The sequence below is a fragment of the Patagioenas fasciata genome, chromosome 4, assembly GCF_037038585.1.
Source record: "Patagioenas fasciata isolate bPatFas1 chromosome 4, bPatFas1.hap1, whole genome shotgun sequence".
In the NCBI taxonomy this organism is placed as follows: domain Eukaryota; kingdom Metazoa; phylum Chordata; class Aves; order Columbiformes; family Columbidae; genus Patagioenas; species Patagioenas fasciata.
The window spans coordinates 78,488,055-78,612,082 of NC_092523.1; the positions used below are offsets into that span (position 1 = coordinate 78,488,055).

The 124,028-nt window shown below is 40.6% G+C and overlaps 1 protein-coding gene across 15 annotated transcripts; it reads right to left on the bottom strand.

Moving 5' to 3' along the window:
• Positions 1-296: 296 nt before the first annotated feature.
• PDLIM5 (PDZ and LIM domain 5) lies at positions 297-102,120 on the bottom strand. 15 transcript variants are annotated; one of them, XM_065836738.2, is made up of 20 exons: positions 101,979-102,120; positions 99,142-99,277; positions 67,363-67,514; positions 44,423-44,465; positions 42,659-42,759; positions 39,028-39,045; positions 38,569-38,741; positions 37,854-37,890; positions 35,601-35,630; positions 34,253-34,387; positions 33,414-33,548; positions 30,553-30,639; positions 29,702-29,845; positions 28,655-28,786; positions 23,178-23,353; positions 12,408-12,582; positions 8,090-8,270; positions 6,962-7,082; positions 3,588-3,703; positions 297-3,274 (listed from the first exon to the last, which is right to left on the bottom strand). In XM_065836738.2, the coding sequence occupies exons 2-20, from the start codon at positions 99,235-99,237 to the stop codon at positions 3,185-3,187; spliced, it is 2,142 nt and encodes a 713-aa protein (XP_065692810.2). In that variant the 5' UTR covers positions 99,238-99,277; positions 101,979-102,120; the 3' UTR covers positions 297-3,184. The 15 variants fall into 15 exon arrangements, with proteins under 15 accessions (XP_065692810.2, XP_065692803.2, XP_065692804.2 ...); XM_065836731.2 differs by having other exon boundaries at positions 42,659-43,062; XM_065836732.2 differs by having other exon boundaries at positions 42,659-43,062; positions 101,926-102,085.
• Between the last annotated feature and the right edge of the window lie 21,908 nt (positions 102,121-124,028).

Sequence of the window (124,028 nt, forward strand, 5' to 3'; positions counted from 1 at the left end):
AGCGTGGGGGTTTGCGTGGGGTTTATTTTTGGTTTTTAATGACAATTAATTTTGCAAATGTGAACAGCCAAAATTTGATGCCAAAGACTATTAAACAGAAGGAAGGAAATCATCAAGACTTAACAGCTGGTTGCTGAGTGTAAAACAATAGCGGGGGGGAAGGAAAGTCAAACAAGTAACCTGTGAATTGATGTAGTTCCCCTTACTCTTGTTTGCCAAACCACTTATAGGGCTGGATGATGTGAGAAGCTCCATGAAGAAACAGCTGAACAGACCAACACACACGGGACCACAACTCAACTTTTGCTTTTAAGTTTATTGCATTGTTATATTAAGCATTTGTATTTACAGATAACTCTGAATTACTTAGTTACAATATACTGAAACTGTCATCATGATTCAACTATTCACTTATAAAGACCTTCTACCTTCAGAGTTCAACCCAATTCTTTTACAGGCAGTTTTGGAAGAAAAATAATTACGGACTGAAAATGTATGTGAAAAACTACAGTAGTCAGGTTACTAACCTGTCTCTCCTGATTTTCTAACATTCCCTCAAAACATGAATGCTATACATATACGGTATGAAAAATACTTGGGAATCTCATGAAATCCGGAACGGTGCTGATTTTTGCTATGTCAAGCCGGCAGTCAAATATACGTATGCATATGTGCATATACATATACATATATATATATGTCTCTCAACATACATGCTCATGTGTGCATGTACAGAGAAGTACGTATGAATACATACACATATGCACACTCACACCCCAAAAGATTCTAGAGGTAAATATGCAGACTTACAAATAAAACAAAATATAAAGATACCAGTATGAAATAGTCCTAAACAAACAAACAAAAAGATAATAAATATTCAGTGAGATATATGGCGTTATTATAAAGTGCTCTACTAAAATCTCACTTATTAAAATAGTGATAAAAATTATGTTCCTTTCAGTTGATTTATATAATTTGATAGAGCCATTAAATATTCATTCTATATCAGTGACTCTATGCTTCCTTTTAAATTTTAGACAAATAGATAAAAGCAATTAAAAGGCAAAGCAGCTAAATGAAGCAATACTACTGGAACCATCCAGGCTTTTGTCCTCAAATATATTAATGACTGCAAAATGTCAAACCATAGAGCAAATGGATTAAGAAATACAATTCAGATTAAAATCATGAAGCTAAACAAAATTCAACTTGATTTTAATGACAAAGACAAACCGAAAACTTTCTATCCTACTTTAAAACAGTGAGGTTTGAATTGTAGAAATTACTGAACGCCTTATTTTGTGCATCCCATCCTCTTTCCTCACTCATGTGCAATATAGACCCAATGAAACCTGGACTCCAGGTCCCATTTCTCCACATTCCACCCAATTTCAAAAGCAGCCTGGTTCAGATATTGCCGTATCTTGTCCAGTCTGCTTCTGCCCATTCAATTTCCAGCCAAACTCACCAAAGGGTGTATCTACAAGAGTGTAAACATTTTAAACAGCTTTATGCCATTTCTTCTGTACCACCAGAAGTTAAAAAAAACCCCAAACATGGCAGTATTGAAGAAAAACAACTTCAGGAAATAAAGTGAAACAGCCCACAACGTGAACCTGTCTCACTGGATTAATAAGAAAGCCGATTATCTTTTCATATTTCAGTACAGCAATTTTGTTTTTGTTTCCCCCTCTATTGCTGACATCCCTTGTTACAATTGCTTTATTCAACCATGGCAATTCTTTTGTGATTATCCCCATGGTTTTATTAATAAACCTGTCCTTTTAATAGTAAAAAAACCCCACAACAACAAAATCAGTAAATGGTTTATTTTAGTGTCTACTGGAAAGAGCATCTGCCTGCACTTTCTCCATAGCACTTAAGCCCTAATTTGCAGTTAAGTGGGACTTAGCTGGTGCACAGGTCTTGGGCTGACTCTCTGTATGGAGGCAAAATTCATATCAAGCCACTAAACCGGCTATGTCATTAAGATAATGACACTGTTGTCTCTGCTCCCCTGCAAGAACTGAGAGATAACTCAATGCATTCCCTACATCTGGAGAAAGAGAGAGAAATAAAACCTAAGCTAATAAAAGTCATAACAGCTGAACAAGAAAGTACGTTTGCGGTCCGCTACCTGGCACATCACCAATATACATATTCATGAACTACACGGTAAAGAATGTACTGAGAGAAAAACAATGTCCTCAGCTGCGCTTCAGCAGTTTCCCTCATTCAACACCAGAGTCTCACATTCTGCGTATAAAACACCACTACCTGCAGATTCAGTGCAATTTCCCCTTTCCAAAGCACTTAAAACTACCTAAAATCTGAACTGTGAATGTAAGAGTCTAAGTCTGTGTTCCCTTATTCTTAAGATGTGATCTGACATTTCTGTCCTGTCAAACACACCTTCACTAGAAAGATTTTTGGCTACTGTTCTGGTAGTACATGAATTAAATACATGAGTATCCCATTTATGTTTTCTTAGAAGTAGCATCTTCTACATTATTCCTGTTCATCAGCATAGTCACTGCCTCACTAAACTGCTTTCTGAAAAATCTCGGTCCTTTGCAGAACCACCAGAGATTTAACAGCCAAAAGCACAGGTATATGTAATTGTGCAGGAGGCTTAATGTATATGAGTATCAGATAAAAATATCAGTTGTCGAGTTAAATATTCCATGCAACCTTATCTTTACTTTGAGTTCCTTTTAATGGACTTCAGTTGCAATACTTCTAGACATACTTTAAAAAAACATCAGCACAATAAAGTGATCTGGATCACTGAAGTCAATCTCCTTCTGCTTATTGAACAGCAGCAAAACCAAGACTTCTAATATCAGGTATTTATTTTTATAGACATTTCACTTCTCATACTGAAACAGATATAAATGTGGTAATAAAATCATGAAACCAATACAGTAATGTGCCAAGTGTAAAGGTAAAGGCACTCTAATTGTTTGGCATGGGTGCACTTTCAGATTCCTATCTTTTTATGAAGTGAAAACCTAACTGATAAACACTCTAAAAATTAATGTACAAGCCCCTTCACAAGTTTCCACATTTCACTTTTATCCTAGAAAATCATATATAAATAATTTTAACCAATTATTGAACATGGACATTTGAACCTTTCTTTCTGCTCAGCACATTTGTTACACAAGATGAGCTCCAAGCCTCAGATGTTGATAGAGTGAGCATGTTTCTTGCACAGTGGCTTGTCCTTCTTGGAGAAGAAAGTCTGACCCTCCAAACTGTCACTACATACCTGAAATGGGATAAAAAAAGAAAACATCCCTCAATTCAGATGGGTGAATTACACCAAATGTTATTCAGAATGTCAAATTAATGCAAACATCAAGGGTTAAATGCTGGGATATGTGGCCGCAACCCAGAGCAGCGCCTCTGGACTGGTGTCAGAGGCTCACAATAGCAACACACCTTCCAAATAACTGGGAAGGTGCTTTTTGTTTGGGCTGGGAGGACTGGAAGAGGTTGCAGCTGTTAAGTCCCGTACCGGTTGGATTAGCACAAGCGCTGCTGCTATGGGTTTGTTTAAAATGAAGAGCAGCTTTACTTACTGAGCATACAAAGCAAGTGTCATGCCAAGTGTGACCCAGAGCTTCAAGAAACCTGTCTCCAGCTTCGATGGGGAATTCACAGCCATGGCACAGAGTACCGAAGAGGGCATAGTAATCTGCAAACAAACACAAACAGATTTGAAAGATGAAGCACATGCAGAAAAGTGAGACCGTTCACACAACAAACCTCCTCAGCAAGTAACTAACTCCTGCCTACATTCCAGCACAGTATTTGGCCCACACTGCACTACACAAAATCATGCAACCATTAGGCTTCTTTCCTAAACAGACTCCAGCCATTTGGATCAAGTCACTGGAGTTCATTACATGCCTCCTTAAAAAACAAAAACCACATAAGCAAAAACCAGAGATTTCAGCTAGTATAATTATTGCATTTAACAAAAAGTGTCAGTAGGGTGGCATGGTGATTATTAGTGACCGGAATCACTGAAAGGTATTTGCACCTTTCATTTGTGGGCACCAGACTGACTTGGTGGCTCTGGAGGTGTCAGCAGAGTAAAGTTCCTCCAGCAGTCTCAGAGAGCAGAGACCTGAATTTACCCCAAGTTATCCGGTCTTTTCCACTTATTTCAACTATTTAACACCCTGTTTTTTCCCCTGCACAGAAGACAACAGCATCAGTGCTATAACATGAGAGAATGTGGCATCAGTAGGCTACCATGCCAAACACATAATGTCATGCAACAGCACTTCTTCATAAGATGAACTACAGAGTGACAACCACAATGAGGCTTTGGACTCCACCCTTACTAGTAACACTCTGGCTCTGATGGGAAATTAGGTGTCAGGGGTTGTTTTCAAGTAGCCTTATAAGGAGTGGCAAGCAGGGTACAAGGAGGTTTTATTTCTCTACTAGATTTTACAGAACTGCTGATGCTCTAGCGCTTGCTGCAGCAGAGCCAACAGACACTTAACACGTGCCAAGCACAAGGGAAGAGTCCTGTTTCGGTTTAGTACGGCAGTGTTTTGCATGATGACCTCAAAAAGCATCATCCTAGGAGGCATCTCAGCAGGATGGGGAATGCAATTGCTCTGGAAAAGCAAAGGTTGCCAGTGGCAAGAAACAGCTCCAGCGACTGCCCCCATTAATCCACGTACTAGCATGAATTTGCAAGTGTTTAAGCAGAAGACAACAAAAATGTCAAATGGTAGAACACCTCTGTCCAAAACACCTGAAGGACACAATCTCATGATCACACTGCTTCAGCTCTTTGCCATTTGATTTCATACAGAGTCTTTTACTGATATTTTCCTGGTGCCAGTAGTTAAAGCCTTTTGTAAGTTAGCCTGTGGTTCGTGTTGATAAGTTTATTGGCTTTTCTTCTGAAGAAAGGGTAGTAGATAAGGCAGAATGAAGGGTATCAGCCTTCTTTTGTTTTTGCATTCTTGAGTTGCGATACCACAGAAGCCTTCCAAGGCAGACTTCTCGTATAGCCACATATCAATGCTTTCTGCACACTGCATTTTCAAAAGTAGGTTCCTAACTCTGCACTTGAAAAAAAAGAGTTCAAAGTTGTAGATATGTGCACTTTAAATTTAATTTTAGCATCAGCATCCAAAACCAGACTGTTTTGCAGATTAAACCTGTTTAATATTAATAGCTGATGCTGTGATAATTTAAATGCAGATTTAAAATTAGAACCCTCCATTGCACTAGGACGAAGGAAAGTTGGCAATGACATTTACTCCTTATTTATTTAAAATTAGTCATAGACTGTTAACTCCAGCTGGACTGAAAGTCTTTGAAGAATGAAAATATCTCAAATTAACATCTAGTTAGAGAGCCAGAGCCATTACAACGTATCACTGCCAATAACACCTCAAAGAATGTGTCTACATTAACTTGTGCTAGCAACATTCCATCTCAGAAACATACTTTGCGAGAAGTCTAGCATTCTTGACATTTCACCCCAGTGTTTCCTGCTCACAGTATAGAAAAGTGCACATTTCTGCACAAGAGCCATAACAGTAGCACAAATCAATGCACCACACAACATACAGGTCATTCGGTGGCAGGAACAAGAATTCAATATTAGCAGAATAAACTCAGTCAGGAGCTTTCCACCCAAAGGGGAGTTATTGATTCCTCCAGTACTATTTTTGAATCACTGAATGGTTTCAAGATTAGGGGCTTCAGATTGCTTGAGGTTGAAATTCCACCGTGTTGTCACACTGGAGGATGCTGCTCGTGGATCCACTTCCTCTGCGGCTCCATGAATTCAACAGGAGCAACGTTACCCTACTCGTGTCACTGAGTTAGCAATAACCTACTGCATCCTTTTGTATCTGCCAACACCTCATTAAACCACTCTGACAGAGAAATTTTGGATAAATTTTGCCCGTTTTCCTCACCCTTTCAGTACCCAGCACCTACTGTGAACAACTGTGGGATCAAACCAGGAGGAAATCTCAGCTCCAAACAGGTCACCAGGATTTCATGCTCAAGCTCTTCCTGCTCAATTCACTCCACCTCTAGTTTAACCAAAATGCTCCTTACAGTAGTAGGGAAAACACAGAAAAGGTCCCACTGACGGTTCTAACACAGATGTAAACAGCATGAAAATAAACAGTTTTGATACGCTTTCATTTCTTTTCCAATTTGTGGAATTGTTTTACAAATGCTCACTCTTTCCTAGCCCAGAAGGGTACATAGAAGGTTTCAAGAAAACTAGGAAACCAACCTAAATAAAAACTGTTCATATGAATCAAAAAGATAGGATTGGCTAGAAGCGCTAAAAATCAAACCAGAAGCCCTCTGAACATCTAAGTCACATCTCTCGTGTAATATTGCTCACAAGGCTTTCAAGGGCTATAACCATATCACTATATTTTTTCCCCTGACACGCTGTTTTTTTTATCCCAAGCTTATGTTCAACAGATGTTATCACTGATCCTGCTAAAAACTTCCTGGGCAGACTGCTTACTCTTGGAAGTTGCCTCCCAGTTGTGAATAAGGTTATTCAGAGTAAAACGTATTACTCCACTGGCATTTGCTTGTTTAGTAAATAAGCAGACTTACACAAACTCCAGATTATTTTAAAGCCAGCCAGAATGTCACCCTAACACAACACATACATCTGAAGGCTTAACAGGAGCAACAAGTAAAACTAGTGACAAGAATTCTGCTCCTGCTGAAGCTGATGAAGAAATTCTCACTAACTTCTGCTGCAAACTCAAAAGCGCCTACAGAGTTTGTTGGTGCTTTGAATTGACATATAAAAGTTCCATGAATTTGCTGGGGCAAATCCTCTGAAAGGAAGCTTAAGAAAAAGGAATTGTTATATTTTTCCCAACCTTGTTAAGCTCTGCTCTCCCACACAGCTGCTGTAAAATTTGGTTGTGTTGCTTCTTACCCGTCTCACAGTAGGGATCGCCGTCTTCTAAGTGGAAGACATTATTGCGGATGGGGTTATGACAGGCCACACATACGAAGCAGGAAACGTGCCAAGTTTGTTTCAAAGCATTTATTACTTCCTGTGGGGATTAGAAAAAGTGTTATTAGCACATTATTTTGATGTGATGACTAGATTGTGGTGACCATGCCTCCACACTTGATTTGTTTCAAGAATACTTTGTTTCCTACTGCTGCTTTGAAAATGGGTTGTGCACACAATTTCTGCCGATGTTAAACTTAACGAGGTGCTTTGTTTTATGATACGTCTCCTTATTGGTCACAAGCAACCTTTCATTTTCTGGAAGGCTCAGTGTGGAGTTAGGCAGATTTACTAACTAACTTGTTCACCTTTTCAGTTTTAATTAGGATCTCACCCATCACGTTTTCCTGAAATAACAAAAGCAGCATCTCTGACATCTCCTCAAGTCTGGGAAGAGTTAATCAGAAGACATCACATAGAAAATTAAAATTGCTCTGTGGTGTTTTGGAAGACGCTAAAGTGCCAAACATGAGTGGAGAATTGTGCTGCCAAAGCCCTGCGTGACCTCAGTTACACAAGCGCCCAGACACATCGCTGTCTGCAGCAAAGCAGCGGACACTCAGCTGCCAGGCTCAGATTAGCAAGATTCGTGCCAAGTAGGATAAGCGTGTCTTTCTATCTACATTGCCATTTGGAATATTTCAGTACTAGTAGCCAACTAGTGTGTTCCTCAATGCTCAGCTTTGCTAAGGATGACTATTTCCACCCTCACCCCCACCCCCCTTTACACTTTTGTAAAACGCTGTCAATTAAAAGCATTTTGCTGAAGAAAATCCAGTAATCACAACAGCTACAGAACAGTTTCTTGAAAACAGGAGCTGAACTTAGAAGAGCCAACTACAGCACCTTTTCTCAGAGAGAATGAAAAGGCTCAACATTAGGAAAGCCAAAGACATGTCTTGTATGTGATGGAAGCTGAAAAACTATGTCAGAGTATGTTTGGAAGAATGCAAACTGGGCAAATAAATGGGAATTTCATCACAGAGAAGCACTGAACACTGTGGTTATTGTTCACTCTGAAAACCAGGCCACTTGCTGGTCACTTACCCCAAGGATCTTCCTCTGGCACTTGGAACACTCAGGGGCGAAGAACTTCTCATAGCAGACCTCACAGTACAGCGCCCCTTTCTCTTCCACGAATCCAATGTAAGCCATGGAGGTTTTGCAATGAGCACAATTAAACTCCTCTGGATGCCATGACTTCCCCAAAGCCACCAAGAAGGGTCCTCTGATCAGAAAGAAGAGATTTCATTAGCAGATGCTCCTAGGTTGGCTCCTGCAAAAGCTGTTCACAAACACATGACTCCAGCCCCCTTTCCTCCTCCAGGCTCTAAGCATTACATGTTGACTCTACCTATTCCCATTGAACTATCTGCCAGAAACACCTGACCAAATAAATACCAATTGTCTTTTCTTCCTTGCCTTTCAGAACTCTTATTTTAGAACTACATTAAATGCAACACTGAAGTGGCTGCTAGAGAGAAGATAGATGTTCCCTATGATCCAAATTATTTCCATCTATTGCAGAGATATTTGACTCAGTGATATGATCAGCTCTCTTTCAGCGTATATTTGTAAAGAGGCCACAAACGTTCAAATAGACTTGACTCCAGTAAGAGCTGATAACATCAGTTTCTTGCATGACAAAAATTCAGTTGCTGGCCTTATCTAATAAGTTTGTTACAAGATAACCCATCTCTGTTGTTGGGGGATTTTTTTTGGCGGGGAGGCACATTGGGTTTGTTTTTATGTTTTTTACTTTTCCTTCAGAAGGTAGTTAAAACAATCATTTGCTTCGAATACAGAGCCATCCTCTATAATTTGCAAACACAAAATAATGATACTTTTAATAGCATCTGTCTGGCTAACGCAACAAGTTTAACAGACAAGATAAACCTGCCCCTTCCTCAGTCAACAAAAAATTCTCAGTTTGTTACTCATAAATCCCAAGCACATACCACTCTGTCTGTTTTCATCTGAAAACATATGGAGCATGTTTATTTCTCTAATGAACGTAATTACTGTAATGAGGTACCTCCAAGGGTCCCACCAACACTCAACCTTCCAGAATCTAGGTTTCAGGTGAACTTCATGTTTCAAGTTCACCAGATTGCCCTTTTTTGCAAGACAATAAAGATACCATTCTTTCTGTAATGCATCTCTTTTTTCTGATTTAGTACTTCACTAAAAATAAATAAAGAAAAAGTGTAAGGTACTAATATCACCATCCTGTTGCTAAACACTTTTTCAGAAATTGAAGAATCTGCAAGAATATTTTTGTGCAAAATAAGATTTTCACATGAACAAAGCAATAGCAGTAGAGAAGAAAAAAATCTTAACATTTGCTTCCATGGTTATACTGACTCCAAGATGGCAATATAAACAGGCAGGGGATGGAGGGCAACTTCATTGAGAGTAGGAGTAATTATTTCCACTTCTCTTTGACATTTTCTCTGGACATGTTACATATTTCCAAAAGGATGAGGAGTCAAAGATAATCACAGAACCATTTCAGTTGGAAAAGACCCTCAGGATCATTGAGTCCAACCATAACCTAATGAATCTCTGGCTCTAAACCGTGTCCCCAAGAACCTCGTCTAAACACCTTTTAAACCCCTCCAGGGATGGTGACTCCACCACTGCCCTGCACAGGCTGTTCCAATGCCTGACAACCCTTTCTGGGAAGAATTTTTTCGTAATACCCATTTAGGACAACACGCACACCTTCAGAGATGACGAACCCATTTAATCCATAAGAATTTCTTCTATTTGCCTCTGATTATCGGAGAGAAAGCAGCAAAAAATTGCTGGAGAGCAGCTCATAGCCCTTTAAGGAGGGAGCTGGGGTCAAACTCAGCTCCCAGCGGATGCCCGAGCAGCGCAAACACCGACCTAACCCGATACCCTCCTGCTGCTCTACAAGCACCTTTTTACATCGATGCCCTTTCGGTTATGTACTGATCAAACAATACAAGGCCTCATGTGCAACAAAGTGCTCTCAGTGTGCCGTGTCAGCGCAGGCTAATTTAACAGATTCATTAACAAGGGGCTGACACCGAAGAGGCTCCAGGCAGGATCGAGTTTCTGGCCCCCCGCTCCGGTTAGCTCCGCAATGGAAAGCAAGTCCACCAAGTGATGGGAGGGGAAGGAATTTTTACAACATCTGCTGCATTTAAGCTCTCCAGAGTTTACAGCTCTGACATGTTGAGATTAGCCATGCAGGACAGCACGTGGGAACCCAAACGGATGGGGAGCAGCCCGAGAGCACATCCACCAAATTTCTATCCCAAAGTCCCCAGCCAGCTGTGGCCATGCCCTGCACAATGTCTCCGAGGTGTTCCATTAGCATGCATGGCCAGAAGAACGCTTTCTCAATACAATTTTACTTTTAATCGGGGCCGTAGTTTAAACATGTCAAGCTGACGCTGTGGCTTAATGATACCAGACTCTTAAAAGCTGCCCCAATGCACGTGGAAGAAAGAAAAAGAAAATAAACACCTGCCGTGGAAAATACACTAAAATATGATATTCAGAACTTGGAGGTGTTCCTGGTCTCTGCATACTTTTTTTCAATCGAAATGATAGCTTCCAGTAATGAAAGGTATTTATTTGCTGTCTTAATTGGAAAAGGAGATTCAAGTCCTGATTTGAGTAAGGAGACCACATGCCCAGACTTGCACAACCTAATGCAAAGCAGCTAGGGCATAAAATGCTAGGAAGATGGTCACCAATGACTTCCTTCTTCCTTCCCCATTTAAAACAAGACAAAAATGAACAAAAAACCCCACAACAATAAAAAAATCCTACATGCCTCTGTCAACTAGAACATATTTCTAAAGGTGGTGGTAAAAAAAACATGTTTCTTCCATTCAAAGATATGGGATGATCCAACTGGCGACAGTTGGCTATGAATGCACCTCTATCCCAGGTTACGTTGACATGCTACCCATTTATGAACAAATTTCTGGCATTGTCATCTAGACTACATAAAGCAAACTCACAGATGGAGGCAAAAAGTATTGATTTTTTTCATTTTTAAAGGGGTTCTGATGTATTTACTAAAGTATCTATAGAATCTTAAGGCCCAAAGGATCATCAGGTACATAAATTGGGTAGCCACCTAAAACATCTGGGTTCTGCATGTAGCAAAGACACATGGACAAATTGGAAGAAGTAAGGAATGTACAGGGAATATAATTGCAATTTCACCATCTTTACACTTCTAACTAAATATAACTTCATCAGTATCGCCATGATGTATCTACTGTATGCTGATAATCCAAATTCTCATGTGGCTTTTATTATGATAGCAAGCCAGAACTGAAACTTGGTGGTAGAGAGATCAAAAGGATTTGCACATCTGCTAAAAAGGCCAATCACTTTCCAGTTAACCATACTGCAGTCTGCATTCTGGGAAGTTTCTTTTTCTCCTCACTTGAAAGTGCCATAGTGTGCAATTCCTGTATAGGAGATGTTGAAGTGAAGCAGGAAATTCAGTTTTCCTCCAGCTTTGATTCTTTTAGACATGGAAAGAAAAGCTTACTTAATGAAGCTTTGGAAAAAACTGGAATCTTCAGACAATCACTGTATAAATAATTAAAGATATATTAAAAAGTTATAAGATGTCTCTAAGAAATTGTTTTGGCTCAACCAGCCATGGTTATTCTATGCCTGAGTGTAAAGTAACCAACTCCACAATGCATTTTGGCTTCAAAACAGATGTACAATGCCATGTCACTTGATCCTTCTCCTACCTTTTCACAGGTAATGCTACCACTAAGGGCATGATCTGTAATTATGCTAAAACTTGAATTCAAAATGCCATTGCAGTCTTTCAGATCCACTGTATGCTGTGGACATGAGGCATATTTAGCATCAATTAATGAACATTAACTAATTCTCAAGTGAAACAATGCTTGTTTTTAATAACTGAGGTGGCATTTGACAGACAAAGAAATATAAGGATTTAAACACCACCAGCAAATTACAAAGAAGTTAGACTTGGGTATCAGTTACTATTCATGAAGAGGTTTCACTTACAATAGGTGACAATGGCTTAAGTACTGTCAAGTAGGGCTTCACGCTTTCTCCTCATGCATTCACTAAGGAGTAAAGTTTGCTCCACAGACACATACAGTCCCCTACTTATAGGGCCAGCAGCTCATCATCTTTTTAATGGTGATCAAAGTGGGGAGTAGGAGCAAGTGATTTAAGGGCCAAGAGGAGAGGGTGCTGCTCAGGAGTGGGGAACACTGGTGATGGGCTGACACCTGGATTTAACCCCATTCACCACAACTTTTGGGGTTCAGCCTTGCAGGCAGGTTTTTTATGCAGCAAAGTGGATACCCAGCAAACAGATACCAACCTGATGACTTGATTACAGTGTGCACACATGGGAGTGCGCTTTCCTGCTGGAATGTGCTCTGCCCTCTGAACCAACGTGTCTTGCTCATTTAGCTGGGGTGCTGTTGCAGATTTTTCACTCAGGGCAGTTGTTCCAGGTGGTTTAATACTGTTTGATGTCCACCCACTGGCAGGAGCTGGGGAAAGAACGCCAAAAGCATTTAGAAGAGCATTTTTCAGTATCAAGTAAATTATCTTGAAATACAAGCAACCAGCAACATTTGCCTAACATCTTTGTTCACCGTATACCTGCCTGCTTAAAGGAACAAACTAAAAAGCATTTGTGTTCCCATCTTCCCCTAGCAAGTAAGTCCCACCTATTTGATGAAATGTCTATGAAATAACACAGAATGCTCTTGGCTAACTTCTAGTGGACAAATTTCAACATACTGAAGAAGTTCAGTGAAAGAATATACAACCTGTGAAGGCATTATTTTGCTTCAGATACAAAAGCTGAAGCCAAGAATATCAGTGTATGAACAGAGATGGGAGCATATGACATACATACTCAAAACATTTTACAGTGAGTGCAATAGATCATACATCACTACTAACAGGTTAAACAAGAGTACACATTCCATACAGCATGTACAGGAACTTCAAATACAGTACTGTATAAGGAAAACCTATTTCTAAATTGAATTTAAACATTGGTCTAGATCACTAGATACTGCCCATCTGAAGAACTCCAAGGGTCACGTTCACATCCTCTTTATAAAAGTTGTGACACAAATAAAAACCTGATGTTTTCAGAAATGTATACATCCATCCACAGACTTCCATTTGTGCTTGGACTTTGAGAGTCATGGAACAGACAGAAGCTTTCACGGAGTACGAAAAATCCATTTACAAAAATGAAAGGCACAGATGATACTGTTGCCAAGGGTAAGGAAGAAACAAACAGTCCTCTGCTTTTCTTTCTCCTCTATTGATACACATACCTTAGTAACATAGAAGCTACAGCAACATGAGTTTATGGGAGCAGTTATTCCCATCAAGCGGAGAATTCTTTTTCCAAGTACGCTAAAAAACCCCTCACATTTCCATAGCCTTTTGTTTGTAACCACAGGAAAGAGAAACTGTGAGTGTTTTACTTGCTGTCCTGGCTTTAGTGCAGCCGGACTAAACCTTGTAAATCAAAAAGTGAAAATAAGATCTGAGTGGAAGCTCAGAGAGAAACAACCGAGCAATGACAGAGACACCAGACAGTGGAGGATGATGCTTCTGTTGCAAGGATCCAGATCTTCAACACAAGGCCTGGGCATTGATATCTAGCTTTGCAAAAGAATTAGTTTAATCTTACAGAAGTAAGATCACCACACACTACACAATTTAATACATTTAAACATTACAGTGAACATGAGTTAACAAACCCCCCTCTACTCATGTGTATTTGTAGGCTAAGGCAACAGAGCTGGAAGATAAATCCTTTATAACACCAATACTTCTGTACTGTAATTATGCTCGGTATTAATCCACAGATACAAGCTGAATACCTGCTCCTGCTTACTCGTGCTCTGTATGAAGAAGCAATACAGCCATACACCTGGTTTTGTCTAAATGGTTGGTTCATCAAATTTTCTCAAATCAGGTCATTTCAAGTCTGAAATATATTTGGATCATTTTCAGTATCTGAAGTAGCAAAAAGCATACCAGTTCATCAGTGGGTTTTGTTTGTTTGTTTTAAATGCAAAACTGATGATTATGTTTAATGTATAATTAACTAGTTTACAATATATAGAAAAAAAAAAAACATTTTGATTCTAGAAACATTCAGCATTCCTGAGTAGAAAGTATTTAGGAATAGACACACTTAATCTTGCACAAGTCACCCTGCTACTGTAGTTCATTTCAGATTTTAAATGCCTGTTAAACTGAAAACAGGAACAGACAAGAATTGCAAAGGTGGCAGAAAAGCTTTGAAGACATTAACAAAAGTGGGTTTGATGAATAGCACTTTCCTCCTCTGTCATCACACATGGCTTTCTAATTTTCAGGTCACATTTCACGAGAAGACAAAAATACACTCTAAAACCAAACCTGTTTGAAGGCTGCCTTGGCCATAAACCGAACTGCAGTGCCACTTCTAGTACATTGCTAATTTCTGTTTGAGTTATTTGCTGAATCCCAATGTCCGTTCAGACACACCAGCCAGCTCATTTGCACTGCATACTTCTTTTAAAAAGTCCTTCTGCTTGCTTAAAGGAAAAACAAAACTACAAACACCAAAATTACTCCCTTTTCTTTAGTCTCATTACAGCTTTCGTTAATGCTGGTTTTATTAATTATGCTTTTCTGAACACTACCCAATTTTAAAGTTACTCCTGGCCAGGAGCAGAATCTGTCTACATAAACTTTCTCTGCAGAGCTGTAAGACAGATCAGTCATTTCTGGGTTATTCAAAGCACTGAAAAAGGAGAGGAGGAGCTAGCCCATCATTTTGGGAAATAACTTTGGTCTACAAATGACCCTATGTTAAAACAGAAACTCTCTTTTTTTAACGAACCACACAAATTAGTACTGTGTTGAGCAAGAGCTGTGGCCCAAGCAGGAACAATTGGGCATTTAGTGTTGAGGACCAGCAAAGGCAAATGGACCAACTTCACTTCCACCACAATCAGTGAACTCCAATTCAACAGTCAGACCCCCAGCAGATATGGGGCTCCCAGGGGATCACAGCCACAACACAAACAGAATAAGGGGAATAACAACCAACCCCCAAGCCAATCAGATGCTTCTAGATTTTCCACAATATTTTGGGGAACTGGACGAGAACTAAGTTCCAAAAGGATTTTGACTGTAATTTGTAAATCTACGTCACTATTTGGTCTACTGTGATGGGAACAATATCTAACTGATCACTGCAAACGCCATCAGCAGCTGAGAACTGAAACAGAAAAGGTTGCCTTCTGGTCAAAGATCCTTGAAAAGCAAGCCCATAAAGCATTTAACTAAATACTCTCTTCTTCCATCATCTCTTGAGGCCGGTGTAAAGCCAGGAAGCTCCTGCCCATGCTCACAATTCGTCCCCACACCATTCTCTCAAGGGTATTTTTCTCTTTGCAGGTATTCACATCAAGCCCTTGTAGGTCTTGCACAGTTATTTCCCTTGATTTCTTTCAATTCAGATTGCTCGTCCTAAAGAAGAGGCATCCGTCTGCTTCCACTGCCTTTAGATCCATACTTTTAGCAAAGAAAATACATCAGTAAAGTACAGTAATAGCTATTCCACCACATTTATTATACTGGTTTCTTTGTTAACCAGTCTTTTATTTTCTTCATTTCCATCTGAACACCAGCTGGGGGACACATTTTATTGACTACTTGTGTCTTTCCAGAGGCCACCAACATGCCTTTAACAGTCCAGTCATTTCACCAAAGGTTCATTACTTCTACTGCAAGCCACAAAGCATTTCTTTTGTTGGTGTTGGTCTTTTAGGTTGGTTGGTTTATTTTTTTATTAAAAACAAAACAAAAACCACCACCGCAAACCACACCACCACTCTCTTAGTTCCTTACTTAAAATCTGTGTGAATTCTCAGTATTTTTTTCCAACAATATTCCACACCTTGTAGCTACAGAATTTCAAGTATTATGTCTGTTTGCTTGTCTAGAATGAATATTGATATTTCCCAACTATCCTTATTACTTAAACAGCAAGTTTAACAGTCCTCTACTGGACAAGAGAAGCTTTCACCAGGGTACACCAGTAATAATAACGTAGGTACAAATTATTACACTCAATCTAAGCAAAGAGCTCTCAGCTCTTGGCAATCAGTGTGAACTCTCCTGCCATTTGTGCTTTATACTTTGCTTTTTCGATTTTATATACGTGATTTTGGATCGTGTTCTGTTCTCAAAGAGTGCTGGGGAGATGCCTTGGTACCCAAGATCCGGCAAGGTGCACCCACATTTTATATTGGGAATGATGACAGCGTGGGGATGGGAAAGGAAACCACTCCAGCTGCCTCTCATCGAACATTTTCTGGGCACCACCTTTTTTGTTTGAAATGGGACAGCACAGCAACTTTTGTAGATGTGCTGAAGAACTACGCATTATAATACATAAATAATGACAAGAATTATACACCCCATCAGGAGCTATTCCACCCTGACTGCCGGAGAGGTCTGATTTCTCTTTAAGCCATGAGAAGGTCTGTGTGACCAAATTTCAGGGTTTTGCAGGCTTCACTTCACCTTCCCTCTCTTTAATTAAACCTTCTAAAGCACTGTTGATTTGCACTGGTGTATTGTCATAGCTGTTTTTTCTATAACTGAAAACACTCTGTACCTGAGTATTAACTTTCTACTTTATTAGGTTTAAGTTTAGCAAACCCTCAGTGTTTGCTTTCATTAAACTCCTTGGTAGGGCTAGTTTAATATTTAACAAAGTTTTAGGCAAGGTAAAGAACTGGCTTTTTTTTTTCCTAGCTTTTTCAAGAATCTCAGTGTGACTTTGCCCTCGTTAGACCAACAATAGGCTGTTCCATCGCTGAGCACATGGATAACTGCAAACACTGGTGAAAGCTTTGGAAGACAAAGGGAGAAAGGCAGATACGCAGTGGTGCCAAAGTCACTTTGACAGAGGTTCTCTGGTGCGTAGCAACAATACAACAGCCTGAACTGTTTAACGCTCACTTAAACATAACATCAGACTTCATGTAATATCTATAAATAACAATGCTACTTTAAGCGCTGGGAGTGCCAGAACTTCATTTTAAAGTGTTCTAACTCAGTGATTTATACGCTGCTATCAAACTACTGTATTATAAATGGAAAATATAAAGCTTCATACGTCCAATTTTCTGACTTTTCTTAATATATCTGTACGGTAAGAAATCTTCCTATTCCTTCCCTCCAAACCAAACAGATGGCCGGATGAAGCAACGTGTCTGCAAAGCTCGGCCGTCAGCTCATTACATTAGCCGTATATAACACCTCATCCACTCCCAGCCCCGCGCGAAATCGCACAATTCAATGGAGAAGCTACAAGAGAAGAAAGAGGGGAGAGGGGAAAAAAAAACAACACACACATAAAACAAACAACAACCAACCACAAAAACCAAACTCCAAACCCCTGTGTTCAGCAATTCTCCTTTTGCTCCCTATGGAGTCTCGGAAGGGCAGTCAAAGCTAAACCCCCCATCCACTGATTAAAGGCAGAACAGGAAGGATTAAACCATTATCATGTCTTTAAATGCCTTGGAAGGTTGGTATGCGCCCCATGGAAAATCACAACAGGTGCCACCCCGGCCCGATTTCAAGCAGCCCTGCAAATGGGGGGGCTGGTTCTTGCATTAGCGACCAGCCTTTCAACTGGAAAGGCTCCGGCTGCAAAGCATCTTAATTAAAATGAGTATGGTGGGTTTGGCTCGCTCAGCCTGTCTCCTTGTGATTCGTTACATCCCATACCGGCACAAATTTGGCACAACTGGCACAGCTTTTACTGAAAAAGTCTCGAGGAGAAAGAGAAAATGAAGCCCTGTACAACAGTTTCATCGCTCTGGAGCGACAGTTTAGAAACCCATTTGGTGGCTTCCTGCAGATAACATTTTGCTTTTAGCTCCTGTCCTAACCTCAACAGCTTGACTACGCAGATTACCTGTCAGTTTCATGTTAACTTTAGCAGAGGAATACTGACTTTTCATTTGTTGAACAAATATTAGGCATAATTCTTGGATGTTTGCACTAATGAAGGGGAACTGATCTGGCGAGTCAGTCCACCAACAGGTTAACTACTTTTTAACAAATCAATGACAACAAGCATCTAATTTTGAAAGTCAGTGAATGTTCCCACTCGGTGGGTGTGAAATAACCACAGAGACAAGTAACCTCTTCACCCTTTTTAAATGACTAGAGAAAGGAACATGAATCTATCTGATTTGTGTATGCAATGAGTTTAAGTGCACAGCTTGGCGCAATAGCCACATGGATTTAGCAACATCAAATCATAGGAAAATTGTTAAGAGAAAGCTGAGTTTCTATTCAGCAGATCTTACAGTGAGATACACCAGGTCGTTCTGCCTCCAACAAGTAGGTGGTACCTCTGCATCACTTCTATTATCCGCTCCTTCTTAAACACAAACACTCGAGTTTTGGAAACATATTCATTTTTTCACCATGTCTGCAGGAGTTACAATTTTCTACTACCATCAAATTAAGGTTGACATTTATAAATGACTAGGGTTTCACAATGGGTTTTGCTTGGCTAAGTGACTTCACATTACATAACTTGTAAGAATAAATTCTTGTAGCTTGCTGTCACATGACGATATAATCACTTAGATTAGATGAAAAATTAATAAGAATAACAGTCCATACACCAGGATCAGGAAGCTTTTGTGTTTTAACCTGTCAATCATACCATTCTTATGGACAAGGCTTTCTGGTTTTATGAATAGTGCCTGCACCGCGGAGCAGCAATCTTTAACAATTTATTTTCAATGAAAAATACTGCAACTGTTTATATTTTTGCCACTGTTTCTAGCAGAGGCTTTAACAACAATATAAGGTTTTGCCTCAACAACTTGTAGTGTTACTCCAGTTTCTTCCCTAGAGTTCAGACTGTGGTCCTCAACGGGCACAAAGCTCCTTGAACCCCTATAATAATTAGTCCTGTTTTTACCTCCCAGTTTTACAAAGGAAACAAATTGGGATGAGAATGTTCTAAAGGGAAAATTGCAGAACTCATGCTGACACAACAGTTCAGTTGCCTTTTCCAAAATCTGATGGGCCATCAACATCACTTATTCAACATAGGGTGGCCTGTAAGGTCAAACAGAACTGAGATAGGGGCTGGAATAATTACAAAGGAAACACAGAAAAACTAAGATGACAAGGACAGAAAGTGCCACAGTCAATCCGTTTATGGCAAGGAAGCAGACAAAGACCCAAACTGTCAGTATATGCAGGACAGGATGTCAAATCACATCTAGGAGCAGGCTTATATTTTCTTCTGCTTTTAAAGTTGTAATATCATTGAGGGAATGGCATCTAGAAAAAAATGCAGCAAGACTGTACACTAAGGATAACTCCAGAGATGGTAAATGCAAGTCTACCAAACACACAGAAACAACTGCAAGCAACTAGCAGAATTTTTCAAACAAAGTTGCCTGGGGAGTAATTTTTTTGTGCTTACAGTCAGCTTCCAGCTCTGTTCCCTCTGCTGAAGGGACCATGTGCTTAACACATGTTCTGGCTCAGGTTTAGGCAACTGACAGTTGTGGGTATTGCAGAATATGCTGAAATTGCTGAGCAGCTCTACTGGAAGGGGATTATATATCCCAGTGGTATTAGGCTGCAAGAGACCCTGGGAATAAGAAAATTGGCACATGCATCTAACTGGTCACTTAAAACTGCAGGCTTTGGACGCTTTTATTGCGAACCCTCTCCATGTCATCCTTGTAACTCAGCTACCAAGCCTAGGAAGAACTAAGGTCACCGGTTGCAATGAAATCCTCGTCTCCAAGCAGCAAACCCTCCAGCCCTCCCTGCTGCACCAAACAGCGTTTGGAAGACGCCAGGAAAGAGGAGACAATTTCACATGAGAAACATAGGGTTGTACCTCCTGACCACTTCTGACCATCACAGATCCTGTTGTGCTTTCCACAAGAACAGTTCATCTCCTGTCCAAACTCCAGCTTGTGTAACTGCATTTATCGGGTAATTATACTTAAATTATCCTGGCAGTCTCAATTAGCCACAGTGCTATTCACTTCCTTTCAAGATGCCATGGAGTGTCACAGCGTGCAGACAAACAGCTGTTACAGTTCACCCAAGAAGCGACTGCATGGAGGTGGAGGGTGAAAAGCATTCCTGTGCTTGCACGTGGTACTGAAACTGGAAAATGCCTTGGGGTTCCTTGGGGGTGATGTAGCTGAGATGTTGTGAGCTTCTCCCTCTGGTGGGTGAATAGAACCTCGGTCCAGGCAGATGTCACCGCTCCACAGTACAGACACCCCACCTGCCCCCATCTTCAATTCGTGATGCACCCAATGCACCAAAGATCTTATTTATCGTGATTATCTATCCAGCTTCCAACCCATGCCTTCAAAGAAAGTGCGAGGCAGCCATTCCTTATCTCCTCTACCAAACCTCTGGGGAACCCTGTAATATCAGAGAGGGGTAAAACCTCTCACCTTCCCAGTGGGTGAGCAGCACAGTCGTGTTTGTGGGTGCCCCTCCAAAAGGAAGATTCCAGATAATAAACGAAAAGACTCTATCTGACCAAATGACTTATCTGTCTAGCCAGACAACTTAATAAATAAAATCACTGGCAATATTCATGCTAAACCATCAAACACCAGATTATGGCTTCCCCAGACACAAACAAAATCCTGTGACATGTCAACTTTCCTACAGAAATAATTCAGTGTTATATGCAATATTCATTAAAAGGGTGAGTGCTATTAGAGCTACAAAACTGCACTCCAAATAACTTTCTGATATTAATATCACACCGATATACACATTTACATAAGATTATGTCTTCCTTCTAATTATTTTGTAAGCCAGACTTCAACTATGAAATCAATCAGACTCAAAAGAAGGGGTTTTGTTTGTTTAAAATCTTGTTAGGGCTATGACCTAAGAAGCCAAATTTTGTTTGGCCTGTAGAGCACTGGCAACTTTACTTTAAAGAAAACGTTATGCTCACAGACTGCAGACACACAGCAGAACTAATGACTGAAGTCCAAACGTGCCCTGAAGCAGTTACAGCCTTTCTTTCTCTTCAACATTTGAAAAAAATATATATAAAATTAGTCAGTTTTATCTCAACTATTGAAACAGTTTTACCTGCTGGACTTGCTGGTCTCACCTTTTTAAGCAAGCTCAGGTACAGCAAAACCTTGAGTATTTTTTTCTTTTATAAAACATAGACCTGAGAAAAACATGGTGTTGTAACCATGCTTATGCCTCCCCTATCTGCTAGTTTTGTAAACTATTTTGGAACACAAAACCCAAAAATGATCTGTCTGTTTTTCCCCTTCATCTACCTACTCAGTACCTCTTATGTGGAGGAAAATAACAAATACACACATTTTTTAATGTTATCCAAGAGTATGCACACAGATTCTTTAGGTATGGAATCAAGTGTAATTTAATTCATCCTTCTAAATCCTTCTCTATTTGAAACATTAGACTTTGATTAATTCTAAAGCATACTAGTAGGATTTAGCAATGAAACACCTACGGACACACTGAAAATGAGTGGGGTACGACTGAAAGCCCAAGCTGCAGGTGGGTTTTGTGCAAGTGAAATAAATTTATCGCTTAGTGAGAAAGTAAGTTACCTCCAACTTGAAACACAATCAGTCACTTATGAAAAATGCAGGATTATCGCATTCCCACAAATACCTACCTTAAATACACATGTTCTAAAATTGTAACTTTAAAAAGGGGGGTGTTGTTGTTGTTGTTTGTTGTTTTGTTTTCTATAACGACACTTAAAGAAGTAAAACAATGCTAGAATTAACCTGTTCTAAAATTAAAGAAGTCTTTACATTGTCCTTAAGAATATACAGGATACTTGACAGGCAAGAATAGAACTGACAGTGTATTGCCATCTTGAGGTTAACTAGCAGAACTGCACGTCCATAACAAAATATATGTATTTGTTACTGGGCACAACGGTAATTTAGCTGGATATGCCAAAGCCATTAAAACCACACAGCATTAACACCACATGTTTCATTTTTAGCTTTATTTTTATGCCAGGGCCTCTGTAGTTCCTTCGCTGGACTGGATACACTTTTAAAGAAAGAAAACCCTTAACAGCAGAAAACCACCACGGCCAAGGTCTATTTAGCACCTTTGATCCCAGCAGAAAGAGAGTCAGGAATACTGATCTCACCCTTATAAGGAAAATAAGCAGCTAAAGCTTAGTTAGTATTACAGATTTCAGCTTAATTAGTATTACAGATTTCTTTTGCTGATTTCCAGATCCTTTGCAATTATTACTCAAGCTTAGTTCAGCACCAAAGACTGATTCAGTTTACGAAACAAATTAAGATATTAACCCAAATTACTAAAATATTGGCACACAGTTACACATATTGCATGTTTTAATACAGACATAACATAGAAATGTTCATAAAGAATATGTCATGCCTTCCAGATATAAGACGCTTTGGTGTGGGCTTAAAGGGCTAAGAATCAAACTACACTCAAAGGAAGTAGCTACAAAAATTGGCCTTGCAAGAACCCACCTCTAAATAAATCTCCATACCACAACGGTATGCAATACCTTGGCCCCCTGTTCAAGTAGAACCTGCAAATGTCAAATACATAACCACTCTAACGTACTAGTCCTTTTTTGTTTTTATAATTAACATTTACTTCGGAAACGAGCACTTGGAAATCACATCTGTTGATATTCCCACCCCTGAGACAGCATGGAATACACTCTGTTGAATTTAGAGTCACCAAAATGAAACTGTGAGGTGTATATATGTATATATTTCATTGGTATATATGTTTTCAACAGAGGTCAGAGGCATCTTGATTCCATATTTGTGAAATCGACTACATCGATGAGGTTGCTTACAAACAACTACTGGTTTACTAAAACCACTGACTCTGTTGTGTTTCAGTTTGGTTTTTTTCCTTCTCTAAACAGACCAGTACTCAAAAGACACCAATAGCCATTCGAAGCCTATAGGCTTTTTACACCCACTGTGATATTATATTTTCCTGAGCTATTCCAAGGTTTTAAGCAAACACGGACAGTTACCTGCTTGGTTTGGGGGCTGCCAGCCCGAGTATTTGGTAGCACCCAGGGGTCCTGGTGGCTTGGGTGCTGTGGTCAAGGTGGGACCAGGTCTCATCTCCGAATCTCCTTGGTGGGCAGGCACACTCCTTGCTGATACAGCTGTAAGAGCAGCAGGCTGGGCAGGCTCCAGGGAATCGCTGTTCAGAAACAATGGAGGAAAAGAAAATAAAATGTATTTCTTGCTAGAAAAACAGCGTTTGCCAAGCAATCCTGCAACAACTGAGCAGCACCCGGTGCTCTGTCATCACCCATCACAATGCTGGGGAACGTCTATTTTCAAGCTGGTTTTCAAGAACTGGACAATTGAGTAATTTCCACCAAAAGTCAACAGAGACAACTAAACCCCTTCACGATTTCCATTGAAAATAATCAAGTGTTGGCACGATACAGGTTGAAGCAGAACTCTAAATTGGGTACAATCGCAGACTTTTTCAATACTTTTTGTTTCTTTCTTGGAGAGTAGGCAAATATGCATAGAGTCAGATGATACTTGTAGATCTTAATACAAATCATCAATCTAAAGGTCACTTAATTATAAGAAATTTTCTTCTATGGGCCATTGCCCCCCCAAATGATTAAGCATTTTAAAAGAGCTATAAGTTTCTTTATACATTAGACAACATGCACAATATTTTATGTTGCCTCTTTATAGCACTCTACAGCTGCTTTTATATTTCAAGGCTTAGCAGAACTCTTTTACCTATTTAAGAATATGTATGATGCAAACTGCACTTAACCACAATTCATGTAAGGTGGAAGTAGAGACTAATTATATTGCGAGCAAGAAAATTTTTCATTTCTCACTCCCAGAGGCTGAGAAAGTTATCGTAGCAAATCTTTTATGCAGTGTAATAGTATTTGTATAACGGATATTTGCATTTAGGAAGCTGAAAACAAATATTTTCATAGAAAGTCTTTAAAGCAGAGGAGTAACTGCTAACGAAGGTGATTTGTGAACTGAGAGGATCACAAAAGCAGGAAAAGAACTCAACAGCATTGCAAAATACAGTCAAAATTATTCCAAATACATATATTGTGCAGTCTGGAAACCTATCAGTTAACACATTAGAAGCCTTGCGTTCGTTCCTCTATTGAAGAAAAACAAATTTACAGCACATGTGTATCGTGTATATTTCACTGGGGCCATTCACAGAATTATACATTGTGCCAAGCTCGTGAAGTAAAAATCCTTGAGCTATTTTTATTTCACAAGTATTGCACACCCACAACATCACCTTGGCCATAGGACGTGCAAGAGCTTGAACACACCAGGAGGCTAAAATATAAGTTCATATCCATGAGTGCTTCTGTCTCTAGATTTACAGGTTTAATAACTGATATATTTAGAATCTGGGTAAGGGATAAAAAAAGATTCAATACTTAGAAGTTGTTTTAACCACAGATGTTGATTAGACGGAGATACGCTGCATAAAAGCGCTGTTGCGGACCAAAAGCTAAAGGATGGGAAGACACCCCCTGACATTAAGCAGCAGGCTCAGTAGTTAAAAAACAAGGTAGTTTAGGACTGGTTTCTACTATGAAAAAAGCGCGTGTCTGCAATTTCAGTGTCGCAGAAATCTCCTTCCGTACTGTTGAGTACATTTGACACGTAAACCATCAAACCCACCCCAGGCCAGAGCCCCATTACAACCTTAAGAATTCCTCAAAACACTGTTGGTCCTTAAAAAAAGGAGTTTCCTCCTTCTCCATCCGAAAGACTCATCAGCTCTTGTCAAATCACTTTTCAAGTCTAGCACCTCTTTGCTTCCTCCGTCTTGGACATAGAAATCGTAAATCATATAAATCACATCATAAACAAGAAAACTCTGCCGAGCCAGCAGCTCTTTTTACTCAGAAGAAGCTATTTAACAAGCAAAACTGGATGCAAGACAAGCAAAAAGGGTATATCCTTCAGGCAGAAGGAGGATACAAAAATGTATAAATGCTGAGGTGTGCTGCTGGCAAAGTGAATCCTAAAAGATAAACCCAGCTTTAAAACCACCTGTGATTTTTGACCACCTCTAATGGTTTACATGCCAGGAGCCTATCCTAGAGAGAAGCTTCTCAAAGGAAAAGCTTGAAGCCATCGCTGTAACAAAGGGGATTGTGTTGGCCTCTGGGCAGAACTTCTTACAGGTCTTGGACACCCTTTGTACTTCGTGCCTGCTTCTTTTAAGTGCTAAACTTCTTCAAATTCATGCTGCGAAATTAATTCCTCAACATTTTACTTTATGCTCCTCTAGGCTGAGAAACAGTCAAATTCCAGTTATTTTTATCCATTTTTATAGATATAGTTATGTGTCTTTTCAGAAGCACACCTACAAAGTGGCTGTACAATACCCACAATTAGCCCTAATAATAATTTGTAACTCACTAGGATATTCATAGAATCATTTGAGTTGGAAGAGACCCTCAGGATCAGAGTCCAACCATAACCTAACCAACTCCAGCACTAAACCATGTCCCTAAGAACCTCGTCTAAATGCCTTTTAAACCCCGCCAGGGATGGTGACTCCACCACTGCCCTGGGCAGCCTGTACAATGACAACCCAAGATGCATTACCTAGAAAATACGTGTCTTGAAGAGACAAAAAAAGATACACAGAAATTCAAGAAAATGAACAGGTTATGGAAGAGAGCTCCCATCTGCTTTTCAGAGTTGTCACTAGAAAACTGAAGGAGGAATGAGAAATCTTACATATTTGCCGAGTTCTGCATAAGCAGCTTTCTCAGACTTCCCAAGTGACACTCGTAGGTCACGTTCAGGTCAAGCACATTTTGATGTCAAAACACTTGTACTGTTATTAATGACAAGCCCACATTCTAACTCTAGCTTTAACCTTTTATACCTCTTAAACTCCTGCTCCACCTGATGAATACTTACAGCAAAAATGACAGATTTTCATGGTGAAAACTAATGCAACTCATGCATTTTAAGAAGGGTGATGATGTTTGCATCACAAGAAGGCTCTACTGTCAAGCTTTGGACAAGGGGTTTCAACACTGCGAGAATGAACGAACAGTGGAACATGAGCCTGATTGACTCAGAGTCCCATGTCCTGAAAACCCACAATGTGTTTAATTAATTATCTATGGGAAGATTAATCCAAATAACCCTGGAAGTGGGTTGCAAGGGAAACAGGCTGCAAAAACAGCCCAAGAAAAACATCCAGCTCGTACACACCACGTGATGTAGTTTGTCCAGTATCAAAATACACATTCACTGAAGACATATAGGATACGAGAAAAAGCCAGGTATGAGAATGATGATAAAACCCCATGAATGTGGGAAATACATGTCTTTTTGCAAGCGCTTTCTGGTATAACAACAGAGAAGACAAGAAATGCTGAGTGCTGACCTTGTTCCCACTCCTACTGAAAACCCATGGTATAATCAGATTTTTAAAATTTAAAATGGTGTTTAAGCTTTGCATTAAAATAGCCGTGGTCCATGCATGAAAGAAAATAATGCAAAATAAAATAATACAAAGAAAGAGAAAGTCATGTGGGGGGTATATTTCCATATCGAGTTACAGTAAGGATATATGTAACCCTTCTGTAAGCCATGTTCTACACAGAAACCATTCAAAGCATCTTTTGGAATAAGTATTCTCTCAGAGTCAACACTAGTGTTTATTTCACAGGCCTCTTTTCAAGTAAATGCATGTGGCATAGGATCAGGTAGATAAAGCAAAAGTCACGTCAATGTCCATTCCTGTTAGTGCCTTGCAAAATTCCACAGCATTTTTGCCATGCAATTTAATTTTTGCAAATTCAGGATATTCAATTCTTGGAAATGCAAGATATTAAATACATCATAACTTAAGCATCTCCAAAACTAAACCTTCAAAACCAGGAGAGTTTCTCCCCTTATGGTGAGCAAATGATGGATGAAGATAAAGCCAGTTTCAGAGTCAGGATGGAGAATGTTTCCATTCTTGTAATAATCAACCTTCATTTGCAGCTTATGCCATAAACACCATACATTAGTGAGTGAATTAAAAAAGAAAAGGCAAGTCAGGGAATTAATTTTCACTGCCATTATTGGCTCTACTAAATGACCAGAAAAGAAACACTGCAGCTGAAGTCTTGCTAGTAGCATCTCCTGGGTTTCACCCACAGTACACAGGTATCAGAACTCCTGGGTGGGTTTTCAATTTGGATGCATTCATAGAAAAAGATTTCCTAGCAAGTATCATTCAGTGGCAAAAAGAAAATCAGTATTTAAGGTTGTGTTATATTACTGTAATTCTCGGGGTTTGGTTTGGTGGGGATTGCTTTGTTTTGGTTTTAACCAGATACGTGACAACTTGAGATTGTCTCTGTCCAATAACTGCTTTTTATTTAGGGCTACTTCAGCCTTTTCTAGTGACTGAGGTCATCATGAAACAGGAGGAAAGATCTAATACTTGTTACTCAACAGAAATTTCTTACATCAAGGGGATCTCAGCTCTGCCTATGACAGGGCCTTATCTCCCGAAGGGTCTTACTCTTGTGAAAATGCAAATAGGTACATGAAAACCCACAAACTGTTTCTTCCTTAGCATAGCTTAATATATAGTCCTGTAAAATAACCAAATAGATTTCCGCCTTTGAGGCTGAAGTCCATTACATAAAAGCAGCTTTCCACAGCGTTGACATAGCTGTGGTCAGGAAATGAGAACAAAAAGTCCTGCGCACTGAACAGGATCAGCACAGGAACAAAGGGTCTAGACAGTAAATAATTTTTTAAACGGTTATTTGCTGCACCGCACGCCACTTATTTGATTTTATATATTAAAAGTGAGCTTTGAAAAATAGCAGCTCTTTGTTCCTGGAGCACCCTTGCAGCCTAGCATGTGGCTTACTTGCTCAAGGAACTGTTGCAAATAATTCACCTAGCTGGGGCTTTCAAGCCAGAATATCTTGTTTCTTCCCCAGCCAGCTATTTAGAGCACCGGTGCCTCATAGAATCGTTTCGGTTGGAAGAGACCCTCAGGATCATTGAGTCCAACCATAACCTAACCTAACTCCAGCACTAAACCATGTCCCTAAGAACCTCGTCTAAACGCCTTTTAAACCCCTCCAGGGATGGTGACTCCACATTGGGCAGCCTGTTCCAATGCTTGACAACCCTTTCCGGGAAGAATTTTTTTCTTAATATCCAGTTTAACCTCCCCTCATGCAACTTGAGGCCATTTCCTCTTGTCCTATCACCCTCGGAGGTTCGTGATGCGATGCAAACCTTTGCTTAGCACAGTGGGCTTGCACAAACACCATGGGCCGGAGCAGGGTGCAGATTAGTCCTGCAAAGAGGCAAAACCAGGATGATTTGGGGTTGGTGACCTTGTGCATAAGACCACACCAGGCAGACTGCTTTGAGCATGCAGAGGACAGAAACAGGCTTCGAAGGGGAAGTTGGTTTCTTGTGTGAACCACGCACAGCACTCACACGATACCTCTTGCTCTTCAGCAACTCCAGAGCACTCATGGACTTCCTGGAGGGCCCGATGGCCTGTGGAGGAGGTTTAGTTACAGGCGTGATGAGCAGGGCATCCAAGAGCGAGCGGTAGACACTAGGTTCCGAGAGTCTAGCAAGTGTTTAAAAAGACCAACCACATCAACAAACTAGGTGATCAAAGTTCAAGTTGGCTGGGATCACTGAAAACCCAAAAACCCTTAGGAAAAGGCTATAAGTTCTGTAGCAGTGTGGAGAAACTGAACTTAGGATAACTCTTTGTAGAATCATTTCGGTTGGAAGAGACCCTCCATAAGAGTGCAACCACAAAAATGGAGAAATTAGATCTAAATAAGGAGTTCCCAAAGTGGAGGTTGCACACTGCAGGAGATGTATGAGACAACCCATTGGAGTGTGATAAGAATTTTTTGTTTTACTTTATTTTTACTGTTAAGAAAGAAAATAGAAAATACTATGAAAATAATGTATATTTCCTCTTTTTCTCATCCTTTTACTTTCTGATTTTGTGTACATATATAATGTACATAATATATTAGTACATTAGGACATGCATATAATCTAGAAATACCTAAATATAAATATATTGCATGCTGAAAAATTTTTCCTGGTATGAAAGAGTGATCAAAAAAAACTCGAGACCACTGCTCTAAGTAAGTATTTATAAAAAGCAATGCAGTAAAGATTTAGTCAGGACTCAGAGAGTTATTGTCTTCAGGCCTCCAAAAGTTAACTCAAAGATGCAGGTTATTCCTTGTAACCTGTGTAACAATTGCTAAAGTCAGTTTACTGAACGAATTTTCAAACAGATATCAGATCAGAGAGAATTACTCACCAAGGTTCAGAGCAGCAGTCTGGAGCTAAGCTAAAAATAAGGTATGGAAGACTTGGGCATACTGTTAACAACTTGCCCACAGCGCTATTGTGAAAGAGATGATTTCTCAGCCCTGCCAGGGACCGGTTATTGTTGCGTGAGCTTGAACATTCTTAAACCAAGCTACAAAATTTTCCTTTTAAAGTTGACGTCTACCTGGCCCGGATAGCAAGAGCAGCAGACACAGCAGCAGCGGCCATGCTCTTAATTTTTGATCTCTGCATGAAAGGAGAAAGAACAGGAACAGGAGCAGGTCCAAACTTGGGTGGGCTTCCCAAAGGATTTTCCAGCAGGACTTTTCTAGCACAGAAGATTTGAGTCAACAGAGGAGAAAACAAGAGAAAGCAGGAAAGGTTGACAGAGACACATTATCCATTGCAAAGTTAAGCGATCGTCAGTTTCCAGCTCACAGCGACACAGTAGGATGGAGTAGCCACTTGAATACTAATGTAGAAAACAGCAATTTTGCTTTCACCCACAAATAAAAACTTCCCTTAAGTCAGCATTTAGCATCTATCAGCCTTTGAATTCCCCATCCCAGACTCTGCCTCACACCTCAGGGTCATTCCCACTGAACTTGGGACACACCACATAGATACATCTGAGTCTCCTGAGGATCATTGAGCTTCTCCTCTTTTTCATCATAAATAATAAATGTGAAAAGCTTTGGAATATTTGGTGATTTAACTTCAGTAGCTCTATTTTTAGCCACCTTTACCAAAATCTGGTGTGCTCATCACCCCCTCTTCATTTTTCCCTACTTATTAACTGGGTTGAGAAGAATGTGAACAGGCAAAAAAAGTGAACAAAAATACGCTGGCTCCAAAATTGTTTCTACAATGGTGAATCCATAACCCAGGCTCTATTTTAAAATTTCGAGATTAACCACAGAATTGCTGTGCATTTTTAAAAACCATTTCACTCCACTTACACAACTATACATCACTTGAATTTAAAACTTGACTTATACCTAGCAATCTGCTGTAGATATACCTTAAAAGATTTACCTTGTATGACTTATAGAAGATTTAGACTGAGAGATGGAGATTTTACTGAAAGACTTTGTTTCACAAGGAGGCAAGGGTGCTTCATGCCTGCCCAAAAGCAGCAAGAAAAGAAAAGTTATTAATCAAACTCTGATGACAACTCTAGCAACGCTAACTAAAGCTCGGCAGTTGCTCATTTAAGGATTTTTGAAAGCACTCCTTACTTGTTAAAAATAAAATAAACAAACAAAAAAAGCAGGTATGGTTTTATATCCCAGATTTTTAATTACTGAGAGAAGCACTTTCCTTCTCTCTTGGTCAATATTCTACTCTGGATGTCCCATCACTTAACACTTGTATTCTCCTCCAAAAAACTTCAGGCTACTGGACAATTCAAAACCACACATTTTATAGCAAGGGTGACTAATCTTTCAAAGCCAAGTGAATAAAATGTGGAATAGCAAAACAACATATATTAGGCAAACTCTGCTGTGCCTTCCCCCAAAAACCTTCTTCCACACTTGAACACTACATGTTCACCCCATGTCACCAACTTTTGACAACAAAGTCACCTTTCCAACCCATGACTGGTCTTCCCCAACTCCATCTAAAGGCCACTTCAATTTCTAAATTGTTTTTCTACCTTTTGTCTAAAAGCTACTACTAATACTATTTGCTCTGCAAACTTCCAGAGCAGCATGAGGACCAAGAGATGTGCACTTGGGTAAGGATTCCAAAGGGGTTCTCCAACAAAAGTCTTTGGAAGTACAAGAAAGCAAAAGGACAAGTAGCATTCCCCCCAATGTTTTAATTCCTCTTGCTTGTCACCAAACCAAGACAACCTCAGAAGATCCGACAGTTTTAGTTTGGTCAATCTGAGACCTCTTTTTCTCCCCAACCTGATGCTCATTTGCTAATTAAATGAGCAACTCGGGTCTTTGCTAATTCCCTTTTGCATGATGACTATAACCAAAGGAAGTTGCTTAAGAAAATTGATGTAGAAATGACCTGCCAGACCTGCCAAAAAGGAGATCTGGCTGAGTTGAGGGAAGTACAACAGCAGTTACAACAACTCACAACAAAACAGGGTTGTGCACAAATTATACCCTTTCCTGGAGCTGCTCTCAAGTTCTCCTAAACTTCATACAGCACCTTTGTGAAGCTTTATAGATCACAAAAATGGGGCCTTGAAGAAGTGAGTTGCTCTGGGCATATGCTCCGAAAGGAGAGCATGCTGACTCCAAATCTTATTTACATAACACATACTCATTGTATTTCCATTTTTTGCTTTGGCAGTGGCTAGAAAAGGAGTAAGAAATCACCCTCTGAGATTACAATTTCTGCAGAGAATATTCTTGGCAGTCCACTAATCAGAAAGTGGACAACAAAACTCAGGATTAATATCTAGTATTTTACACCAAGTCTTTGTATTTATGACTACCAGGAATAATTTCTTGAGAAGATAAGAAAGTATGTCTGTTCAACTGTAAAAAGTGTGTATATAAAAGAGCAATCTGAAGGCTTGCTGGCACTGGATCTACTTTATATTAGTTATATATTTCTGAGGAAGTGCCACATTTTGTGGTTTACAAGGTCTAAAGTTGCCAGGATGACCTTTAAATATGACTTTTTGCAACTTTCTGGAAAGGCTGTAATTGCTCTTAAATATTTTACTGCAAACTTATAGGAGGACATTGCATACATGAAATTGAGTAATAATACACTATAAATTACAGTAGTTGGCTATAGTGCTATATGACTAGCTTAGGCTTTCAATAAAGAACTAAAACTACAATAAAATAGCATTATGATTTATATTACGAAGTCTGCCTTATAAACAGTGGACCTAGTAATCAAAACCAGATCCTTCATACATTCCTCAGCAAGCTCCTTCTCCTTCTTGGTGGCTCAGTGGTGGGTGGTACAAATCACAGAGCTCCAGCCAAGAAAAGATGGAGAAAAATAAAGATCTATGGCAGTCATTAGCAAATACTGGGCTTCAGTGGCAATTCTTCTTTGTACAGCTCTGCAGAGTCTGCACAGATTTTTGAGTAGAAAAATATTCATCATCTGCTATAAGTACTTCAGCTCTCATACTAAACCACCATGGACACAGCTGACCTTTCCCACCTCATGTAGCTCATTTTAAAGCTGCTCTCTCACTAGGTTCGTTTTGCCAAATAATAAACTTAGAGCCACAGAGTAAGACTAGATGTAAATTTCTTCTCCCAAATCTTCTTTTCTGCATTGGCTCAAACCAAAGGGTACCATGAAGGACCTGCTGACCAAGCAACCTCCTGCCATCACCCACCATCCCTTCCTGACTGATCTCATGTCAGCTCATGAGGGCATCCTCTTTTCCCAGACCTCCAAAAAGCCTTCAAAAGACACTGCAACAGAACAGACTTGTTGTATTCTGTTGTGAGGCTTCACCCAATGTCTCTCAGCAGTCTCCCAGTCTGACCAGATAAGTGCTGGTGAAGCCAACCAAGGAAACTTGCCAGATAATGTTTGATTGCATCACAGCCCAGCGTTATGAATAAAACAATGCACTTATTTAAAAATATAAAAATAACATTTTAAAATATGTGTGTTGAAGAAATCTGAATTCACTTTTGAGTTGCTGAGACCACTGAGAAGTTACTCCATCCAGGTGCTGGGGTGAACATCCACTGACAACGTCCTGACACGCACTAAATACTGTGCCTTATTTTAACTGCTATCTACAGGATATCTGTTCAGGAACCTACTCAGCTTTATTTCATTTCTCTCCTCCTTCTGTCATTTCCAGGAAAATCTCTAATAACAGCAGATTAATGAAGTTTATTTGAAGTGAATGACAAGACAGACAAATTGAAGCTAGAAAATATATAGATAGATACCTGGGAGGTAAATAATTCAGAGAGGGTGTTGTTGGAGCAACATGTTCAGAAAGCCTGGGAGAGGGGACAGTGCCAGGGGAGGACTCTACTGTTGGCAAAAGAGCAGCCGCAGGTTCTGGTCTAGCACCATTTTCACTCCATTCACAGTAACGAAACCAAATGGAGACACACAGAGAAAGAGATTTTTTAATCCACATAGAAATAGTTTGCTGAATAGGAGACACCGTGCATGGAAGTTTCAGTAAAAATAAATAATAATTAAAAAAAATAGAAATAGAGGGATAAAACCAGGCATAATAATCCTAGGAAGTGTTAAGCTTTGAATGAAGTTTGAGAAGTGTCCTGCTCCTTATAAACTCAGAAAGCCAAGAAGTATTTACACCAAGATGGAACACAAATACTTAGTGTTACATTACGTGAAGGAAAACATTTAGGAAATACTGGAAACAGACAAGTGCTAGTGCGATTCACAGAGTTTTATACAATTTTTGCTGCAAGTTTTTTAGGGTGTTAGTTTTGTGCAAGTTAGACTATATGTTTCTCCATATTTTTCATATATATTTCTTTTTCAAGTGTGATGGGGAAAACAAAATCTAGAAAATGTCTTAAAGCCCTTTACATCAAGAAAAGCACGTCAGACATCTCACTGTAATACACAGAAATAAACTACAAGTTAGAAAACAATCACAACCACAAGTTCTGAGCAGACTTCGCCATAGGAGTAGACATTGCTGCCCCTTTTTTTCACGTTAGCATGCGGAATTAAGTATCTTAATAAAGCAGGGAGCCTGAAGTGCTGAAAATTATTGAAGAAGCTTAGGAATGAGCAGGGAGCAGACCTCAGAGGTGGTAAAGATGTGGATGGACATTCTGGCACAGGTGGTATCTCCGAAGTCTGGGTAGCCACAGAGTTTTTATTCAGATTAATAGAGGTATCCTGGGCTCCTGCTCCATTAGGTAGATCTGCAGGTATGCTTTACAGATATTTATTACACAGGGGGAAAAAATACACATGTGATTTAAGACACGTTGTTTAAGGACTGACCAAGATTTTAGGGATAAACGATAATATAAAATCCACAGGGCATTTGTCTTGGACAATGCCTGCCTAAAAAGTTGAATATTATTGAGATATTTATCTGTAGATTACTGACAGAAGTTTGTATTTCATTGTTTCTCATACTCATTCTTCCAGGTGGTCTCTTAAAAACCTCCCAGAATATTTTTGCAGAGATCAGATGCATGCTGGGAGTCAGACACAAGCGAGGGCGTGTTCTACACATGCAAATGGAAACAGTAACTAAGTCCAAAATGTAGCATCAAGACATGTTGTGCAATGGGGATACTGTGTGAAGAGATGACATCTTTGAAGCAGAAAATTAATTTCATGTCACACATTCATAAAACATTTTTGGAACTATTGATTTGTTCCTACGGATTTATAGGCAACTAAGAATTTTGGTAGACTTTCTCAGACTACTCTCATATCCCCAGACAGACTCTATTATTATCTCTACATTTAATCAAAATAGAGGCTTCTGTATTTTGGATTAGAGAGGTCATTTCTCACTAAAGCAGTTCACCCTTCAATGGGATAAAGGTTGGTAAGATAGATAAAGATAATAGTAAGTTAAATACCAACATAAAGATATTATATTCTCTTTACCTAGGGATATCTCCAAAACATAAAAATACTTGAAGGTCAATCCATTCTGCCCTTATGAAAGAAACTGTAGAGAGATGACTTTTCATTGCACTGATGCCCCCTGAAACTCCCATCTTTCCATTCATAAAAACCTCTTTAAACCCAGCAAAACAATGGTAATGCACTAATTCACACTTCTAATTTACTACACAGTATTCTACCAAGTGATTATATTGTGGTGTATGTGCACTCAGTAACACTTGGGTTTAGTAACACCGTATTCACTACTGAGTTACGTGACAGCCGTGTGGGGGAAAAAAAATCAAACTGATGGGCACTTCTCATCAGAACAGGTTTCAGTGAAATTATTAAAGTGAGTGTTTTCCCCCACTGTCCCTAAGGAGTTAACCCAAAAGGTGTGTGAGATGTGATGTGATGCGCCTCGGTCCATCAATATCAGTGGAAATCTACTTGTACTTTATGCTGTGCATAGTTAGGTACCCACATCAGTGACTGTTAGTGCTGGATAACTTGGCTATTACCTGAAGTCTCCATTCTCTGTTTGGCTTTTCCTAGAGATAAAATGACAAATATCATAAGCTACTGCTGAACTGCACAGCAGTACAAACCATCTGAAAAGGAAACACAAGCTTAAAATGCTTCCAAAGGTCTCTATTCCTTTCAATTCTCCAAGTTGTGCAATATAAAAAACCAACCCCCCAAGTCTGGTGAAGCATTTGCAGGGGACATCGATATGTTCACGGGACTAATTTCGCCAGCGCCACAAACTACAAGCCGATCACAATGATTCTCATTGAGCAATTATGAAAGATCAGGTTTTCATATGTACATTGCAATGCATCTTTGAGGGCTGAAATGTCTCCGATTCAATAAGGCAGTGCAAAAGGTGGGAGATTTACTTAGTAGGATTCTTACTCCTGTAGCCCCCGCAAAAGTAAATAATTTTATTGATTTCTGCACAGCAAACATATACCCAATTTTTAATATGATCAGAAACTCTACTACTGTGATAGTTTTGTACAACTGAGATTGCTTCTCCTGAGGACCAGGGCTTTAATTGTTTCTCTTACTATAATTTGTGAAGGTGCAAGGAAATTACAGCTCCGAGGATAAGAAGACAAATCGAGGAGTCGGAGAGACTCAAAAGAAAAACAGACAGAGCTAAGACAAAAGCAACTTTTATTAAAATACTCTTCAAGCTTCAGAAAGCATAAATTAATGAATGTGTAGCTACTATAATACATTATTTTACAGGAGAACCATAGGGCCATGAAGCTTTTATAAACACAAGAAAGCCTATGAGCTTCACTCTGAAATAAATAAATACTACTGTCTTATCTTGCTCTTGTTAGAGGTTGTGTTGAAGCTCTTACAGGTACACAGCAACATTCTGCTCCAAGTTTTCCACAGTATGAACATATTACTAATTTAAGCAGCAGAATCTTTATATTGAGCTTGTACTTCAATTCACAGCATCAGGGTTTTTTTTTTAATTTACTTTTTTATTTGCTTAAAAGCAGCCTGTCTTCTTGCTCTACTTGGTAAAACATTTACAACCACTCTAAAATTGACTTGCTGAAAATCTAGTGAAATCCAAGATAATCACTAAGTACAATAGTTTGAAATAAGCGCATACAATCCCTCTTTGTCTTCTTCCCCCAGCCCCAAAAATCAAAGTAATACAATTTCACATTCTTTTGTTCATAACTTTTTGCTTTCTAGCAACCTACAGTAACTCAAACTCAGCAACGTAAATGACTCCTTTAAGGCAAAAAAAGAACTGCAACGGCCATCTCCTCGCTCGTGTTGGGAGATTCAGTCACCCAAGTTGTGCTGGTTTAAATACGGATTTTTTTCATCAACTAGTGATTATTAGCACAAAAACATTTTCATCTCATTCTTTACACATCAGTAGGAAAGTGTTAGAAAAGTATAGAAAAGGCTAAGAATTTCTCTTGCAGTAAGGCTAGTGAAATAGGTTCTTTTTTTCAATTTTTTTTATATTATTATTATTGTTTTTTGCAAAGCAGGTGGAAAGAAGAAAGGAAAGAAGTGTTTGTATTTTGCTTTTGCAACTTGGGTCAAATCACTGGACATTAAGAACACGTGCTGAGACTTCATGGTGCCAGTCACGTAATTTTGTATATTTGGGGCTAAAGACGTGGATGGGAACCTTTTCCCTGTGGAAAGAAGTGACAGAAGAGAAATAAGAAAGAAAGAAAGATTGTCTTAAGCAGTTTCACAAGTGAACATGCAATCTCCATGCACATTGCCTTCCTCTCTCTCAAAAACTTGGATCAGCCAAAGCCAGTAGAAAATCTCTGACTGCAAGAACCAATTTAGTCACTGGTTGGTCCTCATTTTGAACACCACTTATCCCAAAGCAAGGAGAGTGTTGACCCTCAATCACAGTCCAGAACACAAATACTTTCCATGCCTGGCAATCTGACCCACGCTCGCGCATGAAAATGCCTGGTTAGATTTGGGAAAACACATCAACAAGCTGACCTTGTCCAGAAAGCCAAACCAGCCCAGTTTTATGGAATATCTTGAACTCCTGCACAAATATTAATACTGGACTGCACCAATAGATTTTTAAAAGGTCAGTCTGTGCAGAAAAAGACCTTGATTTTTACATGCTGAAGTAGAAGGCAAAAAAAAGAAGCAACACTTTAAAAACACCCAGATGTCACACAAATGCAAACACTATCAGTTAAGAATTAAGACATGCAAACTATAACGCAAGGTAATAAAAATGTAAAACAACAACTCACTTAGTCTTCTTTGCACCTTCATGTTCAGGTTCTTTCACTGCAAGAAAACAGATTTTTCTTTTAATTTTCTAAGGCATTAATGGCACTGATTTAAGATTTATGCAGAATGTATCAAGGTTTTACTCAATCAAGAATAATGTCCAGTAAGGTGGAGGGGTGATCTCATTAATGGTCATAAATATGTAAAGGGTGAGTATCAGGAGGATGGAGCCAGGCTCTTCTCAGTGACAACCAGTGATAGGACAAGGGGCAATGGGTACAAACTGGAACACAGGAGGTTCCACTTAAATCTGAGAAGAAACTTCTTCCCAGTGAAGGTGTCAGAGCCTGGCCCAGGCTGCCCAGGGAGGTTGTGGAGTCTCCTTCTGTGCAGACATTCAAACCCACCTGGACACCTTCCTGTGGAACCTCATCTGGGTGTTCCTGCTCCAGGGAGGGGATTGCACTGGATGAGCTTTCCAGGTCTCTTCCAACCCCTAATGTTCTGTGACTCTGTAACCCTGAGCTATTTAATAACTGTGGAAGTTCTACAAAAATATTTCCCTCCTACAGCCTTCTCAAACTTTTAAAGAGCTCACCAAAATTCTGCCTACTGGATTTATTATCCAAGAGATGGGATCAAACCTTTTTACTATTCCCCTCTCCCTCCAAAATTTTAGAAACACTCATCTGCCCAAGGCCAATACTTGTATTTCGTTTAAATCCAACGACTCACTGTGATCGGTGCCGGTGATCTGGGCCAGGATGCGGAAGGAGCGGGACTGGGTGGTGCCGGTCCGGGGGTGCCAGTCTTCGGTGTCTTCAATCAGCCGCTTCTTGCTGGCATCGCTGTGGGTGGGCGTGTGGTAGAACTCTGTGTAGGTGTCCACGATGTGCTTCCGTGGGGGGCTGTGGTGAGGAGAGGAGACAGCGGTGAACAAAAAGCTTTGGAGACCACCTGGGTTGGGGCAGCTACAAAATCATGGGCAGAACTGGGACTTTTCACAGCGTTTAAAGGCAGCTTCTGTGTTTGGATGCAGATGTGCAAAGCTGAGCTCTACAGGCACACCTGATTCAGTTCTCCGAACCAAACACAGCTTCGTAATTAACATGATATATCTTTCCCTATTTCAGTGCTGAAACATTTGGAACAGCGTAAGACAGCATTAAGACATTTACACTTTTAAACCTTTACCGTTTGGGTGGGTTTTTCCTTGGAGATGACAGAGTGAGACAGCAAGAGAAAGGTTTCCCAGCATGAACAGGAAAAGAAGAAAAGAAGAAACAAGAAAGAAAGTCAGAAAGGTGGAACAAAAGTACAACTAGTTATTCTATTGAATTAGTTTTGAGGGGAAAAGGGGCACTGAAATCCAACTAATGGCGATATTCTCATTCTGCTACCAAAACCCCAGCACAGGTCTCCCATACTTAAACTTCAATTAAACTCATGGTGATTTCCTTACAGGGATGAGAGGGGAATTTGCTTTGGTAAAGCAGGGTAGTCTGCTTAGTTGGGAGCTGGTGCCCAGCAGCAAATTCTCCCCTTGGTTCACAGGAGGCAAAGCATGGGTAGTGCATAAGGGCCACCCAGTACCCGCCAAGCCTTTTGGATTGGAACCAGGCCATCCGGAATATCACAGGTATCCTGTGGAGATACTGGTGCTCAATATCCTATCTGAAAGTCAAAAAACTGGGTGATCGTTTCATCTGGAAATTTTCCCCACAGTAACCTACATGCTCTTATCAATCCCTGCACCAGCAAACCTGCAAGAATACAGGATTTTAAAGCTTGCCTTTCAGTAACTGATGTAAAGAACACATAACGGTACTGATCAGATTAGGAAAACAGAACAGAAGATTAACACTATATCTATATATACATCTATATAACTCCTAAATTCCACATTTGTTACCCCAAAGCATTAATCTTTAATACTCTCTAAAAATATATTTACATAATTTACAGAAGATTAACTGCGTGACACTAGCTTCTAAGATGTAAAAATTGGAACAATTAAACAAACAAACATAATAACTTCAAGAGTCGCTTCTGGTTCTGCCACTACTTCAACACTGTATTTTTAATGCCCAAAGTATTTCTGGTAAAGAAGGGTGGAAAAGATGAATGAGAATGATGAAAATTATTAATTGTCAACAAGTGAGAATTATGCCCATTCAGTGGAATACATTAGTAAATACTTAAGATTAGAAGAATACTTAATACTTGAAAGAATGATGTGAAAGGTATCACGCAAAATTATAGCAAACAATTGAATTTACTGACACACAGCATTAGTGAAGTACGTATATCACGTATTAAGGTTACTAAAAGAGGGAGGGGGTAAAGAAACAAAAGACTCTGCTATTTCCAGGATGGAGCACAAGTAGTAGAGAGAAAAATAAAGTAATGCATCAAAACGGTTAATAGCAAAAAGAAAATCTGAAAATCAAAGCAGTAATTAAAGGTGTGGAATTACGTGGAAATGGAACTGCTGACATGCAGTTGATTGTATTCTAGCAACTACCACAGTGAAATAAGTAGTCTCCCACATTTGTTGAAAGTGGTATTATAAAGAAAGTATCCTGCTGACTTCTCTTGTGGATCCTACTGCTTCTTTTTTTTAAGGCTTAAGAGTCTACCAGTAATGACCCATTGAGGCAACAAGGTGGTGCCAGAGACAAAGGGAAATTCAATGAGAAAGACTTTCCCTTAGCTTTGAGGCAAGAGGCAAAAAGACAAGTCAATAAAATCTCAATCACATTTGTAATCCCCAACACATACAAATCACAGTATATGGACGTTATTCTTTATCGTTGTTGTTGCATTAATTCAGTATCTGGCCTTTCATTCCACAGTCCTCAAACTGGTTTTTCTTGCTTTTATACTGTATTTCACCATTCTCTTGTTGTATTACTAACACAAATCAGCCGTAGGCGCTCTGAAAGTCTGTCAGTACACACAAACACCACACAAATGTTTTGTGGCATAAAAAAAGAAAAGCTGCAAAATTTAACACAGTGAAAAGCAGAATCACATCATGTCCAATGCAGACAAAACCATTTACTACACCAAGAAGTTACTGAGAAAAGCTGAAGCTTTTTTGCAAAATTTCAATATACAACTCTGTAAGAGTTATAATTTTGCAAAAGAAGAATACATGCTGGTTATTCCAACCGAAAAAAAAGACCATAATTCAACTCCAGTGCTGTCGATACTAACTTTGTCACTCTTGTTATCTGCAAGGGAAAAAAAGTATTTGATGTATTAATACATTCTTTGCTTCTTGAAATATTACAGGAGATTCCAAATCCAAGCTCTGGTAAAGCCATACATCATGTAAGTCAAGCTTACAATCATCAAGAGAACCTAAAAGGGAAAAATTTAGCCCGGCTGAGCTTAAACTGAGTGGAGTCTGTGGATATCTTACCTGTTTATAAGCAGCAGGCACATTTTCATGCAAGAGTTGGCAAAAAGATCGTGATGAAAAGTGTAACTGCACACAGCCTAGCAAAGGTATATCGCTTTCTTCCTAAGCCAGGACTAAACAAGGAGAAAATAAACGTTCTTCCCCACCCTGAGGTGATGGCAAATAGCTTATATCTGAATGTGGTTTCAGAGGAGCCAGTAAGAAGGGAGGAAATTGAGCACAACAAGGTCCATGTCTGAAGAACTGCACTTGCTCAGCAGTGTTATCTATTTAAAAGACTGAAGTTGCCTTTTTCACTAATACAAAACACAGAAGCAAAATGGAATTTATTTCACATAGATTAATTATTCCAAACTTCAGTGTCTTGATATTTCATATATGTTATCGATTCCATTTTAAATTGGGAGATAGTTAAACATCATTGCAGAAATGTAGTTTTTCTAAGTAAAACTAAGCATTAGCAGCAGACCAAAACAATCACCTTAGGGGATTTTGGCACTTGCATTCCTGAGAAAGATAGAGACAGTTTGCCAAAGTGTGTTCAACAAGTCTACCAGCACCAAGTGAGTCCTTGGGATTTCCGGATTTCATCCTTCTGTCCAGTGTGGACTCCTGCCATCAGCTGTTTAAAAACGGGCTGGAAGTTACCATGAAAACAGTGTGACATACAATGCATATGGACTGCATTATATGAGTCCACATATGGAAAATATTTGTACTGCAAAATACAGGGAATAGATACCTAAAAAAGTCTTTTTTCTCCCATGAGAAGCTCAACTGAAACTGCGATTTATTCTGTATTTTAGTTGACATGGACGTTTGCCTTTCTGTAGGGTTCTTCATACACTTTATATACAGAGAGAGTATCAGAGAGAGGCACTAGGACTATTCCTCCAGCCCCTTCCTTGGAGGGATGGGAAGTAGTAACAGCAGCTCAACCCTTCTGGTTTTTCCAATCACCTCATTCCTGGCCATTGCAACACGTGCTGATCCTTCTCGAAAGACCACTCTGCATTTTTGAGTGCCTGCTGCTTTCAGTATTGAGGGGTCAAAATACGCAGTGAAACATGGACATTGGAATTAATACTGGGCTTGTTGTAAGGTCCAGAACACTTCGTGATACAACCCATCACGAAGTGTTTTGTGGTCTGATTCAGTTTAGCTGTGACACCCCATAAACTGATGTAATTTCACCCCTGAGAAAAGAATCACCACCAAAAGCCTGGCTTGGCCATTCAAAGCATCCCTTTTAAGATGTGAATCCTTCCTCCGAGATTCGCTTCTGAGTATTGAATGATTCCTCCAAGCTGCATTTTACTAAGCCCTTAAACAAGCCCAGCTTTTTTCCTGTGAGGAAAGACCCCCACAGCAAAAAAAGGTATAATAAATCCCACCTACCCATTTTGCTGTTTACTCTCCCCCTGGTTCTCTCTGAATCCTCGTCGCGGCCCCTCAGCTACATCCTGGGCGCCGTCACCGGCATTGTGTGGGGCACCGGGCTGCCGTGGGATATTAACTGCAGGTTTAGCAGCGCTCGGCGGCCGCTGCTCAGCGTTAGGCTTGGTATTAACATGCAGTCCGGGAGCAGCGAAGGGGGCCGGGGCGGCAGGTGCATGGGATGGAGCCGCCGCCTGGGCCGGGGTGAAGGCGGATGATGGTGATGGGATGGAGGTGACTTTGGAGGTGGTTACGGCTCCAAACGGCCTCGGTGTTTTATTGTAAGCCACGCTGGCTGTGGCAGTGGCTTTGGGCGCGACAGCAGAGGCAATGGGCACAGGCTTAACTACTTCTGCGGGTTCTCCCTATTGCGAGATGAAAAACAACAAAAAAGAAACACACAAAACCACACCAAACGCATGCAGGTATTTTGGCTGCTCGCAGAGGAGATAACCCGCCTAGCGTGAAGCAAAGCACAGAAGCAAGCTCTACCGAGACTGCGGCCATGAAATATATGGAAAATTTAAAAAAATGATCCATGCATTTTAGGAAAGAGAATGATCGATGCATGCACAATCAATATGAAATCCCATGCCGATAACTCTTCTCATCATATCCAAAACAGACACCCCACAAATCAGATTCATGACAAACTGAAGAACCACTCTGCTGCAAAACCCACAGGGTAACTCATGTGGAAAAAATTAGTGCTTTTTATAAAAATCCACATTCCAGCTCTCAAACCCAACTCAACATATTCACATTCTCCACACACCAATGGCATGTGCACGTGTATATTACACACATGCTGTATATATTGGTCTGTGGATACAGCTCTTAAGAGCAGAACCAGAGCCCTGGAACTCATTTATTAGAGGCCAGTGCTTGGGGACTCTGAACTTTTCCATTTGCACTGATGTGCGTTAACGTCTTCATATAACCTTGTCAGGTCAAAACACTCAAAAAAACCTGGTGTGTATTTTTTCTGCCCCCTCCTCCCCCTGGGAGCCGTGTTCTAATATTGTGGTTCCCAAACGATGGGAGCCTTTCAAATCACCGTCAACAGAGTTGTAACATACTATATAGAATCACTTTGCTTGGAAAAGACCTTTAATATGTGGCCTATTTTTGAGTACAGGTCATTTTTAAGCATTTTCAGGTTTGCAAAAAGCCTTTTTATAAAAAAGAGGGAGTTGAAACTGTTGCTTGAGAACATTATGTTAGAAGAACTCAAGAATACATAATTCCTCAGGGTTCTAAGGAAAACGAGGGGAGTTGCTCTCTGAAACTCTAATATTTAGATACGCTTCTTTCAAATACATAGGAAAATTTCAGTGGTCATTAAAAAGAAAAAGAATACACAGTAAAAACAACAGTACCACAAAAAAAAAACCCATACAACTATTGTTTCTCTCGTAGGAATAGAAGAAAAACTTCAGCAATATCTTTCTAAAAAAAACAAGCGTACCAAGAGTTGGAAGATAACGTTAATTTGCCTCTTTTTTTGTGGATAATAATTTGCCAGCTTTCTAATTTTCTTTTGGAGAAGGGGGAAGAAAAAAAAGCCACTCAAATATTCTGCAATTCTGAATATAATCCACGGAAATCAAGCACGTTGTATTGAAAAGAAAGTTGGGATGACAGTGCATATCGACAACAGGGTTTGACAGATGGGTAACAGTTAGGGCCACATGCTGCATTTTTTGGTTGTGAAGATGAACATACCTTCGGTACATGAATAAGATCGGGTTTCTGTACAGCAGCCACTCTGGAAGAAGAAAAAAAACATACACAGAATTGTAAAAACCAAGTTATTTAATGTTTAAGCATTTCCCTATTCCAACTCACCATCTTCACCTACAGATAACACAAAATATTTCACTGTGTTTCCTCTAAAGGAAACAAGAATATTCAAGTTAAACCTACAATAGTGTTGTTAATACAAGAAAAAGGCAATAACAAACTGGATGAATTTATACAGATACAGTGTTGGGAACTCTAGCATCTATCATCAAGTACTATTTGATCTATAAATTCAGAATACCATATCACCAGTTAGGACACTTCAGCTCCAATTTGCTTGTTGTTTTCCATCTTTTCATAAGAAACTATGTCACATAACTCAAAAGCTCTGGTCAGATAAATTGCATTTTAAATAGCGCATAACATTCATTCAGTCTTAGAACAGAAAGCTTCCTTTTAGAGCAACAACAAGAATCCTTCTGAAGGACTCAGCAAGTTAAATAATACAACAGTATTCTGCAGTCTTTGGTCTTCAAAGGTAACATTAATGTCACTTGAACTCCACAGTAGATGGCAATAAAATTCCTTCCAAACACTGGGTGCATTGAAACTACTATGGGGTGGTAGGAAGGGAAGAAAGTATCACAACGGAAAGTATGAAGAATATAAAGAATAGTCAGATTTTGTTAAACCTAAAGTGAACTGGCAACTTGCTACAGATCAAGGCATCACACTCAATGTACTTATCTGCAAAAACACACAAAATAAAACAACAAAAAACACAAAAAACACACAAAACACTCAGAAAAAAAAAATCTGACAAGCCTGACACACTAACATATTGTCTGCAAATATTGCTGCTCATACACTGAGCCTTTTTGTGCTGTTTCGGTAGAAAAGCAGCTTCCTGGCACATTTCACATCCTTTCTGGTTATGTTTGGGAGCTCCTTGGAAAAGCTTAATGATCCGAGAACCAGCAATCACACCCTGCCCAAAATCACACAACCCCGATTTCTGACAAATCTTCGAAACGTGGTTTTGAACTGAAGCTGGATTCTCATTTCCAAAAGATAACTCGCTGGGGAGAAAAAGTTGTGTTTAAATGGAGATGAACTAACAGAGGCGACAACTTAAAACATTTTGATTGTATAACTCAGCTTTTCTCTTTCAACCACAGAGAGCTAGCTTTGAATTAGGCACACTTGGCCCATTTAACAACTCCTTTCTTTTTCATTTTCCTTTATGTTTTTTCCTGTCTCCCCCCACTTTATTTAATGACTACGTTCAAAACGTTCACTCCTCCTCTCAAAGCCATTTAGGCCTCAGAGCTCGTCGCATTCCAGCACCAGGAGATTCAGTAACTAACAAAAAGGGAGATGCTTATAATCCACACGCAATGTCAGCAGAAGAAAAAAAGGAAGAAAAAACCCAAACACATGACACCATTGCATGAAAAGCTCCTCTTCTGCACTTCGCCTTCACCATTTGCTGATACACATTATGTCCCCATCGCTGGAGAGAGGGTTTTGTCCCCTTTGAGGGCCAGGTCCCTCCTCCTCTTTCCCACCCAGCCTGTGAGTAGCCCAACTCCCAGTCAAACAATGGGGAGCATCATTAATCACTCCTAATTGCAGACTTGTCAATTTGCATCAACAAAGGCAACAAGAAGGGGAAAACAATGCCAACGCATATGGAAATCCGTAGGAAATGTTACTCTTGCTCTGTATCTTTGGTACACATTTTCAATAAAGTAACTTGGAATGTTGTGTGTATTTATTAAGTTGACCTAACATTAAGACCTAGAAAGACATTCGTTATTCAAGTACCATATTCCATACTTGAGAAGAATGCTTCTCTCTGCTAATGATGCTGGACCTTGACATTTCAGTCTCATAAAAGGAACATACTTGGATTTTTTTGTTTTTACACAATAATCAAATACGAGTTTACAATGGATGAGATTGGTCTGAATACATCAGCACAACACTGAGCAAAAATTATTTCAAACCACTATTTCCAGATGATCTGAAGAAATAACTCTTCAAAACTCATCTTCAAAAGTGTGTCATATGAAGGGAAAAGAAAGCATGAAAAAAAGGCTTGATAACTGAAGTGTTCCCAACGTTCTTCCATAACATCGGAATCAACCAGCATAACATTGCTTCATTTCCCCCAAACATATTTGAAACAAGGATATAAATTTGCGTGTCCCAGACATACTTCAAACAGTTTAACTTGGCCCTGTTGACTTCAGACCATAATCAGACTGAGATCTGCGATTTATCCCATATTGTCTAAAGAAAATGCTCACCCAGCAAACTGATTCACCAAGATCTGAATGTGAAGAATGCACAGTGGTTAGACAAGACAGTGCAAAAACAAATGCAAAACATGTCCAACACATACATTTAAGAAAATACTTCCTCTGGGGCTATTTCTCTTTGGATTTTGATAGATGCTACCAAATTGCATGGCAAACCAAGTAATTAAACTGCAGAACCTTGTACATTTTCTTAGCTGTTAGCACTTTGCTTGCCACCTAGCAATTAAACACATTAGGGTTTCATGCTGGTTTGGTCACGTTGAATAACTGAAAGCTTTTAAAACACGATGACACACTTGTCCTGTTACTATTTACTAGAAAAGCAGGACGGCTGGAAGCAGAATATTTTCTGAATGATTTAAAGTCAGCAGTTCAGCATATTAGTTTGTGTAATATTTTTTCAATAACATACAAATAAGCAAAGACATAAAAGCCTGATATAAACGCTTATGATAAACAACTCATACAAAAGGCATTGGCAAATGGTTACAGTTCCAAGCTTTATATGAATTATTATAGACAACAAAAAGAAGAGCAGCAGCCGTCACTTATTGACAGCCTAATACTGAAAATGAAAGCGCTCGGAGTTTTTGCACAGGCTTCTACATCAAAGTCATTTTTCTTTCTGGGAAAAAAAACTATATTTAGCCTGTGTAAACAGCTCATTTCAACCCAACATGATCAAATTTGCTCTCTAAACATACCACAAGCCGTTCCTCTTCGATGAATACTTCTCATGACATTTAATGCAATTCAAAACATTCCAACTTCTAGCATTGCCTTATTAGGAAAATGAATTAGTGTGCTCTTTGCTGTAAGCAACATGCCCAGCAAAAAGTGTTCATTCTTTAAATTCCCCATTTATTCATTCCAAGAACGTTGCCCATTAAAAATAAAAGACACAAGTATTCAATAGAACCCTTTTAGGACTACAAATAACTGGAAAAACCCATTATTTAAGCTAAAGCTATAGCATTTCATGTTTCTGCAATGAGTACAATTTCACACAAAATCTCCAAAGACTGATCATAATGAACACACTGTAATCTCAATAATTAACATTACGGAAGTCAATTCGATTCAAAGCATGCATTTTTGGGCAAGTCTCAGCTGTCCCGTGTGTATAACCACAAACCCAGGACCAAATCCCCAGCCAAGAAATTCCTAAAGCTCCATTGAACTTAAAATCCAAGAGACATGTCAGAGTTGTCTCTCCTCTGAACCCCAGTTAAAGTGCCACCATCCCCAAGTCCTATTGCCCCTCATTAAAGGGATTATATTATATTCCTTACTTTAAAAGCAGATGCCAAACACAATGGAAAACTTGTTTTCACATCTCTGTAACTTAAAGGACTGCTCATAAACTCTGGTGTGAGATACAACAAGAAGAAGCTTCAAGACCATCGTAGAATCTTTTCAATTAGAAAAGATCTTTAAGGTCATCGAGTCCAACATGGTAAAGTCCACCCAACAAAGTCAAGGCTGGAAAAATTGCCACAAAATTGTATTTGTTGTTCTGAACTGGACCTTTTTAATAGGAAGAAAGTAGAAAGGAAGATTCTACCCCTGTTCCACCTTCCTCATTTTCAAAACTCCTTTTTCCCAGCTGATCAAGCCAAATACAGGTTTTGGCAGCGGATACTACAGCCCTGAAAAGCCACCGGTCAGATCTTCCTTCCAAAAACCTGATCTTTTAGCAGTTTTGCCATTGCAATCTGCAGTTCTGCTGGTTCGCTTCGCTATTTCGAGAGAACTTGTCGTTTGACAGGGCAGGAAGCTAAATGCGTTTGCTTTTCATAAATTAGCCAACTCATGAAAAAAGATGACAAGCAGAAAACGTTTAACATATATAACAGGCTGTGACTTTCACTAGGGGTTATCTGAACAAAAACAAACGCAGATGTGATTTAAAGTACAGAAAAAAGAACAATCCAAATATATTTCTTTCTTCCTTAGACCCAAGCCCTTTCTCTGTCCCAGACGTAATTCATTTCCTACCAACCCTACTCTGGCCCGCAACAACAGAAAAGCATAAACATTTTTAAGCTTGCTTCTCGTTGAAACTTATACATCACCAGAAACGGTTGACTTACATACACTAATATAACACGCAACTCCATTTCCCACAGTTTGGTAGAAATATCCACACTGCCCCAGGCAAGACGTGATGCATAATGGTATTTCAGATACCAGACATCCACCTCAAGGAGTCTCGGTAGGAACATCTCATTCTGAAAACTAATTCTTACACTAAAGATGTATTCTTTCTCCTCTTGCCCTACAAAATACAGGCTGTAATCTCATCATAATTCAAACATTAAAATACAAGTAGTATAAGACACAGTTGTCTCAGCATTAACAAAATATTGAAGAGAGTTTCTGTGGATGCTCCATTTGTATGTGAAATCCCAGAAAAGGAATCTCTTCAGTCACATGAGCCACTTTATATAACTTTTGGGCTTCGTGTCCCTTAATGAGGTATATTTAATGGAGCATACTGAGCATAGCAGTATTTATTTCTCGACAAAATAGTACCTTGAGATAACACTGAACACCTTACTTCATTATATTTAGCCTGGGAATATTAGCTTGTGAGCCGCTCTCAACAGATTCTACATTCTCAGTAACTTTAAAGGGGGAGAATAAACTGCGCATGTCAGCTTTTTACGTTTGCTATGCACTATATAATACATTTACATCCTCACCCCATGCACTCCCTCAGCACACGAGATTACAATGAAGCACTAGGTCAGGTAAAAGCAAGACAAATTATGTTCTTGCTTTACTGGCCATTTGATAGTTGGCCAAACCAAACACAGGTCCCCTCTCTTAAATTTAAATAAGGTTTGGGACTTCATCGTTATGTGTTAAAATCAACAGTGCTGACATTTTAGGAGAGAAACAAGCTGCCCTCTGCTTTGGTATTCCTACCCACAAAGGATTACTTGTTTTCAAGACCTCCCAAAGGCAACCACTGCTCATAGTCTCATTCCTGTGGTCTGTGGCAACCCTACCAAATGCATTTTTAAGGAGAGTTTAAGCGCAGGCAGATAATATTTTATTCTATTAAAGAAAAACCAAAAACCAAACAAAAAGCTACGAAAAAAAATACCACGGAATTTATCTCACTTACCTTCTGACTGCCAGGGACTTAGAAACCTGCTTCTCGCTCCCATGAAGGAAGAAGGGTTAGAAACCTGGAGAGCCCATGCATATGAACAGCACTGGACTGGGGGGGAACATCTGTCCACATCTGCCCAAAGCCCAAAAAATGTAAAACATCCCCAGTACCAAGTACAGCTGGTGCATTACAATCCTGCACAGCACATCACCCCTGGTTATTCTGGAAAAGTTACAGAGCAGCCTATATGCAAGTGGTATGGAGTTCAGCATCTCGGACTGATGGAGTTTGGTAGGCAGGAATCTCAGCTTGCCACTGCTTGGTTACTCACAATAAATAGGAAATCTAATGGCTTGTATATAAGGCATCCTTATAAGCTACCTTCAGTGGTGGTAGTCATTTCTATCAAGTTACACCTCGTTATAAACTCACTTTTTAAATTTTCTTTAAACCTTCCTAAAGCTGTCTTGCCAAGTAACAGTATCCACATAACAGTTAAGTGCAAATAACAAGACATAACAACCGTAGTCAGGCTTTTAATAAAGCAGAATGTATACATCTGATTTTCTTTAGAAGTGCTTATTAGATACTAATTCTAACACAGCAAGCTGCCTTGTAAAAATAGCCAGTTTAATGAAAAGCATCAGTCTAAATGACTTGCAGACCTAGTCAGACCTCCAAAGCCCTCAACAAACTGCTTGACTTCATGCTGACTTCAGTCTGTCCTCAAATCTAGGTTATAATTTAAGAGATTCGACACTAAACACTAAATTATTTTTTCCAGTGCTTTCCACAACATGGTGACTGACATTTAAATTACCTCCTTTGTCTAAAACACAGTCCAAATATGCTTGAAATTGCAGTCATATCTATTTTAACTGGAAATTCATGACAAACAGCTCCTCAGTCCCCAATATATCCTTATTTGGGATTTTTTTTTTCCCCCTTAAGTGCATGCTGAGGAATGAGTATTTATATATGTGTGTGTATATATATATATATATATAAAAATACTTATATATATATTATTTTTTCTCTCAAATGAAGAATCTGGCAATTTAGACAGCCATCAGATTATTTTGTTTTACTTGTTATGGAAAGATAGGATATGCTATGGTTTTAATTATTTCCAATTAAGGTCAGGAACGTTTGTCAGAGTCCTGAGCATGACCCACCACTCAATAAGCAAATTTTCTCTCCCATCCAGCCCCCTATGCCACCCCAGCAGCAAGGGGGGACCATTCATTCTCAAGGTGCACAAGCCCAAAGCCTGGGTGATGAGTCGCCATGGGGACAACCCCAGGGATGCTCCAGCCAGCACATCCCTGCACCATCTCCATCGCAGCAGGTGTGTTTGGAGGGGCTCCCCCAGGCTGTTCCCAAAGGTGACACCACTATATGTGGTGGCCACCACAGCCAGCAAAGCTGAAGGACTACAAATCACATTGCAGAATTATTACAGGATCAATTTAATGAACATTTGCTTGCCAGAAGGAGTTAGCTTTTCCACTACAGTCCTTGTTTTATCATTTCCGTGTATTGTTCATGTTTATATACTTAGGGTCACTGGCTTAGTGCATCTCATAGGTCTAACATGCTGAGAAAAGCTATTTATGTCTTGACACAGCTGTCTACTATAGCTTTAGATACCTAACAACTTCAATTTGGAAGAAGTCTTACAAGGCAGCTTTCAACTATTGTATCTAGAGTATCTCAAGTTAGCCTGGACAACAGGTCTCATCACGCCTTTATGGGAAAGGGCTGTAGCTAGAAATTATTTCATTTACTGCAAAAGCTAATCAAGAAAAACCAAAAAGCAGCAGCAATCTCAAATAGTTAATTCCTGTAGTCAATGCACTGGCCAAGCAAACTATACTGGCAACTCCAACATTGATGAAGTGAAGGTGCATCAAGCAGAGCGCTGTAATTCTTCTGTTATTTACAACTCTGAAATAAGAGAAAAAATAATACTCCATCCAGCTACTAAAGAGTTTTCCCTTCCCACAGTCTATCTTTAGAAAAAGTGGCTTTTAGCCTTTTCAGCTCAAAGTACTTGGGGATAACATTCACAGCACTCTCATGGCATATGAAGCAATTAACCGCTTTTGCGGGCAACTAATCACTGATGCAAAACAGATGCAAAACATCTGACAGGCACAAAACCTGGTGAGATTTTTCACAATGCTGCACACATGACTTCAGCTATAAAACAAAAGTAAGCAAGCAATGTTTGACAGGCACAATATCTGTTTTTATTACCTCATGGGGTTTTGCGGTTCTGTGCCACAGACACAACTTCCTACTGACAATACTCTGGAATTTTTCAAAGGGAGTAATTTTTCAAAAAACGAGTGGAAAAAAAGCCCCCAAAACAGTGCAATTCAGCTATTCATAGGCATCTGACTGCAGCTACCACTTACCTTCCTATTAGGTGGTGTAACAGATAGCTATCTAACTAAACTTGCAGCCACGGCTCTCAGTTTGTATTTAGCTCTGTTTCAGACCTCTAGAAAACCCTGTATACCTGAAAACCTCCCTGTTTTTTCCACCGTTACCAAAAATCCCATCTTCCTTACACTGTTATACTTTCACGATACTACCAGTATCTTTCAGGAAGATATTTCTTTCCCAAACAGCCAACCCTTACTTTATTCTCATTCCACTCCTTCCTAGAGGGAGGCAGTAAAATCCCTACGGATGAGTCAGGACACTGCAATTTTGATTCTCAACAGCTGAGAGATGATCTTGCATGGCAGAGGACAGGTTTTATTTAAACAGTGTCTCACTTTTTCCTGTGGGCTGATGCTTAGGAACAGTTTATCTAACAACACTGGCCGGTTCACGTATTTACCTTTCTGTTGTTGCTGCTGTTTATATTCTTTACACCCTATGTTCACAGAGGTGCAAAACTGTCTGAAATCAATAAACTAAACAGTTACCTGCATAGGTACCAAACACTCATCATTTAGCCAGTTCAAGCCAACTTGGACTATTTTCAGCATGTGAAGGGCACAGCCCATTTTAAAACCTTGTAAGCTGCTTTTAATCCATTTAGAGACAACTGTCTCTTGACAGATCATCACATACCCTTTTCTAATTAAAGAATGCCTGCAAGTTAGCATCATAACTGTGCATGTGGGAGAGATGTGCTTTGCAAAGGAAAACAACAGGTGTGGGGCATATTGTGTATTCAAAAACCTAAAGTGTAAATAGAGACAAGTAACATTGCTCATGGCACCTAAACAATGGGATAATGAGTGTTTTGGAAGGCAATGACACAGCAGACTGAGGTAGGATGGACTTGGGCATTGTTGGGTCAGGTAAGCTGCCTGTTCAGCATCAGATTTCAAGATGTAGGGTACCTATAGATAGAAATACTCTTTTCCCATTCTTAACACTGGTGCAACAGAAGGAAGATCACATCAGCTTTCAAAGTTTTGAAATAAATGCCATTAAGCACCTCATACAACCCAGATATATCAAATACAAACTCCCACATTTTCTGAAAAGTGGGATGAATGTTTTACCCTCAAATTTATCCACATATTATTCAAATTCACAGGTAGGAAGAACCACACTCTAAGGAAAGCTTTGGCTTTTCTGTTTCCCTGGTCAGGGTGCAGGAAGCACCGTGGCTCACGCTGCTGAGCGGCTGCCAAATCCCAGGGCTACTTCAGGCTCCGGGAAGGAAACCAACAGCGCTTTAGAAACTTTTTCATCAGGAAACTTTTGGACCCGGGTCAAACGGCTATTATTCAAGCTCGCTGTCTTTCTGGAAAGTCTCATTAAGCTATTGAATTAACGGACGTTTGACTTAACGCTAGCATTGGGGACTCAAAAGCAGCAGTGAGAAAGTCTTGCCTGATGTTTCCTGAGAGTTGGCATTTTATTGACTTTCTGATACCTCCCTAGTAACATTTCTCTTTATATAACTAATACAGGCAGTAAATTGTGACAGCAAGGAAAATAAAAAATACTGAGCAGTGTCCCAAAGTTTAGATTGGATATTAGAAATAAATTCTTCACAGACAGGGCTGTCGGGCATTGGAACAGGCTACCCAGGGCAGTGGTGGAGCCTCCATCCCTGGAGGGGTTTAAAAGGTGTTTAGATGAGGTTCTTAGGGATGTGGTTTAGTGCTGGAGTTGGGTTAGGTTATGGTTGGACTCGATGATCCTGAGGGTCTCTTCCAACTGAAATGATTCTGTGATTCTATCACAAACAGTACAGTCACGTCAGCCCAAAGTCGCTTTTAATCAGGCTGCCTATAAATCGGTAACACAGCCAAAATCAGATCCATGCTGCTGTGGTTCCTTAGGAAGTTGCACTGCACATAAAGCACATCAGGCTTCCCAAGTGCAGCTTCTTGCACAGAAGCAGAGGCTTCCCCTGTGTTTCCTAGTTTGAGACATATTTCCTACTACCTTGACAGCTTGGTCTGCTTTGTAGGACGTAACTTTCTTGCAGCTGAATCAGAGGCTGCTGAAGGCTCCCTCAGATAAAAACCCCAAGGGGAAAACAAGAAATCAACAGCATGATGACAGCAATGATGACAAGACTGGTTTTCATCGTGGTGAAAGGATTTCTTCATTTTATGTTCCAGCCCTCAAACACTCACTGGCATGAAACACACCTCAGCAACAGGCACAGAATAATATTCTCTGTTACCACCAATAATTTTTATAGCTATACACCGGGATGCTAGAAGAGGCTACAGCACACCCAGGATTATTGTCTCTGTTTTGCTACTGGTTTGCCACCTTCTGTTTTCTCATCTATATCTTTAATTAATCATCCTACGTTTAATGCTTTTCAACTGAAGTAACAACTACAAACCAAACACCTCAGGCTATATAAATAAAGAAATAATGAAGTAATTTGTAGGAAACAAAAAGGCAAAGAGCAATCAGTTAATCTACCTCTGTTTTCTCAGTCCTATGACAAATTCAGTGTACTTTACGTGTGGAGGAACACTAGGTATTTCTTAAAAATATGCCACTCAAGACACTAAAAAGATTGACAATTAAGAGGCGACATCTCTCAACCTCATTTGGGGAAGAGATCTTTGAGCAATTCTTCCAAATCTGAACTTTCTTTAGCTCTTTTAACAAATGCCTCGCAAAACCTAGATTGCTGACTCCATGGAAAAGGTTCAGAGTTGTCCTAATACATGAGACAGACACAGCTCATGGTGACACATCCAGTGCCCTGCCCTTCAATATTCTCACCTACTCCCTTGTAAAGTGTCTCAAGATTTGCCCAGGCATCCTTTTCCCTTTAGAGTAACAAGCAGCCAAACAATACACAAGCAACAGCAATTGAGCTGAAACCGAGGATTATGTGTGGCTGTAGCAGCACTTCATATTTTGCAAAAAAGGCTAAAACCTGTGGGGAGGTATCACTGCAAAGTATTAGACACCATAAACTCAAGCAGCACAAAACTTTGTTACAGTGACATCTGTTTTCAGACACCAAAGCAAAGATCCTCAGGGCAAGATTCTCTTTGTTTGCTGTATGAGAATGGGGTTGGATTATTTTTTCAAACATCTGTGTGTCTGCTTCTACGTTTCTCTCTTTATAGAATATAATCAAGGGCTGATTTTCTCAAATGAATGCATCCCAAATGATTCTCTGCATCCTCAAAATGAAAGCACACAGATATACCTGTAAGTAATATTTGGAGCAGACAAACACATGTGTCCTGGGACCCAGAGGAGTTTTAGCAGCTGCATTGTTCTAATGCAGCTGTTTGCAATTAGTGGCATGCATGCTGAGGCACTCCTGATTACTGTGTGTTTAATCTATATATAAATGCATGACTGCTACTCAAAAGTTTGGCATTTAGATGGTATCTGCAAGGCTTCAAAACTGAAGTCTGCCTGTGATGCCCCAGCTGGCCGTTTCAGTGTGCCAACAGAATTAAAATGTCACTAAAGATCACACCACTCTGAGGTATCTGTGTTATTTTAAGAAGTGAAGATAAACTGCGGCCAACTTCACATTGTTTCCTTAAATCTTTCACTCAATAACTATGAACACTGCTTAAAATAAATGCGCAAGGTCAATGGCACCACTATTTACACGGCAGCTAACAAGCCCTTGAAATTTCAGAAAGGTATTGGATGGGTTGCACAGGTCAAACCAGAAATGAGTAGAAAAGTTTCACCTGAGATTGTGAATGGCAAATCACCCCCAGTTATACACAGCAGAACCTGCACACTCTTTCAAAGGCATTAGCAAGAAAATCCGCTATTGGAGAGCGGAGTTGGGGAACATTTAAATTATTTAATTGAAATACAAGAACCCCCAAAGCATTGGGCTCACTAACTGCAGAAAATATTCACTACAAACACTTGTGTGCTAATTCAATTCTGCAAATTAATCTTACATGGATGGTGTTTTAGTACAAGATACTGTCCTGGTAAGCTATGATGAGGAGTGCAACTCCACATTCTACTACTTGAAGGCTTTTTTTCAGGGAAAAAGGTCATGGGTCTCAGCTGCTTCCTACTAGGAAATACATGATGTGAAACATTGGTCTCCACACTGTAAATTGCACTTCTTGGATGACTTATTTGGACAAAGATTAAAGGCTCAACTGTCCAGACATCTCTTCTTAATAATGCATTTAGGTTAAGCAGATGAGGGATCGAGGAGATAGCATTTGGGCCAAGAAAAATATCAAAGAGGAAACATCCATGAACGAGGAGAAAAAATACTTCAATGACCTATGGAAGGCTTAAGATCTGCAGTGACCTAAAGCAGGATATAGTATTAGACCATTAACGGCATATACTGTATCTTCATTTCCACATATTTACTGAAATGGGAAGTGACAAATGTGACAGATCCTCTTTAGGAAGAGCAACAAAAAAAACCAAATCAAACCAATGAAAAAAATGCACACAAAACCCACACAGGCAACTCAAAAACCCCACTCAGATTGACAGACAGCCAAAAAAGGAAAAATGCTGAAAATGTCAAGAGGTGATTTAATGATTTGGTGACTCATCATGAGACGAGTCCTCGGGGGCGTTTTAAATAAAGCCGCACACACAAAAGCAGACAGCAGGAACATGGTGCGTCACCACAAGGATCAGATGAATTCTTGGCATTTTTTAAGAATACGGTCATTTGGGCCAATCAGACAATGAATGGGGTAGTGAAGTGTAAATATCTAATGTTTGCAATTACTCCGGCTCACCCCCATACTTCCTTTCGGCTATTCACAGTATCTCAACAAGGAGATATTCTCTAGTGCTAATGCATTGGGGAAAAAAGGGGAATAAAAGCCATGTCACAGCCAAGAAAAATATCCATGGTCAAAATTAAAGGTGTAGCTTTCAAATAAAAATTCACCAGTAAAATACATTCTCGGACAAAGCCACAGAGCAAGCTACAGCCTTCTCCATCTCTCTTTTTGAAAATAAAGGAAAGGAAAACAAAAGGAAATATTTTCACAGCATCCTTTATTCAGATCTTGATCACAAGATGTGCTGTGTCTGCTAATGAATGGCTTATGGCAGAAACAGTTCAGGTCCAGCCCGGCAAGGTATAAAGGTTTCCAGAAGTCTGCTAAATGCCTTAGGCTCCATTACCCTGAATAGCAGATGAAGTCCTTCTTATTAAAAATAAAGAAACCTTTTTCTTCCACATCAAGAGACATTTTAAACTTTAGAACTGTGCTTTATTCAAAGATGCATTTGTTTTCTCCAGTACAAAAATAAAGAGACAAGTACGTTAGAAATCCATCCTCCCTACCAAGGTAAATCTACCAGATTATACCGCTTCATGATGAAATTAAATGTAGTTCTGTTTTCTGCAAAGTTCCCCCCTTGAAATGATCAACAACAACAGTGAACTGATGTTATTAGTGCTAGCACTGCATAGCAGAATCTGTAAGAGGTGTTTATTATTTACTATTTGCAGCAACTACACTGATGTGCTGCTAAAATATCTAAGTTAATGTAAGTATGGATCGTTTGCTTTGTTTAAAAAAAAAAGTGACCCATAGATTTTATTCATTGGTTTCAAATTTGAGTTCTGAAATTTGTCTGACAGCTGCCTTCAGCCAAATGTAAAAGACACAAAGATCCCACAGCTGTCCTCTATAATTTAGTTATTCAATGTTGCTCTTTGTAGAGATGCAACACAAAGACACCAGTGCCGGTATTCATTTAATGATCACATTAATGGGGCGGGCTCTTATGGGTTAATAAGACTTTGTGGAAAAATGACTGACTTGTTGAGCCATCACCTTCCTTCCAAAACTTGGAAAGCAGATAACTGGCAACTCTATTGGCCAAGAGACTCCAAGATCACTATCGACAGCAGGCACACTTATAAATTTCAGTACTTTAGAGGCCTTGAGTGGAAAATATTACACATTTTTGTAGCTGTAAAACTGTTCTACATTATACTTAGCACGGTACGTGTATTTTAGTAACTCCATGTGTCACTGAAACTTATAGTCTGCTCATGTGGAGTGGCTTTGTATGTAAAGGAAAAATAATCTGTTAGTAATTGAGAAGCATTAGTTATCTCTGAAGTCACTGTGCTCATTAAAACTTTGGCTTCCTAAACTCTGTAATCCATTTCAAGTATGTATTCTACATTCCATTTTTCACATAGGAGCTTAGTAGTTAGGAAGGATACCATATGGTCAGGGCTACCTTGGATTTGGTAATTTTCCCTCCAAAAGACACTGAGTGTTAAAAGTCCCCTCTGTTCAAGCTCACATTATTTCCATAATTCATTCCCTTCTGCCAAGATGTTCTCCCTTGCACGGCCGCAATCTGTCATCGCTTAAATGGAAACAGGCTCGGCAGAAAAAGCCATCGCCACTCAGAAAACCCATTTAATGGCCCAGTGAAGACTTTATTCCAAACAGAAAGCAACACGAAACACCAGCTTTGAACCAGTCCCAGCTGCTGACATAAATTCTCTATGAAGTTTGTGCATCTCTCAGACAATAGCTTAGAGACTCTCCAATCACACCATTTTTACTTTGGAAGTTTCATCCTCAGCCACCCCCACATAAAACTTCACTTGTAAAACCTTCAGGGATTTTTTGGTTTGGTTTTTAAGTAGTATTTTAATTTTACCTTGGTAAGAGCTAGAAACACTAGCAAATTAAACCTTGCAAAACTGTGGAGAATATTATATATATATATATATATATATATATATAAAATCTTAAAAGTTGTAAGGCATTAAGAGGAACATGAGAGCATATAAATCTGTTGTGAATTTAAACATAACAGAGGTTGAAATAATTTGGAAGTTCCATTTTAACAGACTCTGCTCAGCTTACACAGGCCACAAGAATGCTGGAAAAAGGCAAAAGCTTAAAGCGGCACCAACGTTTCACAAAGTATGCGCCAAATACTTTGTTAGCATCATGTTCAATTAAACATAAACTGAGAAAATAAAGAAGAATAATTTACTCAGTTTATAAGAGTAGTAGATGCCAATAAATAAAGTCCCAGTTGAGTTCAGGTTCAAGCAGGCACAACAAAGTTTCCAGTGGGCAAATTACTACCCAAGTGTTCTCAAAATACCTGCAATAACTTTTTTCCTTTCATGCCTATATATTTATTGCAGTATTTTTGACTTTAAACTTCCATGGATGAGAAGCAAAGGCAATTCCATCATCTTATATTTTGGCAGAGGACAGGACGTGCAACGAGATGAAGCAACTTTAACATCTCTGTGCTGAGGATGTGCCACATCATTTTCAGTGTTTTTCCAACCCCACATTTTTATTTTTACACTATCTTTCCTTAAAAGCCTCCTCATACTTTGAAAAATAATATTCTTCCTGACAATCGTTTCCACACACAAAAGGGCTCTACTAGAAGCACCCTGAGGTCAAAAGGAAAGTACCCTGTTTACCTGAAAATAAGACAGGGTCTTACATTAATTTTTGCTTTGAAACATATAATTTTTTTACACTTATAGCTGCCTGGACACTATTTAAATTGACTTTTTGTGAAGTGTAACTAGGGCTTATTTTTGGAGTAGGGCTTATATTTCAACCATCCTCAAAAATCATGCTAGGGCTTCTTTTTGGGGAATATCCTCTGGGGCTCTGCCCCATCTGGGAACTCAGGTCCTTTCAAGATCAGGAATTACTGCAGCTCCATGAGTGAAAGAATGTGCATATAAGTAAATGCATAGACAAAGTGCATTTTATTTTTTCCTGGTGAGAATAAGGATTCAGCTGTGACTCCTATGATGCGTCAAGTGAATCCTTGATACTCCCCAGCTCAGGTCTCAAACCACAAAACTTCAAAGGCTCAGATCTGGGGCAGACCATCCCAAAAATGGAAAAGGTGCATAGAAGTGGGTAAATAATATTAACAGTTTTTTTCACGTGTAACTCACCATGTGTTATGTGAAAGTGGGGATGTGCTGTTCACAAAGATGGGGGAAAGTACAATAAAATTGATGTGAAAAATACTTTCCATGTGTACACAGCACAAACACCTTGATGTTGCCAGCTTGTCTGGGACAAGACTCATGCTGATAGATAGATGAAACAACACCCATAAGACCCCGATTTAATTATTAGTTACAAGTGTTGATCACCAAACCCACATCTCTTGTGTAAGCAGCCAGGGGTTACAAAGCCACGGGCAACTTCTCATCTCCTCTGCTGAATCATCAGAGCCTGGATACCAGACTAACAGGTTCACTGATCCTATACACTCCTCCAAGGTAAAGCCAGCCCTACAGTTTTCAATTCTCTTATTATTTTTCAGGCTTAGCGTTCAGCCCAGAACACATCCACTGAAACAGATGCTATTCAGCGTCAGGCCAAAACACATCCCTTTGGAAAACATGAGGCTGTGGCAGGGACGTAAAAAATCAATATATACACATCTCTCTGTTATTCAACCACCAGGCAAAGCTGGATTTTAGTTTTAGTATTGAACCAACAGCATTAAAACGTGAAACTCTCAGGTATATTTTAGAGGGCAACGAAACTCTACACTGAGTTTTGTAGCAAAGCACCCAAGAAAAGCAACTTTCTTCTTATTTTCTTGTAGAAAACTTATCGTCAGGAAGTGAAACCCCAAAACCCACGACTCGATCCACTGCAAACAGAGAACTTCTGGGATCCAACACTTTCTCCCTCTGTTTTCAGTGCAGGACACTCAGATTACACGAGACTTTACTCCTCCCACTACCTGTATTTACCACTGTATTTTTGTTCCTATGCCACATACTTTATGTACCTCGAGAAACTAAGCAGCCTTTACAAATACTCAAGTTTTAAAGCTCGAAGATCCCCAGGAAGGCTCTAAAGATCCACAAGCTATTGCTCAACCAGCCCTCACCCATTTTCCTGCCGAATGGGGTAGGAACAATCCTGCAAAAGTCACTGAATTCCATTTTTACCCTGCAAGGCTCCATTTTCATCCCAGCCAACTCTCCTTTGAACTTCCAGGCAAGTCTTTACTTTGTTGGGTTCGCTCAGCTGCGGCTCATTTTGTGGTTCAACTAATTGCTACTTGACATGCTGCAAAGTGCTGCGCGCAACAAAAGATGCTGAATTCCAGCTGGAAGCGAGATCTGTGCCCTTCCATTTATTCACATTGTGGGCAGGCTTTCCAAAGGCACGGCTTAGCTAGCAAAACCTGTTCGGTTGCTAAACTAGGAGAAAAAGCTTTCTAGTTTGTCTCCAATAGAAAAATAAATGCATGTACTTATACGCCAAAACACTTTTGTATGCAATGAAGAAAGTAGCATCTTCATTAGTTTTGAATTCTTTGGACAATGTTTCACCCAATGCCGCTTAATTTAATTAATATGAAACAAGTCACCAGATACTTTTAACCAATAAACCCCGAGGGCCGTATTACTTTCTTTGCCTTATTACTTTCCTTGCCTGGGCACGCCGGCCTCTCTTCTGCAACCCCAAGTGATATATTTTTGTATTTAATAGTGATTTTTTTGTATTAGCACATTTTCCTATTTCTGCATACCTGGCTTTGTAACCTGAACGCTTCTCTGGAAACACTTTTCCACACAATTCATTAAAATAATACAATAAAACAAAACAAAAGGGACTCGGGAATCTTAATATGTGGAGCAAGGTAGATCTATATCTGCACCATTAAGTCAGATTCATTCCCCAAATCTCGACTGCTTTGAGTTTACAGGCTGCTGAAAACTTTGACAGCTGATTCTTGCTCTTCTTAAAACAAACAAAGTGTTCAACTGAGAGCTTTAAAGTTTCAAGGTGCTGAAATGTTGGCATTAGTGCTTATTTCTTTAATCAAGACTCAGTTTTGATGTGCTTGATGCAAGAAATGAGAATTCTATCAAAACCAAAAGTGCTTTCAGGTTTAGAAAAAATACTCAGAAGTTGTAATGCTTTCAACCGATTTATTGCCTTTGTCCAGCCGGCACAGGACAAACCACCCTCTTCTATATGCTAAAAAGGCAAATCACTGCAGAACAAAACTAAAGTCAAAATGCCTATGTAAGGGAAATGATGATGACTAGTAAACCAAAGTTGGAGAAAAACAAGACTTCCGAATGCATTCTTACCATAGCTTTCTTAAAGCTCATCCTTATATGGTTTAGGGAAACAAAATACCCACCCCAAGGAACGCATGACTCATTGACCTGAAAGCATGAGCTTTAACCATCATCAGAAGCTAAGCCTGTAGACTTTGAACTATTGAAGTGAATATTTCAATGCCTAAGGAGCAAAGGACTCCAGTTTCTTAAAACCTTGTCTACATGAAGGCGCCTCACTTCCCCACCTTCAAAATAGCAGCAGGAACGTACATTTTGTTCATATAGATTGTCCAAACACATGTTCCTCATACAGCAAAATGCTCTTGTCCTGTGCATTTCCAAAGCAGAGCAGTGCTCTCAAGGCAATAAATGGTAATAGCGCTATATTGTTTTCTAATAAAAGCGAGACTGGGAACAATAAAAATCGTAAGTAAAAGGCATACTGAGCTAGTCTTACTTCAGACAACCCTTTCCGAAATGGATAACCTTAAAGAATTACCTTAGAAAACAGAAATCAAATGATCCGTAACATTTTTTCCCTATTACCCCATCTTGTATCATGAGAATTTCAACTGTTCTTAAGCTAGAAGTCTAGACTTCATGTTTCCTGAACGAAAACCTGAAAAACACACTAAAATACAAAAAAAAACCCAAACCAAAATCAAACAAACACATACATCCATCACCAAATTTGCTCCATTGCTTTGTAATCCACATGTTCATTTACAAAAATATCTAAAGTCATCCACTGAACAGCTGGAAGCAGAACTCTAATAACTGCTAATTGCCTATCTACAGCACCCAAAATTACTGAAACACTGCAATATAGCAAGAAAGAGCTAAACAACCTTAAGAATCCTCCTTTTGCTTCCTAAGCCCAGCGATCCAAATGCCTTTTGTCATAAATTCCTGAATCGACAGGGAGAAGTGAAGGAAATTCCTTTACAAAGCACACTATAGCTGTGCAGAGGTAAATGAATTCTATATTATAAAAGGAAAACAAACAAATGGACACTTTCCAGGCTTTTCAGTATTTTTTTATCCCTGTCTTGCTCACTGACACCTTTTTCCAGAAGTTTCACAGGTATGATGATCTCATATAACAGCAGAAATACACAACTCTGCATCTTCCTCATTAAGGCAGGAGGTTGGAGAAACAGTCCCCAAAACCAATATTTAAAATTGGTGGTGGCTCTTAGCTGTTCAGCAACTTACAGATTTATTTATGGAAGCCCACGTTAAGTTACTGAACTTGAGAATATATCCAAAAAGCAAGCATCTGGTTTCCATCTGTCCTCATGGGAACCAGGAAAAGGCTTTAAATGAAAATAAAATACCAGGGTGCAAAAGAGCAAGATCTCAGGGAGGGAGGGATACATACAGAGAAAAATTCCCTATGAATCGCATTTAATGTTCAAAAAACCAACAATCAGAAACCTAAAACTGTATGTTACAAAAAGACAAAGAAAGGAAAAACTTCCCTGGAATTTTGAGCTATATCTGATATCAAAAACAGGCAAATAAACCACCAAAATTATATTTTAATTTCGGAATTTTAAAATTATAACCTTCAGAGTAAACAGCAAACCTTGTTCACCGAACTAATTAGTTTTAAAGACATATACCTGAAAATACATGATAACACATGCAGATGTTAGGCATGTACTACTGTACAAGGCTGGCAAGCACAATTTTATGTCTTTCTGCTTAAGCAAAGTGGACATGCAATTATGACAGTTGTAATTCCAGTTCCTTCCAGAGACACCGAACAATCCCATAGTTAAAAACCCATCCTGCAATATTGCCTTACACAGGAAAAAAGGGACCTTGTATTCTCCCTTTGAATATTTTGCCAACATTCACTTACAAGTTACAAAACATCTAAATTGGTTTTCCACAAGAGGTACATGCACATCTGCCTCTGTAAATATACTGCTTTAAACCCCTAAGTAAAGCTTTTGAAGGCATTGCTTTGAATACCCCTTCCAGCCTCCCAGACAAGCTACTTCTTGTCCTTTATTTTGTTTCTCTTCATCTATTTTTTCCAATTTGCACATAAAGAATGGGAGAAGTGAAGTGACCTGACCAGCGGTACATAAGCGTATCAAGTAAAATATTTATAATAAGGAAGCTGATCATAGAGAATTTCCTCTCTTGCCTTTGCCTCGTAGACTCACAAAGTTTCTTATTCAAATAACTACTGATGATTTTGGTTAGTCCCTCTCCAGCAAACAGCACATCCAGCCCCGTCTCTGACATCCCCATATTGCAATTATTGTCACATTACACTTACGTCTGCACAACTATATTAATTTCCACATATTCCACATGAATCTGTGTCAAATTAGAACTGATCCAAAGTATAGCAGGCATCCATAGATGAGTGGACAGTACTACTTACAACTTATCATCAATGAAGGTCACTCAGTGCTACCACCAAAAACGTACCAAATTGAACTTATGAAATGTATTCTGGTTCCTATGGCTAATTTGACCAAACTGAGTTCTTTCACATCTTCTGTGGAACAACACATGAACACTGTCCCACTGCAAAAGCCATTAGCTCAAGCCATAACGTTCTTCCATTTTTCGTGGACCTCATTGTGTTCCTTTAAAGCATCAGCAAAATAGAGCAGTATCAAACAATTTATAAATGCTTCCCAGACTAACCTCAACATCTTTGCATTGTAGTTCAAACTATTAGTAGACTGCATGGAAGTAGACAAAAGCTCAGGGAAGTATACAAAAAAAACCCCTAAAGATAATTAAAAGCCGTAAAACAAAAAAATATATACGTCTTACATTTTCCTGTCTACGGCAACAACTCATTTTGAAGGCCTTAGTTTCACACTGACTGCATCTCTTTAACCTTGCGCACCAACAATAACAGCTCAAAATATTTAACTTAGTTTGGTATTGTTTTAAGAGAAGAGGCAAGATAAGCAGAATATAACTATGGAGATCCCTCAATATTAAAATGGTTTATCTTGTCACCCTGTTTAAAGACTCAAGCCATTCTTCCCATGGGCCACCAGCATCTGCAGTTAGCGGGAGCCAGTCTGACTCCAAGAAGCACTTTCTTACAGGTTAAAAAGAATAAATAAACAACTGAAGTAAACCTGAATCAGAGCAAGGAAGTTTTCACAAGGAGAGCAACCAGGAGAACACTGTCTAGGGCTTTGGTTTCATAGGATGTGGGCAGAATTAGAAACAGCTGAAACCATGAGACTGTAGACCAACATCTGTCTCACCCCCAGATGCTGGGACCAAGGCCTTTGGTTTCTGCTAGTCTAAGCCTGACTTAGCCTTCAGCCCTCAGGTAGCACATGCTGATGAGTCAGATGCTACACTGGGTAGGAAGGGTGAGAACAGGAGGGGACCGGGCTAACTGGTGATTAATTAGATTTTTCAAGCCACTCATCCCCGCACCCAACCAGAAGCAGCCTCAGACAAGTTATTGCCTGACCAAGACACACCCACTATCCCTTCCCTATATCTGATATTAACCCTGCCCATCAGTTTATGGGGACAGGAGAAAGCGGGTTGAACCCCCACACCCCTGCTGGAGTGACTCAGTGGGCTCCTGGAAAGTGCATTTCTAAACGCTTTCCTGCCTACCCAGGAGACAAGCAGGTCAAGCGACACACTACATACAATGCCTAATTCTTCCAATGACCTGGTCTAATACCTCTGCTTCATCAAGAAACTTTTAACACCAACTTCACAAGTTTCACCTGAGAAGATGCCCTAGGCAAGAACCGCACTGCAAGATGCTCCTTTCCTCAAAGCAAAGAGAATCCCTTATTACAGGTAGCTAAGGACCAAAGTACAGAAGGACAACAGGAAAAAAAAAAAACAAGAAAAAACAAGCAGGGCTGATCTGTAGCTTCTTAGAAAAGAAAGCACTCACACAACTATTCAAGTACACGTCACTTAGGGCTGGGAACAAGTGCCACCACCCTAAAGAGGTTTGTCAGCCCCACAACCATGTCATGTCTTTTATTCTTATACCGATGAACTCTCAGAGAAAGGTGCTCCTTTCGTTAAGGACACGATAATTTGCCCAAAAAGGTAGTAAGTAACTGGTGAAGAGATACTACTATGGGCTTCAACCAGCAGTCATCAAGGAACAAGGTCATTCTCATTATGTGATGGCTTCAGAAGACACTCCTCCAAGACTGACACACCATTAAATGATAATAGCCGTCTTCTAATAAAAGCCAGTATTTAGCCTTGGGAGACTTTTGAGAGTTTGAAGCAATTTCTTGCTTGTGCTGCTGCTCTTCCTGCTTCAGTTCCAATAATCCACGCATGAGCATCCTGTTCCCTTCTTCCAACCCCCCCCCAAAATGGAGTCCCAGGCCAACAGCAGTATCCTGAAATTCAATGAATTGCATGTTTCAGGAACAGTAGTATCACTTCTCCCCGTGACTCCAAGCTACAGTATTTTCATCCATATAACTCAGGGTTAACTGTTTAAATCCATTGTTCTGATTGCTAATAAAAATGACAACATAGGATTTGACCCAAAAAAGAAGTGCTCAATGTCAGTCAGGGGAGAGGGAGCAAAAAAAAAAAGCCTGGATAAGACCTGGTTTAAATTTTCACAGAATCACAGAATGTTAGGGATTGAAAGGGATTGTTTTTCTAAGGATTCTTAGGGATTTTAAAACTGTTAACAAAACTGAAGCTCAAAAGGAAGAAGAACATTCAACACAGAACAGGTGACAGGAGGTTGGAAGAGGTCTCCACCAACTCACATAATTAATATCTAATCAGTTTTCTAGAACGCTGTAAGTCATGAGACATTTCAGGCTACAGCAGCCTATCATTCAATCGTGGCCACTTAACTCCATGCACTTTGCCAAACCACTTATGCGTTTTGATCCTCCAAACAATAGTTACAATGATGATTAATTCTCTTTTTATTTTTTAAAAAGTATCTTACCTTTGCAGAGTCATGTTCAAATTGCCTGTACATGCCTTGATCTTGTTCTGTGCTTCTAGATGAGTCATCCCATCCGTGCTTATCCCGTCAATGGTGAGAACCACATCGCCTATCCCCACGTGTGCTCGGGCTGCTTTGCCACCATCGTTAAGCTGAAACATTACAGGAATGGTAAATGAGAAATTTGGATGGTTTCTATGTTTATTTTCTGCACACAGGACCACAATATCTTATTTACAGTGCTGTTTCACAGGAAGAAAGTAAAAATATATTTATTTTCTTTTTCTGCTTTGTGAGCATGTCCCTGTGAAAGCTGCTGCACTATCTTTCTTTCTGGTCAATTACTATTTATAGGTTCTTGTTCTTATTTCAGTTGAGTGACAGGAAAAGTATTACACACTGTTGCCTATTTTTCAAAATCAAACTCCACTTCTACTTGACTGGCTGGAATCTCCGCACATTCACCAGGAGACACAAGCAGGGACGGGGATGCACAGTTTCCTGGATGCCGAGTTCTCTCTTCGTATATTAAATGTTATCACAAGAGGCAAGAGCAATGTTCTAAGTCAGCTTTTTCCATTCTAGGTTTTCCATCTAAACAATCTCTTCAAAGTTTATGTGTCTGTCAATGACTGGTCATGTGTGTGTAAGACTCACTAATAGTGAAGCTGACTTTTCCCCAGCTGCAACCAGTAGGAAGTCAAAAGTTCAACATCACAGACCAGTTACAAGACTCTGTTTTGCCTTTCAGCGGGTTTATAGCCCCCAGTGACCCACAGTATACTCAGACCAGAGTAAAAAAGGCCTCTTGAGCCGTCTGCCTCTTTGAGCGAGGTCACTGCCGAAGTTCAGCCCAACTGCCTTTGGTCCACTTGAACAAAATAGTCTTGCAACAGAAACCTTTGTAAAGTTCACATTATTGACCCTGACTGAACAATAAATTAGTCTTTTCATCTGATGCCACTGCATTTCAACTAGTTTCACTCCCAAGAACGGAAATAAAGCAACACATGGCAAGATCTATGCATTGATTTACATCCCTTGGTCCTCAATCAGCTCATCATCTCATCGCTGGCTGCAAAGAGCCATCCTGGATGGTGCAAATTCCCTCTTGGTTTCCAATATATCTGCTATCTTGCAGCAGAGAAGTTGTCCCTGCTTGTGCTGTGCAGACAAAACCCCACAACTCTTTCCTTTGCCTGCAAGCACAATAATCTATTCCTTGAAGAAAGCACTGCATTCTAGGAGGTGCTGCAAACAGCAAAATTACTTCTTTATTTCCAGAAGCGGAGTTCAGCCTGGGCCACAGTCACGCTTTGGTGAGCAGCTTCTAAAAGGAAGGCAGAAGTAAGCCTTTAATCTCTGTACATTTTTTATCTGCCTCTGTTTTCCTTCATTCAGCAGAGAACAAGAAGTTTTGGTTCATTGTGATGCCTTTTGACAACAACCAACCACAAAGTACAGTTGTCATTCACTTCTCCAACCGGAGAAGTGAGGGCAGGTAATAACTGTCTATTGCAAAGTGGTAGAAAAACGTGAAACACCAGAGACCCAATCTTTACATTTGTGTACGAACAAGTCAGTTGTTCCTACACAAACTCTGAGCTAAGAGACCCCGTTACTACAAAACACACATCAGGGAACCCTACAGGCATATAGAAAGTTATGACCAATGTCGCTATTTATAGGGAAGGTCCTCAAACCTTTGGGTGATGGGTAGAACCTGCCATAAACAGATCCCTAAAACGACGCATTACAGCATGCTGACATTTGCCAGCAAGGTCTGGAAAAGGGAAAGGAACGTCGGGGCACTAAAAGCTAAAGGTCAAATGGATCGCTGTGCTTTGTGGTGCTACTGCTGAAGTGAATAAAATCCAGCTTTTGCTGAACATACGCAAACGCACATGATGTCCACGTATCATAATTCGCAATGAAAAAAGCAACCTACACGTTTCGAAAGGACTTCAAAAAGAGGCTTCAGGGTATTGAGGGGGAGGAGGGCTGGGTCTTATCATCCAAAGAAATATAAAATAGAATAATCAATTTTTTTAAAAAAACAAACAATAAAACAAGACCACCACACTTTTCTGTTCGATTCTGCTGGCTAACACACATCAACCCACAACTAATCACCTGGTTTTCAAGAGGTCACCCTTAAACTGTTGCCTGCTGGGGTTGAAACTCTTTGCAAGTACACCTGGGAGACATTAAAATCATCTCAGAAAATCCCCAGGCTGAAAAAGCAGCCTGGTAATGGGGGTAAAAAAGCAGGTGGGTCCTGAAAAGAGTGACGAACCCCTGGAGGTTGGTACTTCTAGGAAATCTCAGCCAAGGTTTGAGTCTTCCCTGGCAGAACCAGCCAGCAGTTCGTGGAGAACAAAGGGCAGAGTTTTACCACAAATGCAAGAGGAATTAAATCACAAGAACAGGTATACAAAAAAATAAACTAAACATCTATGCTGAACGCAGTAGGAGGAATTAGGACACCTGAAATCTGATCTTTTCCATACTGCTTATATTTATAGCACAGAAGCCTCAGTTTTGACACTTCTGTGGCTCTCTGTGTGTCATCCTTACAAACAATAAATGCATACACATACTTGTGATTATGCATGCAAAACTGTACATATTCAAACCAAAACTGAAAGAAATGTTCACCATATTCCTTGTCACAATGGAAACTAACTCTGTTTATTTCCTTTATTCTCCTAGATTTTGAAAATTTCAGCAGATGCAGAAGATGTAGATGCTAACAGATAGGAAGTATTTAAATGGTCTTTATAAATCATTGCTACTTTTGTACCAGATTGATTTTTTTTTTTTGGTCCTGTATGAGCAATTTTCTTCTTAAAGTACAGATTCAACCTTATCTTAGTGAAACTATCTGGCAGTCACCAGTAAACTACAGGGTGTATCAAAAAGATGGACCCAATTTGAAATCCCTGTATTTCTGCAACCATAAACCGTCCGTGAATGAAACTCTTACCACTTGAAAGGGTAAGGTATAGAGTTTCAGATGATTACTGCTACTTGATAACTCATTAAGTCATCTGTAAATTTTGTGTAATTGTAACATGTCGCCATCATGCTTTGAAATTGGGTCCATCTTTTTGAAGCAGCCTGTGCAGCGTTACCTGTGCTGAAATACCAAAAGATCAGTAAACTAATGGACAAAAGCAAAACCGTAAACCCTGATGCTTAATTCCTAGTGGGAAAATTGCATATCCTTAAAAACATGCCTTTATTAAAGATACAGGTGCAAACGAATTGAATCAATTCACTAAGACATATGTACAGAGGAATATAGCATTAAAATTATAAAACAGGCTACCTATGAATCAAACTAATTTCTAAGCACCACAAATATTCTCCAACCGCTTGATTGAGCTGTTTTAATTCTGCATTCACAGAACCAGGCAAGTTTTTAAAATCAAGCATGAATTACAGCTACAAAATAATGAGACCTTTGTTTGATGTGAACCAGCAGACTTTAAAGCGCCAAAAATTGCCAGACCAGAAATGTTTCCTCCTACTCGGTTCCACATCTCTTGTTCTCTGGGAAGCTCATTTGGAGATGAGGGGGAGGCAGCAGGAGACGCATTTCGTGACCAGACACCTGCTGAGGCCAATCACTCCCACAGCCCCAGCAGCAAAACCTCTTCTCAGCCCCTTAGCAGCAATCAAAAGCAAAAAGCCAGTCTACACCATCCAGAGATGCACAGGACGCTTTTTAATAAACACAAATCAAATCACCCATGTAATATTAAATTTCTATATTTCTGATAAATACAATACAATAAAAGCTTTACTTGTTCTTTTTGTTTTAAACATTGGAACACCAAAACTGCAAATGCTGTTCTAAAATACATTCCAAATGGAGATAAAGCAGAAGTTAACCAGTCCATGATCAACAATCAACTTCAAAAGCAACAGTATGAAAAGTGATCTCAGCATAGTTCCGCGCCTCAGGTTTTTACAAGCAAGCAGCCCAAAACGCCCTGGAATTCAACTGTTTTCTTTAGCTAAATTTTAGCCAGCCTATTATTTTGGTTTGCAGTAATCAACAGCAACAAAAAACAGCCAGAAAAATCACTCTTTAAATTTCAAGCTTTAATGAGATATTTTAAAGGATCCTTTCCAGGAAAATCTCATGTGTGCACATACATGTGCATCTATCTCTGAATCAATGTAATTTGTAGCTTAATTCATTTCTAATTTGCATATAACCATCTATTTTCCTCGCATGACTAAGAAGAAAACCTGACAAGCACCTTTTTACTGCCATTATTTAGCTTTTATACACTAATAAGTGAAATACTTGAATTGCAGTTACTCATAAGACAAAGTCTATTTGACTAGAGATGGAAGCTGAGCTTTTATGTTTTCCACACCCAGCTAGAATCAATCCCAGCTGCAAATGACTGTGTGGTGGCGCATCACAACCACTTTCCCAACTCAACTATTTTATAGTCTGACAGTAAATAATGGTCCAAACGTTACAAAGACATCTTGCAACATCATCTGCAGCTTTCTCTCGGGACATAATTAATTGCTCCAAATTTACACCTCCCTGGGCTATCAGAAATCCATTTTTACTCCTCGAGCATCTCTGATAGCTGTTGGATACAGCAATTCAAGTCAAAGACAAGAATCACCAAAGCAGAAGTCAACCAGGTGGTGATCTTCGTATCACTGCCACTCTTGCTTCTCTTTCAGTCTACATCCTTCCCTATATTAAGATATTTTAAATAATAATAATTAAACAACAACAACAAAAAAGAATCCCTCACACACATTGTGCACATCCAGCCTGGCTCCTCATGGGTGGTCCCAGCACCAACATCTCAACAGCAAAACACAAATTGGGCATCCAGTGTGTCCTCCCTAAAGGGGTGGTTGACCAAGCCCTTCCTCACCTCTTTCCCTCCTAGGAAGGAAGTAAAAGCCCCAACTTACACTCCAGACTCCCAACAGGTTTGAGACACTTGGGATGTAGCTTCTGTATGAAAAAAGAGCCATGGGAACACCTGCTCTTTGTGGCAAATAAGCTTCCTCTGTGCTCAATGGAAACAGGGAGCTGTATCATATTCCTTGCAGCCTTCACTACGGCAATATTACTCACATACCCAACAGATTAGCCAGCCAGCCTTGGTACTTGCTTCCAAATCAAGAACATACATGCCAGTTTTAAAGTCCAGATCAAATTTATACAGCTGAGTTGTAAGAGTTCTGCAGCGGAAATCGCTGACACAACCAGCTATCAAAGGGGTTATGAGGCAGTCCTGCAAATAAGCTGAAGGTTTTCCCCAAATCAAGCAGGGCTCAAAATTAGTTTAGGACAAAAAAAGCCCCAAACTTCTGATTAACAGTCTTTTACTCCATATGACCACCAGGACCCCCTACCTTCACCTCACTCCATAAGGCCATACTCCCACATGCTCCTGTAAGACTTTATTTCCCTTCTTTTTCTTGCCATAACTTTAAAGGTGCTTCCAGACTGACGTATAAAGCTGTAACCTAATGTGTGCAGAGCATATCAATAATCATTATAGATAATGTACAAGGAAAAAAAAATACAAGGCAAAGAAAGCAAAGTACCAATCCACCCTAACTCTCCATCTGGAGCAGACACCACCCTGGCCCTGTCTGTCCCCCCAGGTCCTCCAGCTTTGCTTCATTCCTTTTCCTCCATACACAGCAACCCCAAAACAGCCCTTAAAGTCATCACAGCTCGCAGGAAAACAGTGGGGAGAGCCCACACGCATCCAGTCATTCTGCCAGTGGAGAACCCAGAAAACTACCCCTTGCATTTCATTCTCCGCTCTGCTTTTTCTTCTGAAAAATTTTCTCTTGTTGTATTTCAGCCTTTAACATCCATCTAATGCACTCCACAAATGAAAAACGTAACTTGCTTTTGCACTTCAAATAAACTGTCACATACACACACCCACCTCTCTCTTTATCCATCCTTGCATGCACCAAACACAGAGCTATGCACCTAAGAGGAGTACGAGAGGATGATAGCTGCTAAAAACAAAAGAGGCACCACGTATAGCTAAGTACTCTTACAAACAATTGTATTGATACACAAAAGGATCCAAAAATATAATTTAAGTTTACAAAACAGGGTAACTGCACAATTCATAGGGTCTTCTGGATATGCGCTCTTTTATTTTTCAATTAACTAACACAAAAAAGATCAACTTCAATGCCAAGGGAGCTAAGCAGAAGCAGCAGCCCTCAGCTTCCCTTGCTTGCCCAAGAACAGGTTGTCATTAAGCAGGAACAGTTTCCACACACCGATGACAAAAGGGTTATTAGCTGGTGCCATCTCACTTGTCATGGCTTGACTGATCATGGTTTTCTTGCAGCTCCACATTTGCAGGAGCACGTTTCATCTCTGCTACCTCTCCCCATCCCTAACAACAACCCAGTGCTGCAGGACTTATGGAAACAGAGGCAAATGGCTTCACATAAGGTGCCTTCAGCTTTGATTTTTGACGTAAGACCAATACAGCATCTCCGCTGCAAATGCAGCAGCAGATGATCCCTGCTTTTGAACTTGCCCACATGAAACGGAAGCAGCAAACTACACATACAGCAACAAGTTCCGATGCATTTCACATATTTTACACGTAGTTCAAACTCTTTTTCATGTACTGACATACAAGTTTAAAGTGAAATTCAAAGGATTATTAAAATGAGTCAAAATTTACCCTCGCCTCACACAAGGAATAAAGACACTACTCTGTTTAAGCATAACTCTTTGGCGGGTAACAAACTAAACATCTGCTCTTGCTTTTCCAAAACACTTGAAGCATTGAAGAAAACAAGGTAAAGAGATGATCACCAAAATGGGATGGACAACACTTTGGGTCCCCTGAGCAACAGGAGACAACTAATCATAGAATCGTTTAAGTTGGAAAATACCTTTAAGATCATAGTGTCAAACTATTATCTTGCACTACCAATGTTTTGATTTAGAGAAGAAACAATGTCAAAAAATGAGTTGTCAAAAGGACCAAGGCAAAATAATTCAGACATTGTGGCTAAAATCCTATTTGCAAGAAGAGCATGGGCAATTCAAAAAAATATATGCTTTCCAAATACTTCAGTGATGGAAAATGATTTACAGGCAAGTGCCAGAATGTCTGCAGATATTTAAGACCCTAAATTAGTAGCTTTCTTTAAGCCTTTTCTCAAGGAGCTCAGGCATGTTCTCATGCTGCCAGCGTGCCTTAGAGCCCTATTTATTTTAACTGGCTGTCTTCTCTCTGAAGATTATTCTTCTGTTTGGAGAGTTTATAGAACTAATCCAGATTTCTCCCTGGAAGACTATATGCCAGTGGGTCAAAATTACTGCCTACTTAATTTCTTCGCGAGACAGAAAGAGGAAATGGAATGAAAATGTAGCTAGAAATGCAACATCAAGTTCATATGGCTGCTTTAGCTTTTGGGAGCTGCAAGGCTGTGGAGTGTCTCTTCCAATTATAAGGTTGGCTCTCTTTTTTTTTGCAAACTAACGCTCACAAACCAAAGTATGAAAATACATGGGACTGCTGAGGAGCAGCCACACGATTTGCATCAGAACAGAAGTTTTAAGTGTCTGCCTCTTTTGGAATAAAGAGTTTGGAATGTTACTACGTAAGTTTTATTTCTGGGGCCTCCTGAACTAATCCAAAACAGAGAAAAGTTCGTTTTCTGTAATGGAGCTTAAATGTACTTGCAAAGAAGAAATTAATTGCCATGCATATGCAGGTCTAAAGTGCATATAATGATATATTCCTTTCGCAAACAGGACTATTTTTCTTCATTTACAAATGATAAAATGAATTCCACTAGTTAGGCTACCAGGGTTATCAAGGAGATGGGTGTTCAATACGTGTCACCTTACTTTCATAAGATTTTCATGGTCTACAATTTAATCCCTCTTAACGGGATCTGCCTTTCCTGCAACAAATGTGATGCAATCACCCCATGCTTTCCAGAACATTTAATTTGGGAATAATACATTATACTGCATAATTTAAAGGTATTTAATTTTGTTTTGCCTTGCAGTCCCATTCATAGGATGAAAAGCAGCCTCACACAAAGCAGCAGAGAGAAGGAAACGCAACCAATGAAGCCAAGCAGAAAGTTAAGTGGGGAAAGCGTGAACCAAAAACCCATCTGACAAGAACTAACACTCAGTGGCAAGAAGACACTACTACAAATTGAGCCCCTTGCAACAAACCAGCTGCTGCTTCACCTTCTCCTATCCGGAAACAAACCAGGCATGCATTAACATGTAGGAAACAACCAGCTTACTTCAAAGGATCGAGATAATGACGAGCTGCACCGCAGAAGTGAAAAGGAAAACGGAGGCAAGTTCAGGCACTGCAAGTATTGCTTATGAGCACAAATCATCTGCTCACCTGAATGCCATCCCAAGCTGGCACTCTGCAGAAGCTGTAGCAAGGTCCACTTTCAAGAAAAGCCATGAGAACCGACCACAACCCATCACTCACACAAAGTTTTGCGACATTTAGGAGTCATAAATTTAAAAGAAGTGAACAAATGCTGTTGGTATTATAGCCAGCAGCTCAAAAGGTTTAGAACTCTGAGCTACACCTCTGCAAGCTCTCCCTGGAGAGAGAGTCTTATAAGGAGCAGCTGAGGGACCTGGGAGGTTCAGCCCAGAGAACAGGAGCTGAGGGGAGACCTTATATCCCTCCACAACTTCCTGAAAGGAGGTTGTAGCACGGGGGGGGTGGTTGGTGTCTTCTCCCAAATAACAAGTAGTAGGACAAGAGGAAATGGCCTCAAGTTGCGCCAGGGGAGGTTTACATTTGATATTACGAAAAAATTCTTCACAGAAAGAATTGTCAGGCATTGGAACAGGCTGCTCAGGGCAGCGGTGGAGTCATCATCCCTGGAGGGGTTTAAAAGGCGTTTAGACAAGGTTCTTAGGGACATGGTTTAGTGCTGGAGCTGGGTTAGGTTATGGTTGGACTCAATGATCCTGAGGGTCTCTTCCAACTGAAAGGATTCTATGAGTCCAGGAGAAATGCATTAAGGTGCAGAACCTTCTCCAACTCAACCATGTTCCACCAAGAGAGGGTTCACATTTTAAGTCTATAGGCATTAATGCTTATGGCAGGTTCCTTTGGTAATGCGGAAGAAAAAGCCAACCTTAAACATGTGAAAGAAGACAGCTCTGATAAATAAGCGTGCTCTGAACTGTGTGAAAAGTAGTGATTAAACCAATTATGCCCAATACACTGATGTGCTGAGAGCTACTCCAGATCAATGAAAGCACAGTCCTGTATGTATGTGTCTTCGTTTAATGCAACGCAGAGAAAACTCCTCAAGATTAGTCCAACACAAACTTCTAGTACAAAGAAATAAAACATAGATAGGGGACATAAGTAATTCCTAATGGATATCTTGACTTTTATACGTCAAGGGAATATTACCGCAGTCGTTTATTTTAAGTCAGACACGTATTGGCTGAAACCCCAAAGTATAAAATACTGCAGAAAAAAGCCCAATAAAAAACCCTCAGAAAACAAGAAACACATTTTAAAGGAGTTGCGCACTGTTTTCATAAATTCATACCACCTGTTTATATAGCCAAGACACAAAAATCTTCATGTGCTAATAAAGCCCATGAAAACATAACAATTTCAAATTTAATTTTCCATTTCTAAATTACATAATTATACACACACAACACTGTTCTAGTTTACTTGACTTTAAACATCAGTTTTACATTATTTGTTCATACAGTTCCAGGTGTTGGGTTTTCATATATACGTTTATTTATAGATGTATTTAAAACACTGGGTATATTACTATAGATGGTGTTATACACAAGTTCTTTAAGTAAATATTTATGTATAAATATTTATTTTATACACACATCTATATAAATGAAAAGGAAATTTCTGTGTCATGATCTCTGAGCTCTATGGTACCAAAGCTAAAATCAGGACACTGCAAAATGAAGATGTGGAAAAAGAAATCCACCCCAAAACTTCATTGTCAACTTTACTTCTTTGTCACATCTACAGAAACAAAATAAGTAAATAAAAATCAGTACTTAAATAGTTTTGGGTTTTTTTAGCTGGTTGATTCGGGTTTTTTCAGCTTGCTTTTGCTTGAATTCTGCATCAGCTCAACCAAATGAAGAGCAAAGTTTCTGGCCCTTATTATAATGTCCTTTTTGACCACTATTTTGGTGACAGCCATGATGGTTTGTCCTTCTTTCTCACCATATTACCCCAAAAATAACTGAATTTTGCACACCTCAAGTTCACGTGGGCCACTCACAAGCTCTGGTGATGTCTGGGAGTATGGGCTACTACAGCCCCTTCAGCAGAAGAAAGATGGAAAAGATGTTTTGAAATTGAAAGGGTATTTATAATAAATCAGACATGTTCACTGCTGAAAGCTTATCCTCAAAGGTGATTCTCTGCATCAGCCCAAAACCAACTTTTGGCTGCAAAACTTGGGATTTGAGGAAGAACCCAACCAAGCAAAATCAGCCCCATGTACTGAGGTGAGACAGGGAATGTAAACACTTCCCAAAATTGCTGAGGCTCCAGCTTTAACTTTAGTTTCCAAACATCACCTTGCAGGATAAGACACATTATTCAAAGGCCATCACAGAATCGGGAAGGTCCAATGCCTTCCCATGCAAGACCACCATTCAAGGTGCACTTTTATCAATCACCAAACTGCAATAGCATCCCTGGTCCTGCTTCTGCAGGAATAGCCACACACATGGAAGCAGAAAGTGACACTTAACATGCAACCAGTGACCTTTGACAAGCAATGTCCTCATGTCATATGAGCTGCTGACATTAAGGGTCACATCGGTCCGATCCTAAAATGCACCATTTGCATATTTACTGCCTGTTGAACAAACCAATTTTAGGGGAAAGCTTTTTGTCCTCATAAATACATCATTTTTAGTCAGCTGGTTTCTAAAAGCCAAACTGGTTCAGCGGGACAATGAAAATAAGCTACAGAAGGATCCGAGCTCTTCACACAGCCATCTATCATGTCTTTCTTGAAGCTAACAGCTTCATACATTCCTCTCCAGCCACCTATTTGAAGGCATCAGATATCTTAAAATTATACAACCCACCAAAGGGAGGCCCCAGATTTACAGCCCATGTCCCTGAGAGGCTCTTGCAGAGCCCGGGCGGTCTGGATACGTTTCATACCTCTCACCAGTGTTCAGTTACAGCTCAAACCTCTAAGCCACTAAAAGCTTTGCTTTTCCAGGAGCACGGGGATGTTTTCTCTGTCTTCTAAGTTGCCATTTAAATCTAGCGGCTTAGCAGAATTATAGCATCCAAAGTATGTTAAGAATATAGCGTTCTCATACATTTATAAGAACAAGGGCACATTGTGATAAGAGTTTTGAAGACAGATTAGCACAGACATGGTTACAGAAAAAATGCGATCTATCCTTACTTGAATTTGATACTGAAATAATTTGAATATGCATAAATCCTTACTTTGAAGTTTTATTTCACTGATAAAATAACTCTATTACATACCTGCTAAACTCCTAGTAATATCAACAGGAGTCTTGCAATTGGTTATAGCAAGATGTGAATCCTGAACAAGAAAGACCTGCAATATATATTAGTTGGAGATGCTTTTTCTTTTTCCTCCAGCTTTCTAATAAGATTGTCCTTAAACATCTTCAAGCACTAACCAGAGAAGGATGTAATACTCTTTTAGTACACCACCGTGTTCTGATCTCTCTGTGTTATGCTACAAGTTACCAACTCAAACAACAGCCACATGGGCACAAAAATTGAAGGAGGAGACAAACATCTTCCACAATCTCTTCTTAACCAAAAATGAAGAATGCGCTAACAGAGTTACTATTTGGTAGTTCAATAGGGCAAATATTTCACCTTAGCAAAATAATACAGCCTCTCTCAGAAGAGACCTGCTATCCAAGCCTTCTTCCAGACTACAAAAGCACCTTTTGCACTGCTTTTTGAGTCCAGAAATTAAGAAAGCAAGAAAACCATACAAGCAAGAGGGGACAACAAGCACGACCAAAGCAGGAAAATGAATAAAGCTGGAAACCTCGGAACTAAACATCTTCTCAGAAACATACCTTCATTCCCACTCACAAACAAGGTGAAGGGAATATTAAGTTAGCACGGCTTTACAGGTTTTTCTCTTTTCCCCTGTGACCTGGCAGGGCAATTAGGTCTAATGAAGACACCCAAATTCCTTCTTACAACATATATATTTCTTGCAGTATGAACTGACATGGAATTTGTGGTTTTAACCCAGAGTTCAGTTCCTTACTACAAAAAAGAAAAACTCATGCAACTGGAAGTCTTTGGTCCAAGGGAAAGATTGAGTAAGTCCTTGAAAAAATACAGAGCACACAGGTCTCAGCACCCTCCACGAGACTGTGGTGCCAAACTGCAGTTTCTGCAGAGAACTCTAGCTGATATTAGCAAAGTTTGAGCCAGATATTAGCAAGACACTTAGGTGATAACACACCTTTATGGATTTGATGTCAACCAATTAATTTTACACTTAACCTCCCCCTGCAATTGCAAGACCCCACCCCCCCAAACACCTTCTACTTTGCAGTAGAGACAGTGATGGCATTAATGGCCACACTTCCCAAGAGTTCCACACAAAAGGCTCAGTGTTGACAACAGTAGAGCAGAAAGTAACATGGTCTCCTCCAGGGCCACATGTTCCTGCACATATTCCTAAAGACTGGGAAACAGCAGCATCCAAACCAGGACTTGTGGGGTAGGGGAGAAACTGGAGTGTCACAAATGTTTCCAGATAAATGCATGAACACAGTAAGCAGACTTGAAGGATGATGGATAGGGATGCTTCAGCACCCTCACTAGGATGCTCATTGACAGGACAAGCAGTGACAGGGTCAATCCTACTCTCCCTTATCTGTATATGCATGTGCGTGGGCTCACGCTGTTACTAATAATGTAAGAAGTCATTTATGCAGCAATGAATGGATATTTGTTAATCCAGCCGGGAGTTACTGGCCAAATACAACCCGAATTCCCATCTCACATCAGGACCAGCCACCCGGTGACTTCCAAGTCTCCGTTCTGGGTGCTTGTCCTACCAGCTTCCAGAAGCGGACATTGTCCCCAGGAGAGCGGCTTTCTGAAGGGGACAGGCCCTTGGGCATCTACAGGAGCCAACAGCACAGCCGGTGCCTCCAGGTATTTTGCATCTGGAGGACTTCACTCTTCCATTTATAGGAACTTCTCACTAACACAAAGTTTACAAAGCATTTAATTACCTCTGAAGTGCTTTGCTCATTAACTAAACAAACTGAAGAATGCCAAGGGGAAAGACTGGCACCGGCAGTGCCGTATTTTGTAGCAATGAGTCATGTTGAAGAGCATGATACCACTAAAAGAACTGCTGAGAAGTTGCATTTCAAGCCCTTCAGAAACCTGAGTTCACTCCTTCAACCCTCAGTGCTTAACTGGAATGAGGAAGCTCAAACCTTTGAAAACAGAAAGCATAGAAAATCCAAATAAAAATGACAGCAGCACAAGATGTGTACAGAGGAAAAAAGAGAGTTATTACACATTATTATTACATTGAGGGGGGAAGAAAATCCTGAATAAACAAAGCTTAAAGCAGAACATGAGCTTTTTTTCTTCCAGATTAGACCAAGCTACTGATGCAAACTAAAATAAAAGAACATGGAGTAGCCGTCATTCCTTCCCTGTTGCAGATGCGGTACAGGCACAACTGGTTTTCATCATGCTGATCAAAGTACAAGAACCATGTAGCAACAGCAGAAGGGGCAGCGATCAAGTACAACCCGCTGGGAAACAAAACGACTTGTCACATTCATCAGGGTCTGCTAATTATACCTCTGGAAAGGGAGGGCAACCCAGATCACTGAGTATAAAGGGGCACACAAGAAGAAAAGGTATCAGAGGTATAATTAAGCCTGACTAGTCATAGCATCTCGCTTTGTATTAATATCACTGAATCTAACTCAGGTAAGTAACACGGGAAAGTTCATTTCCCAGCACAGGTAGCAAAGCTCTTATAGTGGGATCAGGCAAACCTCACCAAGACAAAACAAAAATGCCTGCAACCTTCCAGCTTATCTAATTAAACATGACACTCCAATAACACAACGGAAACCTAATTTTTAGGATATGCACACCCTGTAACACTAATCAAAAAGCTGACAATATTACCCAGCAAAAATGAAAACCAAGTGCATTTTTCTGCTGCTTTAGTGCAGCGTGCGAAGGGATGAGCAGTGGTGGTGGTTGAGAAGCGCTCTGAACCATGAAGGCAAAACTTGCAATGCTGGAGGAAACATTTCAAAACTGGGAAAGAGTTTTGAGAAATATTGTGAACCACATAAATACAAGTAAATACAAAGCAATGCCAGGCAAACTCAAATTTTCTGAGGCACAATGCATGAAGAAATTAATACTAGATGAACAGCTCACCACTGTCTCCCAATGAAAAGCATATTATTTATCCAACTAATCTGATCTCCTTTTGGTTGATGGAACGATAACTTTACTGGCATGAAAGCCTCCTGGGTTATTTCTGCATAATGAAATCATTTTAAATACTCTTTTCAAATTGTTAATATCATGCAGTTAAAACATTTTGATATGGTTGCCCAAAAATCCAATTTCAGTCAAATGCTTTCCCCTCTATGAAACATTGGAAAGTAAAAATAAAAGCACTCTAGCTTAATTTAGTGATACTAACGACAGTAGGGTGGTAAAGAACAGGAATGAAAAGGCTCACAGTCATTTATCTACAGACAGATAAGGCACAGGAAATAAGAGCTTTGTCTCTCCAGTTGTCGCTTTAATTTGGTTTTAAAAAACAAAACACAAGTCCGATTTAAAAAAAAGACATGGGAGAGTAAGTGATAGGGGAAAGCCTCCAAAATGGACACACATGCCCCAGAGCCTACGTGTTGAACGGGGAGATCCAGCCGTGGTGCGGGGTCTAAACTTTCAGCTGGTACTCGGGGGAGATGAATGCGAGTTATTTAAAACCATGGTACATCAAGCTGGCACGTCACTTTAATACGCTGCCTATAGATTGTGTTACAGCTCTGTTTTAAAATGAGCCTTTAGATTCATCTCCAGCTCTCTGGTGAAGTGGAACAGACAGTATTAAGAATTACAGGATTTAATTAACGCTTCTGCCAAATCCAGATGTGCAGAACTAGCCCACGGCAGTGAGAAATGCCATAGGTGCTTGGCAAAGGGTCTCAGATTAAACAGAGATAAAATTTACAGTGGACAAGCGAAAGAAATTGAACTTGCAAGTGAATTTAACTATGATTTACAGACTCTGCATCCAATTTACAGCTTCAGCCTTCACTGTTTTCTAACGGTGAACAGAAGCCCTATTTCAATGCAGAAATAAGAAAAGCACCCAGGTGTCCCCAAGCTGTACCAGGTACCTACAGCATGGCAACCAAAAGGAAGAAAGGGGGCACCTTTTCCCCTCATTTGCAAGCGCTACTTAATTTGACAACGAAAACTCATCGCTCCCTGTTTGAGACCCCAGCGAGGGAAGATTTTGAATCCTGAAGACTTGAAAATATTGCTGCACTGAAATTTTGTAAAGACATTATCACATTTGTTAGCACCTCTGTTTCAGGGCTGGCGTGCATCAATAGAAAGCCGTGCTAAGGAAGCCACCGCTGATTTCTCTTTTAGCCTTTCATGACAGCTCCCCAGTGCCTGATGGCTTGGACTTTGAACAAAAAACGCGGTGTTGCAACATCTCTCTCCTAATTGTTCCACAGCAGTAAAATAAAACATGCGGAAAGACACGCACATACACATTTTTGATGCCTACAATAAAACATAATAAACATAAAAGCCTACTCATGTCAACATAAGTCTGTTTAACCCTTGCGATAATTTACAAACTAGCTTTTGAAGAACCTCAAGACATTCTTGACAAGAGAAAACAGTGTCCTAAATAAAGCTTCCAAGTCCATTAAGAACTCAAAAATTACCAAAGGAAATTTTTCAGCAAGCCACTGATAAGAGCTTGTTGAAAGAAAACACCTCATCTTCCCCTCAAGGGTGTGCCTGTTTGTATTTTAGTCCTTGCATATTCTTGTGATTTTTTATAGCCTAGCTCATATAATCTAAGATATTTTTTTTCCCCAGTGTGAAAATATTTGAGGTCTTAGAAGAAAAGGAGGAGACGAGACTAAAAGAACAAATTACAGTTTCAGCAGCATTTAAAACCAGCAGTGAAATGAAAGGGCAAGGCATATTTGCAAGTATAAAACCATCTTATACAAGGGGCGGGAGGGGAAGAGAAGCTTTTCAAGCAAGACGGGAGAAGGAGAATAAAGAAAAGCGTGGCTTTAGCAGAGAAAAATCTTCCAGAGTAAAAACCAACAAAATGTTGACCTTCTGGGCTCAACACTGCAAGTTTTTAATAAATAAACTATTAAAGCAGGTTAGCCAAGCAAAACCTTTAAACAAGACTCTCCATCAGAGAAGAAGGTTTGCACACTTTTCCTCCGTGCCCTGTCATCACTTGTGTCCATCCATGTGCCCAAGGTGGGACCTCCAAGCACCATTTCAGTGTTTCTCGCTGCTCCGTCTCCAAAAAAAACCCAAAAAAACCCAAACATTGCAGCAAGTCTGCATATTGGCCTGCTGAGAAAACTGTAACTTTAATCTGACAAGTTGAACTATTTATGCTTGCAGAGTTAGTATTAAGTGTCCAAGTGGAGGAGAAAAGGAGAAGGTAAAATCACTATGGTGGTGGCTTGCAGTAGGTGACTGCTCCAGACTCTGCATATGGATCCCAATCACTGCATGTCCTTGAGTTCAAAATTCAACACCTACTTAGATATTGAAATACAATGGGCAGAGTTGACTAGAATCAGGTATTTGCCCACAAACAACACAAAATTCCTCATGCAGCCTGAAGAAACACCAGCTATTCACTCAACAGCCAAATCAGCTCCATGCCACAGCCTGCAGGTTTCTGAGGCCAAAACACATTAATAAAAGGAAGGAAAATTCTCTTGAAGACAAAGGTTCTATTCATCATGTACAAAAATATTCATTTACTAGCATCAAAATACATTTTTACACGTGGAGAAAAAACAGGATTGTCTAAGCTTTTCTTTTCTAAGCAGTAACTCTTTGTGGGCAGACTTTTGTTTGACCAAGAAATATATGGAGCTCTGCAAAGATACACAGGAAACAACAGCATTGCAACAAATAAAACAAAGCATTCTTCCAAGTTTTGCTGCAGATCTTGTTTTGGATATGGGTTGAATTCCCTTCCAGGGCTTTGCACTGTCCCAATTAGTTGCAGCGTCCTAGGAAGTGCCCCAATAAGCTTGTGGATGAGACGGTACGTTGAGTAAACGCTCGAGTAAATTACTGTCCGGGTGAGCCAAAGGAGGAAAGTTCAGAGCACATTAACATTTTTCTATCTGATGAAAAACAGACTACAAAAGGTATGAGAAACAGATTTGTCACTCTCCAGCTTTCCACATGTATCCAGCTGCCAGAAACGCTAAACGGCACAATTCAAAACGGAGGAGTCATGCCAGCTGTCAGATTCCTGTATATAGAGAGTTAACCAAATGAAGAAAGAAAAAGATATTAAGGTTAGAGTTTCACTTACAGGGAATGTATTAATTTCATTTTTTTCCACGGTGTGTCAGTTGAAAATCCAAAAGCTGGTTTAACTTACAACGTAAAGCCCATTCTTACACTGAAATTCAGTTTTCAATGTAAATGCGTTAGACATGCAGATGGCCAATTACGCCCCACTGATAACTGTGGAGTGCTGTGTTTATGCATTTGTTACATTCTGCTCTCAGTTACCCCATTTTGAACAATAGCATATGGAGACATAAGGTACATATTGTAAACATTCTTTCTCCTCTGCAGAAAGAGAAATCATGCATTTACCTATATTACAACCCCATACAGTTTACAATGACTGGGCCCAGCCCATGCAACATGATAAAGACCTTTTCCATCCCTTCTTCCAGCATCTTGATGTTTTAGTGCCTTTTAAAAGTATTACAAACTTATAAATCAAGCTATTTCCTACACATCTGCAAGAGAGGTTCAGGTTACTATTATCCACATATCTGCTTATTCTGACATTTCCTTGGGATCTTGCCTGCGTTCCATCCCCTACTCCCAAGGATTTCCCATACATGACAAATACTTGTTTAAACGGCAGCAAACACAACAAGCAAAGTAGCTTTCTGGAGTAATACACAGCATTCAGTGGCTAAAGACTTGACTCCCCCAGATCAGAAGAAACCAGTGAAGTAGGTCCAGGAATTTTTGAAGGACAAAGGAAGCCCAAAGCTTTATTTTTCAAAGAGCTTATTCCACATAGCACAGCCTTTGGCTTCAGTGCACTTATGAAGGACAAATTACAGAAATAGGTGTATGTATTCTCCATCTTTTTCATCTGGATATACTGTTCTGAGACCCACCACCCACCGCTTTCCACAATCTGTCAGAGGACAATTCATCCACAACTTGGCTGAACAAGTTTGAGGGCACCAAGAGCTTCCTGGCAGGCAGGACGGATTATTCAAACCCCACTTGATTTCCTCCCCCCTTTCTTTTGCTTTGCTTATGCTGCGACCAAAAGCTGGAACCACTGTTAATAACCAGCCACTTTGCCCTACTTATTTTCCTAACAGGGTCAAATTCTACATGTACTGTTTGTTTCTGAAGGTCTCTAGCAAGACAGCTGCTCTACAATTCACTTTACTGCATATACATGAAACTGCACACACTATGTCGCAATAAAATAGCTTTTAAACAGCCAGCAACACTTTGGTCACTATGTAATCGATTTAAATACTTGGATTTGATGCACTGGTTTCAGAAACTTGGAGATTTAACATGTCTGTTTAATTATACACATGTCCCAGGTTGTAAGAGAGCTGCAAAAATTTGTTTCAGGAATTAGGAAAAAAAAAATCCACAAACATAAGAAGCATATTTGGCACAGTTTTGTGTTCTAAAGTCCTGAAATATTTACAATGCTACTTGACCATAGGAGCTAGCACTGCCACCCTCATGCATTCAAAAACCATGAGTCAGGCCCTAGAAATAAGAAGTGTTTCTTAATCTCACAATTTTAATGCCAAGATACACTCTGGAGCTCAGCTGGGTTTTTCAACTTACTTCTCTTGAATCTTCAATGCAACACTGAGGGATTATTTCAATGATTTAAATTTAATCCAGACTTTTATACAAGTGCATCAATGCAAAGGACTGGAAGCTTAACACACCTATCCCCTCCCAAAAGTTCGCTCAAAAACAGCACCATCAAGAGTAACTCTGGGTTCCTCTATAATCCCAACTGGAGCAATCTTCCCATTGACCTCCCACGGAAGTGCTGCTTTAAGAATATCACTCCAGCATGCTACAAGACAGCAAAAGATGTCAAGGACAACTATAGGTGGTCCTGGGTAGGGTCCAGCTGTGGTTACTGCTGAGGATCTCAAAGCACTTCTCTTTATGGGACAACTGGCAAAACAAGCTTGGCCCTGTTGTACCACAGTGTGGCCTCTCTGATGACTTAGATTTTGACTGCATTTTAGTCCAAGCCTTTCAACAACAATTCAACCCCTACTCTTCTTCCCAGTGTGAAGAAAAGGGATGGGGATGGCCAAAGTAGTATCTTTGGGCTGAATTTTTTGCCAACGCTTCACACTTACACTGAGATCAACCCAAGGAACTTGCTGCTCTCTTTACAAAGTAGTTCAACCCTGTTGAATTGTAACAGCCTCACAGGCAAGCCAAAGCTAAACCCTCTGAGCTCTCCTGAACCAGAACTACCTCAAGTGTCTGAGGGCTGAGAAATGAAGGGAATAATAAGAGCTACATTAAAAAACACCATTGCCACAAAGCTGGGAGAGGAGCAGCAACCTTGTGGCAGGTTCCAAAATGCAGCCCAATGCAACGGACAGCAAAAACCTGAAATACAGCATTGAGCCTACACACCCAGGGTGGTCAGGTGTCTGTCAGGAGACTGAAAGCCAGAAGCCACCTCTAGACCCATCTCACCACCTCCCACCTAAGACCAGCTACACCATTTTCCCCAAAGAAGCCGGCAGTGGTTTTTGGGCTGGCAACCAAGTGCACACGTTCCTCGTTCAGGAATCCAGTGGTACCCAAGCGCTCTCCGCCGCATAAAAGAGCGGTTTGTTTCTTGATGCTGAAGCATTTCCTGCAACTGTGCCAATAAAGCAAAAGCTGCCATACGGCCTCGCTTTTCTGATTAAATAAACCCAGAGCTGGGCACAGCAAAGCCAAGTTGTTCTACAGCCTGGCAAGGACTGGTAAAGAAAATTGGAAGGAAAAGCATGGCTACAGACTTACAGTGCAGTACTTACGCAATTCAAAACAGAGGCAGGATATTCCTATAAATACTTATACCAGCTGGTACAGAGTCCAAAGCTTTCATCATTTGTTATCTGGAGCTCTCTGACAAATATTCTATATACTGGATTTTAACAGTTTTGTAGAGTTTCATAGTTTGGGGTTTGGGTTTGTTTCGGGGTTTTTTATTTGTTTGGTTTGGGATTTTTTTTATATGTATCACCTTCATTTCTATCCCACCATACACTTTTCTGAACCCTAAACCCCGTTAATGCCACAAATAACAATGGCTTCGGAACAGCATTTCTCTTAAACAATAACTAACTGCAAAAACATGCAGTAGATTTATTCCAGCAGCAAGACAGATGTCCTCAGGCTCAGGAAAGTAAGGGGGAGGAAAACCTGAAGGCAGCACAAATTGTGTTCTTGCAAAAGTAGCTTCCTCTTTATGCTAAAAGAAGAACAGGTGACAAATGGAAAGACTCAAACTTATCTGGCAGGAACTCAAAAATGGCACTAGAAAGCCAACTTTCACTCAGTCTGAGTGGTTAGGAATCTTAAATGCCAAAGTGAGGTAATTCTTAATCCATAATGTCCATTGTTATGCATTAGATTTCTCAGAATTTATACTAATATTACATAAATGTCATTGCATCTAAGTCTAAACTATTTGCATGCCACCCCTCTCAAGTGTACGCTTCTCCTGAAGCACAGCGGTTACACATTCCACAAAGCTCATCTTTATCCCCTTATTCTGCAAAATATTTTTCTTCATGAGAGATCCCCTTTTTTGAGGTCTCACCTTTCCCCCATATTCAGTCTCCCCCAAGTAATACAGGAGTTTCCTTCAAGGGAATTAGCCCATGCGGTAGGACAAAGGTTGACTTGTACCAAGTAATCATCACCAGGGCAAAGCAGGACAGGAGAATCTCAACAAAACATTGTTTGGTACCCTGGGGGTATGTTCTTTGCTAAAGAGAGCAGGAATGGGGTAATTACTGATCTAACCCAACAGGCATAGATTTAGGACATGCCACAAAACCAAGTATCCAAAATCATGTACTTATACCCATCTGTTTCCATCACCATGCTTTACATTTGCAAGGAAGAAGCAGGGGAGGGTGAAAAAACAGTGGTTTAGCCTTCCACAGCAGCAGAAGGTTGCAAAGTAAAGCATCAACACCATTGGGTTTGCCCTAAATCCTTACTTTGACTGCTGCAATCAGAGTTTCCCGTGAGCAATCTCCAGTTATTTAATGTCACGCCATCCAGGGCAGTTATAAACTGATCTGGACGTCAACTGCAACAACAGCAGTTTTCATCAGGTCAGGTATCAAAACAAATCAATGTCATTCAAAGTTTAAATAATCAGCAGTTTCTACATTTTAAAGTTCAAGTGTAGATGTGTCAATGGAAGAAAATACTCGCACAGAGGAGCTACTCAACTTGTCAGGGAGTATCACGTTCCCTCTGACATAAGAGGGATAGTGATACTTTTATCCAGAGAGATGTTGTAAGAATTCAAGTCTCCAAGATTTAAGTTCACACTTCAAGGAAATCATCTTTAGGTTTTCGCATTCAAAGTGAACTGCATTTCTAGACATATACAAAAAATTTATTCTTCCAGGCAAAAAAAAAAGTACTCTTCTATATTTCGCTCATAGGCTCAATTATTTTAGTCAATAGTTCAGAAGAGACAGTTTTACAAACCTGGCCAACAAAGGACATGCTCTGAGGTGCTAAAGAGTGCAATAATTGCATATTTCAAAGAGAGATAAGGGGATGAAGCACCTCTACAGGATTTCCAGAGCAAGGCGTAGGAAAACACCACCATGTACCTAAAACAAAGACTCCTCATCCCCAAATGCTACTAAATAGCATTTAGCCCTACAGTTTTAGTGATGGAGATTGACTGGTTGGCCAAAGGTTTGTTTCTAATCCAGCCCTCAGGATGACATGCAAACTCTTATGGCCAACAATCACCAGCTAATGCATCTTTGGGAGAAAGCAGAACGTTGGCTGGGAAAGGTCAGTTGTCTCCTCCAAGCACATCGATGTTTCTCTCCTTCTGGTAATACCAGTTTAAAAACCAAATGCTGCAAGGTGCTGAGCAGCAATGCACATCAACATAGGCTGAGCCAAAAGCAAGAATCGTTTCACAGAGACAACTTATATGCTTAAAATTACACTTCTGCTCAAGCGGTCTTGCAACACCAAGGCTTGGCTTCTTAGCATTTACAGGCTACGCTCGATCTGCACAATAGCAAAATAATTTTATTTACAAATTGAATATGCTGTCAAAGGAGATTCATGTAATCCCCTGCTACAATGACTTTTGCTTATAGCCAGTTGCCAAACTACGACAGCTGGAAAGCTGAGAGAATAGACTGTATCCATAGCTGACAAAAGCTGTAATTTAATAAGCATTCTGTGGCAGTTTTCACAGCTTAGTACACTGGCAGATGTGTCCTACTGTCACCAGGTATCTGCCCGCTCTGCTTTGCAAGGTTGATTGTGTCCCCAGTCGTTATCTGCAATTACATCTGATCAAGCCATGAACCCAAGACCATCAGTCCCCCATGAAGAACTAATACACCATCCCCTAAGGGTTGAATATACCCTGCTTGTCAGAATACATACTGGGGGAGGTGCCTTTTCATTCCTGAATATTGCTAACAATCCATCTTAGAGAGTAGGCAGAGAACACTCTTATTCGATCTGGACTAAAACACCCTCATTTGACAAAGAACTGCAGAAAACCAACAGGCAACAAGAGAATTTACTCTACAAAGATATCTCTGATGTTTAAAGCTTTACAAGTCTTTCATTCCCCTATTGGTCTCATAAAAGCAAGTCCAACCCAACTTTCACAAGCTCTCTGGCTTCTAGATCTCCACTATTTTTCGTTTGCCTTTTTTTTTTTTTTTTTGCCTCCTTTTAAATGCTTTAGGCAAAGAAAAACAGAATAGCACAGAAGGACTTACTTAGATACATGAGAAAGCTGGAGACAAGCAATCCCATTATTCTACCCTTCCATGTCTTTCACAATGCCAAGCTAAACCTAGAACCACCAAAAGAAGAGACAGAAATCACTGGAAAGGGAGCATCACCCTCCCTTAGAAGAAATCAAACAACTTTGGCCTCTTACTTCACAGGAAAGAAAGAAAAGTTTCACTTACTATCTGCATTGGACTCAGAATTATATCTCAGGGCTCTGAGCAAAAACGTTCTATAGCTAGAGTTTCCACCAAGGTGACATAACATCTTTTAATAACAAAAATACATCCCTATTTGTCTGCATTTTTCACATTCAAAGCATTTTGCCTTAGCTCTCCAAAATTCCTTTTTAAAAATCTCAAATGTTAGTAGTACCAATACAACATCACATTTCACTGAGACACTTTGGTCTTCTTCTCCACAGGAAAATTTGGGTGTAAGAATATTCAAAGATGATCTGATTACATTCATGAATACAAAAGCTTAACAAACAGGGAGTTCTACCCTCCTAAAACTGATACAATCTACATTAACCCAGGTTTAGCATCTTAAGCACTATTCAAGCCTTCAAAAGAATTATGAAATGATTAACACTGATATAAAATGTTTCTGTTGCCTTCCAGTGGTAGGTACTTCACATTGTTCAATCACTTGTTAGGGAAAGACCTAAATACCGCATTAGGTCACCCCTTAATATAGACCAGGCTAAGTCCAACTCCTTTCATATCCAGTTAACATGCAAACCATTTGACCTTTCCAACAGGACTACTAAAGACCTGGCAAGATCTACTTTTTAGCTTACGGGACTTCACAACAGCATTACATTTTACTTCAGGGCTTTGTTATAGGCACAGCTGACAGCAACTGCGACAGCGCATATTTTCAAATACTTTCAGCTGCCAGATGCCATTTTCTCTTGCTTTTACTTTCACTAAACTTAAACATTTAAGCTTCTAACGCAAGACTAACTCTGAATGAGATACAAACTACAATAATCCATGAAAGAAAACCATTCTGAACTACTGTACTTGAAATTATCTGACCTACATTAGAAGAAAAAAGACCAATCTCTTAAGGAATGCAGAACATGTTCCTATTTTGAGTGGAGACTCAACACTTAGTACATTTTGAAGCTTGATAGTAAATAGGCAGAACAGTCACCCGGGTGTCACAGAATTATTAATTTCATTCCAAGTTTTCTGGACTGTAAAACACTGAAGGCTCTTTTCCCTGTTAAGTAAAAATAAGGGACTGACAGTACAAGTTTCTTTGTGCTCTGTAGTTGCTAACTACTTTACACCAAAACTACTGAGTATATGTCATTGGCGCAGCACTTATTCACCTACTTTGAGGGTATGCATCACAATAGAGCCTTCAATTTATAACATGCTATTTTGTCGCCCTACTACTTGTCTGCTTGGGTCAGTGTATACAAAGAGATTGTGCGATGGGAACTGTATCGCTGTCTCCAAGTGACAAAAGATGAAAAGCTACTGAGACACTACACAATTAACTGACAGTGTTGAAAAGCAAGTGATAAATGAAGCAGAGAAGCTGAAAAAGAGGGTGGGAATACCCCTGTGCAGTGTTACACAAGTCATTTAATTCAGGCTTTTGACAGGCTGTCCAGTAAGGGTGGTCTTCATTCCCCAGTTTGAAACTTTAGGTCTGTTCTGTGTTTAGGGGCCATGGGTTTATACAGCTGGCTGGTGTGGGAACTGAATAATTACATAACAATTATAACATAATTACAAACCAGGTCGACCAACCAACTTGTCAAAGACCATCACAGCCCCAACCTAGACCTGTCCAGCCCACAATCACCTACAAACACATTGACAGCAGTAGCTGGTGGGCATTTAAACCAGACTGGCATAGTTAGTGACACTCAACCTCTAACCCATCATCTCTGTCTTCAGCATCGCACCTCAGAGCAGTGGGACAGTATAAACTCCTGAACACAAGCAAGGCTTTAAGTCAATATAGTAAGTGAAGCTACTTGCACCTCAAAAGGGCTCTGTGTCCAAAGTTGATAGCCTTTTTCTTCCACCCATGTCAACTCTTCTAAAATAACATCTCTTTCTGCAAATTCAGCTCAGGGACCTCATACATTAAGGGAACCTGAACAGATACTTTTGTCATTTCTCCCTATTTTTACTGCCCTGAGGACTTGTCTCACCCAAAGACTCATGTAGCAGCAGCCTTAGTAGTGACCTCCTTTCCTTCTTTCACTATTCTTGTAACAGCCACCTATGGAAGTATATGTACTTCTATTTCTCATTTGTTCAAAAAACCTCAGTCTCAGGGTCATTTTTTTTCTTCTTGATCACTGGTGGGAGGAATATCACCTTTCCCATATTATCACTGCTTTTTTACACACAAAGAGATGGTTTTCTCTCACACTTGCCCTTATATTGATAACATATGAAATCTACTCCTAAAAAGTCAAAACAAATTTAAAACAAAAAAGCCAACAATGTTATCTCCTGGCTCCATGTCAAAGCCAAACAAACAAATCTTTCAGCACCATGTCTCTTCTCACAATGCCTTCTGATAGCCATCGGCCAATGAATAATGAGAAAAACACTTACACTAAAAATAGCATCTCAAAACGGTGGGGAAGTCGACAGAAGTTGTCAGGCCTCCAGGGCCAGATACTCCCAAAGAAAACATGCCTAATTTTTTTGCAGTTACCATTGGGTAAATGGTCCTGCTTTTGGGCCTCTGGAAGGACTGCCAATTCCGCATCTGCTCCCAACATCTAATCAGAGTTTATTTCTTTCACTACATCCGTCTTCGAGAAGCAGACTCTGCAAACAAATACTGTAGTTCTTCCATCGTGAAATATTTAGCTTGTACTCCTCATACCGTGACTAAACTGTCACCGATAAAGGAAAAAAAAATTATCAGGATTTTTTAAATGTAAAAAGGATATGTGCACCCATCACATCAGATATCCCTCAGCTAGAAGACCTTTGGTTCCTTTTCCCCTCAGTACCAGCCAGTTTCACTTTTGGGGGAACGGCATCAGTAGAGGAACTATTTTAAAATAAATTAGCTTCCTCCTTGGTCTGAGGAGGTTTTCTGACAAATAAGGTCATGAACAGACAAGATGGAAACACTTTTCTTCTGCCTCTTCTCCCCTACGTCCTCCCTTCTCCTCAACCCCACTCTAGTGATGGTCTGTCTTCCTTTAAACCGCATTGCAGAATAGACGAGGGAGGGAAGAGAAATGGTATGGGAAAACACAGTGTTTTTCCTAATTTTCAGCACAAAGAGGTTAAACAGCACTGGGAAAAGAGGCAAAGGGAAATTATGTCTGTACCAACTGATCCCTCTTTCCATCTTCAAGTTAAAGTGAGGAGCTGCCTGAAGGAGAATGTTGCTTGCAGGCAACTACACAAACTGAAACACTAACCATTGCTCTTAGGACTTTCAGAGAACTGCTCATATTAAACCACTTGTGCAGCCAGGAGCTTTATAATTGTTCATATTTCATTCGGTTCCCAAAGAATAACCTCTACTCTTTCAGGACTTGGTGTGGAGAGAACACAGACTTTGGCACTGGCGACTCATTTGTCATTCTCAGTATTTTTTTTTTTTTCAGTAAACCACATCTTGTAAACAGAATTAGAATAATGCTTCTCACTTTATGCCTTGCCTATTCCCATCAATTTCATAAGCACTGACAGCTCCTGCAAAACACAGCATCTATTGCCCCAGGAGCAGGATCAGGTGGGACCCGTGAGCTTTGCAGGTCTCTCTGACACAGAGAACTGTATTTCTGACACCTCCAGCTGTATTTTGCGCAAACCATCACAACTTGGTAGCAAATCAAACCAGCGCAGCAACGAGCAGCTGCCAGTTAGGGCTTAGTCAGTAGCTCTCAGTAGCTTCCAGGATGAAGCATAAGGTTACCAACACAATTATCACTGGCCAGGCCAGCAGTTGTCCTGGTGTTCCTCTCCCAGCTCACACGCCTGCTCGAAGGACCATTTCCTCAGTCCCCCATGCAACAATTTTGTACTTGCGCAAAACTTGATGTTACTAGAAACGACACATGGCTTAATCAAACAATTCAGACAAACACAAGGGCAAGAGGCTCTAGTCAGTCGAAGCTGACATACTCTAGGTCCATTCAAAGCAATGTTTTCCTTCACTCTCTTTCCATTAACGTTATTCTCCACCAATGTAAATGACTTTAAAATAGCTTGTTTCTAAATATTTGGAAGGCCAAACCCCTGTGTAATAAACACTATGCAAAACCAATCATCCATGCTCCATCTATGTGGGCAACTACCTGGGTGACCATTCCATACTTCATCCCAAGATGAAGTTGTAGGAGAAAAAACAGATGTCAGTCAAGTCAAGCATTTCAAGACCACCATATTCCATTTAGTTTTCACAGGAGGAGAAAGACAAATGGCAAAACATCTCCTGAAGGAAGATGGATAGAGTTGTCACAAGGATTGAATGAAAAAGTAACTTTTAAATACAAGAAAACATCCTATGTATTTGCATTAGATGGGAAGGTATATATTGCACACGTGCTACACTACTGCTTAAGCTATAGTTTCACTTCAGTACTTCCTTGTTTCTAGTGGTAAATACCGCCATAAAAATGAGACAAACACTGTTTAGAGACTGCACCACGCAAGTGTTGATAGGCTACAGACATTTCAGGCATACATTTAGAACCAATATCTAAGCCTCTCACAGGTCAACACAACATAATGAACACATCATCAATAGCAAACACTACCTATTTCAATCTGCGGAGAACAGCAGTTTTGACAATTCTAATGGTACAGTCATGCTTACCGAGATCATTCTCTTTATGTTAATTAATCATTGGGAACTAACCAACTCTCAAAAAAAGTAAAGCAAATATAATGTTAATTCAAGCTCTAAAGAAGTGTGTATTGTTCTAAAAGCGACAGTGTTGCACGTAAACGAAATAAACCACGTTGTAGATATCATTAACCCCAGATTCTGTAGATATAACACTTGGCATGTCCAAGAGCCACTCCAGGAACCCTTTCTAGCAGTGTGCTTGGATTACTTTATCTCCAGAACCGCCCTTCTTTATTCAGATTCAGCAGAGGAAACAAACTCTCATGCAAACAAATCTACTAAGTGTAGACCCACATTATTCCCAAACCAGACATACCCCTAGTATCAGCAGAATTTACCCAGGACCACAGATCTACACAGATATGAGCAACAGCAGATCCCTTATTATTGGCAGGCATGATAAAAACAAGATAATTCAGCTGCAATTATTTTTGTCCAATATTCTTTATTGACCCAGTTGGTGTTTAGCAGAACATCCTGCAAGTTGGAAATACCAGAGAAACAAGGAGGTTCCCTGATGCAATTCAAGTCAACACTCCAAGTGTTGGGACAACGGCTCCCAAATGTACCAGGTGGAGATGAGGATGCCTATTAAGTAGCTGCCTTCTGAGTCTGCATTGACTCAGAAGCAATCAATTCATTCCTATGAAGACAATCCCATTATGGCAAACATCATTTCACATGACTGCATATATTACAAATGGACAGACGTTAAGCATTTTCTATCACAGGAAAATAGCTCGAGTCTTAGTCATTTCCTATAATAGCTACTTTACAGCTACCGGCACACAATTAACCTCGCCTCTCAGTAATTTGTCCTTACCTGTTCTAGCTTTCCATTTTTTTCAGTTTTGCATCACAATGTAAGTCTTGATGGAATAACAAGAACAGTTGCTTCTTTAATTAATGTAAAATGTCATGAGGAAAAAAAATAAGAACAACAACTCAGAATAATCTAAGTTTGCATTATGGGGTAATTTCTACCTTATTCACTGCAGGCTAACTGGTCACAGTTTGCAACTTTGCTATAGAATAAACTACCTGGAAGCCCTACAGTACAGTTACATGAGGTGGCCCAAGCCACTTTTAACACTCATTTGTTAATAAAAGATGTAGATCAGCCCACTTTTTATTCCTGCTTGAAGGGTAAAGATCAAATTGTATGTAGCAAGCACTGCACGTATTTTTTCTGCACTGACTTATGCCACTAACTACAAGGCTATAACACCACATATTACTTACCCAGAAATGTGTACAGCTATATATGTAATAACTTCAAAGCACTAAGAAACCTATATTAAGCAACTGACATAACCCTGTAATAACTTGCTATTGGTTATGATGCAACTAGTCTACAATATTTTGGCTTATGAAAAAATCAAGTGTTACTACCACCCCTATATTAATGTTAACCTGTTGCACCTTAGCTGACATTTCAACTGAAGAACACAAAACAAGTTGATTTACCTAACAGAGGCAACAAGGAACATGCCCATTTAGACTGCATTTTGTACAAGCCTAATGACATACTAAAAACTTTCTCCAAGGAACTCTATGAGATCTTAACTTGTTCAAATCACAGTAAAAAGAGATTAGCTTTTCAGATAAACAGCTTTAGAAACCAGTGTATTTTCTATGCCTCATAAACTGCACTTTATTTGAACTTAATTTCAAGGAGTTTAAAACCAAAGCAGGAAATTAGCCCTCAGCAGCACAGCCAGATTCACCCTCAGCATCCAGAGGACAAATGAGAAAACAAAACAAAACCAAGAAAGTCCTCCTTGCCAAAGAACACAATTCTGCTGTCTCATTACTGTTTTGCTAAAATAATTTAATTAGCAGCCTTCAGATGCAGGAAGGCATTTGTGCTTCATCAGGAAAAGAAGGGCTGGGGGGTGCGAATGGTACGCGCTGTTCTAGCATTCCAGGAACACGGCATTGAATTCTTCCAGTTATCGGGCCAAAGCTGGATTGGCATACCACAGCTAAGCACTGTTTGATCCAAAGGAAAAGGAAAAAAAAGCAGCACCAGGCAGTCTGATATTTCCATACTCTTAACTGCAAATGAGAAATAGTTGAGCGGAGGAGCAGTGCTGAGGTGTAATAGGTGAATTGGATATTGAGCTTCCCCCTCCCGTGCACAAATTAAAGTCCAAAAAACACCCTGTTCTTTCATTATGTTCTGGTTTTGTAGTCATTTGGCATTAGGGAATCCCATAACTGAGGCTTTTATAGGTAGCTATTCAAGCCAATTCCTCTAGGCTACTCTGTACGACAGCATATTTGATTCCTGCAATAAAGCAGTAGTCTAGGCTCATTTCAACATATGTTTCCCTACGGTATCCATCTGTACACAGGCATTTCTACAGCTCTCCAGTCCATTTCAGCCATATAAAAATAATTTTGCAAAGCCAAGCTGTGTTTTAACTTCACCAGCATAATCTACAGGTGGATAGGATAAGCCAAGCCTAAACGAACTGTCAGAGTTTGAATTGCTAGTTGAGATTAGCTAAAAATATTGCCATGATGCATAAACCCAAATAGAAACCTGCTCCGTCTCCGAGGGTGGTATCAATTCTACAGTCCCAACAGGTGTACAAAATTATTCATCTTTGTCACTAAACTAGATGAATATGCAGGAGGGGGAGGAGATCTGTTGACAGAGAAGGGGCCATTTGTACATAAATGCTTCCACGTTGCAAATTCAAAGGTGCCAGGGTAAAGAGCCATGGGAAGCCAGTTTCTTCACTCAGAGATTTCCAATGATCCTATAAATTCAATAGTGCAAAGTTTGCCCCTGTATTTTATTTATATATGTGAAGTGCTTCAGCTTTGAAACTTGGCCCACATTGAAGGACAAACCTTCCTTGAAAACACGGTTTTACAGCAGGAAACTAGTTGGATAGTGCCCGGGTACAAAGATCACATTTGTTTTGACTTAGTGCCTTTGAATACCAGTTCAGAGCACATACTCTACAAAAGCTTGTGAGAAAGTGGCGCATTCACTCAGGCCCCTATTGACGAGCTGCTATTTACAACTACTGTCATTTAAGTGCCTTTTTATTGTAAATACTGGGATTTGCAAGAACAGACACCACAAGATCCTCAAGCTGCTAATTGCTGCTGGATAAACAAGGCTAACAGGAGTGGTTTTTCCTTGCTGCCTCCCATCTGAACTGCACAGAAATTGCTTGTTTCCTGCCAGCCTCCAACATCTGCATCTCTGTTCTCTGGGTGGGAGCAAGGAGGGGGTTTTCAAGGGTGGTTTCTTTCATTTGTTGCATAAATAAACGTAGATAAAACAACCATGTCAAACAAACATGTCCTTCCTAAGGGGATTTTGTTGAAGCCTTCAGAAAATAAAGATTTATCTTCCCAGCTTACCCACCCCCCAAAGCCACAGAGCAAGTTAAGCCCCAGCATCTGTAATTAATGGCTTTGCATCCTTATGGCTGAAGGTTGCAGGTTGGCCTTAGCATAACAGATACCCACATGCAGGCAAAGAGGCAAATGCGCTTACCCGAGATATAGAGAGGGGCATGTTGAAATCCTTGCCCCCTTGAAGCCTGAAACCCCAAGGAGCTGGGCCGACCAAAGACACGCTGTAGTTGCTCATGATGTTTAGTAGTCAAGGATCAAACCCAAAGACCTGATGCCTGCAGAAGAGGATTAGAGTTTTAATTTAAAGACAATAAAAACCACAAGGTACTGTCTACCACTTTTAAAGGTTTCTTTCTTTGCCTCTGCTCCCCTCCATAGTATAAAAAGAACAGAAAAAGCCACACCAGGTCTGTCATTACTTGTGCTTTTCCTCCTCACATTAAAAACTTCTGGTGCAGAGGTGTTTGACAACTACTTCTTACTAACAAAACACTGTGAGAAGGGGGAAAAAAAAACCACCCAACATTAAAGCTCATCTTAAAAAAGTCCAATGCTGAGACAAGCACAAAATGATAGTATCCCTTAAATCCAAGTATGGAAGAAATTAGCACTACTGGCACATTCACTCCCAACAAAATGAATATCATATGCTGCCATGTCATCAGCTGAGAGCTTGTTTCTAAACACATTACGTCCTGACAGTTTCAAAGCCATGTCAAAACATCACAACGTTGAAATTAATCAGAAGAAAATAAAATCCCTGTGACTTTTTTATGTTTGTAGCATAGCTTCTTATTGGTAGAACAATGCTACAGACAAAACAGATATTAAAACCAACCCTCAAACGAAAGCTGTGAACTACAGCAAAATACCGACAACCACAACTTAACGCTGAGGCAGCAAAACCAGAGCAAAACCCAAGCATCTCCCTCCCCACGAACGTGGGCAACAAATTACCTTTAAAAGGCAACCGAGGCACTTAATTGCCTTTCAGCGTCAAAGATAAGGGCTTCAGTTTCACCTCAGATAAGTAACGTTACAATGACATCTTAGGTAGTGGATCCCGTCTATTTTTGTATGGTTGAAGCCAGGCAGGAGCACACCAGGGCGGGCTGGTGTAAGACTACACCGGGGCACAGCCAGATTCCATGCTCCGAGAGGGACATTTAAGGTGGACCTTCAGCCAAGCAGAAGCAAGTGGGCTGAAAACCCTACTCTGCATGCAAAGCCCAGTTTTACCTGTTCACACACTGCGGGGGGGCTCTGTTATGTTTTTTTTGGAGGCGGTCAGTTTTTATAAGGACAGCCCAGCCTTGCGGAGCATCAGAGTGTGGGTGCAGGGCAGGACATTTAATATCACTCCCTCAGAAAGCCACCAGTGATACATGTTTCTGCATTCACCTCCCAGAGCCGCAGAGATCCACAGCTCAGATCTGCTTCTAAATCAAATGACAAACTTTATTCACACCTATAGCCACTCAGGTAACCAGAAGGGGGCTGCTGGTATTGGGCAGAATGAGATATATATGCTAGGAGGCAGAATTGGGAGCTGGTAACAGAGGTGCCAGGGTACCTGGGCAGTTTCTGAAGTGTCTCTGCCTACTGGCATCCAGCCATGGGGCAGCTCTGACTCAACCCACCCTTAAAACACCCAACAAGCATCAGTGTACAGAGAGGGAAACACACACCACTAAGCTTTCATGTGGCTGAAGAGAGGAAAAAAAGAAACAAAAAAGCCTCTACCGATTCTGAGCTAGGACTCCAAGGGGACTCACTCACCACTGCAGCAAATAACCGCAACTCGTTTAATTGCTCTGTGCAGTGAATTCCTTACAAAAAGAGGATTTTGACTACTCACAGATTTCTTTCCATATAAAAATAAGGATTCTTGTCATTCCCTCTAAATGAAATCCACCGCAGTGACAGGTCACTATAAATTAGAGACTGGCAGAAGAGCAAACCACATCCAGCCACCAGCACACATGCAGCTCATCAGCTCAGGCAGAGTTTTACCAAACTGAAGCACCTGTGTAGCAGCTTTTTTTTAAGCTGAGTAACAGCTAGTTACAATAACAGATTTAGGAAAAGATTAAGTTACATTAGAAAGGGATACTGTTCTTTTTCATTTGTAGAACTACAAGAAGGAGGGATGAGACTGCAAGCTGAAATGCCACGCATCATTCTCAGCGTCAAATAATCTTTCCTTTCTTTCTTTCTTTCCCTTAATTCTGCCGTGTCTGCATCTCTGAGCTTACAGATCCACCAGGAAGGAATAGCAGACAACGGCGATCTCTTCAAAATTTAATTTAACAAATTTCTTAAAACGCACCCGAGCAACACCTAAGAGAAAGCATTGCAACCCACCAGCCCCGCTCCATGTGGGAAACATTGCGCAAACCAACCAGCTGAGGGTGAAATTGGGCAATTTCCATTTAGACGATCAAACGCTCGGCGGATCTCGCTTTTGGAAGGGGGAATTTCAAAACCCCGGCAGAAACGCTCGTCTTTGCCACCAGATCACAGAGCCCCAGGGGTGGCTGGGGGATCCCCTTGCCCCCCGGGTTGAGGGGAGGCGCTGTGCCTGGAGGGAAGCAGCGCCAGCAATGCCCCCCGTACCCCCAGCACCCACTTTGCTCGGTGCCCCGGGACTGCGGGACCCGACAGAGGTCTCGGTCCCAAGTATCCCCACAGCCCCAAGGAACCCCACATGCACCCCGACGTGCAGCCTCACGGGCGCCACAAAGCCTGGGGACCAAGGCACTCCAAAGCCCTATGCCCAAGCAGCCCCACGGGCACCCCCGTACGGGGGGCACGGAGCCCCACAGCCGCGGGACACCGGCCACCCACGGCAAACCGCACGCCCCGCTTAAAAATATAAATAAAATAAAACAAGCACCGCGGAGCTTTAAAAACCCCGTCCAACCTGCTGACTTTTCGCTTTCAACCCCTCCTTTTTTTTCCTCTTTTCGCACTCACCCCGGCGTTGCAGTGCAGGGCGCGGAGAGGCGAGGCCAGGACACCCGCAGCACGTCTGGGAGGCGGCGGCCCCGTCCCCCCGCTCTTGTTTTCACTTCCGTCTCTCGCCGCTCCTCCCCCGGCCCTGCCCGGCCCGGCCCAGCCCAGCCCGGCAGCCGCGGGACGGGGACGCGGGCGGGGACGCGGACGGTGCGGAGTGCGGAGCGACGGGCTGGGGAAGCTCGAAAGCGCCGTTCCCGGGGCGGTCCCGATTTGTTATTATTTATTTATCTTTTTAATAATATTTTATAATAATAATAATAACAACAATAAACACCTTGAAGACACATCTACTTCACTTACTGTCTTCTGTAGTTCTAGATTCCACATTTCAAAGCGTTTTTTTCCGTCAGTTTGATTCTGAATAGAAACAGCTTTTGAAATACTTTGTATCTGTGAAGCTTCCTGGCTGATGACTTGTAATTACTGATACACCAAGCAATAGCATTTTGACTTGGAAAAGGCGATAATGCCAAGTTCATTGTGAGACTTTTAAACTCTCAGTATTGGGAACAACCATTTTTCTCAGCTTAGTTAACTTGTGTAGGTATAGAGCTGTACAAGATTTGTACCAGTGTATAATTCTGTGGTTTGATATCTTACTCTGGTTTTAAGTCAGCTTGCTGAAAAAGTTTAGCAAATATCTTTGACCATGAACTAGGAACATTTATCTCCTGCTTGCAGACCAAGCAACAGATTTCCCAGCTTTCCAGATTCAGACTGAGACAAAGTACTTCAGGACTTTTGGAAAGGTACAGACATATGTACCTTTCCATCTTGTTCTGAGCCCGCTGCTTACAATTGCTTAGATCTAGTTGTGGTCCAGAGAATTCTTCCCGACACTCCTGGGGACAAGTGGGGAAGCAAAGGGGCCCAGCTTCCAAAGTAACCCCCTAGACACCCTCCATCGAATGCACAATCTCTTCAACAGAGCCCCATGTAGACTCCTGTAGGGAGACCAGAGCAGACCTTACCAAAAAAGTTTTGTTTATTTAACGTGGAATAACATGAGGACTGACAGGGATACAGTTGTCTCCTGGAGTACATCAAAATATGGAAGAGAGGTGAGGCAGAAGCTAAAAGACAATGCTGGCACAAGAACAAATGGCTGTAAAGTGGCCATTAATAAATTCAGCTCAGAAATTAGTCAGGGTCTGCTAGCAAGGAGCAAAGGGAGGTTCCTGGCACAGCCTCTCCATAGGAGTGGGTGCAAGAAATCAAGCCGGTTCTAAGGTGACACCTGATCAGATTATGTTATACGATATGCTTGTCTGCCAACAGAATGATTATTTAACGCAGGGACTCCGGGTTTGACAATCCACAGGCTGAGTCTGAAGTGGGACGGACTTGCTGGGAGATCGCACTGCTGTGCTGAGCGAAGCCGGGAGCTGCCACTGCCTTGTGGGAAGGAGGAACCAAGCAAAGATGAAGCTATAGCGCCTGGTTTCATGTTTAGCTGTATCACCCAGCCAGGTGAGGCTTGAAGTTCCTCTCTTCCTTCCTACCAGGGAGAAAGAATGCAGAAGAAAGCTTTAAATTCTTACTTATCACCAGCCAACAGAACGTGTGCTCCTTATCATGGATGGCCCTTCCTCATCGCTCTGTCTCTATTTAGGAGGCGCTGTCCCTCCCTTTGTCACCTGCAGAGGTCTGGAGCTCAAGTTTGGCCCAGCTGTGCCCATGCCCACCTCAAATTGGAGCCCCCAGGCTGGAGGTGATGCTGGGATAGAAGACCCAAGCCCCAGATGCAGGAAACCCAGGCCTGTCAAGCCCTCCTGGTTACATGAAGCTTAACAGGTGTTTTAACGTTGTCCTGCTGAGCTACATGTGTTCTCAGTTACCATGACTAGGCCAAATGCATCTCAAACCACATCTCAAAAATAAAAGCATCTGCACCCCACATTAATGTAGCCAAACACTGTTTTGGAAATCTTTCTTCTTTACTCTGCTCTTTTCCCATTAAGTATCCCTAATCAGGCACAACTGAAAATCCCCATTACACACACAGACTCTCTCACATGATTTTTAATTCATGGAAGTAAAAATTCCCCAGCACAGGGATTTTTCATTGTGTCACAAGGGCCTTAGGTCACTCTCACGCTGTTTTATTTATTGCAGTAGAAAAGCTCCAGGGCCTGGCTCCCCAAGGTGACTCACATGCCCTCTCCAAGGTCAGCCTGTCCCTGCACTGGCTGTTTGGGCAGCAATCTGCTCCCAGTTCACCAGAGCACACAGCCTTTGCTTGTAGCCTGTAATGCCAGCTAACCACACAAATGACAAACATCCCCTTCCACTTCAGTTCTCCAAAAGCCTTTTCACTTTTCTCGATGGAGTAGTTTGCCCGAGACACCTGCACATGCAGCATCTCAAGGCCACGTTATGTTGCACTCAATCAGGACTATGGGAGAACTTGCAGAGGGACTTTTGCTGGTGGGCATTGCAGCAAGTTTGGCCCTTGGTGAGACCACATGCACTCTGCACCCTCCACACCCATCGCACCCAGGGCACTGCGCTCCCAACTTAAAGCTGGCAGGTTTGTCTTCAAGCCCATCATCACTTTTCCAGAGCATGAGCAGTTTGTGACAAACAAATCTGTTTTCCTTTGCCTCCAGAGACAGGGAATAGAAATCAGAGGCAACTCATTACTTTGAGATCTCTCCCTTCTTGGTCACTTTTCAAATAGTCTCCTCTCTGAGAAAAAGCTTTTCATAGTGAAATAAGAGATAGCGAGTTGAGCAAGAAACCTCAGCAGTAGCCAGAACTGTGGCCTGCCTGTTCTTCCCACCACCAGCAGGATATAGACAGAGCTCGCATTTTTCCCTCTGAACAAGGAAGGAAGAAGTCTGGAAATTAATTAAATGCAGTAGTCAGCTAGCCATGCAGATACAGCCTATCTCAAAATGACTCAGGCACTTAAGTCTTGTTTAAATGCTAATGAAATGCCTTAGGTGCCAGATAATGGGCCCTGCAAAACTCTGACAGAGAATATCACCTGCGGTCCTGAAGTACAAAAAGGCACTTCTAATGGAAAAAACAGCCCATAAATTATGAACAGATTAACAAGGCACAGTGAAATGATTCTCAATTAAGCAGCAGTTAATCTAACATCAGCTTCCTGTGTGCTAAGGCACTAAACTATGAGCTGTGCTTTTACTGCATCGTTACTTTCACTTTTGCTTTCCTTCCAGAGGTAGAGCAAATGCAAATATTTACAGTCAGCATATAGCTGGAGTAAATATTTACAGCTGGCATACAGCTGGAGTAAATACTTACACTCAGTATGTAGCATAAAGTAACCTCTCTAAAGAGGTTAATGTGAATATCATCTATAGCCTTACAGCTTATTCCCAGTGCCAAGATAGCCCTCTGGCCAAACAACGAAATACATTAGATATGTTCTGAGTGTTTCTGAGAGGCAGGGGTGGCAATGAGCTTGTGATGGTTGCACGGGCTGGGGGGCGAGCTGTAATTCTCAGGTCATGGTGAAGCCCAAACTGAGCAATTTTCTGTTTGTTTCGTGCTTTGTGGCTTTTTTTTTCTTTTTAGTTTTTCTTCTTCCTGTCCCAGGTCTGGAAAGATACCCAGTGCTGAGTTACATCCTCTCTCATCCACCACAATAACTCCACTTAACCAAAAGACTTCCTCACACAGGAGGAGCGGCGGGCCAGGGGGTCAGGATCCAGCCACCCCAGCCACTTTGTATCAGGGTTGTCAGCCAAAAAAACCCCGTGATCAAGCTTTAAACCCATGGCTTTTGTCAGATTGAAACATTAACAACGTTGATAGTTAGTCATTAAAGCTCCTAATGTTATAAATGTATTTATGGTCTTCTTTTTGTATCCTGATTTCTTCTTTATTTTAGCTTATCAAGCCTTCTTCGTTTTTTTTTTACTGGTGCTTCTCTTTTAAAGAAAAGGAAATATTTACTAATAAAATACTCCTTATTTATAATGTCCCTCAGAACCTTGTTGAATTGTTTAAACAAAGGATCTAAGTGTGTGTTATTACTGGACTCCTTTGTAGTGACTGAGCTGATGCATCTGGAGCCTGGTCACTCATTGAGAAGCACTAAACTAGGCAAATCTGATTTATTCCCTCCATCTCAGGTAAAAGAAGGACCACCTATGAGGAGGCCACAGCCTGTGCTCCAGGTTAAACATTTCCTCCCTGCGAGTCCAAATCAATGAAACAGCAACTAAATCTTTTAATTCTGGGGAACATGAGGAGCCTTTTGAGGAACTCCAGGTTACATACTTATGTTAAACATGGGGAATGAAACCAATCTGAAGCTTCTGAGTACATCACAGCCTGGAAGGTTTCATCCTCAGCCGTGCTGTGAAGCATTAGCCACATTTTACAGATGGTGACCAGAGGCAATAAACATTTATACATGCAAGAAACCAACTGTCAGATAAAGAATTGAAACCAGTTCTTCCAAATTCCTGCGCAGCTCCTTAACTACCGGATTACCCTACATAGCCCTTTCTGCTTCTTCAACCACAGTAATGCAAAAATAAAAGCAAAAATAAAACAAAAATAAAAAATAAAACATAAATCAGATTCCATATTTACCATTTTTGACAGAGCCAAGCGTATTACGGGAGTAACGTCTTCAGTCACCCACACTTTTACCGCTTGAAGTGACTCGTCTGCTTAAATTTCCTTTTCCTTAACGGCAGGGAACAGTTAATTCAGAAATCTGTGCTTGGTGTGGTTTAATTACAGTCCATCGGCTGCACAGGAAGGGCTTGCTGAGTGATGTCTTTGAGCTACATTTGACACGGGCAGCGAACACCAATTAAGTAGGGTTTGGCAGGTAAACAGCCACACTTTCAGAGTGATCCTTGCAGTTATTTACATGAATTAATGTCATGGGAAAAGACATGCAGCTTCACCTATAATCTTTTACGTAATATATTGCCTTAGCGAGGGGTGCAAGCTGTGGCACGAAGAGAGTTTGGCCTGGCAGGTCGGGACATAGCTTTCCTGTTGCGTTGGCTTGGCTGACCTGGATTTTATAACTATTTAGGTAAATCCATACCAAAACCTCTGCATGCAGAGGAACCTCTGTAGGCCTTTGTAACCACCTCTAGAGTTACATTTCTCTGGAAAAAAAGAAAAAATAAAGAAACCAACCGTGAGAGCAGTAAGATCTGAAAACATGTCAAAGAGATCTTATTTTAGCTGGTGACGACAAAAAATATTAAAGTAGTTAATAGCTATTCCCACAGTAAATAAAATATGCCTAATCCTTACTGACAGAGAAGACTGGGGAGGAAAGAAAAATCCAAACACTATAGATGCTTGTATTTATCCATCTTAAGAATTTGGACCAAATTTACACACACCATTAGCATATTTATGTGTGAATTGCATTACCATGATTCACTTGTGGAAACGTCGGTTCCTTGCTGGCTTTGCAAGGTTGGTTGCCACATAGATCTGGGTGTCACCGGCAGAAGAATGAAACCATTGCTGTGCCAGGATTTTTGGCTGAAATGCCATACATGAGTCAAGACAAGTAGGAGGAATGGAAGGGACCGTAGGTACCCAAGAGCATCCTGCATCCCTAGTTGGCAGTTAGTAGTCGTCACTTCTCTGTGCACTCCCTGGGTGGCTCCAAGAGTCACACAAACACAAAATGTCACAGAGCCCAAGCCTTTCCCTCCTGAGGTGCTATAGTGTTTCTTCCCAATCGAATTTACATGTGAAAAGACTTGTTCTTTTCTGGCCCCAGCTGTTCCCATCGGAAGGCTGCCCTTGCCTCTGTTTGTTTTAATGTCCAGCAACCTGCATCTTATTTCCAGACTAAGTTTAGTCACAGACAAGTTTAAATAGTTCTTCTCCCTCCCCACTGTTTTACTTCTGGTATTTTTAGATGGAAACCATATCCACCGTCAACTTTTCTTTTCCTGGGCTGAACAAGCCAAGCTTGCCTTGCCTTCATTTGTAAGGAAAGATCGTGGCACTCCTGGTGATCTCAGTAGCCTTTCTTTACACCTGTTCAGATCCATATTTTCCTTGGACGTGAGACATTAAAATCATACATAGTGTTCTGAGGACACCTTAGTGGTGTCGTCTTCTGGAACTGATTTAGTATTTCCACTGGAAGCATCTTGTTTGACGTGTCCCAGAATGACATTTCCTCCTCCTCCAAGGAAAATCGTATCAGTACTCAAGAGGTACCAGGGAGTTGCCCAGTTGATCCTTTTCTTTCTACTTCGTAATAAGTAATCTCCGTATGTGTCCTTCTGTCACAAATGCTTCTGAATTTAACTTCATTGCATCTTCATTCTTCCCATAACATTTTACAGAACTTCCTCCCTCCTGATAGCGTTTCCCAATTTTTTGCCAACCACAGAAGTCCTCAGCAAACTTGTAGTCATCGTGCCTAGTTCACGGATGAAAATATTAAGCAGGAATAATTCCAAGACCTTTTAATTTTGTAGTCATATACTCATATAATCATATATATGTACATATATAAACTCCATTAACTACCTTTCTGCCTGGTACTTTTTGTTGCGGTACTTTCTGCTGCAGCCTTCCTGTTCACCTTGCATAAAGAAAGTAAGTCACGGAAAACAGAATTTTAACCTTTTTTTTCCCTTTCTTTTAGTTTCATTAAAGTAAGGTTAAAATTTCTCTTAGATGGATTAAGAAAAGAAAGAAAAAGCTGTGGTTGAGAGGCAAATATCACTCATCCACACTTCCTATCAGCGAGGTGGTGGCCTAACACAGATAAACCAAAACTGTGGACATCTGGGTTATTCTCCAAGAGCTTATTTATAATACCCACTTATGGAAAAACATATAAGCCCGTTTCTGTAGAGGACAGACACTATCTAAACAACCTCAAGTGAAGCAGGACCTAATGCAATTGGCTTTAAGTGCCGCTTTGTGCAGCCCGCAGCATCTGTGCAGCTCCAGGTGGGCCTTGTGGTCAGATCAATCAATCCAGGGATAAACAGGAGCTGACAGTACTTTGGAGGGGTGTGAAGTGCCTGCAAAGCATTAGCTGGGCACAGGCCTGCTCTTTCCTTCTCTTCGCATGAAACACAGCGGTGCAAGCCCCTCATTCTCTGAGCTTTCATTTTAGAGATAATGTGACAGCAACAGGAGGGTGGCATCAGTCATCTTCGGCACAGCGTACATGTCGAATGCGTGACCCAGGATGCACAGCAGTAGCTGTGGTGTCTGTGCTACAAGAGATAAACGTATGTTAGAGACTAATTAAAGCAACAGTTTGAAAGTTGGTGGAAGGTTTAAAAAAAGAGTGAAAATAGAAGGGGGAAGAGTGAAAAGTTTTAGCCACTTCCCATTACCTCTAAGCTTGTATTATTTCTAAAAATACAAAAGCAGAAAGCTGGTAGGAAATGTTGGTGCCAAAAGAAAACTTCGAGCAAATGAAGGGCACAGTGTAAAATGAGTGTCCTGACCACAGGGATTGAATCGGGCAGCCACGTCCTAGTGCCACCGTTCAGCTCCACCATCAGCTCGACCGAAACTTCAAAGCCCATTAAAATTGAGTAGAAACTTTCTGTGGCTCCAGCTCCCGAGTTTAAAATTGGCTCCAGGCTTTGTCTCGCATTTCGCCTCTTCCCCAGCCCTGTAGCTTGATACCCCTTGTTAGCCCGCCTGGGATGGTTTCCGTCCATCTCTGTGGAGAACATTTGTCACCCATGACCGCTCCAGCCCCTGCTTATTTTGTGGAGAAGGAATTTTGGCAGCAATTAGCTGAAGCGAGTTTCTGGACCTTCAGCCTTGTTTGTCTGACCTCTGGAAGGAGGTGGCTCATTCAAGGACAATGGGAGCTGTCATGTTACCTGTTCCCAACATGACATCGATCATGGGAGAGCCAGAGTGAAGTCAGCCTTTCTGTTTTGATAAGAGGGTGGCCAAAGATCTCTGGAATGAGAGGCACTCCAGCAGCAGAGATGCCTGCTATTTATACACCGAGGGACAGGGCGGGGGAACAAAGTGGTTCTTCTGCTCACATTTTGGTTTTATTTGCCTGAAAGTGAAGGGGAAGGGCACAGCTCTTATCATCCAGAAACATGCAAGGGCGATCTTCCTTTTTATTGTTATTATTTTTCCTTTTTGGTTAAAACTGTATAGTTATCAGTATAGCATTATGTTATATATATATTATTATACGTTTAAATATCGTTTCAGCTTTCAAAACCAGAATCTTGCTAAAGACAACCCTTTAAAAAAAAGTAATGAATCTTGTACCTCATATGTAATGATGATGTGCCTGGTCTGTGCTCCTCACAGAAGACAGTTTCACTTGGGAAGCAGTTGCCTGGATGACACGGAGGGACTGGGATAGTAGGATAGCAAAGCAGAACAGCTGACACAGACCAGACATATGCACCAGTTTCAATTTTATGTGACAAAAGTCAAATCAACACTGTTCTGGGGAGTTCAATTCACGTGCAGAGCTATGTTTGAAACTCAGTTATGCACGTATTTATGCTGAGCTTCATTGGAACCAGATCCAAGTCATCCCAAAGGTTGAGATTTGTCAAGCTTACACTCATTGCGGTGTTTTTTGCTTCTGAGGAAGGGAGCGGTAGCACTTCATTCAGAAGTGCCCTTTTCCTGTTGACAGAGATAAGCCCTAAGAGACTTGCATCTCATTCTCCTGTGCTAAATATGACAGAAAAGAGTCTTTGGGAAAAGAAGTGCAGCACAAAACCCTGGGGAGCACTAATTGTAAGTTTATTTTAAGCATCTTGGATGGTCTGAATAGTTTACAAGGCTGTTCCAGTTGCTGAGAAGTCAGAAGTCTTGGTAATAAAGACCCTTGGGAAACTGATCCATCAGTTTTACAAATTTACAGCGCTGCTGGAAAACAGCCAGTGAGCTGGTCCCTGGAAATGAATGAAATATTTCTGTATTACCTCATATAGCTTGCAACACCGTAGTAGCCGAGTAACTTGCAAGCGCTACCGCGTTCATCGTTGCAGCATCTGAACAATCCAGGGAAGTGCAAGCACAAGAGGCTATACAAATAGTTTTACCTCCCTTTTGTGGGCAGGGTTTCCATCACTCTTAGCCTAGCAGGGAAAAATGTCCTCAAAAAGCTTGGTTAATGATGGGTACGTCCCCTATAACTTCATCACAGTATACATTAATTTGGCAGCTTCTCTTCAATTCCCCCCTTTTCAATATACTTGCAAATGCTTTCGCACCTTCATCCCACAAACCCTGTGGACTGAGACAAGAATCAAACATGTCACAAGAGGCACTTAGTAGCTTTTCATTAATAGTTACATGACCTATAACGTAGGCCTTCTCATAGATTACTACCATGATGTTATTTTTATCCCTAGCAGTCACTGGGTATATATCTATGTTTCCAAACAAAAGCATGGCTCCAGCCCAGGGGCATTTTACAAAACAATTTGCAGCTCCTTCCCCCTCCACCTCCTCTTTTCCTTCCCTCTCCACCCATAGAATTTACATCCAGATTCAGTTATCTCTGTTTAGCTGACAGGAAGCGCAGAAGAAAGAAAAATAATTGATGATAGATTTAAGAAAATAGCACACTGTGTATGCAGTACATACATAGCATAAAACACTTTAAAATGCCCTAAGCAAATATGTGCTAGGAGCAGGGTAATCAGCCTTATTTCAAAATAGCTGCTGTTAGAAGAAAGAAATAAAACAACAAAAAAAAAGAAGATGAGAGGAGCTGATTACAGAGAGAACAGAGCACATTTTCCATGTCTCACCGAAATTTCTGCAAAAACAAATGCTTCTAAGCAGCTCTGTTTATCAGAGGGAGAACAGCATGAGAAGGGACTTTTTTTTTCCTTCTTGCACAAATCAGAACTTGACTGCGGAGAACAATCCGCCCCGTTAACCTCACAGCCCGGGGCGAAATGCCTCATAAAGCAAACAACCCCTTCTGGAGGGAGCACCTCAGGAGGAGGTGAAGGATGAGTGATGGCACGAAACTCGCGTTTCATTCCAGTGATAAATTCAACCAGCCTTTCCTTCCCGGAGGTGCAAGCGCTTAAGAGGACCACAAAGACACGGATGAGCACACACATCTCCTTGTAAGGAGCAGAGGAGCTCTCTTTTTTTGGCAAATAAACGTGTTTCCACTGTTGTTCAGTCATCGGGATCACCAGATGGAGGGTGTGGGCTTATGTTGTTTCTTCTCTTCGGGTCTGTCTAGCCAGACTTGCATAACTTCCCCTGCACTGCCTCACTGATCTCTTTGCAGTCCATCTGCACAATTTGCTTGTTCTGGCTAATATAGTTATTGCAAGCCCAGAACTATGCAGAACTGTAAGGAAGCTTTTCATATGATGGAGGTAGATTAGAGACGCGAATGAAAGATAGGACAAAATGAAGCATATTGGCTAAAAAGGGGTGCCATAGAACTCACTCTGCACCTCTCCTGGACAGAAGAGTCCCTTTGCTGGACTACGGAAATGAAGTAGATTTTATCTCCTTGCACTTCAGAAAATCTAGGACTGCCTGGGAAGCTATTAAACAAACCACAGGAAATAGGTATGTCTACAAAAGAAACGGAAAGTTGGTAAGAAATGGGAAACTTCAAAGAACTTTGTAACAGCGTTGAGAAGGGGCGTACGAGGCTTCGTGCAGAGTTACTCAGGACAAGTTTTGAAATGCAAAGTATCACATATCCCATTAGCTGTGCTAATGCAAAAAATCTCTTTTCTTCTTTTGGCTGATAAATAACCAGAGGGGGTATTCTTAATGTGGAGACATGGTGGGATAAATTACAGCTGGACATTGCAGCCATCAGAGGACTGAAATCCTGGAACAAACTTCAGAGTAGCTGGGACAAGGCAACCTCACTGATTTTTCTGGATGGCATTTGGTCTGTTTACAAAAGACTGGGTGGTATGAGCAGTATAGGAAAGCGATGGACAAGGCCGTGTAACATGAGTTGGCTTTCATAAGAAAAATCAAATTTAAAGAAAATGCATTGCGTGTTCTCCACCTGCTTGTATACAGGCGGATCCTTTTCTCACCCCTAGAGAAAATTCTCGACTTAAATGTAGTTTCTGAAACATCATTTTTCTCCAAATAAGAGCAACCTGGCACATCAAACTCACTGCTATCTTCCTTATTCTTAATCAGAAATAAAAACTAATGAACCTGGAAAAGAGTTTGGCTGTTTGTTCCAGTCCGCACTTTTGGTGGTTGCCGGCCAACCTCTTCAAGACTGGATGTGACTTGTGAGCCGTGACTTGGTCCCTTTAGCCTTAGGGAGTGTTTTGCTCTCTTAACCATCTCCCTTCATGTGTTGCAGCTGACAAAGGGCTGGTGTCTATGTCAATTTTGATGTGGGTTTGCTCCTAAAGCGCTCTGAGAGCACTTTTTCCTGCAGCATTGTAGCTTCCGAGAGGAAAGCTGCAATTACTCTTTGGGGAATTGGGGTTTTTTTTAAGGCCAAGACAAAAAGTCTGATGGATACCTTGTGAGGTGCATTGATATCATTCAGACTACAATAAAACTAGAACCTACTGTATCCATTAGCAGGAATAATAATATACACTTGTCCCTTACACACATTAATTGCTTTCGGAGGACAGTTATTTTCAGAAGGGAATGGTCTTGAATAACTTCACATTTTCACTTTGCCTTAAAAATTTATGATATTGAACATAATCTTTGATCCTTGAAACATTTAAAACAGCAGGAATAAATTACTAGTTTACGGCTTTTCCCTCTTTCCCCTGTGTTTGGGAAGTACCAATTTCTCTAACTAAGGACAAGATGTATGAGTCCAGCAGTGACCATTTTTTGCATTCAGCTTTATTCTGATGGCTAGAAACCTGGCTTGAACCTCACTAAATTAGAAGGAGAAACTAAAGCAAATAGGAGTTTTAATGAAAGAAACATTGCTTCAGGTGCTTTCTGGGCCAGCTAGAGTTTGCAAACAGAGTCACAAATTTTGGCAAAGCACCAGCATGCCTTGGTGAAGTCACCAAAGGTGTAAGGTGACCACAAGACATTGTGTTTGATTCTTTCTTAGATTTTTGTTCATCAAGCACATTTTTAGTTAAGGACTATACTGAGAGCTGAACGGAGTCCTTTTCCTGACAGGGTCAGCTTAAAACCTGCTTTTCTGCTTTACCATAACAGAAAGCTATTTTATCATTTGCAACTCTCTAAGCTGTATTTTGCCAATTTCTATTTATGGCAGCATTCTCTCCCACAGATGCTGCCATCTCCTCTGCTTACAGCTAATTCCTCATTCATTGCAATTTCCTGAATAGCTTCTTGGTTTTTTTTCATGACTTAAGTGTATTCTTACTGTCTAATGCAGGATTTGTGCCAGTCAGCTAAGGGGAACTGTCCTAGGCCATACATTTACTTTTCAGACTCTGTTACTAGATATTAGCTTAAATATAGATCTGACTTGTAGAGATGCTGCCACTTGAGCTACACTCCTTTTACAGAGGGGGTCTGAGATATTGCCAGAGTTGATAGGGGAGGCCAAAGGGTTTTATTCTAGCCCAGAGCACACGTTCTCTTGTGAAATGTGATGTTATAGAGGATATGAACCTAAATTATGGCTGGAGTGCATGGATGCCAGGATTTGGAAGTCCCCAGTGCCACTATAGCTGACACCTGCAAGAACTTGATTGAAGATTTGGAGCATCTGTGGTGAGTTTAGTCCCTAAACACAAACAGATGAAACTCTCAATTCTTAGCAGCTCAGAGAGTGGATTTCCAATAAAAGAAAATAAAAATCATAGCTACCTAGAGTGTACTGAAAAAATTCTTTTTAGTATTAATAATACATGTCTAGGAAAAGAAGTGGAAAATAGATAAAGTGACTTTTCTCTTTTTGGAGTTTGTCTCTTTCTGGCTGCCACCTCCATCCTTGTAGTCTTGGCACTGGAGATGACCAGGAGGGAGAGAAAAAGAGAAAGCATCATTATCTACAATGAACATAAGTGGCCACCTCCTGTAGTCAAGAAACCCCTCTTTTCTTCTCTGGGTTTGGAAGACTCAAAAGGGGATAGAGAAGTCAGATCAGAGACAAAAGGACTTTTATTTCTTTTCCTGCCTGAGGAGTTTTAACCTCTTTGAAAGTTGTTTGGGCAGCTTCAGCTCTTTGCATTTGTCTCTGTTCTCCTTGTAATTTTTATGTTTATGTTTTCGGGGTATTTTAATCAGTTTTTTAGTGAGTTCCCTGCCCTCTCTGGGGCCAGAAAGTTCTTCTTGAACCAGGAGGTTGAGCTGTGCAGGTACAGTGTGGTTCACATCGCAATGACAGAAAATAGCCCCTCTGAACAACAAGGTAATTACCATTTTATTTTAGGGAACCACAGAGCTGCAACAGGGAGAGATTCATGCAGAGAGGAAAAAGAGCAACAGAGAGAAAAGGAAAAGAAATCCTCAATGAGATCTAACTGATAACTAAAAAACAAATAAAGGCAAAATTCTATTTCGTTTGGCATTTTAATAATGTTTTCATTCTTCATAAGAGTAAGCTTTAAAACTAGCTCCATATGCACGTAAAAATCAAACCTAATCCCGACATGGTTCTTACTGGACAACCTGAACTCTTGGCCAGACTTGTCTGGGACAGGGATTTTGGAGACTCTTCCTGGCTTTCCTCTGCAAACCCCTCGAGATCCTGAGCAACTGCTCTGTTAGCAGCATTGCTGTGGCTTCTCAAATGCAGATGTTGCTACTGGAACTAGAAACCTCACTGATGACACCTAGTGTTTTCCCAAATCACAGCTGAGAAGACTGTTTAATGGGGCACCAAGAGGCTTCTCCTTTGCAAAGCTACAGTTGAAGCCCAAGGACTCACTTTCCCACTACTACATTTATGAAGAACAGCTATCAAACCCACTTTTCTGCCATCACATCAGCGAGGAAGGACCACTGGTAGCAGCAGGTACACAACTGTGTTTCCTGACAGGGCCTATTTAGCATCTGTAGAATAGCACAGTAGAAAAAAGATTCAGAGTCAGACTTTTCAGCTGATGTGAAGTGCTCAACATCAATATTATGAAATGAAGTCCAAAAGCCAGATGGGTTGCAAGCCCATCATACAGGAGTCCTGCTGGTTCCTACCAAGCAACACGTGAAAGGTTTTGCTGTTTGTGAGGGTGCAAAGAGCCGCGCATCTTTGTTTCCATCTCCCCGCTTCAGGCAGGCAGAGAAACAGCCAAAGCAACTGAGAGGATCACAAAAGAATGAAGGAGTAAATGAGTTTTCCCGAATCTCTTAATCCTCAGACAACAGCCCAAACAAACAGCATCAGTCACATGCAGCGCAAAGGGCTGGTACCCAGATTAATTCCTGCAGAGTTATAAACGGTGGATAAAGCTTTACAAACCTTTTCTTTTAAGTAAAATACCCCAAACAAACAAAAAAACCCAACATGTTTTTAAAGCGTAAGAGCACTGAGACTAGCTGAAAAAGCAAGAAAGCAAATTTGTCTTTGTCTTGCACTGTTGCACGTAGCAAACTGTAAAATTCAGCCTAAATCTATAGATTCTGGAAGCAAACTAATATAGATACAGAATTCACATGCAGGAATGCAGATGCTGAGAATAAATCAGCAGAGACATTTCAATAGGGGTACAAGGCTGGCAGAGAAATGCGTTGGCACAGCCTCTGCTTAACAAACGAATCCTCCGGGCAGCGTTTTTCTGGGAAGGCTTTTGGTCATTCCTTTCTCATCACTCCCCTGCACCCCAAGTGAAGCGACGACTGAGTATTCACAGCCTGGCCATGGCAGGAGGGTGACAGCCCTGCTGATTTAGAACATGCTTCTACTAGGAAAAGCGACTCTGTGAATGATAACCTCATAGCTTTCTATTTATTACGTCTCACCGATTTCCAGTTCAAGCGAACTTGAAAAAAAAACCCTAATAATTACAAATAACTCGGCCAGATTGTGTTCTTCCTTGTTTACCCGTCAATGGCAATTAACAACCCATGAGTCACTCTGGCTTTTTTTTTTTCATAGCAAAACCAAAACTGAAAGGTTCAGTGGAGCTTTTCTACTTTTTGCCATTTAAATGAAAGAAATATCCCCCTCCAGAGCTCCCTTCTTGCAATGTACAGGTGCCCTGGACCCGTTTCTGAAGGTGAGAGGCTCCAGGGTCTTCCCTCCCAAATAGCAGAGTGAGAAGGGGATGCTGTACCTGTTAATTTCTTTCTTCCTGTTGAGAAAAGCAAACTTTACCCACAACTTTAGTGAATGCGTTCCCTCTGCTATTGTTTTTAAGCTCTTCTCCAAACCCAGAACTGTCCTGTACACTTGAAATATCTGTTGGTCTTACCTTCTTCCTATTCTACTAGCCATATAAGTCACATAGCAACATAAATCATTAATAACTCAATCAAAGTAGGTGGAACCAAGCCAGCAGAAGAAAAAGAAAACAGTTCAATTTTTTCCCTATTAATCTCGCCCATGTGTTCTCCATTTTCTTTTCCATTAGGCAAATGGCCATTGAGCATTCAATACTGTATATAATATATTGCGAAAATGTAACCAGGCAGCTTAGTTCAGCTGCTCAAATCATGCGAGGCCACCAGCGTTTTACGGCTGCCTCTGATCAAACTCTAAGGGGTTTGAGACTTTATGGACCAGAGCTGGCCACAGAATTATTTTGTTCATTTTTAACTTTATTCTACTTTTGCACTTATGCAAAAAGAAAACTAAAAATGAATGCAGGAAACTCTATTCTGAAGAGATTTTTGAGCTTTGTTTGTTTTCCATCAGAGCAGAAAGGGCTGGATTTTCCATCGCATTCTTTATGGCCCAGAGATCCTTTTCCATCAGTTTGCTTTGTTATGCTGCAGCTTTTCAAGATTTGTTTAGGGAAGTGTTGGAAAACAGCAAAAGGAAAAATGGAAGAAAAAATAAGTGAGAACTGCCAAGTCAAAGATGGAATTGACTCTGTTACCTTCGTTGAGAAAAGATGGAAACCAAAGAAGAATGCTTCTAAGATGTAAATATTTCCTTTAGAAGCATTTCATGAGAACTGGGAGACAAACAGTCCATATAAAGCTTTAACATGTGTAAGGAATCCCGGCTGAACTCCAACCTTGACCTCCACTTCCTCCATCTCCCAGCGTTAGGTAACAGATGGGATCCTGAGACACTCTTGGGCAATGTTTCCATTTTACCAGCTAAAAATGGAAAAGGAAAGAGCTCTGGTAATCCCCAAGGAAATGTTGCTTCTCTTTGGGCGATATGCTTGAAAAGTATGTATATTAAAAGTTCCATCCTGAGAGAGGACAGTGCAGGACCAACAATTTGGTTTCAATTTGTTTCTGGCTTGTGTTCACTTTACGTTTAGGATGTGCAGCCACTATTGGTTTTCCTGCAGGTCAGAGCACGTGAAACTAGGAATAGAGTGACAAGCACCACTTAGAAATGTCTGGGTTTAGAAGACAGATTGCTCTTCAATTAGCACATAGCTCTTGATAAACCCCCTTGTACCTCTGAACACAACTAATGGTGAACTGCAGTCTCTCCCCAAAAAGACCCTGAAAAGAAGTAGTGGAAAAATGAGTAACTATTAGTAACAGCTATGTTTTCTACACCTACTGCTTCAATAGCAACTCCTGCTGCTGCCTCATCTGTTATCTTCTGGCAGCATGATGGGTGGCCACAAATACTGATTAGACTGGGGTTTTTTTACTGCACTGAAGAACTGGCTCTTAATAGCAGACAAATGGAGTGGCAGAGTATCCATACTAATACCAGCAATAACATGGTAACGGTACCATCAGTGGCAAGACAGCCTTGGCAAAGCACATCAGTTACTGGGATGCAGAGCACAACAACCAAAGAGCATCTTGATTGAAACCTTATTTTGCCTATACATCTCACAATTACTGATACATTAGTGGCTTCTTATTATTATTTCGAAGGCAAGCTTTCAAAGCCACATCAGGTTTATAGGATTGTATTTTTTCCCAAGCTGCTTTGTAGCAACAAGGTTGTTAGAAGCCAGTTCTGTACTTCTTGCTGGCTGCAGCAAAAGTTACCATCAGCAATGATTTTGCACAGGAAATTAAACTCACCCATCATCTGTAGCTCCAGTAACTGAAGACATCTTAGTTTCACCCAGTAGCAAACGTCAAACATTTTTGAGTAAATAAATAACATACCAGTGTAACAAGGTACCAATCTTCCTTTGCAGCCTATTTGAAGGATTTCTCACTTGTCACCTCTTATTTTGTTCACACTAAAATATCCCATTACTTCTTGTAGGAACTCAGAGAAATTAAAAGGAGCATTACCTGACTCAGAGCTGTTCCTTCAAACCCTTTATTTGCAAGACTACCCCTCCCAACCCAATTTATAAGGGGGAGTAAAACCATTCTGATGCTGCTTGACTTCAACTCAAGACGCCTGCCACAGGGGCAGAGCTGCAGCAGAAAAGGGTCTGCAAAAAAGACTCAAGAACTGAAACCGACTGTGAATTATTCTCCAAGTTATCCTGCTATGCCCGTTTCAGGCAGTTTTTGTCCTGCCTCCCCTTATTTCGCACTTGTTTCCTCCCTGCTGTATTCCCACTCGCTGTTCTCTTCTGCCCAATGCTCCCATGTTTCAGCTCATATCATTAAAATTTTCTCTCTCACTTCTTGGTCCACACTTCTCATGCCTTAAAATGCCAACACCTCTGTCTCCCCCCTCAAAATAGTGTGCCTCCACTATATAATAGCATTTAGCTATACTGTATCTTTCAGTTCTGTTGCATATTAATCTTAAAAATTAAATTTTAGACAGCAATAATCTCTGCTTCTTTTCCTCTGGACCAGGCTTTACCAGACATTTTCTCATTATGTCACTCAGATTCAATTTCACTTTCCTTCAGACTAAATATTGCCGCAGATACCTAACACTTTCACTCTGCTGTATAAAAATAGAGAGACCTTTCGTCCACTTTTTAAGAAATCTATCGCGGTTCATGTGTAAGACAACAGAAACCTTTGCAGCGAGCATTTCTGGTTTCTCCCCAAACCACCAACCCATTCCTTGTGTTTAGATGGTTGGAGTCTAGCCCTGCATTAGTAATGTGTCAAGAAGTGTTTCCATTCACCCCGGTGCTGAGAGCTGGATCTATCCTTTGCGTCACCTGAAATCCAAGAGCACCGCTGTGGCACGGGACATTCCTGGGGGCTGCAGAGACCCCTGCCCCCTTTTTAACGTGCTTGTTTCCTCTGAGTGCTTTGGAGCAGCATGAGAATCAAAGGGTATATCTTTAAAAGATATCGCTGCTTAAAACTGCAGTAACATATGTGGCTTTTCCCTGGATAATGCCACTAAAGGGCCTCATGACTTCCCTTGTTCTTTATCTATAAAACAGCCTCCCCTCTTTTGCTGCTAGTGGAGCTGGGAAAAGGTGTTTTTATTGGCAAAAAAAACCCCAATTAAGCAGGTGTGGAGACACCCATGATGAACTTTGTGTAGCGAGGGACTCAGTGGGACACAGCCAAGGGGTTCAAGCATGATACAAAATCCCTAAATCAATCATGAGGGTTTTAAAAAATACCTGAAATACCCTTGTTGTGGAAGGGAAGAGACAAAGCCCAAGGCCATGCCTGCCCCAGGCTGCCTTTGCAGGCAGACAGGTGATGCACAGGTGGGTACGTTTTGGGTCATAGCACCAAGGATGTCTTGGCTACAGAAGCTGAAGTTATTGAAGGAAATGGGTTTTTAGGTGTATTTTCTGAGTTAAACACTTTCCCTCAACAGGCGCGGCAGCAGTGGGGTGGAGGCAATAACCACAGTCTGCTCAAAACCAAGCCTTCTTTGCTGGTAATTAATGACCCTCTTTTGCTCACCCAATGGTTTTGCTTGTGGGGCTACAACACATCTGGTGATACCAATATAGGCACTGCAGCAGCATCAAACTGCAAGCGTTAGCCAGGAAGGACAGTGTATGGAGAAGAGCTGCTCATTAATAGGCTATTACTTCATGCAATGAATTCCAGGAAAACGCGTTATATTTTGATTACAGGCATTCAGCGCGAGAACTGCAAGTACAGTGCTTGAGATAAGGAAGAGGCCAGATAGACTTAAATAGCGAATCTGAGTATGACTTATTATGTAATTATCTGTCCCCCATCACCATGAGGTCTGCATATCTCATGCAGCTAAAAATAGAGCCGTCTTCCCCTGCCTTTCCCCCTGGAAAGACGTGATTCACTCACTTGTGTTCGGTTGAGCCCTGTGAGCCGTGTGGGCAAAGAGAAGTGAGAGCCACGCATGTCAAAGCAATGCTGGGCTCTCCCTAAGCTGCAGCAGACAGGCAGATGGAGAAAATACAGCATTCCTCCTGCTGCACCTGGGCTGTACAAGGAAACTTTATGTCCTCATCCTTATGCCATCCTTGTTTTTTTCCTTTTTGAAGACAACATAAGCGTAATGTTGATTTTCTAGCGGGACTTCCCATGCAGCACACTCACAAGGTGCTCAGACTTTCGCTGTCATTGCCAATGTTTTATAACCTTGAGACTGGAAAGTTCAGTTACTATGCAAAAAATTAAACATTCTGTATGCTGGAAAAGAAGCATGGGCAACACTTTTTCCAAACTGGTTATTAAAAAAGTTACATTCTTCCTATATTATTTCTATTCTCCTGCCCTTGGGAATACCATTTTTACATTAATTTCTGGTTATTGCCATGAGGCACACCAGATTAAGGAGTGAGGATAATATTGATCCATTGCCTCCTATTTAGTCATGTGTCCTAGCGTGGATCCCAGGTGTACGTTTTGGTGATAATTCCAGCCATGCATTTGAATCCATCATTGACACCATATTATACAGGTAGAAATATTAAATGGCAAAACTTGGATCCCAGTTGATAACCAACATCACGGTTGTTGTGTTATTTGGATCTAGGGATTTGGGTTATATTTTTGATGTAATACCTACAGCTGAAACACAAGTGTTTTAGTGATTTTGACTGTGTGCTGCAGTCAGGGAGGGTGAAGGGTCTGGTGTTTTAACACCAATGATGTCCCAGCAGCGTACAACAGTGTTTTCTGAAACAGAGGCATGTGAAGAAGAGAGATTCAAATCAGCAGACTTTGTGGAGTGATTAAAACCACCCTCCAAATTTTCCATTTCCAGCCCTTCTCTCACACAAGTTTGGAAACGCTACCTCTGTTGAAATGGAACCGTGCCATGGGAGTTTCTCCACTAGAAATCTTAGTTGCTGGTTCTTGCTGGACAGGAAGAGTTTCACCCAAAAGCAAATGTCTGGGTGCATCAGCAGCACCAGAGTGCGGCAGGACAACCCACCCGTGAAGGACCATCTGCCAAGCACCTTCAGCCCCGCTCAGAAGCTGTTCCAGGAAAAATCATCGCATGGGGAAAATAAATCCAGCCCGGCACAAAAACAAAGGCTTTATGAGGAAACATCCTATGCCAGCAGTGATGCATGCCAAGGCAACCACGAGGAAAAAAAAAACGAAAGATAAAAACAACCATTCACTCCAAAAATAGGCAAGATAGTGAAACCATGGAAAGGCACAGAATACGTCTTTTCACTTGCCCGTTTCCCTTGGCCTCCAGACTGACACATCTGGTAGACTAAAGGCTGGGAGGATAAGAGCCCAATGGGCCTGTCAGGGGGTTCTACACTTGCTGCTGCAAAATAAAGTCTTAATCTACGTTGCGATTGTAAACATAATTTGGGGCCAGGGGGAGAAGGCCAAAGCAGCTCAGCTCCCATCCCCAGAAAAGCGTGTGGCTTTTGGGGAGTGCGACAGTGAGGAGGGAAATAAAGCACAGGGTCATCCCTTCCAGGCAGCTGAAGCTCAGCTTATTTCCACGTTACAAAATACCTTAGGGGACAGGCAATTTTTCCACTGAAGCCTGCAGGAAGGATGACAGAGATCCTATTGGTCGCTCGGCTATTTTCCCCCTCAGAATACTGGAAGCAGCCGCTGCTCGATGGCTGCACATCATCAGGAAATTTGCTGTATTTCTCCTGCCTTGTGCGCTCTCCCGACAGCCACGTGTGCACTGACACTCCAAACAACCTCAGCCTATTTAAAGCCATCAGCAAATTAATCACAACAAGACATACTTAACGCCTGGATTTGTTTCTGTGGGTATTTGCACTTGTAAAAGATTTATTATTATTCTACTGATGCAATCAGTGTTTGAGACTTGCCGTTGACGGCTGTCACTGCAGCTCCAGCCGGTTGGCACAGCTGGTACTCGCCTCAAACTAAGTGCAAAACACAGTTGTTTCTTTTGTCTCCCAACAACACACACGCCCTAGGCTCAAAAGAAAAGTGATTTTCAGAATACATTAATTCACAGACAGCTTATGTTAACTTACTCCTCTGCCAAAATTAACACTTTGCTTGAATAGCCCATTTTCCTCCCCAGGCACCTGTAAAGACAGCAATCATATCCTCGTATCCCCCGCAGTCTTTTTCCTCTAGGTTTAACGAGGTAAACTAAGTTTGCTCTCGTAGTAGAAACGTTTTATCCCCTTTTCCTCCAGATGCTGGTGCCCAAATGGTCAAGGCTGGTGACAGTGACACAAGTGATGCAAAGCTGCTGGTGGCTCCAGTTTCCTTTCTGTTGGGTTGTCCATAAATGGAGCCAGACAAAAAGACCTGGGAGTACTACTTGATTGGATATATCTTTCATGAAGACGGAGTTGGCCATTTTGCTGCATTCCTGGTGGCTCAACATTTTCCACTATAAGCTGCTGTTTGCATTTGTTTCACATTTACTGAACTTGAACGTGTTCAGTTTCACATTTTCCACACTTGTAGTCTGCTCTGGGCTGGATCGTTTGTTTCCAAGAGCACACCCGTGGAAAATCAGCTGTTAGTTAACGTTAAACACATCCATCTGTTTCTTTGAAGAGCTTTACCACCTGCTTACAGTGGAAAGGAACCTGAAATTTGGTAAGGAGAAAGTCTAGGGAGGCATATTCTGCTGTCCCCATGAAAATCTACCCACACTTAGTTCCCTAAAAATTTCTGGAAAATACCATTTTCACGTGC

Excerpts from the sequence above, each read along its gene's own strand:
- PDLIM5 (XM_065836731.2), bottom strand. The coding sequence starts at position 99,237 with ATGAGCAACTACAGCGTGTCTTTGGTCGGCCCAGCTCCTTGGGGTTTC. Across the intron at positions 44,466-67,362 it reads TTGAACATGACTCTGCAAAG|AGTGGCTGCTGTACAGAAAC; the intron begins GTAAGATACTTT and ends TTCTTCTTCCAG. Across the intron at positions 7,083-8,089 it reads GCCAGAGGAAGATCCTTGGG|GAAGTAATAAATGCTTTGAA; the intron begins GTAAGTGACCAG and ends TAATCCCCACAG.